Source organism: Protopterus annectens, chromosome 2.part0 (assembly GCF_019279795.1).
Source record: "Protopterus annectens isolate FY-2018-M chromosome 2.part0, PAN1.0, whole genome shotgun sequence".
NCBI classification, from domain to species: Eukaryota; Metazoa; Chordata; order Ceratodontiformes; family Protopteridae; genus Protopterus; species Protopterus annectens.
The window spans coordinates 1,635,219,111-1,635,363,289 of NC_056728.1; positions in this window are offsets into that span (position 1 = coordinate 1,635,219,111).

Sequence of the window (144,179 nt, forward strand, 5' to 3'; positions counted from 1 at the left end):
AGCTGGAGTTTCTTCAGTGGGGCTGCATGGGGCATCTGTTTGAGGCCAGTAATCCTCTTGGTGAGGTACTTCTGTGGTCTTTCCAGCTGTTGCAGGTGTCTTGTAAGGTACATCCCAAATGGGGCATTTTACTCTATGATGGGTCTGATGAGTGATGAGTAGACGGGCACAATAACCTCTTTTGTTCTAGATGCGAACCCTTTTGTGATTAGGTGGGCCACATAGAAGGATTTTCTAACCACCTTGGCAATATGATTATCAAAGGAGAGATTACTATCTACTTGGGTCAACAGATCCCTTATTACATTTTCTGTATTTAGAGGACTACCACATATGTGGTTGTTCACGGGTACTTTGTTTTTTCCAAAGGGGATGACTATGCACTTTTTGGTATTTAGCTTGAGGCCATGATTTTGACACCAGGTATCCATCTCAGTGAGACCCTTCTGGAGGATGTCTGTATCAGCCAGAGAGTCAGTTATGACCCCCAGTTTGCAGTCATCTGCAAACTTGGTCAACCATAGTCCTCCTGTGCTTGCCTGTACCTCTGAGAAGTATATACTGAACAGGAGGGGTCCCAGGACTGAGCCCTGGGGGACGCCATTTGTAACCAGTTTAGAGTCGAACCTAGAGCCTGCAACTCTCACCATGTGGGTTCTATCCATGAGCCAATTGGCAACCCATCTCATGACATAAGGGTTTATATTCAAGCGTGTCTATAATACCAGAATGGTGAATGGTGTCAAAAGCCTTTGCGAGTCTAGGTAGGCTGTGTGGACCACCTTTCCCTCATCTAAAGCCTTGGTAACTGTCTCAAAGAAGACCACCAGGTTTAGGAGGCATGATCTGCCCTTAACAAAGCCAAATTGGGTAGGGTCAAATGTTTGGAGGTTCCCAATGTCTCTGTTAATGGGTTCCATGATGATGCGCTCCATAGCCTTGCAGACCAGGCTAGTCAGGCTTACGGGGCGATAGTTCCAGGGGTACTTTGTGGCTCCACCTTTGTCAAGCGAGATAACTGTTGCTGTGTGCCACTCTATGGGTATGTAGCCTGTAGAGACGCTGAGTTTGAACAGTGTGTTTAGATGAGGGGTTACTTCATTTTGGAGCTCAAGAAAGACACAGCCTGGGACACCGTCCAGTCCCATTGAAGCTGTGTTTTTGGTTTTGGATAGGGCTGTTTTAACCTGTGTGTCAGTTATTGCCGGGGCTCTACATTCTTCTGGTATGGTTATGGGCCCTTTAGGGGGTGAGAGGGGGGTGAGGTTTGCACTAAACCTGCCTGCCAGAATGTTGGTAATATCAGTCACCTCAGTGTATTTTGTGCCATTCTGCACTAACTCAGAGCAGATCTTAGAGTTTCCACTTAGGTTCTTGACATAGCTAAAGAACGGTTCGTGGCTTGGAGTCCTTGGCAATTTTTCTTTCTAAGCTAGCCTTGGATGATTTCATGAGGGATTGTAGTTTCTTGCTGATACTGATCAGGGATGTCTTTCCTTCTTGGGCTTTTACTCTTTTCTGTACTAGTTTCCTCCTTCTATTGTATAGTTTGTTTATGGCAGGGGTCCACCAGACTTGTTTCCTTTTCTTGGAGGAGTGATTCTTGGTTTTGCTTGGGATAGCACGATCCATGCATTCTTGCAGGTGCTCACAGAGTGCCTTTGTAAAGGATTCAGCAGCTTGGACAACATTGTCCTTTAGCATGGGGGCTGTGAACTTTTCCACTTTGGTCTTAAGTAACGTGAAGTTTGCTTTTGAAAAGTTTTTCATGGTGGTTTCCTTGATTGGGGGTGGTGGCGGAATGTGGATATCCAGAGTGATTAGTCTATGGTCTGATCTAACCAGTGAGGGGTTGATCTTTGGTGTGGAACACCGGTCGCCCATGTTGGTGATGACCAGGTCCAATATGTTGTCACCTCTGGTGGGGGTGTTAACCAGTTGATCCAGGGCATTCGAGTTTATAAATTCTAGGAAGCATTGGGCAAGGGAATTAGTACTTGAGTAGTTCTCCCAGTTAATGTTTGGGTGATTTAAATCACCCAGTATAAGAGCATTTGGTAGGACCTTCATCTTTTCCAGTGTCTCCAGAAACACAGAATGGGGGTCCTGGGTCATGGATCGTGATCTGTAGCAAACTACAATTTGAATTGCAGTTTTGCCTGTTGTTAGTTGTACATGGATGATCTCTGAGGCATCGTGCTGCACTACTAACCTGGAGGTGTGGGTATCCTTGATGAATATGGATACACCCCCATCTTTTGTGTTTCAGTCCCGGTTCTGTGGCCAAAAAGTACTTCTGTGGAGGGAGGAACAGAGACAAGGAGATTGCAGTGTTTAATGTGTTGAAACTATAACAAGACAGACACAACTCTTAGTTTCAACCTTTTAACACTTGAAGAGGGTAGCTGCCGATTGTCAAAGGCAGAGGGAGGGTGTGATAAGGGGCTATTATTCAAAGCATGGACTCTTGAATGTGAGCTAGAGGAAAAAGTAATACAGTGGGCCTACAGCCATTTCTGGCCATAGCTTATGATATTTATTTTTCATGCTGTGTGCACAAAGTGTATGAAATGGAGAGTTATGCAAACTTTCTATGGATTGGGCAATACAAAAATGTGAGCAGCAACTGCAAAATGTGCAATCAATGCCAAATGGCTGGCAAGGCAGAAAAGAAATCCAGAGTTGCTTTGATGTCTTTGTCTGTTATTGCAGAAACATTTCAAAAGGCAACTAGCCATGGACGTTGTAGTACCACATGTAAAAGTTATATCTTGTGGTGCTGATTTCTACTGATTAGTATCCTGACATAGTGGTTCTGTCTTCTGTTGTGGCAGAGATGATGGCAAATGCTCAGCAGAGAAAGATTTACTCAGGAAATCGAAAGAGACATAAGAGCTAATTTCATGTCAGGTCTGCTGACCTTTTTATGGATGCAATATGGAGTAAAGCAGTTAAGCACTACCCCATAGAATTCACAATCAAATGGCCTGCTTGAGAGGTTTAACTGATCTTAACAGTGTGCTGTACTAATTTGCAGATCAGTAAAAGTCAGAGTGGAACAAGTATATGCTCATTTCAATTTCAACTTAAAGTTTTCTTATTATCAAAACATTGTTATATTTGTAAGAAATTGAACAATGAATAACAACTTAAGACTAAAATATTTATACTGACACAGTCACTTTATTGTTTGATAACAAGTTCTTCAAAATAATACTCAGAAAGAGTGACTATTAAATCATAAAATCATAAAAACAATGATAAATATATGATGGCAGTATCACAGAAAAATATATACCCACTTAAGATGAAAACAAAACTGGTAAAAATGAGATTCCCAGATGATCTGCTCTTTGCATACAGTGAGCTACCCCAAGAATCCACAGGTTTCTTTAGTAATTTGAGTTATTTTACGGTCACAGGGTAAAAGGATTCATCAATATGATTTAACACTCAAAATACACAATACACATAATGACACAAGCACAGGTGTCTCACCATCGAAGCCCATAAGGCAATGCACATCCACTCCAAATATCTTAGTCATAGGAGACTCTATAGTGAGACACACAGACATCCCCTCACCAGCCTGAACAAGGAGAAGGTTACAATCAGCTGTCTTTCTGGTGCTAAGATTATTCAGATCATGCAGATGCTCAGGTCTGTCAACAACACGTACCATTATGATTCGGTCATAGTACATGCTGGTGTGAATAACTTGAGATGTATTTCCCTGGACTACATGAAGAGAGACCTGATTGAGCTCAATGATTATTTGTCACAGGCAGGTATGTCCCTAGCATTGAGCAGTATATTACCCTCACCTAGGATGATAACACACTATAAACAGAAAATCATTGACTTCAATAATTGGCTTAGTTTCTAGTGGCATTCTAAAGGGATCCAGTTACTGTCAGCCTGGGATGACATGATTGATAGACTTTGGTGCTTTGCCAGAGATGGTCTTCATATGTCATATCTGGGATTTTAGCTATTGGCAAAGGCTCTTGCCACCCCCAAACTGCCTTTTTTAGGCAATGTTATAAGGACAAAATTCCTAACCTAAAAATTTCATCACAAAACAGCCTCAAGGTTATGCTGCTAAATAATAGGAGTCTTAGCATGAAACTGCACTCAGTGGAAGCAGTCCTCACCTTGGAAGATGCTGACATCTGTGCAGTCATGGAGATCTGGTTCAAGGCTGTGGAGAGCACTCCAGTGATACCGGGTTACACCTCCTACCACACTTTCAGACCATGAATGGAAGGTATGAGAACTAAAGGAGGCAGTGTATCAATATTCATTAAAGATAAATACACCTTATTTATTTAACATTTGTGGACCGGGAAAGTCTGACTAAGACAGAGCCTATTTTCTGAGGAGGACCAGGGACATATGTCTTTGGAATGTGGGAGGAAACTGAAACACCCAGAACAAACCCACATAAATGCAGGGAGGACATGCAAACTCCAGACAGAAGAAATTCCAACCAAGAATTGAACTAGCAAACCTCTTGCTGTGAGGCGACAATGTTAACCGCAGCATCACTGTGCCACCCCTCCAGATTGTTTAAACAGTATGATTAACTGGAGACATTTCAGGTGCAATGAACTGTTGGAAAGACACCTATTCAAGTCATTGCCAGCTACAGGACCTCGTCCATGAATCAGGACACCCACTCTGCCTACTTGGATCTACTGGAATCCATCGATACCTCCGAACACGATGGTTCTAGGTGATTTTAATTACCTACCTATTGACTGGGCAAATTACTCATGCTCAAACTCACTTGCCCTAAGATTCCTCAAGTTCTTTAACTTCAACACCCTGGACCAGCTGGTGGACACCCTAAGTGGGGGCACCAACATCCTGGGTCTGGTGCTTACCAATAAAGTGGACCACTATAGCACCCCCACTGAGAGATCTTCCCTTGTCAGATCTGACCACAAATCAATCTCATTCGAATTAACTATTGCACCTGATCCCCCCAGCAGCAACTAAACTTAAAACATCTCCAAAGCAGATTATATCCCTCTAAGGGATGGTATACATAGCTTCACTGCACCTCACCCCTCAGATAGAACTGGCAACTATGCCAAGTTCTACACCAATGTTTTTTTACAAAAAACTGTAGAACTGTATTGAAGCAGTCATACCTGATAAGATCAAAACAAGCTCTTCAAGGATAAACAAACCCGCCTGGTGGACAACTGCCATTAACAGGCTTTACAATAAGAGGAAGAAATTGTTGTCCAAAAGTAAGAGGGATTATGGCCTAAATTGGGAACACTCCCTCCTCAGCTTAAACAAGCAAATAAGACTTCTTGTGAAGTCCTCCAAAGCACACTAAGAATCCAAATTAGCATCCTCAAATATGGACAACTGTAAGGCGTTCTTTAGTTACATCTGTAGCCTAAAAGGTAAGACCCATATTTGCACTGAACTGGTAGTTAATGATACCACATACACTGAGCCTGGGACATAGCAAACCTATTAGCTGACAAGTTCTGTAAAAACTTTACTTCCCTGTCCCCACCACACATACCCCATGACATTCCTTCCACTTGTCCCCCACCTTGTATGTCTAGAGAGCAGGTCATATACTCCCTCTCTAAGGCCAAACACACAGGATGCATGGGACTTGATAACATCCCAGGCTGTGTCCTACATGGGTTACAACAAGAACTAGCAACATCCACAGGAATTCACACAAGGTGAAATAGTATCCAAACTAAAAAATAAAAAGAGTTACCACCACGTCAAATTCTAAGCAAAATGAATGTTTATTAAAATACAATTCCCAGCAAGACTTAGCACTTTCACCTTTTTCATACAAGCATCATCAGAGTCATTGTTCTTGGCATTAAGTCTAGTTAATATAGTAACAAGACACAAATCAGAATTAAGCAATTAAAAACAGTCATTTTAAAGAAACATAACACAGTTTTCCCCTGATGAGGGAAAAACTGTGCAAACAGCCTACCTGGACTTTGCTATATTGACAAACTCACCCAGCTAGGTGTCAACCCTTACATCATTAGATGGGTCTCTAGCTGGCTTACCGATAGAACCCATACAGTCAAAATAGGGGAATCCACCTCCAACAGCAGACCTATAACCAGTGGTGTTCCACAGGGTTCAGTCCTGGGACTTCTACTGTTTGGAATCTGTTTCTCTGAAGTACAAGCAAAAACTAACGGTCTGTGGCTGACAAATTTTGCAACTATCTTGTGATCTCGATAGGATGTGATAAATGAGAGAAGCTATAAAATATCTGTTGTTTTTTTTTCAGTAAATATGTTTTAAGAACATATCTGTTATCTTTCCCTGTTTTGGAAGAACATTCCTATTTTCAGGCCTGATTTACTCCTGCACAGGATGTCCCTATATGTAGAGATTATGTCCCTATTTTTAGGCTTGGTTTACATCTTCACACACTTTTCTTAATCTCCTCATCACATATGATTTTTGAAGCTGACTAGTACACACAGAAAAAAAAACACACTAAACAAACAAAATATAGTGAAAATAATAATTAAAAAAGAGGAGACAGATCTTACATTTCCCTTTTTCTGAATCAAAATCAGATGACTTTATATGGTATAATTTTGCAGTACATTTCATTAAAGTCTACAGATTTTGCACTGTCTTTTTGATAATGTGCTTATATTTTTCCAACCTGCTTGCTTTTTATTTACTTATATTTATTTATGTATTGCTTTTGGTTACTGGGATTGTCCGAATGGGCAAGAAACCCCTTTTCAGCAGAGGCACATGGAGAAAAGCTCATTTTCAGTACAAAGTTACAGTTAAAAGATGATAGTTTAACACTTTCAGTGTACATGCAAAGACAGCTTACATATTACAGTGGGCAAATAATGTGCAGACATTTTTAGAGAGTAATGTACACAAATGTTTACTTTAAGACAGCTTACACATTTTTTATTTAAGATATATAGAGGTAAGTGAGAGAAATAGAGTGTAGAACATAGAGTGTAGAGATTTTTAAACAAGTCTTTCTGAGTAGTATCCCAAATTCCTACTGAAAGTGGGAAGAGTTGTGTGTTATTTAATATTCAAATTTTATGCTAATTACATGTCCATATTTTAGCTGGATGTGCCTATTTTTCAAGGGCTTTTGTTCCTAATTTCAGTGTCTGAATGTTGAGAGGTATGAGCAAAGATAAGACATATGAAAAAGCTGTATTCTGTATAGAGGCATCAAAATATAAACAGACATGGGTTCCTTGAAAGGAGGGATTTGTCCGAAAGGACTGTGCTGACTAAATACTATATATTTTGTAGTCAATATATCACAGTCCAAGAGACTGAATATGCAGCTGCATGATATAAAATAAGATCACAAGACATGAGAACAGGGCTCTCCCTGCTTGAAATACTATCATGACATATTTTTGTTTGATTCTGTATTCTTTTTGAAAAAAGTTGTTCTCTTGCTGAAGGGTAGTAGAACATTTCAAAATACCATATAAAATAATTACATGACTGCATATAATAGTATGGTGATGCTACATGCATTGTGTCTAGATAATTCAATATTTATTCAGTAAAGCATTACAGAAGTCTACAGCTTATAACCATGTTGTAATTGCAGGACTCTTAAAACACATTCCACATTACTATGTGCAGTACATTTATATCCATGAATCTTGGAAGTGTGTCTTGACAAATATTTCAGCATTTGTAGGTTTTCTCCACAGGTTGTTTGTGGCCAGATAATTGGGTCCTAACTGCTGAAAAATACACCTAGTTTGAATTTATATTTGTTCACATGTCATATCTTTGAGAAGTAGGTATTGCAGGATTACTATATGCATGCCACTGCTGTGCACTGTATTGCGGAGTCTTTCCTGTCCCCACCATTGTGAAATTGGGAACTTAGCATATATCAGAAAGCTGGCTGTAGGGAACGTTTTCCTACATAAGTTGTCTGATGATTTTCTACTATTGATTGATAATCGCAAACATTCCGAGAGGTAGATGTCTCTAAATGTCCTATGTACCAAAGTAAGGTCTCCACTTATATATCTGTAAGAGGCACTGTAAAAGTTCTGATATTTTAACCTTTCATAATAACTTAAATTTTTCCTGTGGATGGCCTTGATATATCTTTGCTATACTCTATACATTTTATTCATGCTAGTTTTCTTACAAGATTTTCATATCATTACCCATACTGTAGTTTTGGGTCTTAGGTAACTTCATAAAGAATCAATTCATAATTTCTAATTCCCTACACTTTATAAATATTTTATACAGCTAATATCTTTATAAGTCTCATTAACCAATTGGTTATTATGATTAGAAGAGGTCAATACTGGATCCACCCATATGTCCAAATCTTTAAAAGAATCCACAGTTTCAATCATTGTATGCTCTATTCAGTCTTCACCCTTCAGTCTATGTCTTCTAAATTTCATATAGTTTGTTTTTGATGTATTTATTTGCATACTATTCTCATGTGCCCAAATGGTCAATTTAGTCAAGTTCTTTTGCAAACATTCAATATCTGTAACAGATATAATCAGTTTAACAATTTTCAAGTCATCTTTATACAGACTATAGAATGCTTCAGATGAAAAAGATAGATATGAAAGATAACCTAAACAACTATTTATTTATTTATTTATTTATTTTTATTTACTGACATTTATTAACCGGGTTAGTCCAACTGAGCCAGGGACACATTTTCAGTGGAGACGCAAGGAGAAAAGCTCCAGAAGTATTTTTACAATAAAAATCGAATCAAAAATAAAAATAAGTAAAAAATTAAAACCACCATGAAACATAATAAGAAAATCAACAGTTAGAGAATATCTGTACATACAGTAGATTCAATAACAATTGACATATTTAGAGAATATCACACATGAAGTACATACAAACAGATAAACCATTCAATCAATTTTTTTTTTTTTTAAATAAAGATATAAAGATATATATGAATATATATATGCCAGAGGGAAGAGGGAGGTATAAAGGTATATGAGGCAAGTACAAGGAAATAAAGAGTACAGCAAGGAAAAGGAGTTAAAGCTGAGAAGAGACTAAAACAGATCCAGGTGAGACATCCTGATTGTAACCTAGAAAATTACCTATCCAATCGCTGTATACTTGTTTGTTTTTTTATGAGCCATGCAGCTGTTCATCTCATCAAGATTACATTATTATCTAGTTGTTTTAATTTATTAAGTATTTTGTGTTTGAACCTATCGCAGGCTGAAGTTAAGTGCATATAAATTACATCACAGCAGATTTTTCTTTCATTTTCAGCTGTTATTGTAATATTATTATAGAACAGTATGTTACAGGTAGCTGTAGAACTATTTTCAACATATGCATGCCGACACATGGTTTCAAGTCAAAAACATTTTGGTTCTGACAATGATTTAAACTAAAATAACCTTTTTCATTGTTTTTCCACAACAAAAAATAAACACATGGCCTATGTGACTCTGCAGTTGTCCTATTCCCCTTTCCCCTTAAAGATGGGCTTAATAAATGCATGTCTGCAATCTTGAGGAATCATTCCATACTTAAATTACCTAGAGTATAATATATATAATGGTTCTGTAAGTTCATACTGAAGCATTTTTCATGTCATTATTACAAATTCTGTCTCATTGTTGAGATTTGTTTGGGTCCAATTTGCATAATAATTCTTTTTAAATATAATCTCATTTAATTTCAATATCTGACATTACCTGGATGCTACTAGTACAATTTATCAACCCCCTTTGTGGAGCCAAACTGTTTTGCATAATATTTTTTAAACATATCTTTAATCTGTTCCATTTGAGAATACAATTTTTGAATCTACACAGTTTATAAATTTATATGTCTTCACTCTTGCCACATCTTACATATCTATGGAATGGTTTTCTGTTATGTTCAGTATCATTTATATATATTTTCTTCAGTTTTCCTTAGGATTGCCACCTTTTGTTGTGGCTAAAACCAGACCAAATCCGCACCCCTCACACCTCCAATATCCCAACCCATCTCCTCTCCTCTCCTCTTCCCACCCACACTCCGCCCATTTAATGACATCATCATCACATCAGATGAGGGGAATGCCCTCTTTTTCCATTTGTTATGGCTTCTTTCTGCTGATTTACTATGCTTTTATGTAAAAAAAGCATAGTGAATCTACTGATTTATCAAACTCTGATAGTCTGTTTCCTTTTTTGAAACAGAATACCAGAGTTTACACAGTGTTTTCTGTACTACCTGACAATCAGTTTGATTTCTGGATAGTCCAGAAAAAAAATGGATAGGTGTCAATGCTAGTTTTCCTTATCTTGATTTACACTATGTTTAATCTGTTTGTCCACTTTGTATATTTCAATTTTCAAAATTTTAGTTTGCCTTCCTTTCCATGTCTTATATATTTTTACCTCTTAGTTTAATTAGGTAGCTTGTCCTTGTTGAAATATATCCTCACGACCTTGTTTGCCTGGATACTGATGATAAACACAATTTTGATATTTTGTTTTCAAACAACTCAAAACATGCTTCATTCTTTCTGCAGTCTTTCCACTGAATGCATCACTCCAATTAGTTTCATAAAGTGGTTGTTTTACTTCCATATAGTATGTCATTAATTTTTTGCACATTGGTTTATTTTACAGTTTGACAGAATTAGATAACAGTGGTTTAACCTTTGTAACCACCATGATCACTCCACATCAAAGGTGGTAAAACTTGACATGAAGTAACAGTCATCTCCTTAGAAACACAAACAATGCTCAGTATGTTCCTTTCCCTGGTAGGTTTGTTTACAATATGAAACAATAGCTGTTACTGAACATATGGGGTAAAACATTTCCTTGCTTAATGTTGTAGAATCAATATTATTCCAACCTGTTTCTGGTACATTTAATTTCCCAGCTACAATTATTTTTCCCTTCTGAGTTTCATACAAGAAATTTATTTATTCTTCTAGGTCATTCACACTTGACTTTGGTGGTCTGTAGACTCCAATAAATGCAGTCTTTTCCAGGGTTGTCTTTATTGTCACAATTGCACAATCTTCAATACTAGGGTTATCATCAAACATGTAATAATCACAGATCTCATGATCTTTAATCTCTTATCGTAACACCTCTACTTGTTTTTGTTAGAATGTCTGTTACAGTAAAAACATTTATACCCTGACAGAACTGATATTCAGTCATTGTTCTTAACCACATTTCATAAAAAAATAGCAACTCCAATCTTATCTGATAATAGCAAATGTTCAGATTAAAAAATATTACTAATGCTCCAAACATTAACAACTAAGACAAATAAATCAAATGTTGCTACTTGTGGACTGTTAAATTTCTGACCTGGCAAAAATCATGTCTTATGTTAGATAAATAGTGCAATATATGTACTGCAAAAATTCTCTTCTCTTGTCTTGAAACGTGGACAATGTCCGTTCTAATATGTGTGCCCAAAATTAAGCTTGGATGTTCTACACATTCCACATTTCAAAATGGGACATTTTTTAAGTATTTATCCCCCAAAATGTTTTTATTCACACTGACGACTCCTTTCAATAAAGATATATATATATATATATATATATATATATATATATATATATATATATATATATCACTTAAACCAGCACGAATAAGAACCACTCCATGGTTCCTTACTTCAAGGTATTTATTCTAAGACCCTACTCAACATCCTGTATTTTTGCTCCTGACAAGCACTGCACTAATCAATGTTCATTATCCTCTCATCAAATTTAAGTACAGGTTCCTACAGTAATTGAGTCTCCATTTAATAGTATATCATTTTTCACCAGATCTGAAGAAATTTCTCCCTTCTAATTTAGTAATGGCTGCTCTTTCAAGTGTTACAGAAGAATGGTTTTCATTACCTTTAGTCTTATTAACCTTACTGTTTTATCACTTATTTCACTTACAAGCATACAGTTCTCATCTAGCTATCTTTGTACTTCCACAGCCTTAGCCATGCTGCCAACTTCAGACATTGTCCTCTTTTTTTTTTCCTTGCAGTAATATTCTTTAATTCTTCCAAGTTCAGTGTAGATTTCTTCCTTATGCCTCTCCCTTTCCACCTTCTCTGTTGAAATAAATTATATATTCTTTTGTAAGCTGCATGCGTTGCAATTAAACAAATTTATCAGTCTGTAATACGTGAGTTACATAAAAAGCACTGTTTTTTTAGTATGCTTTTTGCATTATAAACCTTAATCAGTTTCTTTTTCTTCTTAGTTATTTGTTGTGCACTGCTTCCTTTCTTTCCTTTTGTTAATTTTCTTCTACAAGTTCTGAATCCTCAGACTGCTGAATACTTAATTCTGAATTCTAAAGTTGTCATTTATAGCATCACATTTAATAGGGGGTTGAGTGATCTTTACTAGCAGAGGACACTTTCTTTTAAATGTGTTCTATTTACTCTTTGCCTAATATTATTCTTTGCATTAGCCCAGGCCATGCTCTCAGAGGGCCTGCTTCAAGGTTTCATTCTCTGCTTGGGAAAATTTGTCCTTCTGGTTACGAATCTGATGATCACCTTCACTCACGATAACATGTAATATCAAAGACATATATGTTTAAGTTGGTGAAAGGTCATACATGTATACCACTACTCAGAAAGCACATAACTATCAAGTGTTGACAAGACCGGCAAAAGTCATGTAGAACTGCCTGTGACTACAGGTGCCATCCATGTGACAACAGTAGTTATATTGTGTTTCTGGATATTGCAGAGACACAAGGCAGGGGGTCATATTACGCCAAGCAGGAAGCCTGGAAGAATAATGACTGTATCAAGAACAGCTCATATCCTCTGTATGTTTATAGGGTACAATGGCAAACATACTGTCTCTATATAAACTGTGAAGGATTACAAGTGTCATGGAATCTATTTTGTTACTCCCCCAGCTATGGAAGTGCAAGAAGCCCAACAGTAAATTTGACAGGCAGAGTTCTATAGTCTTCTTCATGATAACATACACCATGTTTGTCAAGTACAGAACATCTACACAGTGCACACAGCTGGTATATGACCCCTGAGAGAAGTGTGCGTGTGTGTGTGTGTGTGTGTGTGTGTGTGTGTGTGTGTGTGTGTGTGTGTGTGTGTGTGTGTGTGTGTGCAGCCCAAAGGTAGACTTGGGCTTATGCCAAGAAATTCCTCAGGTAGAGAATGCAATTCTCTACTGTTATTCACATAAGTTCCCCTACATGTGAATGTCAGGAGGTGTTTCTCTCTTTTCCTTCTAAAAGAGCAATCATAATCCAAACATGCAACCTCCTATTAGACTTGTAGGAAGATGATTGCCAGATGTGTTACACCACAGAATACATGTCCCCAGAAGTGATCCCTGAAGCAAGAAAGACATGTTTTTTGCTGAAAACCAAGGGAAGCTTTAGTGGCCCAGAACACTTTCTCAGTGTTCTTGTAGGCCCCCACCTGTTAACTACTACTACTACTACTACTACTGCTACTATTACAACACACACACACATGCACACACACACACACACACACACACACACACACACACACACACACACACACACACACACACACACACACACACTTCCCCACATTTGCAGTCCATAAGAGAAGGTGATTCTAAAATGTACATGGACACATCAGTCACACCATCACTCCATGGAGGAATGTCGAATACATGGTACACTCCATGCACACCTATGGAGTGTGTAGTTGGCCCTCTTACCACAGTATCAAATCTACAGCTAATATATCAGTACCCCCAACAGACAATCATGGACTACTTATAGGACTTAAAGCACTCAGATAATACTCTACCTAATTGGCAGATGGAGCCCAGTCATACAGGACCACTTTATATAGCTCAGCATATGGAAGTTAGGTAGTGTAAATCAGAACACCTCTCAAGAGCTGCATATCAACAGTGAGTAGAGCACACGCAAATCCTAGCCAACACCTGAACCTTAGTCTCTCAGATACTGCAAAATAAAACAAGCCTTATAGTTTTGTAGGGAAATTGCTACATTACATCACCTTTGATATTCCTGGCATGGCATTAACCCCTACTCCTTTTCCTGCATGAGACATGTTTTCAATTCTCCCATTACATTAACTTCTTATGCCAACATGGTGTTAAGTAGTTCCTTAAACAACACACAAATAAAGCATTTGTACTACATAAAGTAACAATAAGGCCAGTCCTCAATCAATTACCTCTGTTGCTGTCTATACAGCTTATAGACTTTCACCTTTTTATTTGCGGTATGAGCTCTACTGGTTGCTCTAAGGCAAATTTCCACAAGCTACATGGTCATGGTTTCTGAAGACATTGAGGGTAACAGATATCCCAGATGGTTTTCAAAAGAAGGAAAGATATTTCTGTACTCTATGTACAAACAACACCAGGAGTGCCTACCTGGGGACTCTTACGAAGGTCCCCAGTATAAAGTGGATACCAAACAAAGCCTTAACAGGACTGCAACAACTAGCATCAGTCACTCTGTTGAGAGGTGTTAGCACCACTATAGTGACCTACAGAGGTGCAGTTCTGATTGATGGAAAATGTGGACAGAGAGAGAGATGTAAACTTCAGAGATGTACAGTAAGCATGTGGGGCAGGTCAATTCCCTGTTATTTCTCATATAGTTAAATGGGCCGCCGCAGGGCATTCACAAAGTCTGTTTGGTATTTATAATTCTTGTTTTTGAGCTCAGGAGCATCTATTCAGATGCAAGGTGAGCATGATTCCTGTCAGTTTCTAGATTAGCTAGGTATGTCACAGCAACACTGAATTCTCCACTGCAATAATATGTAGAGTTACCCATGACAAACCTATGTAACTATCCTATGTACTGACTGACACAACGTGTGTGTGTGTGTGTGTGTGTGTGTGTGTGTGTGTGTGTGTGTGTGTGTGTGTGTGTGTGTGTGTGTGTGTGTGATACCCACTACCACATGGTGCCTGACAAGCAGGGCTGTAGGCAAAGTCACCTGCTTTGAGCTCTGGCACAGACCAGGAGGACATAAGATAGAGAGTTATGAATCTCATGCTTTAGACTGTATGTTACCTAATTATATATCCATGCAGGTGTCACCTTCACGTGGTATACCACTGGCATTCATGCATTAACACTATTGTGTCTCCTGGTATGTAACAACCTACATAATGGTGGTTGTTAAGCACATATTGATAGCTGCTTATGTTGACAACAATTGCTTGTCTGCCTTTGATAAACCTCAGTGGCATCTTATGTATGCTGGGTTACAAACATGCTAACACTGTCCAAGCCTACATGGCAGATCTTTCTCCTTTCACTATACAACACAAGAGAATAGTCACTCCCCCATAAACACACACACACACACACACACACACACACACACACACACACACACACACACACACACACACACACACACACACACACACACACACACACCATGGGCTAGAATGCCCAACATCTCCATTCTGCAGGTTTAAACCCCCCAAACTTGTCTAAAGGCTCATTGAAACTGTTCTCTGAAAACGCACATCATACAACAGGGATATTTGAGTTTCTATACCTATTCAGCAGTATTAACCTTGTCATAGTAGCATATGGCCTATAAAATCCTCTATAATCCGGACAATATTCCTGCACTTAAAAATATTATCACCCCCTATAACAATCCTAGACTGCTTCAATCCTCTAACAAACTACTAATTCAGACTAGCAAAATTAATAACACAGCCGGTGACTCTCTCTTTGCAAACTCTGTAAGTAGACCCTAGAACTCTCTTCCAGCTGATATTACCTTACTTTCTACCTTAGGTCAATTTAAAACTAGACTCAAACAACATTTGGCACTTAACTGGCTATGTCAATGTATCAAGCCTGGCTAATTCTCTCTAGAATGTGTAAAAATCTGTTAACCAGTTTACTGTGTAATTTAATTTAATCCTGATTTACGCTCAGGATTAGCTCTAACCTGTGGAACTTGTTTAACTTGCTTACTTATGTAATCTCTGTAAATAGTCTGTTTGTAATATGTAATGCTGGTATTTTGTAATGCTGTATCTGCTTACCCTTGGAGCTTTTCTCCCTGGGCCTCCGCTGAAAATGGACATGCATCCAGTTGGACTGTCCCAGTCAACAAATGTAAAATAAAAATAAAAATAAAAATAAATAAATACTTAGCAGCTGTTTAGTTGACCTGTAGGTACCTGTAAGTGATAGTCGGATTTTCTTTTACCCTTATTGTCTGTTAATATCCTTTTCTTTATTTTTGTGCTATTTTTCATTTCCATCCATTTATGCAACTGTTGTTGTTACTGTTTGCTACAGTTGTGCCTGTGGAGCAGCAGCTAGTCTTATTCCACCAACGGACTTGTTTGTCTCCCACTATCTCTACATCTGGCTACTTATCCATCTGGTTATCATGAGACAGAGGTCATAGAGTGGAGGGTGACTTCAGACTCTCCACAGTCACGTCTGGCAGTCAGTAACTGAAGAGGACTGCTATAGTTCTCTCTGTTGATGTAGACCGCAGGGACACAATTCATCGACCTGCAAAAGTTGGCAAAGCTGATGAGGAGATTATGGACCCAATGTTTCAAGCCTGCACTTGTCATCCTGAAAGGTTGCTTGTGCAGCTTAAAGATCACACTGCTGACTGACATTTCCTTCTCCATCATCTGTGTCAAGGCCCAATGGAAAGGGGAGTCATGGTGTGGAAGTAGAATCCACAGCCTTCTTTACTAAAGGCAAGTATGTTATCTGTTGTTCTACTAACACTGCATCTAAATTTTCTAGCACAAACAGTGATGATGGCCATTTGCTAAACAAAACAGTTACACATTGGAAACAGACTTAGCATGAGCAATGGTAAACTTCTTTTCCTTGAAAGTCAGCATTCATTGAAAATGCACAGAAGCTCAACAGTCCTTGAAAATGCGTAAAAGCTCAACATTGTTTGTAAATTTACAGATGCCAACATTGATAGTAAATTCACAGGAAAATCAACATCCTTTGAAAATGCAGTGAAACTCAACAGTTCTTGTTGATGACAGCTTAGCATTCGGTGTAGAGGATTTATGCTTTAGGGTCCTGTATTAAAGGTACAGAGTTTGAACATGAATGAGTTAACCAACCTGCCATTCCTAGGTAGGACATTTTACACACGTTCTCTACTAATCTATATTTCAGGAATGATGGCGATAGCATCCGTGCTCTTAAAAAATTGCGTGCTGTGTTTCAGTTTAAGTGTGCACGAGTCATATTAAAGATGGACATACAGACACTACTAATGATGCACTCTGCATGTGTCTTTAAGGAAAGAAATGTAATGGAGGCAGAGTGGATTCTTAAAGAGGAAACTTAAGTTTCTGTGGCAGCCCTCTTGGCCAGTATGCCCCCCCAAGCCAGTGGGTCCTAGGTGGCTGCCTATGTTGCCCTCTGCTGGATCCTGTTCTGGTTGCATATATACAACATACAGAACACACAGGTAACATTTAGCAGCACTGCATACAAAGCTCCATGAAAACTATTTACAGTTGCATTATACAACATTCAGAATGCTCAGGTAACATTAGCAACATTGCATACAAAGTGAGGACGAATAAAGCAGATACTTTTGAAATAAACCAGTATAGTCTACTGCAACATAATCATCATTGTGTGCAGTTAAATAGTAGCATATTATATCAGACATAATTATATGCATTTTTTCATAAGAAGAGTAGAAGATAGACAAATAAGAGAGAAATAGTCACTGATATGCATGTGTACATAGGAGAGGTAGGTTTGGAATAGTTTAGCATAGGGACTGGCAGGGCATAGCCAGAATTCATCAGGAGCAGTTTCTTATCTTGGAAGATATTTGCGTTGTTGAGGTATCTAAGTGGAGGTGAAGTGAGTTCTAGGATTTTGAGTTACAGTTGGAGAAAACTGCATTTCCTGCTTTGCTGTGAGCTTTGCAAATTGAGGGGAGATATTTGTTGGTAGAGCAGAGAGCTTATATCTAAGGTAGCAGTGCCCATATGGCTGCAGCTACTCTGGCTCCCGATGTCCATTTTTGTGTTTTGTGTGTGATTGTTGTTAGTTGTCTGTTTAGAAATCCAGTTTTGAATGGGTAGGGTGTGCGATCATTTGGCAACCATGGTGCTTTTTGTTTTTTTTTTGGATTGGTGTGGGAGTTTGCCTTGGATGACTGTTGGACTGATTTTCAGGATCGTGGGATGACTGCAGATGTTCATGCCTTCAAGGACTGGCAGTTGGACCATATGCAGATGGAGAAAACCCAACTGTAGATTTTCAAGTTGTGGGTGTCAGAAAGGACTGGTCTGGAAATTAGGATGTTGCCGGTGCTGGAGAATGAAAGCCTATGGTGGTGAGGATGGTGTGGATGGAAGGTTTTTGATGCAAGTATGGAGGTGGTTCTATTGGGTTGGAGTGAACAGCCTAGTACTTGGGGCATTGCTGGAGTTGTGGAAAGCTAGCGATAGTGTGGATGGTATGGACTACTGCAGTCACTGCGGTTCGCTACTGTGATGGGTTATGAACATGGTTATTGCATCTTGGTGCATTCAAATGGCTTGGACTCAGTTGTTGATGATGTTGTTCCTGTGTTTATGTTATTTTGCACTTGAGCTAAGAGAAACGTAATTTCGTTCAGCTGTGCAGTGTTGCTCACTTGACTTTAATGATAAGAGTGGAGTGGAGTGGAGTAGAGTTGTCATATACAGCTTAGAGCAGGGCATTGTTTTCAGGTTAAAGACTAATCTCTGTGCAAACTGAAGTTTAGTATAATTGAGGAGGTGAAGTAGCTCAAGCCAGTTCAGGTACAGTAGACAATAAGGTGATGTATGGCTTGCTGGCTATTTTAACCAAACAACGGACTTGTAAAAGGAACTCCGACCAGCCATAACTGTAAAAACAGTCTAATCTTTAATAAATATATTCTTTAGTGAATTCATTAAGTAATGTTGGATGGGATTCCTAAACTTTTGTTTCTAGACTGGAGAAGCTGTTTCTGAGCAATGCAGCTTTAATTCAAGTTTCTGGATGGAGATTATGTTGGGGACAAGGGATCTAAGGTTGTTGTCTGAGACATGTGAAAATAAATTGTTGGCAATGAAAGGAAAGGATTGGAGGTTCATACATTTGAAGAGTAAGGAGACAAACAAATGTTTTACCCTGTGTGAATTGGGTAGCCAGTGTGCTTTGGCTAGAACATGGCACTGATGTTGTATATTGGAACCGAGTACAATAAATCTGCATTGTTGTTAGCAATACTTTGTAAGGGGATGAGGATTTTCTTGGTGGTAGATGCCACCAGGAGTAGCCCATATTCAAGTTCAGAAAGAAGCACCCTTTTGCCAATGGCTGTCTGTCTTTCAGGGGACAGAAAGTAGGGAAATTTTATTAGCCCAGAATAGTTGTTAGTTGACTTTTATTTTGGTTACTTGTACATGGTGCTGGAAGTTAAGACACTGATCTGATGTAATTCCTAGGAAGTGGTAGGTTTGTGCTGAGTTCGATGTTTCTCATGCCACTGATCGATGTTTAAAGACAATGTTAAGATGGAATGTGCAGATTGGTTAGCAAAGACTTCAGTGAGTGGCTGTCTTTACCTATTATTCCTTTTTTCTGCCTCAGCATCCAGTTGTCTGGATACAACCACATATTACTCTTTCTCACCACTGACTTGTCACAGTAATACCCTTTTGGATAACTAGTTAGTGAGAGATGCAGACTTTGGGAGCTTGCACCTAGACTGCTGCCAGACCCAAAAAATGGTGAAAAAGTTGAAAAGTAAAGCAGTTTTGGAAGACATAACTCTGGGGATTCACACACAGTAGATGCACAGCATGTAAAGCAGTGGTAATAAGTAGTGACATCGCTTGTTTCTGAAGTTAGAGGTTAAGAGAGCTGGCAAAGATTTTGAAAGATCTATTTTTATTGTTGAAGTATCCCCCCATTAACTACAACAGGTAACAGCAGCAGGAAATTAAATGTTTGATACACAAAGTAGATACAGTATGCCAAGTACTTAATTTTACTTGATAGGGCGGCATAGGTTATGAGGAAGAGTATGGGTGGTAATGTCCAATAGCAGTAAGATACTGGCTCATTATTTGATAAGAAAGTCTATGGATAGCATAGTGCTGTCAATTACTAGATAAGAAAGTACAACTGAGAACTCGATGGCCATCTTAGAAAACCACCAGGAATTCTACAGGGAGGATCTGTAGAGGCCGTCATGTGTCAAGACAACTGTTAAAACTGTTCCCATGGTAGTATAAAGCACTGAACACTCTCATAACCATAGCAAAGATTCAGAAACTAGTGAATAGTTTGAGATAAGGTAAGGAAGCACCAGACTTGATGGACTATTCCTGGAGTTTTACAAGACAATGCCAGATAATATAACTGACTGCCTGTTTGATATGTTTACAGAGGCACGAGAGTCCTGAAGCTTCAGTGAGGGCCTCATGAAAAAAATACTGTGGTTCTCTTCAGGCTTTGAAAAGATCCTATATATTTTCAGAGCTATTTTCTGTTTTCAGTGGCAAGTTATAATGTTAAGATACTGACACAAATTCTTGCATCCAAACTGCAACTCCTTTTTGTTTGGCTAAGTCAGAGATTGATAGGATTAACGGAAGGATGAGACAGCCCACACACTAAAGTTTCTTTTGAGTGTTAATGCCAGATATAATGAGCTGTCATCTGGAGTATATGCTCTCTTTTTAAAAATTTTCTAGGGAACTTGAAAGCCTGAGCTGGGAATATCTTCTTCTTATTGATAATGTAGGAGGCTTGGAACAATTTGGGGAAATATATTGTCAGTGGGTAAACACATTAGGAAAGAATTTGTCAGCTAGACTACATCCACCAGGCTGTCTTCCAACTCTTCTTCCAACATCATGAAGCAGAGGTGCTCTTGTATTCTTGCTGGCTCATCTTGTTCTTGTTACCATTCAACTGCCTTAACAAGTTCTTGAATTCTTTGACCATGTCATCATTAGGTATTAGAGGACCAGAGACAGAAGTGGCTAAGCCATGATCTTCAAAAATAACTGTCTGTGTTTGAATCCTGAAGTTAATGATAGTGGCATGTGAATAGTTTACATAGACTTCTGAGCTGAACATTAATTCAGGGTGAATCTGCATTCATATTACAAATTTGTACCTTATTTTAATTATACTGCTTTATCTTCATGTTACTACTATTAATATCTGTTGACAGTAGTTCACTGAACTTAAATCATACAAGATATTTATGCTCATTGTTTAGATTTTTTCCACGCATAGTTGCATTATCTGTACCTTGTTACAGTTCTGGCTATAGAAACTGTAACATGCCCTCAGAGTTCTGAACTCTGCGGCTTACTTACACTAACATAATACAACTATTCAAATGTGAATGAACCATGATTTCAGTTGTTATAAATAGAAACTATGCAAGAGTTTCAACTTGCACATTATGGGGTGTTATCTTAGGTCATGACATGGAAACTATGAGGGTAGAGATTGTCACCATGTAGTCAAGTCTTTGATGAGCTGCAAACTTTATATGAACTCCATTGTGAAACAATAATTAAATTCAGCTGGTTAACGTATGCTGCATAACAGACTCATTGACAGCAGAACTACACCACTCCTCTAGAGCATTTGTTTCTGAAAATCTTTGCAAAACAGTTCATGCACTATACATTCTTACACATTTTCACATGTTTATTGAGATGTAAATGCACACTTGTCTGTATAAAATCAGCATGGATTTGACATGCTGCTTACAGTTACTCTAAGATTATAAGTATTACATGATTGAACAGAAGATAAATATAAAGTTTTTGCAAAGTAATTTTGTTAGACACTTTACATTTTTTTTATTTTGTTGTTCATAATCATATTTTATTGTCTATTTTCAACAAATTAATAATAAAGATGCTATCTGGGGTACACAACATAAAGCTGCAGGCTTTCTCCACCTGAAGGATCTTTGCATGTTAGGCAGCATATTGAATGGTGATGTTGTATATTCTCACAACTGTAACTTCAACTGCAGGATCTTCTTCCTCTTTGTCATCATCATTATCATCATCAGCCTGAGCAAAATAACTTTAATTTTTTGTTCAGTGTCTTGTAAAATGATTCTAAGACACACAGTCAGAGGAACTGAGAGCCTTTGTTTGGATTTACTGGCTGACTCTGAGATGGAAGTTTGCTTCCTGGAAAGAATCAGACAGAGATATTTAGTTCATGTGTGCACTGCATGTTCAGGAAACAGTTGGTTCCACCTGCAACTATTCTGGTATTATGAACAGAAATTGCACAAAGATCTGTATTCCAATCAGTTCAGCATGTAATCCTATTTCAAAATCTTGAAAATTTCAACTTTGATCTGCCGGTACTCCCATGTAAGAACATTTTTGACACTATGCACACAAAATGAACAGATAGGGAAATGCATTTGTTTCATGTCATTCTTCAGTGGAGCATTGCTGACTGCACTGTTGTATTTATCCTTTCTTTGTACAAATGTATGAGTTTTTGCAAGACCGCTAATCGAACCATGGATAAGATAAGATCAGGTTATTTCTGCACTGTTGAAGTCTCTTTTTTTGGGGGGGTGGATGGTGTATTTTGGTTCCATTGCAACTTGACCATCAGCTACTCCCAGCACCTCTTTTAATTTTTCATGTCTACCAAACCTTCCTTCCTCCAGATTAATTCAGGGTCAGCAAAAAGACTGAGACATCCTGGCACAGTATCCTACTGCCGCTGATGGTGTGATTTCTCTTTAGGGCCCAACCCTACCCTCTGCACACAAAGGGATTGCTGTGCATTGGGCGCTTGACATATTGCCTATGCCTCAGTGTAAGACTCAGTCAAAGACTTGTACCCTTTCTGTAGACAGCACATCCATCCGTCTCTATCAAAGATCAGCACTGGAGGTGAGATTGAGCATATGTTACTCCCTTATCACTCCCCCTGGAATGGGTGGGCTGACATAGGTTAGTACTAGGGTATCTGGCCCTGTGGGCCACTTTAAGCCTAGTGAAATTTTCCAAATCAAAGGGAACCATCAAAAACCTATACCTTGTGTCTGTGAGGTAAAAACCTTAACCCCTTATATGAACTCCAACCACTAATTCAAGGTTTTAACAAGGACCAGGGGTATATCTGAACTGCACTCAAGTTCCTTACTTCTTAGTCATTATTGCTTTTAATTTACCAGAAGTGAGGTTTGAATCATGGGGATATATATCCATTGGGTGACACAGACACAGACCTCTCAAACCCACCCACTCCTAGTCCATTAATTGAACTTAGGTCACTGTCACAGCTCTAGTCTTCTACACCACAGACCCATATTATACTATTCAAGTCTCATGTAGCAGAGCTACTCTTTCCAATAATAATTCCCATAAAATGAATTAATTAATTTCATAAAGAAAGATTCACTCCCTGTTTGACATCAGATGCATTTGAAGGATATAGTACAACTTTCTGAACATGGGTTTTCTCAGAAGACTGTGCTGAATCTGATAATTCTGACTGTGGAACAGTCCAACACATCTTCACAAACTATACAACCCATTGCAAATGTGTAGTCATGAGTTGGATACTCTCACCCAGCAAATCATTCACAATCATATAAACTATTTCTTGTGGGGAGGCAAACTGAAAAAGTGTTTTTTATCTAACTAAGAAGGATAGCGTTAGAAAAAATACAGGGAGACAACCTGGAAAACTTGGGGAATATGATGGACTGGAAAGAAAAGACAGAAAGTAAAGACTGGGAAGTAGATTACATTAAATTATACTACAAGGACATTTCCACTTGGGAAGGGAATGATATTTGATTCCTTCTTTTGGAATTAAACTTTTGTTTGTATAGTTCTCAGGCAAATTGGAAGTGTAATTCAAGCTTTGCCAATGGAGACAGTGAATATGGCCTAACATATTTACTTCTAATCACAAGACTCTTGATTAGTCTGCAAGTGGCTAGTTGTACAGATACAAGAAATTGTATAGATGCAAGTTGCAGGTTAAATTTCAGAGATTACATAGGATCATAGGACTATAGGAGGTTATAAAGCTAACACAGCCATAGAGCTTTTTTAAGCCTAGCCATTCCTGCCCCAGTTTTTCCAGTTGTCAATGTCCATGAACTAGAATAGCTTTGGTATATGGCTTAAGGCATCTACAAACTGCCCTGTCCATAAGATTCCTCATCTCTGGTCCAAACTGTGTTTCAAAAGGCATAAAGAATGACAATGATTAATTCTAAAATGGTGGTCAGATGGAAAATGTGAGATTTGGTTATAAGAGTATTCTGATTTGTGAAGTTGTGATAGAGATAAACCAGTAAGTAAATATGCTGAGTACAGAAGTAACAGAGGGAGGAAAGCAAAGATAGATACAAATGTGATGGTACTGTAAAAGCATGTGATATGTGCTTAGTTAAGGTGACAATGATGGCTCTGTATGAGTCAAACATGGCTACTGATATCCTGATCCCACTGCATGGACAGATGAAGCGCTGACTACTCCTCAGATATTAAATTTTATACTAGTGGCATGGGCATTGGAGGAAATGTGTGGGGGTCAATAGGAATAAAAGATCATTAATGGCTCATCCTTCCGGGGGGGGCTGCCTTAGGCTCAGTGTAGTAGCAGCATTAATAGCCTGATGATGTCCACACAGCAAACTGTATACTTGGAAAGGAGATTGTGCATGCCTGAAAGCATGCATGTACCTCCTAAGGCAGCTATTCTACAGCATGCAAAGCTACCATGGGGTGGTGGGGGGTCAGGGTACATTATCCAGCAGCAGTATAACATTGCATCAGTGTCCTTAATCCCTTCACTGACCCCAGACATGGGCTGAAATGAGCCTGAATAAGACTAATGCAGGTCCAGTTAACCCAGTGAATGAAGAGAGGAGCTGGTGGCAGCTGATAGTCAGCTGTGTGGAAATAAGGGGGAGAAAAAAAAGTGGCTGGCAGAACCATGTATCTTGGTAAATGCAGTTTCTTCAATTGGGACATTTTAAAGATAATGAATGTGACACTGCCAACACGTTTGATAAAAATCCTGAAGAAGACACACTAGAATTATACTGGAGACATTTGAATAAAGTTGCACTGATTTTATCTTATTACAATTTAGAAGCAGTTTTTGACTGTTAAATCCATTTTTGCAGAACGTGGAAACAGGTATAGTTTTTAACTTTAACAGCTGCAAAGGAGCTATCTGACTGAGTGATGACTAAATCACCCACATATTAAACATGTTTGGAATTACCTGAGAAGGTCTCCATTTCATGCTGTAATAAATACTAATGTACCTAAAGCAAAACCATACAGAAGACTTCTTTATCATGCATGAAGGAAGAGATTAAATTGTTTCATCTGATGACTTATATTTTGTCCGCAATATAGCTGACAAATTATCTTGATGTGCTAGTGGGTAGAGTTAAACTTTCCAGAATCTACAGAAATTTTGCATGAGTGCCAGTGTCAAATGCTGTGAGCAACTCCAGATAAACATATCTATGAATATACCAATGGTTGTTTGCAAATATTATGGTGGCATAGTATAAAACATATAAGGAGGTTGTCGCTAAGACAGGTATCTGTAACTCCACATAAAGTTATTTTATGATATATGGAGCTGATAGTAGAGTCCAATCTAGCGGACTTTTGAGCTTGATGCTTTTGCCCATTTGAGTATTGTATAAAGGAAAACGAGCTGAGTAAGGCCAACAAACTATAGATTTGGGTGTGACAAAGTTCACCTGAACAAAGTTTTCAGGCCACAATAATTTCACCTGCAATTACAAGTTTGGAGTTCATATTTGTGTTGGCCCAGTCAAGGATTCATCGAGAACTAAGAGTTTTACAAGGGTGTATGCATACGTATAGTATTAAAAGCAATATTAAAATAATGAGATTAATGAAACTATGGAAGATTCTGTGTGAGATGATGATGAAATCTGAGCATTAAATGAGAAGCAGGTCAACTAATTATTGTACAAAACGGCAACTCCATTAGCTGTCTTGTGCTACCCTTCAACTTGTAGAATATTCCAAGCTGGGAATGGTAAATGCCTTATCTTTGTCAGTGCATTTAAGTCATGTCTGTTAACTAGTCTGTTTGATAGATGCAACTTTGTAGGATAACAGGTTTGTTATACATACTTCATGTATTTATGTGTACTATTGTGATACCAGAGATTTATCCAAATATTCATTATAGTTAGTGATTATGAATTTAGTCTGAAGTCCTGAATTTGGAAATGACTGTTACCATATGGTAGAATAAAAAGGGTAGAGCAATACAGTAATCTCAATGAATTGTTAGTGTCATTGTCAACTCTTGAGTTTTACTAGCTTGATATTGAAAAAATGTTTGGGGTAATGTTGTTGCTGTTGTTGTGTCTTTCGGCTTTTTCCCGGTTAGGAGTCACCACAGTGGAACTCTGGTCCACTAATGATTGGCAGTAGATTTTTATGTGCCGAGTTGCCAGCTCTGATGCACAATCTTCAATGAAGGTACGCCCATTCACACGTCTCCACACAGAAGACGGTCTAGCTGAGAATCGAACAGGACAACGGGCCGGATTCACGAAACCTCCGGGGAAGACTTAATATGTCTTACTCGGAGGCTGCAGTTGAACGGTATGACATCAGCATGCCATGCTGAATCATGCCCTAGGCTAACACGGTCCATGTAGGTAAGTAGGGGGTGTGTCCGAATGCTGAGTACTGCAAAGGGCCACGCCCCCAGAAGAGTCAGAGGCCTGAAAGTAAACACCCATGAGCGAGTCGTTAGAAATGTCAAGGAACACAACAGCACACATCCCCAGAGACAAAACCCTACTGAAAAATGTGTAAAACGTAAAAAAATAGCAGTTTCATTTTTTTTTTATAATTTCAAAAATGTTTGCCCGCAATTGTGCTCATTTGCGCGGGTATGCCCTTCGCTCAGCCACAGTTGGCAGATATGACATTGAAAAGCATATAAGATCTACATATGCAAATTAAGCCAAGTAGCAATAGCGTAGCGGTAGAGACGCTGGCCAAAGAAGAGGTAGTCACGGTTCAAGCCCCCACAACATCAGTCACCATTTTTATTTAAATAAGTATGAAACAATCCCCTGACATATATATATATATATATATATATATATATATATATATATATATATATAAATATATAACTATAATTTAAGTAAAATGTAATGAAATGGGTCATGTATTTGTGAAGAAATCCGACAGAATAATTTATAAAAAAGGATTATAATTGCCCATAGCTGAGCAGCACTTTAACAAGCTACATTTGAGTGCCCGTAGGTGAGCAGCGCTTTAACAAGCTGCATTTGAGTGCCCATAGCTGAGCAATGCTTTAACAAACTGCATTTGAGTGCCAGTAGGTGAGCAGTGCTTTAACAAGCTTAATATGAGTGCCCATAGCTCAGCAGCGCTTCACCCAGCGTAATATGAGTGCTCATAGCTAAATAATGCGTTACCCAGCGTAAGCCATTTGCGCGGAGCTGCGCAGCGCGCCAACCAGCTTACCGGTGGGCAACATTGGGCAAGCTGTATCAAAGCTGCCTTTACACAGACACACCTCCTAGCCTGTCTAGACAGTAGTAAAAAAAAAAAAAAAAAAAATGCCAAGGGTCGAACCCGGGATACTGTACACCATAGTCAATGTACTGAACCACTAAGCCATGACAGTTGTATTGAGAAATACAGTATTAGCATATATATAGGAATGAATGAAAATAGAACCATGACAAAGCAGGTTTGCTTTAAGCTGAAAATATCCAAAATGGCCAATCAGAGATAAGTGCGGGAAAACCGGCATATATAAGCCCCATAGGTGGGAATACACACCATAACTGATTGCGGTACCCATTTGCAGTCAGGATGGCAGGTGCAGGAGAGGGAAATTACTTTAGAGCACAAAGGTGGGGTGTTGAGGAGTCAAAATATATGGTTTGGCTCCTAGTCCATGATCATGAAGCACAACTCATGCAGAGCCAGGTTCAATGGGGTGCATACAAGGCAGAGGCATGGAACCAGTTGGCACATGATCTCACCAGTGCCACAGGCATTCCAAGGACTGGTGAACAGGTCCGTCACCACCATGCAGACCTGAAGCAACGTAAGGATGACCAACTGAACCGTTGGATCCAGGAGGCCCACCAAATGCCCAATGCCCCACTACTAAGTATCCATGTAATTATGTATGTAAGAAATGCTATCCTAGCCTATAGTATGGAGAGGTATGTTCCAATATTCCTTCATTTATATTACAGCTGCAGGTGTCCGTTCCACAACAGTGAGTCTATGCTGATAGGCTGCTGAAGTTGTGCCACCAGGCAGGTTAGTAATTATTTAGATGGTATTGTTATAGAATATAAGTGAGACAAATTGTAAAAGAGTTCATTGTTGTAATCTAGTAATAAAGGTGAAATAAGCCTGGAATAAAGATTCTGCTAGTATTGTAAGATTAGATACATGATGCAGCCTGGAAAAGAGTGTATTGCAATCCAGTAATAAAGATTAAACAAGTCTCAAATAGAGTTTCCACCTGTATTGTAATATCAGATAACTGCTTCAGCCTGAAAATGAGTGGTAATCAATCAACAAAGGGTAGACAAGTGTCGAATGCATCCTTGTAAATTCTGCCATATGAAATAAGTGAGTCAGATGGAAAGGATTGTTGTAACCCAGTAATAAATGTTAATAAAGCCTAGAATTAAGTACCATTCTGAAATGTAAATATAAAATAAGTGAGAGAGTGTGAGAAAGACAGTTTGAAGCTACGAAGAAAGCTGTAATAAGTCTGGAATAAAGGTATACTGCAGTCACTACATAATATTATGTTGCTGTGCCCTTGCATTATGGAGATAGTATGGTTGTACGAAATGCTGAACATCCACAGTTGTCTAGACCCTATAAATCAAATGTAGCAGGATGCTGTACCTGAACACAGCCAGATATGAACATATATGAATAAAAATGAAATGTATATTAATTTAGCAGTAACATCCCCATCACCAACATTCCTAAGGTTACATACAGGAAACTGTACTAATACATGTAGGGGATGTATATCTGCATCTACTAGAAATGTACAGTATATGTATAGGTAGTGTAAGTTGTTAATGTAATATTTCTCCACCCTACCCTATTTTCACAAATTATGCCATTCCACACCAAACTGGGTATGTGTACTCACAATTAATTACCATGGACATTTGTCCTGTTGGTTCATACGTATCTGCATGTACGTTGACGCATGTGCCCTGTTCACATATCCAAACCTGATGGCCTGTTGCCACCAATCAACCCTGCATGCTGTTGGAATTTCCACTGTTGTTCTAAATATGCATGTGTTATGCTTGCTGCTCAATGTTCGGAATTCATGGGTGTTAGGTTAATGGGACTACTGATGCATGCTGTTACAACTAATTTTGAATGGTGTTGTTTGTTACTAACCCAAAATGTCATAAAATACTGCTAAACATAGGACAACAGGGAAGGCGGGTTCCAGCGGACCCACCTCTCCCCTCAGCTGCCGAGTGCACCTGGCACCAGTGCCCAGGCCAGGACCTCCTCCTCCGGTGGCCCTGTGCCACATTTGGGTGGAAGCGCTGCAGGGGATGGGGATCATCCCCCCTCTGCAGGCATGGCCGGAGGAGAGCCCCCACTCACCCTCCATAGGGTCTGATCTGTGGTGCGTAGTGAGATCAGGCGTTCAGTGACTGATCCCCTACGCCAGCTCGAGGCGAGAGTGGCGCAACTCATGGGTGTGCCTGCCCATCCTATCCAGCCCCTAGCACAGCCCCGGCCTGGGCTGTGAAGGCGCAGTGGTAACTGCCCATGTGTGGGGATCTCAGTTCCACTGTTGCCATCTGTGGGTTCATGGGCTCGCGATATCCAAACATCCATCCCCGTCAATTGTGTTTACCCCCCACATGTGTCATACTCCACCCCTGTATGCATCTTGTTTGTCTTGTCTGTTAACCTCCCCAACCTGCCTCCCCAAATATACCTACTTCCTGTACCTCACATTCCACTCTCACCTGAAAAAAAAAAAAAAGGGCACTCTGTTCCCACAAAAATATTACGCCCCATACATAGCTGCCCAATTCGCACACATGTCCACCGGACATGTAAACTGATAATTCTAATTGGCAGTACAACATATTTTGTTGTCCTCACCCCTCTTTGAGGGGTGGAAGGTTTCAAATTTCACACCAAATTTCAGACATATGCACAGCTGTTGCTGATAAAGAAATGGGCAGCTATGGGCCTTCCCTACATCCTTCCTGCACATCCCGGGCTTGTTTTCTTACTGTCCTACCCACTTTGTGCCCCCTTTTTCACCACTTTCCTATTTCCCCATTTTCTTTTCTTTAAAAGAAAATAGCGCGGGTGTTAGCGGGAGTAAGCACTTTTAAGTAGTAATCAACAGGTCTCACAACTGTTTCAGAAGTGATATTCCCACCATGAAAGGTGGGCAGTCTATGTGCTCACATGTGCATGTATATGTACAGCAATGGATGTTTAGACGTGTGTGTATATATATCTATATCTATACATATATCTATATATATACATATATATATATATATATATATATATATAGATAGAGAGGTATGTACAGATAGATATATATAGATAGAATATGTATATACATAATATAATAGATACATACATATATACAGATAGATATGAATGTCTATAGATATGTATGTATATATATATGTAGATATATATATATATATATATATATATATATATATATATATATATATGTATGTATGTATATATATATATATTATGTATATATATATATATATATATATATATATACTGCAACAGGTACCTGGTGACCAAGGCATGAACTGGACACCAGTGTTGATACTGCAGTACCATAGCCCATTCCAAAACATGTTACCCACTAACTACCACATAGGTGGTTGGCCGCCTACCACTGGAGGTGTCAGAAGGGAACATGGGACACAGGTGTACAATAGCCTCCCCTTTGATATCTACAGTGGCACCCTAGTCTTGTAATCCCTGTACATGGTATGTGTCATCACAAAAGGTGAGTCAGCTAGGGAAATGTAAGTCAGTGTACCCCTCTACACCTCACAATGTCCTATGCAGTATGTACCTCCCATGAGAACTACAGCAAGTGGAAAGGCCACAGACATACCTAAGAAAGACTGATAATGTCCTCAAACACATTCCCTATGCAGACTGACTGTCAAATCCACAGATAGAGTGCCTTTCATACTTCCTACACAGAGGTTACCACTGCTGGACATACACAGTTATGTCACACCCATACCAGTTGGCCAACCACCATGGCAACACCTCACAATCCGTCTAGCCTACATGACCTAGGGCCCTAATCCTTGTCACCGCACTAAACAGCACATGCTGGAGGTACAGGTTTCTATACACAAATATGCCATACCCTGGACTAAACCACCCAGCATTAACAAACAAGGCTCCTTATTAGTAGATGTCATACATACCCCTGATGAATGTTATGGAGATAGGTAATATGCCCTGTGAGTCACCTCTGTGTAACCGTTTCACAGGAGCAAGTAAAATCACATTACATGTGTCCCAAAGGGCAGGGTAGCATATGGCTAGGCTGCCCTAGGCCCAGGGCCAATAGCATAGTACCTACCTATGACACAATACACACACACATGTACTCAGTGCAATACCAGCTATGTGACGTTGAATGAGTGTGACACTGATTGTGTGCAAGGTCTGTAAAGGTGTGATAGCTTAGTGTGAGTTTGTGTCTGTCATGGTAGTGTCAGTTATCGGGATGCAAACATAGTAGATTGGCATATGTTGTGTCGTACTTCCCTGTGTATGACTGTGGTGTCCCATCGTAGGCAGAAGCAATACATGTATGCTCAGTAAGTGGTACTGCTGTTGAATCTAGCTCACATATAAACTGTTGTACTACCTGATGTTGTAGGCCTAAACACTACAGTATGGTGTATGTTCACATTCCCTGGTAACACTGTCTGGTGTGTTTCCTGTAGTCTGCACAGATTACATACCCCATGCATAGGTATCTGTAAGTAGGGGCACACAGTACTATAAGGTGTACAGTTAATGCTCATCTGTGTTGTCATACATTTGTGTGTTGTATGTATGTGTAATGTGTGTGTAATGATGCCTGTACCATGGCCGCAATCACATGTGTGTTACAGGGTATGTGTGTGTACCTGACAGCATGTATACTCTGTGACAGCAGTATGCTGGCTATAGTAACAACTGTGCACATATGTCAGGTAGGGGTATGGCATCAAAGACTAGGGTGGATTACCATTGAAACTGTAAATGTGCATTGCATTCATTTCACGGGATGATAATATTCTTCATCCATTAGCTTGATACATATCCCCAGTGTGAGGTTGTGCATTGTATCCCACACAATGTGCCAAGTGCTTGTGTATACTAGTTTGTTGTATGGAGTGTGGCAGGCACTGTCAGACAGTTGTGGGCTGAGCACTGATATGTGGTATCGAACATGTGTATCCCTTGATAGACGGATGCTATATATGGCAGTTAAGTGATATCAGTACATTAGAATATTAAGTGTGCCACATGACTTGCTTACATATTTTACTTTTCCTTCCAGGGTGATGGTGCATCAGTGAAACTCACCATATACAGCAACAGAGGATCAGGAGATCCACTAGAGCCTGGTGCAGAATTACTGTGTGTTGTTTTCCAGGACCAGCCAGAACCAGCATGAGAGGGCTGCACTGTGGCAAGATCTTGTCTGTCAGGTAAATGACATAGGCATGCATAACCAGACATATGAGCAGGTACGCCATCACTGCAGTGATTTAATTAGACATGTCCGGCAGCGTGCATCTGATATCCACAGACAACAGCTTGCCACAGGCGGTGGGGTACCTATCCACCCCCCCTCACCAGTGTGGAGGAGCACCTCCTAAGTGTTGTGGCTCCAGGCCAACAACAGCGACATCCACAAACATGTGTCATCATGGAGGGCGGAGCCACGCAGCATGTTGAAATGGAGCATGCAGGTAACATGCCATATCTGTAGTTGACTGATCTCTGTACTGGTAGTTTATGCGTATGTGAGATGTGTACTGTTTGTGTAGCTGTTAACCTGCCTATTCTTCTGCAAGATTGATATTCTGAGCATAATCTGTACAACTGTGAAAGCCACCTGTTGTACTACTGTACTTTATCATACTCACAGTATCAATGGCACAGTTGTGGACACTGGCAATCACTGTCATATTTTTGCAGGTCCCTCTGGAGTGACAGCAAGGCAGCCAATCCATGCTGGTGAGTGTGTAATAACAATACTATTGCTAATGACATGTGCATGTCATATGGAGGTGTAGTCTGTGCACATGTAACACACCTACGCATAATGCATGCTGTGCATGTTTGCTGTGAGACTATGCATATCCCATTATTCTCAATAGCTGTCCCACTCACATGCAATACACAGAGCATGACACACATGTGTGGCAACACAGTACTGGACATTGTATAGGCATACCTGATACACATGCACACAACACACACATGTTTGGCATACACACTACACCTTAGCCTGCTACACATGTCCAATTATGACACCTGCTGTATGGCCACCCTTCAGTATCCCACTTCTCATCTATGCAGCACACATAATATACCTGAGGGGTAGAGGCCTATCATGTCTTTGTGAAACAGTCTTGAACAAATAATGCATTCATATTAGGCAATGCTCACTATTGGCCACCTTACAATGCCATGTAACAAGTGGCTGTGTAATTGTGGATGCAGTCATGTTACTGCACATCAGGTACAGCATGCTAGCTGCCTGTCTGGCACATATTATTATTGTTGACTGACCACAAGAAGCACGTTGATCATGGCTCACATTACTACACCACTTCCAGTTCCGCCGACCACAAAAGTACACATAGCAGTCATTGCGTAGCACCGTCATGTGTTTTGTGTGTGTGTGTGTGTGTGTGTGTGTGTGTGTGTGTGTGTGTGTGTGTGTGCAAATATATGCACCCACAGCTTGTAACACTTGCACAACATTGTTATGTCCTTGTACACATTGTGTCCCAGGGTGGAGACAATCACTGAACAACTACACACAAGCATCAAGTACACGTATACTGTTATTAACAAGGGCTGTCCACACTTGCATTGCATGGTCCTGTGCAACACATAATCTGCATGCTGACACGTGTGCAGTGATGTTTTTCCTTATGATACTGTCACCCACCCTAAAACAGTATTGTGTATGTGTTGGATTGCAGGTGTGTCTGTGTTTGTATCTGCTGTGCTGAGGAGTATGCTGTGCATGTGTGCATGTGTGCCTGTGCGCATGTGTGCATGTGTGCATGTGTGCCTGTGTGCATGTGTGCCTGTGTGCATGTGTGCATGTCTGCCTGTGCGCATGTGTGCCTGTGTGCATGTGTGCCTGTGCGCATGTGTGCATGTGTGTCTGTGCGCATTTGTGCATGTGTGCCTGTGTGCATGTGTGCCTGTGTGCATGTGTGCATGTGTGCATGTGTGCATGTGTGCCTGTGCGCCTATGTGGTAATATCGTGTGCACATTTGTAAACTGTGTTTCCTATCTTCCTCTCACAGGTTCTGATGTTGCTGTAGTGGAGTGCAGCAGGGAACCTGAAGCCACTGCTGGGGATAGTGATTATGATGATACATGTGTAATGGCACAGGGAGGTGTGACAGGGTCTGTCGTTGGTCAGCCAATTGACACTACACAGCAGTCAACCCCATAAATGCGCACAGTTATCCTGTCTATACATCCATTGTCACCAATGTCTTTAGCTGAGGGACAGCATACAGTGGGCATTGACCAGGGTAGTGTGGTATCATTGGTACATGCATCCCCTCACAGCAGCCATGGCCAGATTCCTGACATGGTACCACACAGGCAGATGTCCAGGGGTTCTTGTGGGAGCATCCATGGTCGTACTGCCCCTGTCAGACAAGCCCACAGAGGTCTTTCAACCTCAGCTATGTTCCGGGCTGTAATGCAGGCACAGGCACGTATGGAACGGTATACCAGACAGGGTCTGAGGGAGCTTAGAGCACATTGCACCGCTATGAATGACACTATGCGTGACGTTGCATCTGCCATCCATAACATTAGCGAGGTCATTGATAGACGTTGGGGGGACACATTAGATCTCTTCCACAACTACATGTCCAGGAGCCAGGACAGTGCAGCATGGTTGAGGCATCGACGTGGACGTATGCCAGCAACATTATCAGCTGGCAGTCGTCACGGACGACAACAAACCTGCAGCCACTCCCATAGTGCCAGTACCAGCCCCAGCAATGCTGGGTCTGTGCTGTCATTAAAACGTCCGAGAAGACCATGTGCACGTGGCTCTGGACAGTCCCAGCAGGGACATGTGTCCAGTCAACAACCCACTGCTTCTGATGACAGTACCTAGTCTGGCTTAGTACCTGATACTGTCCGTAGCATCCCTGCCAGGCACAGGTACTGTGTCCGTGGCCAGAGACAGTGATCTGTATGACCTGGCAGGTACAGTCTGTGGCTGTCCACAAACACCCGTATATGGCAGCCATGTGGTGGAACTGTGTGCATGCGTACACACACATAATGCTAACACCTAGGGCTAACACATACACACACACACATTGCAGCAACATTGCCCCATGTTGTACTATTGTCCCTCACTAACACACACACACACACACACACACATACATGTCAATTGGATGTGTCAGTGGCAGACTCTGGCAAACTAAGTACACACCCTGTGCATATGATGAAACTGTGCCACCTCCTGCCATCTGTAACATTGATGCAGGAACAGGGTAGCAAGGTGCTGATGCACAGGGTGACAACATAGCACTGTAGTAATATTATCATGTTGTTAACAGTACAGTGTAATGATATTGTTGTGGGTATATTCGAGCATGCATGATGCATTACCTATGTTTGTCATTGCAGTTTTGTATACACCAGTGTTAATTCCCAAAGTGTACTGTCTGCACATGTGCCACATGGCTGTTGTGTGTATCTGTGCCTGCATGTGTTGGGGTGTGGACAGTACATGTGTGATGTTTGCAGCACTGAGTTGCAGGTGTACATTTGTGAACATGATTAGCATGGAACATGACATGGTTTGACAGTATGCTGTGGGTGATACGGTTTCCAAATGTCAATGGTCTGCATTCTGGTAGTATGCACAGCTTGCATAGCCTGACATTCAGTGGTCATGACATGGTGTCTCCTCAGCTGATACACAGATGTAGGAACCTGGTGTCAGTGATATCCCTGCAGTACTACACTATATTCTTACTGAGCCACACAAATCCCTGGGAACAATACTCTTTGGCATATAGCAGTCTCACGTATACACCAACACACTACGGATATGTCCATCCATGACTGCAAATACATACAGTGGCCTACAATGCATTCTACACATGACACACCTAACCACCACAAGGGTATCATATGGACAGATACCTGCTTTCCAAGCCATGCTGTATTGCTGTAACACAACTGTGGCATTGGCATCGGCATGTAGTTAACATAGTATTCCAACAGTACCATGTAGGTGGTAGCACCCATCATGTAGAACGGGTAATGGTGTGTACATGTGGACAAGTGTTATCTTGTCTTTCCTGTGATATTCACATTTCCAAAGGTATTCTGCTGTCCCTCTGTGTATCACCTAAGCAAGAAGGTGTCTGTATGCATATCGGCAACAGTTGCCATACACCTACACTGGGTGCCCATCACTCACAGACTTTGCTGTGTTTTAACATGTCTGACATATACTCCAGACATGAACCCTCACCCACATTAATCTATCAAAGCTTTCATGGGTGTGTGTCACATAGTTGGCCTAGGACACAGATCACTGCAGTAGCCTGCATTGTCACCAACATACATGTATGGCCTAAGGTCTGGTAAGCTGCGGCACATGCTGGCAACGGTAACAACTGTATTCATATGGGGCAGCCTTCACACATAGGAACTATTAAAGGTGACAGGTACATATCTGTATGTGGCACACACATACCTGATGTGTGCATTGAAATTACTGTTATAATAATATGTCATACAATAATAAAAGCAAAACACACAACACATTGACAAACTGTGTGACAAACGCACACATGGCATTTGTAGGATTCAAACCCCTACCTAACTATGTTATGATACTTGAGAGAGACGCATTAGCACAGCAAGCTATTCACATTACTGGATGATTTTCCTTCTCCTGGTGTATTTATAGGGTGCTGACATCATCAGTGACATCAGTCTTTCAAAGGAATATATATCTAGTGTGTTGTTATCCCAGTTCAAAAGGCCACCTTTCTTTAGATGATTGCATACATACCCCCCTACCCCCCCCCACATTACTGGATGATATTTCTTCTCCTGGTGTATTTATAGGGTGCTGACATCATCAGTCTTTCCAAAGAAGAATGTACATCTTTAACTATCCCTCAGTATGGGGGTTAACAATATCTGTACATTAACAGACGCCTAGTTCAGGGTCACATATGCACACTGGCACTGCCAGGTTATGTTCTATAGCATGCTTTGTGACCACAGGACTTGTAACACACAACACAAGTAGGGGGTGTATCCATATACATCACAGATACACACACCTCTGGGTTGGTACCACTGCACTAAGCATGACAGGCCATAAATATACAACTACCATTGTGCAAAACTGACTTTTGGTTTGGTGTGTAGTTCAGACCACCCCCCATACTCAGTAACCACACTTGGCTTTCCTGGGAACAGTGTAGGATATGCAGGTCTTCACACACACCATTATAGTGGTTGATTTCAGGTACACAAATATTGACTGGGGATACTACTCAGGCCCTCAACAACATCACCCTACAGCCACTACAATTTGTGGATCCATGTGCTATGGCACAACCAGTCACCACACCCACAAGGGGGAATACATCTTGGACCTGATCATCACCAACATGGGGCCTCTATGTTCCACACCAGAGGTAGAACCATCATTGTTAAGATCAGACCATAAACGACTTTCCCTGGACATCCATATTCCGTCCCCACCCCCAGCCAAGGAAATCACTGTAAAGAATTTCTCAAAAGCAGACTTTGCACTTGTGAAGACTGGGTTGGAATACTTCAAAGGCCCCGTGCTGGAGGATAATACAGCCCAATCTGCAGAATCCTTTGCAAACGCATTGTATGAGCACCTGCAGGTATGCATTGATCATGCTATCCCAAATAAAACCATGACTCCTCCAAAACAGGAGACCTGTTTGGTTGACCACAGCCATATATAAGCTGTACAACAGAAGGAGGAAGCTACTAAATAACAGAGCAATATCCCACAGACCCACATAGATCATAACCTCTCCTTTGCTAATCACACTGACAGAGTCATTGCAAAGACCTATATATAGCCCTCCTTATCACATGGGTGTTTGCATGTAGATCATGGGAGGTCATTGTTGCCCTCTACTAGTCACTTATCAGGCTCATGTTTGACTACAATGCCCCTTTTGGGGTGTACCTTACCCAACACCTGCAGCAACTACAGTGAACACAACAGTACCTCCCCAAGATGATCATGGGCTACACACAGATGTCCTATGCAGCTCAACTAAAGGATCTCCAGTTCTACTTGGTTGCTTAATGCCTACTCAGAGGTGATCTATGCCTGACGTACACAGCCATTTCAAACCCACAAGTAATGGACATGCTCCACCTCATAACATCCAAGACCCTTAGAGCTACACACTCCAGGGACTTAAACCTCAGCACAAAAATAAATAGGACATGCTGCAGGGAAAGATTTATTACCCAGAGGCTCCCCTCACTCTGGAATTGAATCCCAATTAAAGTTAGACATAGCCCATCGCCAACCCTCTTCCAGCAAAATACAGCCGCATGAATGGGAAATTGCAATTTCACCCCTGGGATCTCCACTGTGTCCCTGCTTGACAGAGGCACAGCAAACTAGCCTTAAAGGGTGCATTCTGTGACCTACTTTACAGAGGCACAGTAGGCTACTCTACTGGGGAGGTGGACGCCAAATACACTCTGCCTAGGCTTATGATTTCCCTAGGGCTGACAGCATAGTATCGACCTTTGCACCTATGTTTATGTTCGGGATGCACAATATTTGTTGCTGCTACTGTTTGCAGTTCTTTATTGCCATAGCTTTCCCAGTTTCTATGATCAACCTGTGTATCTGCGTAACATGTTTGATCATGACAGGGTTCCAGTATATTAATATATGTGTCTGTTGTCATTTAACTGTGTGCACAGGGCAGATTGCTGGATCGTGGGAGGTTCCTGGCTTAACACATACAACTGCCAGATATGTGTGACTGACTGCTATACTCAGACATGGCCTAAGTGTGTAAGCATGCCCAGTTCAGCCTTTCCATGGTTTGTTGCCTGACATATGTCTCATTTATCCAAGTGTGTGAGCATGCCCAGTGTGACCTTTCCATATGTTGTGATCGGAGTCCACTACATTTCTGGTTGTGTGTGAACATGACCAATATTGACATTTATACTGTGTGTGTTGGAAGTATTGTTGTGTTCTTACTGCCAGACTCCTTTGTGTCATAACTCAACAGGGATTATGCTGTGCCTGCAGGGTTTCCATGTGATAGTTTGCAAAGACTTGGCAACATTCTCTCTTACTGGCTGAATACTGTAATACTGTCATTGTGTAGTGGTTCAGTACTTTCACTATGGTGCACAGTATCATGAGTTTGAGTCCCATCACTGCTTTAAATGTTCATACTGAGTGCACCAGACTGGTTAAAGGCAAGTTGGGCAACTATGAGCATGTTGCATTTTGTTCAGCTATGGCCTACTTAAACCAGGCTTGTCCGACATTGCTGTGTATTCACCAACTTGGGTGGACATTGCCAAACATTACTCCACATTGACCACAGTTGTACTAGTTGGTGTGTGTGATTCTGTTCATAGGTTCATACTAGGCTATCTGCCCTAGGGCATTTATAATCCTAGCCAGAGTGTGTTTGGCTTTCAACACACATTTTAAGTGGAGTTTGCCATGACATTTTTCAAGGTTGGTATACAGTGCCTCTGTCTAACAATGACATAGAAATGATACCCAGGGTAAACCTACAATCTCCCATCCACTCATCAAAATTCCTCTTGAAGAGAGTTAATGAGGGATTCTGGCTAACCTGGAGTGGGGGTTTACTCAAGAGTGGGGGGAGCCTCTGGGTTATGAATCTGTCACTCCAGCATGTCATATTTATTTCAGTCCTGAGGTTCAGGTCTCTTGAGCATGTAGCTTGATGGGATTCTGACTTTCCGAGGTGCAGCATGTCCATTGATTCCAGGTTGGACATGGCTTTGTACATCAGACACAGATTGCCTCTGGGCAGGTGGTATGCCACTGAGTGGAGCTGCAGTTTCTTTAACTGGGCAGCGAAGAACATGTGTTTGAGCCCATTGATCCTCCTGGTGAAGTACTTTTGTGGTCTTTCCAGCTGCTGCAGGTGCCTGATAAGGTACATCCCACAAGGAGCATTGTACTCAATTATGGGCCTGATGAGGGATGAATTAAGAGGCACGATGACCTCCCCTGATGTAGATGTGAATACCTTCATGATTAGGTGGGCTATATGAAATGTTTTTCTAAACACTTTGGCCACGTGGTTATCGAATGTGAGATTGCTATCAGCTTGGGTCCCCAGGTCCCTTATCACTTCTTCCATACTTAATGGATTACCACCTATGTGGTAATTTGTGGGCACTTAGTTTTTGACAAAGGGGAGGACTATACACTGTCTTGCATTTAGCTCGAGGACATGGCTCTGGCACCAGTTGTCTGTTTCTATGAGGCCCTTTTGTAGGATGCTTGTGTCAGCTGGAGGGTCGATTATGGTGCCCAGTTTGCAGTCATCTGCAAACTTGTTCACCAACAGTCCTTCTGTGCTGGGCTGTACCTCTGAGAAAGATATACCAAACAAGGGAGGTCCCAGGACTGAGCCTTGTGGGATGCCACTTGCAGCTGGTTTGGGGTCTGACATGGCTCCAGCATTTCTGACCATGTGGGTTCTGTCCTTGAGCCAGTTTGCAACCCATCTAGTGACATAGGGGTTTATATTGAAGCTGGTGATCTTATCTATGATGACCAAATGGGGTACTGTATGGAAGGCTTTTGCAAGGTCCAGGTAGGCTATGTGGACCACCTTCCCTTCATCAATGGCCTTGGTGACTGTTTCTAATGACTCAACCAGGTTTAAGAGGCAGGATCTGCCCTCGACAAAGCCAAACTGGGTAGGATACAGTGTCTGTAGGTCCCCAATATGTTTATTTCTGAGGTCCATGATGATCTTTCCATAGCTTTGCAGACCAAGGTAGTCAGGTTTCTGGGGCGATAGTTTGCCGTATCCATTGAGGCACCACCTTTGTGGAGAGAGACCACTGTTGCTGTACACTGCTCTTTGGGTACATATCCTGTGGTAAGGCTGAGATTGAACAGTGGTTTTATGTTTGTGTTCAGTTCTTCTTGGGGTTCATGTTGGACACAGCCCAGGACACCGTCTGGTCCCATTGATGCTGTGTGCTTTGCTTCGGAGAGGCTGGCTGTTACCTGAGCATCTGTGATGTCAGGGGGCCAGCACTCTGCTGGGATAGATATTTGCCCTTTTGGTGGGGAGGGGGGGGGGTTGCACTGAACTTGTCAGCTCAGATGTTGGCAATGTCTGTGGGTTGGTGTATTGTTTGTCATTTTGGACAACTTCTGAGCATATCTGGGGACTCCCACACAGGTTCCTACCATAAGTAAATAATGCCTTGTGATTATCCTTGGTGTCCTGTACAATTTTTATCTCAAAGATGGTCTTAGACGATCTTATGTGTGGCCATAGTTTTTCAATAATACTGATCAGAGATGCCTTCCCTTTTTGGGATTTTGATCTATGATATAGTAGATTCCTCCTTGTATTGTATGGTTTGTTTATGGCTGGGGTCCACCAGACAGGATGCCTGGCTTTGGAGGATTGGGTCTTGGTTTTATTTGGGATTGCATGATCCATGCATTCCTGATGGTGTTCATAGAATGCGTTTATAAAGGGTTATGAGGTCTGGGCCATATTTTCCACAGGCACAAGGGCTGTGAAGGATTCAACCTCAGTTTTGAGGAGTGTGACATTTGCTTTAGTGAATAATTTTCACTGTGTTTTTCTGGCCATGGGCTGGGATCGGGATGTGAATATCCAGTGAGATTACTCTCTGGTCTGATCTTACCAGTGAGGGATACACTTCTGGTCTTGGGCATAGAGTCCCCATGTTGGTGATGATCAGGACCAGTATTTTTCCCCTATTGTGGGAGTGGTAGCAAGTTGTTCCATAGCATTTTGGTTTATAAATTCTGGGAACCTTTGGGTTAGGCTGTTGGGGCTAGGGTAATGCTCCCAGTCTATGTTTGGGTAGTTGAAGTCACCCAATATAATGGTGTTTGGGGAGACCTTCATATTTTCATGTGTTCTCCAGTCAGCCAAGTGTGGTTCCTGGGTTTAGGAGGGTGGTCTGTAGCGGGCTGTGAACTGGAAGGCGGTTTTAGCCACTGTTAGTTGCACATGGATAGTCTCCGATGCTTCATGCTGTGCCACCAACCTGGGGGTGTGGGTATCTTTGACAAATATTGATACTCACCCTCCTTTTGTAGTTTGTTCCATGTTTTGCAGAGGTGTAACCTGTTAATGCTAGGTTACTCTTGGAAGCCTTGAACCAGGTTTCTGTTACTGCACAGATATCAAAATTCTCCATGCTGAGGAGAGTTTGGAATGCATGCATCTTGCAGTTTAGACTTCTGGCATTGAGTAGCATTACTTATAGTTTCTTATCCCTTGTGATACCTATGGAGATGGGTTTGTGTTTTGAGCCTTCCCTAAAAAGGCACTATGGGGGTGACAAGAGCCTTTGGCAATATCCAAAAGGCCACAGGTGATAAGTAAAATCCATCCCTAGTGAAGCATCATGTCTTGTCGAGCATATCATCCCAGGCTGACAGGCATTGTATCCCCTTTCACTGACACCAATACCTAAGCCAATTGTTGTAATTGATCATCTTGTCTTCATATTGTGGCCTCATGTTTGGTGAGGGTAGGATGATACTCAAGGTCATCAAGTTTGCATATACTACATGGTGGTAAATGCTGTTTAGCACTACCTTACATTGCTTAACACATGGCAATCATGCCTCAGGTGGTGCTGTAGGGCTGCCTATGTCAGATGCACATACTGCACTCCCTATACATGTTTGGAAACAGGTAGTGTCAAGTTAGGCATCCCTTTTACTATATGTGTGAGTCAGAGAGAGGTATCATTTCCAGGGTTCCTATTGAGCCAGTGTATGTGCTATGCGTTGCCTCTTTGCCAAGGCCAAGGCATACTGGGCATGCCTTCTTCTGCCTACTGGGGTAGGCTCAGGTTGTTCCTCTTCTGAGTCACGCTCTGCCTGTGATGGCCTTGACACTGGTGGGGGGCTGTTTGTCCCAGGCCTATACTGGTCCTGCTGCAGCTGTTTTCACAGAATCATATTATGTAGCATAGCACATACCATGACAATTTGGGTACATGTAGCTGGTGAGTATTGCAAGGCTCCACCAGATGTGTCCAGGCACCGGAACTGTGACTTGAGCAACCCAAACACACGCTCAATTACATTTCGTGTTTGTGCGTGTGCCTCATTATGACGTTCCTGTTCAGGTGTGTGTGCATTTCTGATGGGTGTCATCAGCCACGGCTCCAGTGCATAGCCAGCATCCCCCACTAAGTGACCATGTGGGATGTCCCCATTGGCAAATGTCTGGTACAGCTGCATCAGATGCCAGATATGGGAATCATGGTAGCTTCCAGGGCAGCCAGCACAAACATTCATTATTATGCCCTGGGCATCGCACATGACCTGGCAGTTGATGGAGGGGAAGCCCTTGCGGTTAATGTAGGTCCTACCCCGCTCACCGACTGGTGCTTTGATGTGTATATGCATGCAGTCCATTGCACCCACTACCTCAGGGTATTCTGCTATTGGCTGGAAGAGACGCATATTGCTGGCCAATACCTCACGGGAATTGGGGAAATATACATAATCACCGACATGTGCTGACATGGCATCCAGGAACTGGTGCAGTACCCTGGATGCTGATGCCTGTGATATCCCCATCATATCACCAGTTGATCTCTGAAAGGTACCTGTTGCTAGCATTCTTAGGCCAACACATACTTTGGTTTCCACTGGGATGGGTTCCCCTCTGTTGGTTCTGTGTGTGAGGTGTGGCCTGTACAGCACAACTATTTGCTGCAGGAGGTCTCTGTCCACTCTATAGTGCTCTACTATCTCCAGCTCATGTAGCCCCTGGTAGGTGACCCTGGGCCTGTACACTCTTCTCCGTCTCCTCACTGTGGGTTGTCCGGGAGCATTTGCATTGTCACCACCCTCAGCATGTTGCATATGTCACCTTATAACAGCAATGGCAGCCCCTGGCATTTTTTGTCTGAGTGTAGCTTTTTCAGTTTTCACTTCTAGTAGCTTACTCCAGTGTTGCAGTGTCTCTTGAGAGAAACAAACTGCACTGTTGTTTGCAGAGTTTTAAGTGCTGGGCTGGGCTAGTGTTCTGCCTGTGTAATTGCCTGATTCTGATTGTTTGCACCTGCTAGCTCTACTAGTATTCCCTGGTAGCTTCCTACTATTTGTTGTGCTTCCTTTTTCCTTTCTGTTTCTTCAGGGGGAGCGACGCACACACAAGCGCAAACACGCACACAGCAGCTAACACACGTGCACACATGCTTACACGGACTAAAACTTGCTTATTTGGGTTAAACCGCACGCACACCAGTGCAAACATGCTTACAAGTCTTCCAACAGCCTGATACATGCTTACTCCAGCTTAAACACATGCACTCATGCTTCCACGCGTGCACTCTGTCTTACTCGAGTTTACAGGCGCGCACACACGCGCATACCTGCTCAGCAAGAAGCTTTGGTGTTATCCACAGTATACACCTTCCATTTCTTGGCTTTACCTGGCCTACCTGTTGACACACCTCTTTCCATGATGTCTAACTGACAGTTAACACATGCCACTGTGCTCCAATGAGCTTCACTACTTTCATACATACCCCCCTTGTGATGTCACCAATCTCCTACTCTGTTCATCCCCATATCCTACTCCTACACTCCACTGACTGTGCTCATTTGCTATGTAAAAGTGTGATTCACTATCCTAACACTCATTTACATAGGATTGCCTACTAATGCTTGGTTACATGTCTTAGACTGGGCTTCTCCCCTTAGCAACCCCTACTCGGTGGCCATGTTGTCTTCAGCCTGCTATTCCCTTACATTGTCATTTAACAATTTTCATAAATTCCATGGTTGTGAATTTTATTGTCTAATTTTATGATTTTTATAGCGCACCCCATTTGTGCAGCACTGCGCTACGCTTAAACATCGGAAATCGCCGAAAAAAAAATCTTTTTATTTTAATTTTGCATCTGAGAAACTTTCCAATGGCCGTATATTTGGCCATTGGCATGCTTCCTCAACCATATGCAACCTTTATTTAGAGCTGACAAGGCTCCATTGTGCTATTTGTAGAATGGTACTCAGTTGTCAACTGAGTACATTTCTGCAGCTAACACGTCTCCTACTCGGACAGGTTTGTGCTTCCTGGATCGCAAATTTACCTAATTTGCATGCCTTTTGGCTGCAAGTGAGGTAATTTGCATATCCCAGCCCTGTCCATGTAGGAGACATTTTAGGAGCTCTCTTACATGCCCCTACAGGCTGTTCCTGGATCGCTCGTCAGACATGATGGCTGCATGGAGTCTTACTCTGCTCGTAGACTCCGTGCAAGCCATCGTGAATACGGCCCAACGTCTTACTGTGAGATGACAACGAGATGTTTTAAATGCTGAACAAAGAGCACCATTGGTGTGTATAAAGGAGGAGTAAGGATTCTGGTTAAACAAAGTAACACTAACTGATACTGAAAACTTTACATTTGGAACAAATGTAATTATGCATGTAAAACTAGCTGAAGCCCAACAGTTAAAATCAAATGGTGCAACCTAGTGTGACATATCAATTTCTAAGTGGATATTTCATACTTGATCTGACTGGTTTACCTTGCAGGAAAATGGCTCATCATGGATATACAAGTCCACGAATATATATATATATATATATATATATATATATATATATATATATATATATATATATATATATATATATATATATATATATATATATATATATATATATATATATATATATATATATATATATATATATATATATATATATATATATATATATATATATAAGCCCACATAGTAAGTTGCCCTTTGATTAACATATTCATGAATCAGTACCTTGGTGCAGATATCCTAACATTATTTTCTAATTCTCAACAAGGGACCATAAAATTTGTGCAGTGTCTGAGAGAGCTGTATAGTGGTATCCAACATTGTTTGCTGCTTGATACAGACAAAGTAGTAGGATTTATAGCATGTTCTGTGACCCAGAGGGGTACATTGCTTTTAATGCATCAAAGTGTCTTACAACTACTGTAATGATGGTGACAAAATGAGAGAAAGAGGCAAGATTTCTTGCAAAATTTGCTTTGTAGAGTTTCCCTTTTGTGAACATTTGGTGGGTTTCCTACAGGCCAGGGAGGAAATTGCAAAGCACGTTAAGTGTACTTTATCAGTTGGCCCTAAATGTCACATAGCCAACATTTTGCATAACTTCTGATTCATAACTACACATATGCTGTATTGCTGTGACACAAATGTGCATGGCAAACAAAATCAGTGCAGGTACTAAGCAGGGATACAGCAGCTTCTTAACTTAACATCGTGCTAATATAGTAAACAGTATTGGACATCACTAGTATGTGTGGTAAAGCACATGTGTGTATCACCAGAGGTCATTTGCAGCACAGTACTATTGTGACTGCATGAGATTAAAAGATAAAACAAAACCTAGCACTGTGGCACAGAGGGATAGGACACTTACTGTAACCCAGGCATTCAGGGTTTGATTAGCAGCCTCTTCACTTCCCCTCATTGGGTTGGATGAGGTCTGTGTGCACTCAGGGGCACAGTGAATAGTTCAATTTCTCTGGGGGGGAATGGGGAAACCACTTCTTATGTCACATGGTCAGAGGCAAGGTTGGGGAATGCCCCTTGAAGATGTGAGGGGATAGCCTTCATGGACAGCCCACTGCCTGCAACTACCCATCATGTTGTCTGTTGTGGGATGTTAATGTAGGGGATTTTAAAGTAGACGAACCTTAAACCACCCATGATAACTATCTGAATGATGGTCCCTGACCCTGTTGACATGGAATGAATGAGCCAATTAACTGAGGAGATGCTTGGAAATCAACAGACAGCAGTACTAAAGAGTGGCCAAAAAAGCATAAATAAAACTCATAAAGATAATCTACTGCAAGGGATATATTTCCCTCTTCAGTCAATATAGTAATGCTATTTTACCAAGTGTTTCTCCTGACCGAATGGAAAGGTGAATAAATAAGGATGTGTACGTGCTACCTTTCATCACTATTTTTTGTAACACTTTTCTTGACACATGGTGAACAGCAGTCAGACAATTAATGATTTGATTATCCTGTCCAACTAAAGCTGAAAAAAAAATGTGGGTGATTGAACCACCCCCTGCTTAGTCACTCATGCTACATAGTTGAGTATAACTATAGTAGACTGGGAACCATAACGACCCTTGGTGTAAAATGCTGTGACTGGTGGTCTACCCTCATGGATTTTACTAAGACTATTGCATATTACTTTACTGTTTTATGACGGTCAAGCAAGCGGTCTAAATAGCATAAGATAGCCAGTATTGTAATTGCACTTCCATCTTTAATATACAAAAATATAATTATGTTACAAATGATGTAAATATGCAAAAATATATTTTTGTTGCAATGATATAAGCAATTATTTCTTGTTATTTTATTTATATGTTGCTTTATTTTTGCAGTTTTTAAAATGTAAATTCATCCTCTGTTTTAGTTAAACTTTCTTTATGCTACTCCTTGCTTTAGAGGGAGTCAGTTACTGTCATATGTTTAGGACACTAGTTGATCAACATACATTCGGACCTTAACTGTGATACTACAATGATACTTGTGTGTGTGGGGCGGGGACGGTGGTAACATTATCTTGTTTGTGGCAGACGACCTTAGGTTAAGTCTTAATATTTCATTTTATTAGCTGTATGTATTACATTATCTATCTGCGATTACTAATCTTGACGGGACAGATGCGCAGCTCTGGTTGCACTGCTGAGCCTTATTGTAGATGAACACATTAACAGAAAATGCTTTAGGCACCTTCATAATGTGCTAGATTGTGATGAGGAACAAAATGGAAATTTCATAAAAATGCATGCTGCATTGGTTGCATGGGAGGACAAGAATAGATAGGTACGGAAAGTGCCATATAGTGTGCATATCATTTGTAAGCTAAGATTGTGGATCATGCCTGCCGCTGGAGAACAGGATATCACGTTTCAAGAACTTAACTCCTCCAGAAAGGATAGGCTAAAACAAAAGAGGTGATACAACCTTACTTTTTTAGTGAACTATCCTGGTATTACATGAGACATACTCCTCAAGTATGAGACCTCAAATGTTTGATTTGTTTGCGTTTAATATTTGTTTCACTCTTAGACCTTTATCTCGGTTAAAAAATGACTCACATACAGTATCTAACATGTAGTTTAATGCCTTCGCAACCATCTTTCATCTAATACAGTTTTTTCTTACCATTTTTTCCTCAGATAAATTATTATTTTAACCTGGACTTTAGCATGCAGTGTCTAATAAAAGCAATACTCCCTCCGTAGACTTAAATATTGGTTAAAACATTTCTGAGACATCTAGTGCAGATATTAATTAAAAAGGAGTTGTGGATGGATAGAGCAGACATTAAAACAAATAGTAATGATCTCCTTAAATAAAAGGTAAAACATAGATACCTTATTTCACAAAATGGTGACTTCTTCCAGTACAGCATGCCATTTTGTCAGCCACAAAATTATTAAAAATTCTGAGACAAATGCAGTATAATTCTAGTGTTGCCTAGTTACAATTTTTCTTTCTACTAACCTGACAAAAACTGTTCTCTGTGGTACATTAAATCAGCCTAGGAAGAAGTATGTACTCAACCACTCATTGTAGGAAATTCATCAAAAGTGAGGACAAACAAGTTATTTACATGATTAAATGTGGTTGTAAAAAATTCTATATAGGACAAACGAAAAGAATGTTTAAAGTGAGAATAATGGAACACCTTAGGGATATAAAAAATAACAAATTAGAGAGCCCTTTGGCTCAACATTTTGTTAAATTCCATAATTCTGATATAACTAACTTTAAGGCATCTGTATTAGAAAAGGTTGATAGTAAGGGAGCTAGTGAAGAAAGAATGAAGAATTTACTTTTAAGAAAAGAATTAATTTTTATTTTAAAATATCAGACACTTACACCAAAGGGACTGAATGTGGATTGCTGCTGGAAAAGTGTAATATAAATCTGTCTTTTTAAAAGGTAATGGATTTTTTAATTGTTTAATGATTGTTTAATTATGTAATTAGTTAATAGGTGTGTGTATAAATAGGTAATAGTGATGTATTGTAATTTACTCCTTGAAGGCTTTGTTAAGCCGAGGCGCTAGAGACTGTACAGCAAATAAATCGAGTTTGGTGAACTGGCTGTTGTCGTATTCTACATTTGGATTCTTTTTTCCTTTTCGAGCTGAAGAGCTGCTGTTGTGATTCTTGTTTTCTCGCCACGTTTCTCCATGGCCAGTGATCCAGGGGTGAATATACCTAGAATATTTAGGGAGGAAAATGCAAATACCTCCCAGCGGTCTATAGAAGGCTTTCTTAATCGAAATATGGATTCTAGCATGAACAGAACGGAAGGAAATGTAGAGGTTAATTCAGGTATCCCGATTTGGGAACGCTTTTTTGCCGAAACTAGAAGCAAGAGAGACACTAACCCTTTTGCCCATGTTGGTAAAAGATCTACAGAATATTCAGGTGAAATTAAGGTACTGTTATCCAAGCTTAAAAATTTAATGGATAAAGAGATGCTGACACATTACAACTATACCAGTTTACAACGGTATGTTGATTTGAATATTGTGCCCAGAGGCTTACGAGCCATAAAATTTCCATCAGAACCTTTTGTTTCCTCATGCGCAACTGATAAAGTGTTTATGAACAGATGGGAAAAAGCAGCGCATCAATGTTCCATAGAATGGTTGAAAATTTTGATAGAGCGGGACATTGTGAAACTAGCTAATATTAAAAAAGACATCAATCTGTTATGCATGAATTTATCGGCTACACTAGACAGAACTAAATTTGAATCTTGCTTGATAGATATTCAAGAAAAGGTTCACATTCTTGAAAACAAATGTATAGAACAGAAGATTCATAAAATTTCAAGAGACCTGAGAGACTTTGAAAATGGTACTGCCTTTTTCGGCGGAGCCAATCAGAGACCACGTTACAACCGTAACTTTTCGAATGTGAAGGATAATCAGCAAGCGAGAACTGAAAGTTTTTCCAGGTACACTGACAAACAACCAAATAGAGCACCGAGTTACAATGAAAAAGAACATGATTTTCCCCCTTTATCACCGCCGGCTGATGATTGCTTCCTACCTGAACATTTCGGCGGTTATAGACCAGCAGGGAGGCAACAACAATACAAAAGAACGTATGCAGAACAAGAGAATTATAGGGGAGGACCATATCGCCTGTGATAATAAAAGGACAAAATGGTATTAATTTTAATGCTTGTAACAAAGTAGTGAATTTATCCGGCTGCTTTATTAATGAAAATGTATATACAGTACTAAATCATGGCTTGAAATTTGTTCCGACAGTTTTTCCGAAAATGTACCAGTGTAAAATTGATGTCTTTAAGTTTATACGAAAATTACATTTATGGTACTATTTCAATTGTATTGCAAATGAGAATGTGGAACAGAAAGAGTCTGAAATAAGTAGTTTAGATAGTGGTGATTTTGAAGATGACCGAGAATCTATAAATGAATCATTTGTATCATGCTTTAGTGAACTAAACGCTTATTGTACTATAGATACTTCGAAAATAAGAAGGGACAAGAAGTTTGTACCACCTTTTATACATGAGGGTATCAAGAATTTCTCCACTATGATAAATTTTGAGATTGATGAAATTGTAAAAAATGTAAATACTTCTACTGTGAATTTTAATCTAACCAAAAATGAATGGTCTGAGTTAATTAAATTTTCTAGACAAAAGAGTTGATAGTAAAGCCTTCTGACAAAGGTAATAAAATAGTTATCATGCATCATACGCAATATGTTAAGATGTGTATGAATTTGTTAACCAATACATCAGTATATAGGGAAAGTTCTTTAGCGGAATTGACAATGGCTCAAAATAATTATATGGAACTAATTCAAAAAGGTCTTAGATTAGGTTATTGGAATGAAAGTGATGTAGAATATAAGTTAAATATAAGTGATTGTAGTTTTGCACAGTTCTATTGCTTACCAAAGCTGCACAAAAATATAAATGACCCTCCAGGTAGACCGATAGTTTCGGCTAGTAACTACTTTTTGCATAATCTAGGACTTATTTTACATGAAGTGCTGCTAAAAGAAGCTATAAAATTGCCATCATATATTAAAGATTCATTTGATTTTTTAAATAAAATTAAGAATGTTGTGTGGTGTGAGGATATGTATTGGTTAACATTAGATGTTAGTAGTTTATACACTAATATTAAAAATATACATGGTTTAGAGGCAGTGTTCAAATCAATGGGAGATTATCCACTAACTCATTATATAATGGAACTGGTAACATTTTGCTTGGAGAATAATTATTTTTATTTTTATAATATAATTTATCATCAGATACAGGGCACTGCAATGGGTGCAGCTTTTGCACCCATGTATGCCAATATTTTTATGGGTTTAATGGAATCTGAATGTATTTATATACACTATTTTGTTAATACACATGTTATGCATTATTTTAGGTTCATAGATGATTTGTTTTTTTTGTGTAAAGGAGGCAAATCTGAAATTGACAATTTTATAAAAGATATTCAGAATAATAGATTTGATATCAAATTTGATGGATTACAATGTGGAGATAATGTCTCTTTTTTAGATATTAATTTAAAAGGAACTGTAGGAAAACATATTTCCACTAGTATACATAGGAAATTTGACTCAGTTAATCAATTCCTGATGGGCACTAGCTGCCATCCTACTTATACTATGGAATCAATACCATACGGTGAATTCTTAAGAATCTCCAGAATATGTAATAATGAAGATGAATTTTTAAAAGAAATTAATAATACGATGGAAATGTTTAAAAATAGGAAATATGATATGCAAGTATTAAAAAGAAGTAGAGATGAAATACTTAGAAAGAGGTATAATGGGAAGTCTCAAAATAAAAAGTATAGAGAAAAAAAGTATAATGAAGAAGGTGGAGACATGGATAGTATTTTTATGGCATCCACATATAATATTTGTAGTAATGACATAAAGAATTGTATATCATATTTTTGGCGATTTTTACAGAATTATGAAGAATTAAAGGGGATGATGAAGAAAAAATTAATATTTAGTTATCGTAGAGGGAGAAATATCAAAGATATGATAGTACACACTAAATTTGAACCACCTATTTCTCATATAGATAGAATAATAGGTAGTTTAGGTACAATGCCCTGTGGAAATTGTAAAATTTGCTCTCATGTGGAGAATATTTTTCATTATATTAATGGAAAAAGTTATAAATCAACAGGTTCCTTTAGTTGTTATACCAAACAAGTTATTTACACGATTAAATGTGGTTGTAAAAAATTCTATATAGGACAAACGAAAAGAATGTTTAAAGTGAGAATAATGGAACACCTTAGGGATATAAAAAATAACAAATTAGAGAGCCCTTTGGCTCAACATTTTGTTAAATTCCATAATTCTGATATAACTAACTTTAAGGCATCTGTATTAGAAAAGGTTGATAGTAAGGGAGCTAGTGAAGAAAGAATGAAGAATTTACTTTTAAGAAAAGAATTAATTTTTATTTTAAAATATCAGACACTTACACCAAAGGGACTGAATGTGGATTGCTGCTGGAAAAGTGTAATATAAATCTGTCTTTTTAAAAGGTAATGGATTTTTTAATTGTTTAATGATTGTTTAATTATGTAATTAGTTAATAGGTGTGTGTATAAATAGGTAATAGTGATGTATTGTAATTTACTCCTTGAAGGCTTTGTTAAGCCGAGGCGCTAGAGACTGTACAGCAAATAAATCGAGTTTGGTGAACTGGCTGTTGTCGTATTCTAAATTATTATTTTAACCTGGACTTTAGCATGCAGTGTCTAATAAAAGCAATACTCCCTCCGTAGACTTAAATATTGGTTAAAACATTTCTGAGACATCTAGTGCAGATATTAATTAAAAAGGAGTTGTGGATGGATAGAGCAGACATTAAAACAAATAGTAATGATCTCCTTAAATAAAAGGTAAAACATAGATACCTTATTTCACAAAATGGTGACTTCTTCCAGTACAGCATGCCATTTTGTCAGCCACAAAATTATTAAAAATTCTGAGACAAATGCAGTATAATTCTAGTGTTGCCTAGTTACAATTTTTCTTTCTACTAACCTGACAAAAACTGTTCTCTGTGGTACATTAAATCAGCCTAGGAAGAAGTATGTACTCAACCACTCATTGTAGGAAATTCATCAAAAGTGAGGACAACAAAAGAGAAACATCTTCTTATTCCCATAATGCAATGAGGCTAGGGCAATGGAGCAGAGCTCATATCTCAGAAGGTGTGTGAGGGAGCAGCTTTCTCTTATGAGCACATTTTTAGTTATGTTTTCTAAAGTCTGCAGTATATAACAACTTAAACATAGTGAAGCTATGACAGCTTACTCAAACAGACAAAAGGAAACATTTCTTTAAAAGATTATCAGTAATGTGTCAACACTAAATGTTCATGGAGAAGCTTCAGTACGTGAATTGCCTTTCAGACAACACTATTTTACTTTTATGGTTGAACGTCGAGCTGGCACCTCGGCGTTCGTGAAAATCTACTGCCAATCATTAGCGGACCGGAGTTCCGCAGTGGTGACCCCTAACCGGAAAAAGCCAAAAGACAACAACAACAACTCATTTGTTCCTTACATTGTAAAGTGTCTTTCTAGGATAAAAATGGAAAAAACAAACTGTATCAGGACAGTCTATTGAAGGCATAATACAACATTTTCACTTCCACTTTACCTGAAACCCTTCTCAAAGGAAATTAGTTTTTGGCTGTACAACTAATCTAGCATTCCTATACAAATGAAGTTTGCAAATATTAGAGTACTATGAACTAAGCTTTGAATGCTGTAGAAGGTTTAGACACCTTTGATTGTGCATAATCTTTCCTATACGAGTCACGTAATTTGTGAGATCTATTCCCATTAAAACCCTCAGTCTTATTTCACCCACTCCTCAGCAAGTCACGCCTGTGCTACTTAATTCAATGGATATTTCAGTGACTTTCAGAGTACAACTTCCTGTTCTTATCCTGCATTCAGATCAAATTGTTTTAACATTTTTGGATGACTGCTGTGAGAAAAGGTCCTCTAGAGTCAATGTAACATCAGCTACTCTTCATAATAATAATAATAATAATAATAATAATAATAATAATAATAATGATAATATAATGATAGCAACAGTGTAAGTAAATATGCAGGAGTGAAATAAGCAGAGGGCCAGCATAAGTCTTTATTTTCCACTGGGCTAGGGTTTCTACAGGTATACCTATGGGCATACAATGGTGCTGTGGTAGTATTTATCACTGGGCTAGGGTTTCTACAGGTATACCTATGGGCATACAATGGTGCTGTGGTAGTATTTATCACTGGGCTAGGGTTTCTACAGGTATACCTATGGGCATACAATGGTGCTGTGGTAGTATTTATCACTGGGTTAGGGTTTGTACAGGTACAGCTATGGGATTGCATCAGTGCTGCAGAAGTATTTTGCACTGGGTTAGGGTTTCTAACAGGTATAACTATGGGACTACATTGGTGCCGTGGTAGTGTTTTTCACACTGGCACAGATCTGGTGTAATGACATATCTTTAGTCAGCTACACTTAATTCAGTCCCTATTTCAAGCCAGATCAGGCTTGGAGACCTAATTTTCAAAATATTCTGGTAGCCTCAAAGTTGCTCTTCTCCCACTTATACAGACAGACAGACAGACGTGCAAAAATGCGTGTGCATGCACCCACCCACACACACACACACACACACACACACACACACACACACACACACACACACACACCTGCATGTGCACAACACACACACTCACACACACACACACACACACACACAAACACACACAGACACACACACACACACACACTCACACACACACACACACACACACACACACACACACACACACACACACACACACACACACACACACACACACACACACATACACCTGCATGTGCACAACACACACACACATGCACACACACGCACACACACACACACACACACACACACACACACACACACACACACACACACACACACACACATATGCATGCACACACGCACACACACACACACACACACACACACACACACCTGCATGACCATTGCAAACATGGCATACTGATAGCAAACCAAATTATACAAGTCTTACTAGTTAAACCAGAGACTATCTCTGCTCCTTTACTGCTATTTACTTTTCTAAACATTGTTCTGCAAGTATTTTTTTTTTCAGATTAGCTAGCCAGCATTTTAAAATGAAGCAAGTCAAATCACATTAAAGGACAGCCAAAGATGATATCCAGTGCATCAGTCTCCCAAGTGTCTGTCTAATTTCAGTTTGAAAATGTCATGATGAACAAGGTATCTGATTCTCGAATTATGAAGTGCTATATCGCAATTTTCTGCTCAGAAAATTGTGTTGCAGAAAATTGCTTAGAGTCCTTATCAGCTTTAAATCCTCAGAGTTTTGGTTCTTAGAAAGCTCAAAACATTCAATTATGAAACAGCATCCACAGAAAATTTGAAGGGTATTGTGGCACTGGCACATTTCCCTATCATTTTGTGACTGTTTCTCAAATGTTTCAATTTCTGATTTGTTTTTTTTTTTGGGGGGGGGGAATTCTGCTATATGCACATTTCCCTATCATTTTGTGACTGTTTCTCAAATGTTTCAATTTCTGATTTGTTTTTTTTTTTGGGGGGAAATTCTGCTATATTCTTTCTTAGTTTAACATAAAATCCCTAATATGATCATTAGACTTTTCGGATATCTGTACATGCAACCAGTTACTTTGTACCTTTCCTTGCAGAATTCATGTGCTGATGAAAAAAGTACATTCTATCCATAATTGTTTCTTAAAACTTTATGAAAAATACTATTTCTTTCTCTTTACAGCCAACGATGTAAGTAAAAGTTACTCTTCCTTGACAAAGGTGATAGATTTACTTTTGCTAATATTCTGGAGCATACAATTTTTTTTTTAGTGCTGAACCACAAACTGATTTTATTTAGGTCATCTTGAAGGTGTTGCTATCCTTTGGACTAGAAATAATTTTTTTGATACCATTAGTGTAAACAACAAAAACAACTGAATACCCTCTACATCTTCAGATAAATAAATGTTTAACAAATTCCAACAGTTGATATACCATTCTGTATTAGTTATTCTGTTTTGCTACCCTACCCACTAAGCTATTTCGGAGACCAAATTTATACAATTTATTAATGACCACCATGGAATTAGCTATCAAATACATTTGGGAAGATGATATAAATAGTTAACTATTGTATTACATTGGAATTTGTTTGTAGTTGATGTGGACCTGTCCAAGCTTTGCATATGTTGTTCTATGATGAACATGCCTAATGCCCACTATTCATCCAGCAAGGACATTACTACTAATTTTCTATAAGTTTACTGAAGTTTTAAGGGAGGCTTTTATGTTTGATTTTTTTTTTCTGCTTAAATTTATCTGCTTTGTTTCTAACAATAAGTCTGTCAGTTAGTTCAGAGGATTAAGGCTATGACCTGCAATTGAGTTCCTTTGTGTAATCCAGAGTTTGATTCCCTCAACTCCTATTTGCCTACTGTGTAACTAAACTAGCCATTGAACCAGACAGTGCTCTGAGGAAATTGGCCAAGACTCCTCTGTCGCCTTTCTGACCCCATATCTAGGCAGTACTTAAGTTCCTCTGGGAGTGCTGTCTCCTATTCTTGTGCTACATCACCTGCTTCAAAACATTTTGAATAATGTACCCAAAGGTATAACAAATATGTTTTAAGTACATTAATGTCCTGATTTGATGCACCAATTATCCCTAAATCCTTCTTAATGTTCACTCTGTCAGTGTAAGCCAAGATGGTACCATGGACAGCGGCACCAGATTTCTCAAAATGGTTGATGGTACTTATGTGTGTTACAAAACCATATATTTTAAACTTTGTCTTATTTTTTAAAACAGTTCTTTGTTCCCAGAAACCAATTTTGCCTTCAAAACAACTTTTGTCTCTTTCTGTAATTTAGTTACTATGCTTCTTTCATTTTTATTATCATGGTTGCAAATGATCTTTTTTGCAAGTCATTGACATCAAATTCTAGTTTCTTTTAGGTTCATAGGTTCATAGGTAGGCACTAGGCTATCGGCCCTGAGGACTATACAAACCCAGCCAAAAAGGTACCCTGGCTTTTGCCACCCAAGAAAATTATTTTCCTGTGCCACTGTCGAGCAAAGCCACAGAAGTGATCCCCGGGGTGGATTTCCTATTTCCCATCCAATCATCAATATTTTTCTTGAAGAGTGCTAATGAGGAGCTTTGCTTGATATAGATAGGTAGTTTATTCCAGAGTATGGGAAGTCTCTGGGACAGGAATCTATCCCTCCAGCATGTTCTCTTTATTGTGGTGACAAGGTTTAGGTCCCTAGAATGTGTAGCTCGGAGGGAATGGGATTTCTTTAAGTGGAGCATGTCCAACAACTCTGGGTTTGACATAGTTTTGTATGTTAGGCAGAGATCACCTCTGAGTAGGCGATATGCGACATAGTAAAGCTGGAGTTTTCTGAGACGGTCTGCATAGGGCATCTGTTTGAGGCTGGTAATCCACTTTGTGAGGTATTTCTGTGGCCTTTCCAGTTGTTGTAGATGTCTTGTGAGGTACATACCTTTTGTGATGAGGTGTGCCACGTAGATGGATTTCCTGACTACTGTGGTGATGTGATTATCAAAGGAGAGACTACTTTCCACCTGTATCCCAAGGTCTCTTATCACACTTTTGGTGTTAAGTATATTACCACCTATGTTGTTGTTCATGGGTACAGAGTTTTTACCAGAGGGAATGACAATGCACTTTTTGGCACTGAGCTTGAGGCCATGGCTTTGACACCAGGCATCTGTCTCAGTGAGGCCCTTTTGTGGGTTGTCCACATTGTTAGGAGTTTCAATTATGGCTCCTAGTTTGCAGTCATCTGCAAACTTTGTTAGCCAAAGACCTTCTGTGTTAGCCTGTGCTTCAGAGAAGTAAATACCAAACAGGAGAGGACCCAGGACTGAACCCTGTGGTACTCCACTTGTCACTGGTCTGAAGTTGAATTTGGAGTCTGCTACTTTCACAGTGTGGGTTTCGTCAGTGAGCCAGTTGGCAACCCATCTTGTGACTTATCTGACTTAGCAATGCCAGTGGCTACCTACTTATAAAATCTCCTTCTTCAAAGCAATATATTGTCTTTTAATCTTGGGTTGTTTTGTTGACTTGTAGACCCTGTTAATCTAATCTTTCTGTTAATTACTATTTCTGTTGTGTAAGGTTTTCCTGCCATTAGATATGACACTTCCTCATCTTGTTTTAAGATTACTTCTTCTTTTATATAAAGGCCAACACATTCATTTTTCTGTTCCTTGCATTTCAACCTTCCATTCACAGTTTTGTAACTGTTCTAGCACTCTTGGATAACCAGTACATAGTACAGCACTATTACATTTGTATTTAAGAGGAGTTATAATGGGCTGAATGTTACACAAACACAGACAAAGTGCTGATATCAGCTCAGACTTGGTGCCCATACTCATTTTACCGACATGTTTAATATTTAATCTTTTACTGCCTCTTGCTGGCAGATTAATAGTTTGAATACATTTGGACATGAGTATCACATTGATGCAATCATTAGAATCACTACCTGTCAGTTTTATGTTTCTCTGGTTTGAGTTCTAACTCAGATGATTTCTAAATGTAGTCTGCATATCCTCACTCTTTCCATGTGGTATCTTCTGTGTGCTACATGTTCTTACCATAACTTTCAGACTTGCCATATGTGTGCTAGTGTGTCTGCATTCTGTGATGTACTGGTGACATGCTCAGCATTGTTCATTTTACTATATACCCGCTGATTGTCAGAATAGGATCCGTCTCCCCTGTGACCCTGACTAGGATAAGGTGGGTATTAGAAAATGAATAAAGGAATGAATTAATGGAAGAATCAGCTTGGACTCCATCCGGAATGGTGGTGAATTATTCCTTATGCAAGAAAGATGTGACAGTTTGACTTCCTTTAAATAACAAGCTGTCCATTGTGATTTTACAGTGTTATGACAGTATGACTTATGGAATTATGGAATTCAGCTACATATGTAGAGTCTAAACCTTTGAATCTCTGAAGAATATCACATTGTTAGCAGGCAAAAAATGATGACAGAAACATTTATAATAGGTGCTGAAGGCTGAATTACTTTAAATTCTATACATCTTCAATGAGTCACCTTCCTTTCCATTAGATTATAGAATGTAATTGATCAACTATCTATCTTTTGACAGACTATAGTGATAGAGGAACAGTGGCCTTAAGTAATCTCATAATGGATTTCTTGGTAACTGAAACAAATTGAAGAACAGCAAAGAGAAACAGAGCAATTGTCTTGTGCTTGAGGTTTTAGAAATAGTTACAAAATAATGACATTCAAGTCAAAAAGAATGTTTTCACCTAACATTTGACTACAATCTTTATGTTCCTGATCCAAAAAACTGATAAGCTTTGGCCAGTACTAGAATATATGAAAGCAAGAACCTATAGATACTTCATGGCATCTCCAGCAGCACTGACTGACGTAGAGGGAAAAACTAAGGTCAGAAACTTTAGAATAAGAAAGAGCCTATAAAGGCATTTCCATGCGAAATGCAGCCTGTTTGCTGCTTGACATATGTTACGAATACCTGTGAAATGGGCATTTCCATGCGAAATGCAGCCTGTTTGGTGCTTGACATATGTTATGAATACCTGTGAAATAGGCATTTCCATGCGAAATGCAGCCTGTTTGGTGCTTGACATATGTTACGAATACCTGTGAAATGGGCATTTCCATGCGAAATGCAGCCTGTTTGGTGCTTGACATATGTTACAAATACCTGTGAAATGGGCATTTCCATGCGAAATGCAGCCTGTTTGGTGCTTGACATATGTTACAAATACCTGTAAAATGGGCATTTCCATGGAAATGCAGCCTGTTTGGTGCTTGATATATGTTACAAATACATGTGAAATGGGCTCAGATGCCTTAGAATATGGTTAAATGAAGAGGCTGGGACACAAGGTCCATTTTTATCAGAAGCTTTGTCCAGTGTCAACCAGAAGACTGGTGATTACATGACTGATATCCCTATTATTGCTAACGTACTCAAAGTTTCTTTCTCTTTGTCTCTGCACACGCACACACACACACACACACACACACACACACACACACACACACACACACACACACACACACACACACACACACACACACACACACACACACACACACACACACACACATGGAGACACATATGCATATATATGTCTACATATTATATGTATATATACATATATATGAATGCTATATGAGTTATCATTGCAAGGATTTTATTGTGTGTAGAAATGCTGTTTTTTTCATTGGTGGTACAACTGGATGCATTATGTAATGGTTGAAGGTCAGTATATTAACTGTTACACAAGATGGCCAGATAAAAGGGCTACGATTTTTTATATTTATTCATTATTTTTTACTTATTTATTTATTTTTATTTATTTATTTATTTATTTTTCTTCATACTTATTTAGTATTCATTAGCATTTATTATCTTGATCGTAATATGATTCATTTAATGTTTTATTGTTGTTGAACAATGTTTAGCAAGAAGTTTATGTTTCGAGCCTTTATGTATATGAGAAATATTATGACAAGGCTATTTAACTGGTTTTACACGTAGCCCTTTTAATACCAAGTACTTGCAGGTGATATTTTATCAATTAGTTTTTTAACTTCATTGATCACATGATTTTTTTAGTATTTAAATAGGAGCAGTTGTTACATGGTGTTCATCTTGATAAAGCTCAGTATTGCACTGAGCGAAAGCGCTTGAGGGATTTGTTACTGTGTGGTTTTTATCCAATAAATTTGTTCGTTGAATTTCACCTACTGGATTTTCATTTACCTTCTTTCTGCTGTGGACTACATTTTTTGGTTTCTTGGCTTCAGTTGGTCGTTTGTGTTCACTTTCTTCATTTTTGTGTTGTTCCATAGCTTAGTATGTTAGGCAGAGGTTGCCTCTGAGTAGGCGATATGCAATAGAGTAGAGCTGGAGTTTTTTGCGATGGCCTGTGTATGGCATCTGTTTGAGGCTGGTAATCCTCTTATTGAGGTATTTCTGTGGCCTTTTCAATTGTTGTAGGTGTCTTGTGAGATACATGCCAAATGGGGCATCGTACTCTATAATGGGTCTGATGAGGGAGAGTAGAGAGGAACAATGACCTCCTTTTTTCTAGAGGAGAACCCTTTTTTTTTTGATGAGGTGTGTCACGTAGAAGGATTTCCTGACTACTGTGGTGATGTGGTTATCAAAGGAGAAACTACTGTCCACCTGTGTCCTGAGGTCTCTTATTACACGTTCAGTGTTTAGTGATCTGCCGCCTATGTGCTAGTTCATGGGTACTGAGTTTTTCCCAAAGAGGATGAGAATGCACTTCTTGTCATTGAGCTTGAGGCCATGACTTTGACATCAAGCATCTGTCTCTATGAGGCCCTTTTGGGACATGTCTACATCATTAGGTGATTCTATTATGGCTCCCAGTTTGCAGTCATCTGTGAACTTTGTTAGCCAAAGACCTTCTGTGTTGGCCTACACTTCAGAGAAGTAGATGCCGAACAGAAGAGGTTCCAGGACCGAACCCTGTGGTAGTCCACTCATCACTGGTCTGAAGTCGGACTTGGAGTCAGCTACTTTTACTGTGTGGGTTCTGTCAGTGAACCAGTTGGCCACCCATCTTGTGACATAGGGATTTATGCCCAGTTTAGTGAGTTTATCTATAATTCCAGAGTGGAGGATAGTATTGAAAGCCTTGGCGAGTCAAAATAGGCTGGTTGCACTACCTTGCCCTTGTCTATGGCTCTAGTGACTGCTTCAAAAAAGTCAGTCAGGTTTAGTAGACATGATCTCCCTTTTACAAAGCCAGACTGAGTGGAGTACAGGATTTGGAGGTTACCTATGTCTTTGTTTATAAGCTCCAAGATGATACGTTCCATGGCCTTGCAGCAGATCAGGCTCATCAGGCTAATGGAGTTGTAGCTTCCAGGGTCCATGGTGGAACTCCCTTTGTGGAGTGGAATAACCATCACTGTGCGCCATTCAGTAGGCACATAGCCTGAGGTGAGGCTATGATTGAACATGCTACTTAGGTGGGGTGCCAGTTCATTCTGTAGTTCATGCAGTACGCAGCCTGGGATATTGTCTTGTCCCATGGATGCTGTGTTCTTGGCTTTGGAATGTGCAGTCTTTACTTATTCATCCATGATTACAGGGGCTTTGCATTCTTCCGGTATTAAGAAGGGCCCTTTGGAGGGTGAAAGGGGGGTAAAGTTAGCACTGAATCTATCTGCCAGGATGTTGGCAATATCGGTTGGATCTGTGTATTTAGTGCCATTGTGCTGTAGCTCAGAGCAGATTATTCATTGCAAACATATATATACGCTTACATATGCAATGTACATACCTACATACATATAGTAAATATTAATATATGCTATCTGAGAAAGGCTTCCATGCTGATTCAGAATCCAGACAGGTCTCTGGCAACCTAATGTGGTCATCACCGTGTTCAACCATGACACCCCATAGGATGTTGAATATCTTGGATGTGGAGGCATGAAATGTCCCAACAGCACCATCAGTTTGTTTTTGAAAGGTGTATTTGGCCAATTTTACCAACCCTGTGGATGATTTGTTTGCTGATGGGAAGATTCATCCATGATTCCATATTATTTTTGATGCCACATCAGGTCTACATGTGTTACAGACCTCTATTGATGTCTTCCTGACTTACCTGTGCTTGGTCTACAGGTTTTTCCCTGTTCATAAGGTATTCCTGAAAACTTCCTAGCAAGGATGTGTCTCCATGTCCCTTTCCCATGTTGAGTGTCCCGGGTCTTCCTTCGGTAGTAAAGATACGTAGCTTTGCCATTCTCATTGCCAGGCATGCTATTTGGCTTAAACATTTGAAGCCTTGTCTTGAGTTTACACATGTTCTAATATTTCATGATAAATATAGACTTTCAGTGAATATCACATTAATTACTAATGTACGCAATACACTATTTTAGAGTTTATTGTTTGACAAACAGTGTTCGGTACATTTAAACTATTGCTCTGAATGGCTATACAGAGAAATAACTTTTGGTTCAGCAAACCATTTTAAGAGTGGAATGCACAACTGTAAGCTATCGTATAATTTATTGTTTGACAGAGTCAAGACAACAGAAAATATATACAAAGGGGTATCAAACGTTTATGGAGCAGTGAGCCATAGGTCAGATTCTGAGAAGTGTTAAGCAAATATAAATACACACGTGATTTACAAACCACAGAAATGCACTTTTCTTGCCATCATGCTTTAAAATACATATTTCTATAGCAGCTGTGGAACAATGTACTCTTATACATTTATTATAATGACATAATGAATACTCGTACATGTAAGCTGCTGGACATAGGTTTTGCAAGTTTAAATACTATAAAAATGTTGTCAAATTAATGTGCTTTACTAAATATATTCATCAGAAATGAAGTCAAGGGAAACATTTACAAACAGATTCACACTCAGAGACACGCAGACATGCACACACACGCGCGCACACACACACACACACACACACACACACACACACACACACACACACACACACACACACACACACACACACAAGTATGACAGCTCCCGTAAGCAGATATTATGACATATGGTCATTTGGCTGGAGTGATATTGCATACATTCCCAGGAAGGCAGAGACTATGGAATGGGCACTCTAGATAAAGCAGATGGGGAACCCCAGCACATTGTGGTGAAATGCCACTTTTGTCATATGACATAATGGGTGATAGGCAGGGCAGTGATGCTTCTGGGTCTCAACCTGCAAGAAGTTTGACTGGTGGAAGACCTAGTGCTAGAGACTCATAGGAAAGGAGTTCAACTGTACATAGTCATCATCATCATCACCCCCCCTTTTCCCATTTTCTACAGGGGATATTGGTGAACCATACCTTCAACTATACCTACTGATCAGCAATATGAGGAGAGAAGGGCCACAATTGAATGTTTTTCCCCTTTTCACTTCTGGTGGCATGGAGGTGGAGAAAGGGAAAAAGACAATGCAAAGAAAAATCTAGATAGTCACCATGGAAGAAATGGGAGGCCATGAAAAAGCAAAAATGTGAAATGATATATGGGGACCCAAGTGAAAGAAAAGAAGAAGCAACTTTCAGGAACTTACAAAGATAGTTAGATTGACAGAGAGAGAAAGATAGCGAGAGCTGTGGTAGGGAAAACCAACAAGGAGAAATGGAGCTGTAAAGATGACATGAAACTGCAAGAAATATTTGGAATGAGGTCAAGCCCCTGTGAGTAGTTCACAGGTGATGGCTTACCTCAAACAGGCTAGAAAGTGAGGGAAAAAAAGGAAAACAGTACATCCTGGATATATGGAAAGGAGGAAGCAGGAATGATTCACAGGTTCTGGGAATGCAAGTGGCCTTAGGAAGCATGGAAAAGGGCACTTGAGATTTGAAAGACATTTTCCAAATAGAAGGGGAACAAGAATGGATATTGTGTATATGGGACATAGATGGAAGATTATGGGGGGAGAGTGAGTTAACAGTGCAAAGAATGCTGACAACAGAGGTTAAGAGGGTAATATCCAGAAGTTGGAAATGGAGACAGTGTGACCAGAAATAATTAAAGTGAAAATTCATCACCATCAAAAGAAGAAATTAAAAGCAATCAAAATAAAGGGAGAAGTGAGAAAAAATGGAGACTGAAATGAGTAATATTCTACTAAGGAAGCAATGCAGGAATGGAGGAATTAAGATAACCAAAAGGATGGTGGAGCTGGCAAGTAAGAGTAAAGAAGGAAAACTGCAGGGATCAGAGCAGTGCACATTCAACAGCTAACTGGTGATGGCAGGCAGGGCATGCATGAGGACTGCTTGCATATGCAATATGTTCTGTACACCTAATGCATTTAAAAAAACTTAGACAAAACTGCTTTATCTGTATTATAACTTACAGTTAGAAACATGTCTGATAGGCTTATTAAAATTGTTAGTAATGTGTGAAATGTTTGCACTGTAATTTTTGCAAATGGTCGTCAGTGATATTGCATTTAACACCTGTCATGATACGGATAAGAGAACAGCACAACACCTGAGTGTAAAAAAAGCCATACAAGTGAAAAGAATCTCCTCTAGCATGTTAACAGACATGGTACAGAGCCAAAGACTGGGACAACTTAACCATTGTTGTTTACTATTGCAATAGATTTGTTGTCATGGCAAAAGATGATGTGTCACTAGTCATATAAAAATTCAATACAGGTTAACAACGTGTTATCTTCAGAAAATCTGCATGCAAAAATTGAGAGTTTAAAAGTGACTGTCAGTATACTAGAAGTGGGAGGGACATCTGTTGCATCTTTATTTCTCTTGACAGCTCCCACAGAGACCTGTGTTGTATTAAAGAATCTTTGCAAGTGCTGCATAAGTTAAACATGGGAGTATTAGGTGAACTATACTTGTTCTGTAGAAGACTGAATAATCCAGATCTCCAGATCTTTACAACAGAAAAATGCATTAATTATTTATTTGAGGTGAGTCTTAAGCAAATAGTGCATTGCTGCACTTAAGACACTGGTATATTGATAATTATTATATAAAACAGTAGACCAGTTCAGTCTACATCAGAGTCTTATCATCTCTGATGTTTACTGATCAGATTGTGGTCTATTCCAAAACTGTTTGGAAGCGACCAGTTTCTATGTTTAACCAAAATGCAAAATATAAGCAAAATGTGTTCAAAGTTAGAACCGATTGTTTTTCAAGTCAAGACATCAACTGGTTGTGTGGGACTGCAGGTAGATCTACTGCTATTTCTTGGTGTAGGATATTTGTAGTTAGATTAGGGTGATTTGAAAGAAATTTTGAAGCACTGATATATAGCAGCAGTAAGCATTCCCCTTAAAATTAAAGTAGATATTAACAAAATGAACATGCAATATGAGCTATGAACTTGCACTCATTTGAATAAAGTCAAAGAAGCCTACAGTTCTTTATAAAATAATTATACATGCTAGATGACATACTTGTTCAGAATTATAAATTTAGTCCTGCATGTAAAAACAAGAGATAACAAGAGAACTTAACTATGTCACATCTGTGCACCTATGATTTTAAATAACAAAGTTAAGGTTATGGATGATAAAGACATTCTTACTGTCTTTATCAACTAGTATAAAGGTTTCTTTCATAATGCTATAAACCTTTGGCTGAGGGTATAGATAAATGCAGCCCTAAGAAGTACTGACTTTCTTCAGCCAGTGCAAATAACACTCTGGGATCTGATAACCATCACAGATTAAAAGAATTAAGTGCTGAGTTGGCAAATTCATCCACACTTCAACATTTCTTTTGAAAGAGTGGGATGCATTCTTTAACAGGAAAAATGTTTATCTGTTTTTTTTTTATTTTCTTAGCATACATGCTCTGATACACAAAGTATTTTTATGTTGGATTATGTTATTATACCTCAAGTGCTGTTTATAGTACAAAATAATTCTATTTGTGTGATTCAGGCATTTAAATCTCTCTCGCTCTCTAAATGCTACTATATTATGTATTTTCACTCTGGTCATGACTGAAAAAGGGTATTTGGACCAGCTCACTTCCTGTGTTAACAAATGGTTGGTAAATAAATAAATAAATAAAATGTCACTATTTTACTGGTATATAAGGACAAAGGGAACAAATGGTAGTTAACAAACTAAAGTTATTATTAAGTTAGTCTATAAGGACAAAGGAAATGCAGGTTTCATTAAAAAGTACAGGCCCAACAGTCTGCTCTCTCATATTGTTAAAGGTGGGGAAGAATGATGTTTATTGCTCTGCAAAAAGAAACCTGTGGGCTCTCTTCTGCTAACTTTTGCAATATTATCTGGCACTTGCAATATGTTTCTTGTGCCTTGGATTTAAAAAAAAATGCAGATATATGTTGCATAAGTAGATTTCTCCAAAGCTTTTGATTCTGTTAATCATAAACTTAGAAATGTATCAGACTGGGGTTACTCAGTGATTAACCAGTAGCAAAAGCAGGTGTGAAATGAATGTGGGTTATCAATCTGATTGGTCAACCCTTTGTCAAAGTACTCCATACAATTAGGATTTGGTCCAAATTTGTTCTATATGTAAGACTGCATAAATGACAAATCTAATTTTATTCCACTATGTTGACCTTAACCTGGGTCAGGTTATCAACAATCAAAGTGACACAAAACATATTCAGCCAGCTATTGATAATGCTACATTCTGGGGGATGTTCCAAAAACCTGTTTGAAAAGTAATAAATGTAAGCACACATCAAGGTCTTGAAAAACATACAGAATTCAAAGATTTCAGAGTCACTCTAGTACAAAGGTTGCCATTTGCAGCACATATAAATAGCATCTGTAATTTATTTTACAAAATAAAATAACCAGATAGATAGATAGATAGATAGATAGATAGATAGATAGATAGATGATGGATAGTTAGTTAGATAGATAGGTAGATGGACAGACAGACTGATAAAGTAATGGGCTGTATGCATTCTTTTAAGTCTGAGAAATTGGAAGTCCTTCTGAAATTATTTATTATTTTTGTCTGGTCCAAACTAGAATGGTGTTCTGTTTTATGGTCTCCACATATTTGAAGGGTAAGAAATGAAAGAGGCAAATGACCCAATAAAAACAGTTACAGTCACAAGTGATAATCACAGAGACATGTCTTATGTTTGATCTCATTCCATGTGCTCTATGAAACATTTTGGGAAAATACATTAACGTCTTATTTTTCATAAAATTGCATTGAAAGAATTAAATATGAATGTTTTGAGTTTGTCAACAGGTTCATCTAAGGCACTGCTTAAAATTAGGGTATTGACTTTACTGAAACAAAAGAATAACTGTATGGTTTGCTGAGCATGCTGATAAAAAGTAATCTCTTTTACTAATGATATAAGGAACAAGACAGACACTGAATCTTGAAAAAGTAGATTTAGTTTTGGTCCTAATTGTTTTTTTTAGCCTGGTTCTCTGGCATAGATAGATGAATCACTAACTCATAATAACTCATATAACTCAGATGCCTCCATTTCCCCAGTCTAATTACTGGCTTGAGTACCAGAAGAACCAGGTGGAGGAGAGAATGAGTATGTGGCAAATGCTCTCACCTACCATGGGGGTTAGAATGGTGATCCTATGGCTGTTTTGCACAGTACAAGCAGAGGCTTACAGGTAATAGAGCAATAACTAGAGATGTAGGCTCAACTTACCAAGTTGGTGATTGTAGCCCTCATTGTCCTGGTCCCCTTCAATAAACACATCACACCGAATGACATTTGACAACCTTTATTAAAACTTCCATAACATAGCTTTGATCACCAAAATTATTAATTAGAACTAGACACAATATAGTTGGTTCTAAACACAGCATAAACATCCTTGTAATGTTAATCAGGGCAGCGTACCTACTCACCCTGTCCCAGTAAGCAGCGTCCATACCTTTACTCGCTTACTTTACTTATGAAGCAGAGTCCATCTCACTTCATACACCATTCATTGAATTACCTTCCACCAAATAAGCAGCATCCTTACCTCCGCTTGCTTATCTATTCAGCAAACTTACTCCAGCTGCTCATTTTCCTTTTCCCAAATCCTTGAAATGAAACCAGACACAAGAGGGGTAACAGAAGAGGGCAAGCCTGTCCCTCTTCTCTGCCAGAAGAGGGCAAGCCTGTCCCTCTTCTCTGCCAACCAACCTGAACAGGTTGTTCCCCCTCCTTTCTACCCCAAATTGTAAACCCAACTACCTCCCAAATTTTAAACCAACTACCACCCATAAAGGGAAGGGTTAAGCCAAACATCATTTGGTGTACCCATCCTCAGTAAAGTACATTAGAACCCCAAGTAATCACCAAACTGATTTTCCTTTCTTAGTGAATCATCTGCCTAGTAATCCCCCTGTCATACCCACTATTCCAAAAGGAAAATTCATAATCCCAAAACCACCCAAATACTAACTTCAAACTTTAATGACCTAACACTAAGAGCCAGGAAAACCAGAACCCCTTAACCTAATTTCTGAACTCCCTATCCCAGCCATGAATTACTCTACATGCCCAACCTTAAACCCCCCCAATTCACTCAGTACCAAATGGCAATCAGGCCACTGTCCAAAATTTGTAAATTAATATAACCTTGTCCCCTGTAACATATAAAATTCACCGCTAAATCCCCCTGACCAACTCTGATGTCCTGCACTATATACAAGCCTGAACTAAATAATGCAACCACCTGTCCACCAGTCTCCTACCCACGGTGACTACAACACAATTTGACCAAGCTAACACGCCTACCATCTACTTGAATTATAAAGCTATCCCCAAATTCCTGCAGCAAGCATCTGGTCCTGCTAACCCAGCCTGACAACCAGCAAACCATACCACAGTCATATCAACCCCGAGAATAGGCCCTACTCCTTCAGACTTCCCCAACTAAAAGTATGATGCCTGCTAAATTGAAAACACACACCAAAATCCCATATTCCCTGGATTTCCCCTTTAAAGCTTTCCTCTCAATATGCCCTCTGTCCTTCCACAATGAATTCAACCCTAAACATCCACTAGGAGACCTTAAACCACACCTTGCTTACTTGACAGTAATCCATCTGTGCAGTCTTTGCTTGCTACTCCAGCCAAACAGCATGCATCACCTTCAGGTCACCGACTGATGTGACTCTCTGTACCTTTATGGGAACAATGGTCAATATATGCTGATCCCTCATTGATCTGTAAAAGAAAAGAAACTGTTAATACACTGCCATAAACCAAAGTATCTTTAGTCTTAAATGCTAGCAAGGGGACCACACCACTATCTTCCGTCAACCCTGTCTCAAGTATGAGTAAGTCTAACTCCTCTAATACCCAAAGGCTTAAATGTCATATATGACATTAATACCAATTGCTAAGGAGACAAGTTACCTCCTAGAGAATGCCCCATCTCTGAAACATAGTATGTTGCTGTCCACTCCAAACGCAACCTTGATGAGTGGGTGGGCAACCACAAATTCATCTCAGGAATCTTACTGTGACAAATCCCAGGAGGGGGATAGCTAATTCTGACTAACCACACACCTTCCCAAACCCTATGGGTGACATCCCCTTCCCAGAATAACCCTGCCATAGAAGATAAAAACAAAGATACCATCTAAATTAAGGGCCTAGGACAGAGCCCTGTGGAACCTTGACTATAACCAAGGATCTCGTCTGTCGAGTTGCTGCATGATACTTGCCATGTCCCATTTGTCAGCCATGCAGGTACCCATCTTATCAAGAGTACCTCAACCTAGGTGTGCTAATTTTACTGAACAGTATGTGTATGACCCTGGCAAATACTGAAGTGAAATCCATATAAATTACCCCACAGCACAATCTTCCAGTCATAGCTAGTATATTGCCATATAACTTCATGTTACATGTGGTAATAGATCCATTTTCAACATATGCCTGCTGATATATGGTTTCAAGTCTGGACATTCTGCAAAATCTGTATAGATAGGAGGTATATTCAGAAGCCCCCTTGCAACAAGACCAACAGCCAACAGTCAGCAGAAGCCATAGCAATAAAATTGCTACAAGACACAACAAAGAGCAATACCATCAAAGGGGTGCATATTACACCACTCATGTGCATGACCATATTAAGCCTAAACCATTCCATGCTGTGATCGAAACACTGCACGTTATGTTTGTTAAGGAATATTATGGCCTTTTCATGCCGCCCCAGTTAAAATCTGTCCCACTCAGGTACAGATGTCCTTGTTTTCTATTCAGACTCTTACTTGCTTACCTACAATTTTCTCTCTTCACTCCTAAAGATTAAATAGATAATAGCGGGTCACAATTCAAACTCTTCATGAAATGCCCCTTCAAACGTGCACCTTAATATAACAGCATGTGAGGTAATGTTATCCCCACCTCCAACTCTAGCCACCCTTGAAGCGCCTGCTCTGAAATGCAACAACTAACCACCTCTCACCTAAAGCATCACCCTCATACAATTGCGGACCCCACCATTTGAATAACAGGTTGTAAGCCTTCTGGCCCCACTCTCCGCCGCCATGTCCCCAAAAGCAGGGAGAATCTCAAAATGATACCACCACAGCTAAATTCCCCTTGCTGAAGGAATCCTGGGTGGAAAATGGATAAATGCTTACCATCCAGTACTTTTAATACATATTTATTGACTTCTGTCACAGCAGTCTAACTAAACCATTTAGTATGAACCAGAATTAAGTTATATGAAATGTAACAGAGTCCCCAACATCTTGAGTCTATGTGACAAACACCTTATCAGTATGACACTCCTTTTAACTTTTGCACTAAGTTATAATGTGGTTTACTGTAAGTTTTCATCTTCTCTCGGGAACAACAATCCCAGGGATAAAACAGACGACAAAACGCTACAGTACAAATCCATCACACAACAGATATGTTACCTATCACATTGGCTGGATCAAATCAATGTTTATCTAATCCACCACAGAACATCATGCAAGACAAGTTCACAACTCACAAAAGATATTCAACAGCAATTAGCCTCAAAATCTACCTGCACAGCAGCAACAAATTAATCACAGCATATTTCCCCACCCACAAACTGCCCAGAACATCCAGCTGCCAAACACCTGCCACCAGTGATAAGTTTGAGAGCTACACGGCATAGCGGTGCCCCAGTGCACAGCCCCATAACTAACCCTGGCCCCCACAAAGTCAAATGCTTGCCATTATTTATTACTTAAATCCTCATAACTCAACAGCAAAGCACAAATTCTATGACAAGTGGGCTAAAACAAAACTGGACAGAGGAGAAATACTGCTCCTGAACCCCTGGGCCTTACTTCCATGTGGATAGGCCCAGAGGTGCATGTGCCACCCTAACAGGGTTTTCTTTGTGAATTATGGCACTGCTAATGATCCTGACTGTACTTTACTCCCAAGGGGACTGCAATAGTATTAGGGCTAACATTATTAGGGCTAACATTTCAAGGGAAAGATGAAAACCTCTCCTAACCAAAGCAATAAATCTGGCTGAAGCCCACGGTAATGAATTGCCAGAAACAGACATTTGACCGTAATTCCCCCCACCCAAAAACAAAATTCCAATCATATAACCTAATAAAGTTAGAAGGCCTGTTCACAAAACCCCACAAAGACCAGTTATGAATAAGCTTAGTCACCAATATTTAAGCAAATAAACTAGTGTGTCTGTAACGTTCATCCTTTCCCCGTGTAGCTAATTTCTGGAAGCCCAGGCAGAATGTCCACACAGCATGATATACACATTTTTTTTTTGAGGAATGCTTTAGCTGCGTGCAAACTGAGCATGAGCGGTATTTTACTATCAGTAAAGCTTGCAGCCCATGAAAAAGTACTCCCCCTCATCTAGGACCACAAACCATCAACCAAGGCTGTTTCCCAACCAAGATACTCCTCACCCCCCATCCCGACAGCACCAGAAACAACATGCCATCGCAGCACCCTCTAAACACAGAACAAACACCAGGGACACAATTCCCCATATCAACCAACACAGCCCTGCAACCACTTGAGCTTTCGAGTGGGGCAAGCAAGCACTTACTTTGCAACCTCTTAAAACCGTCACTCAGCTTCATAGAAACTGCTGATACCCGAAAAGACAAATCCTGTCAGCTCACCACCATTCCCCCAAAATCACTCACTGTAGCAAAACATAGCGACGATAACAACACAATAATGCCCGTGCATTACTTGCTCCTCCCCTCTCAACTACAAATACGGGGACATGCTCTGTAAATGCTGCCTAACTTGTAAAAAAAAAAAAAAACACTTCATATTCTAATCACCATGCCACAATCCGCAAACCATGAAGGCGCTATAACTGGTTTTACCACCAAACTGTTCACATAATGCCAACAACTGCTAATATTGCACATACTTGGCAAATGAAATGGCCATAACTCCATGAGCCCCCTAAACCATGAAAAACCACGAAAAGCACTCCATCTCATTAAACAGCCCATGTGACCAGTCCTTAATAATGAGTGCCTCCACTTCCCCTCCACCAAATAACTGTGGCACTGTTTCTGAAACTTCATTGTAATCCAGTACGATTTTGACAGAAGGATGTTTTTTACTTCTTTCCTGGCACAATAATAGGCTTTGAAAAGAACATGGAAGAAATATACTCTGAAAATTGCTGGCCAGTGTGAATAGATGCCATAGATTTTGCAATTGTGCCCATTTCTGAAAACTTTCCCAAAGTAGCATGTAGAGTAAAGGTGCTGAAGGTCAAACATCAACATAAAACAAAATGAACAGCAGTAAGCATGTCAGTTTTTTTTTTCATATGCAGCAAATTGATGATTAATTCACCCAACTGAATGGCAAAGCCAGACTGTTTCCCTTAATGGGAAAGCAAGCTTCTACAATCCGAATGAGCTGGAAAGCCACCCCATCAGCGAAATTACCACAACTCCACCAACAAATTGCTACTGCCTTTGTATCCACAACCACATTCCGACATCATGTTACCATGTGCATTTGCTTACGAGCCCCACTAAGTGGCAGCCATAACCCTAAGATAGCACTTCAATCCCAGCCCCAGACCACAATTCAATAATTCTATAAGTAAGAAAAGGAAAACACTGCCTTACTCCCCTTTAAAGAATTAACAGGGGAATAAAGCATAAACAATCTGGCAAATAATAGATATCCCTAAGCTTGGAAGTGGACCCCACTACCCCCCCCCAAAAAAAAAAAAACAAACAAAAAAAAAACTGTAACGTACCTTACTACTATTAACCCAGGGCCTACCTGAACCCTTATGCACCTACAGGTCATCAAGGACGTAGTACTTGCTGTAGCAAGTTCACACCAAAATGTGATTGCTTACCCAGCTACACTTGTCTAAGCCCCTTAAGCCCCTCCCCACCATTATCTCATTTCCTCCCCATCATCCATCCCTCCATTTAACCCTTTCACCTCCCCACCCCAACTAATTTTCACTAATATATCACCCTAACCCTTCTTGAAGATGTCTCGGGACAACCTGGTTTGTTACCAAACCTCATTTATCATTTTTGTGGGAGCACTTCCATGTGGAAGAGGGCATAGTGGGACCTTGTGGTGATGTGGGTGCTAATGTCAGTCAACAAGGGGTGGGGGCTGTAGTTTAAATTTAAAAAGCCTCTTATGTTTGCTGGAAGGGCAGCCACTACAATTTGCTTTCACTCTATGAGAAACAAATGGACCAGATGTTCAAAGAGGTTTGGCCATTTGCAGGTGGGTGGATAAAATGCTTCAAAAAAGTTGTTTTGTGTTTTTAGTAACCTTGAATCTTGAATATCAAATGGTGCTGCAACACAAGTAATAGCAGCCAATAGAGGCATCTTCTGCATGCAACCAAATTGACTTGAAGTTATTATCAAATGAATCTCTGCAAAACTGAATTCAAATTAGCTGTGAAAAGCATTTCTTTTGCAATTATGGGACTGAAGTAAAAAGACCCTAAACATAATTCCTTGCTATCATTATAATTAAACCATTGTTCCTTTTACTCCTCTTCCCTCCTTCCACCCCCTTATTAGAATTAAACCACAATCTTCTTTACCACTCCTCCCTCTTTCCACCTCCCTTATTACTGTTTTCTTTTCTTTCCCCTAACCTTCTACTATTTCCATCCAAGCATGCAGATATGTCTCATATAATGGCTGAGTAAATAATATTACAGGTACCTGCTTTCATTTATTCCATCAACATTAAATTGCTACACCGTGACCAATAAGCCTCACATGCATCGTATTATCTTACCAGTTTATTGTAGTTAATCATCCACCTCTATAAATCTCAAAGGCTCTGGGTTTAGTATCTTACTCTTCTTATTTTAGATAATTCCTGCATTTTACTCATCACTAATGTATGGTGATGTCATGCAGTTTTGTGCTGATATTTTCTTTGTTGTATTCCCATTTAAACTTTGCAAGTCATATCAGTTTTTTTTTTTTTTGTTTGTTTAAGATATTCTAACGTTGACTTAGTTCTGCTTAATACCTTGATATTCTTGGGAACAGGGGTCATTCTTGGCTAGGCTTGTAAGGGGTCTAGGGCCATTAGCCTAGTAACCTCCTATGATTCTGTGATCCTATAGATGTATTAAAATATTAAAGTTTATATTCATGTAATGTAAATTAAACTTTTTTGCCTAGGCCTCAATTTAGAATCGGGTCCTCATAGCTGCAAACAAACATAGGTTCAAAGGTAGTATACTAGGCTAATGACCACCGAGGCCTTTTTAAGCCCAGCCAAGCATCCCAAATGTATTTCATAAGTTTATGGGCCTTAGAGGTTATTTTAAGGGACCAGTCCTTAATAATGAGACAGATTTACAGGCTGCTGCTGTTCATTGGAGATGGGTTCACTACTAAATATCGAAATTCCACAATCCCGAGATTCTGAATACAGACACCCAGAATCTCAAGATTCTGGAATCTCAAAAAAAAAAAACAACAACACAAAACCAACATTGATAACATTTATGCAGGGGGTCAAGCTGCGCCCCCCACACCCTCTGCAACTTAAATATACCAACTCCAAGATCGTACATTGGAGAGAACAACAAAATTTCCATTCTGCACTGTACGGCAATCTCCATTCGCTGTTTTCAAGATTCCACAATCTCGAGATTCTGGGTGTCAGTATTCAGCATCTCGGGATTGTGGAATTTCAATATTTAGTAGTGAACCCTTGGAGATACAGGTGATAGGCCTAGGATGTATTTCTGAGTTCTCATTCACTGGTCCTGGTTTCTCTTGAATTGGGTTAGGAAACAGCTCTGTTTCACATGAATGGGAAGCCTTTTCCAGAGAAGGGGAATTCTCGGCTAAATGTACCTCTCCCTCCAACATGTCCAATTTATGTTACAAGTAAAGTTTAAATCCTGAGCTATAGTAATTCTACTGCAATTCATTTTGCACATATGCAAATGTCTGTCAGAGTGGGATCCAAGGATGCCTTGTATGCCAGGCATAGATCATCTCTTAACAGTCTTTAAGAAACAGAGTACAGAGGTATGGCTTTGAGGTGATCTGCATAGGACATGCTGTTTACATCCTGTATTCTTTTTGTAAGAGACCTCTCTGGATATTTTTCCATGACTGAGCTATGTTATATCAGAATAAGTGTGTGAAAGAAGGGGTGTTGTACTCAATGATGGGCCATGCTGAGATTTGAACAGAGTATAACACTGACTTCCTTGGAAATCTATGCCATGCCCTTGCTTATAAGTTGAGCAATATAGAATGCTTTCCTTGCTATGTTAGATAAATGTTGGTTGAATGTCACATTATCTACATACATACCCAAAGTCCTGGCCACTGGATCTACTCTTAGAAGTGTGTTACCGATGAGGTAATTTCCTAGGGTGGCTACTTTCCAAAAGGATACTACAATACTAACAAACATCAAGTGATTTGCTGAAGCACATGTAATTAAGAATAAAATTCCATAATGGAACTCTGCTCTCCATCTCCTCAGAGACTTTTACTCTCATATCCAGGGATTTGACTTCCTGTTGTGAATACAGACCAGAAATGCAAGCCTACTTATCACAGAGCCTCTTATTAGTCATGCAGAACCAAGAAGTGTGATCACCCATAGCCATCTGGCAGTTCTTGTAGTTATTTATCTAAGTAAGTGGGCCAATACATGAAACTGAGCACAGTCAAAATATATTCATATGCTTTGTGGGAACCAGATGCTTACAAATCATTCATGTAGACCCCATCCAAGTAGCACATGAAGTTTTGCAACACCTTTGCTCTATAAACAAACATGCACCAGTGAATTATGTAGTTGTTCATATTTCACTTTTAGGTCTCTGAACTAAGACCAAGAACTGCCTTCAGACAGTATCTAATCATGATGGAGACTTGACTTACATCGTGGTTCTTGCTATGTGCCAAGCCAGCATGTGCCTCTTCCAGATGTTGGCTATATGGAAGTACATTTGGAACTGAGAAGCTGCTGAAAAAATCTGCCATTGTATCAAAACTCACCATAATTTCACAAATCTAAAAAAGTATGAAGAACCTTATGACATCTTCTTACAGATTCAAAAGTCAGGGAAATGTTGTGATAGTTACCTTGAAGCATCACGTGAGCAAAGAGTAGGTATGTACAATATGCAGAGTTGAAGGATACTTTACTCTAAATTTAACAGAAGCTGAAACAGTCCCATATGCAACACATCACTTATGGATATTAATAGGGACGTCCGCTAACGATTCCTTAATTAGAGTTTTTTTCAACATAGTTAAGAAACCTGATAATGAACAGTCATGGTGATTCACATTTCTGTAGATGGACACATTCAATAATGAACTCTGTGCTATCACTGCAAACTTCTACTTAAATTAAAATGCTGAAGGAACTGTAGCATACTGGGCACTTCTTCTTCATCAAGAAGACCAAATAACACTAGATTATGTTTCCTGAATCTCTCTTTCACCTTCAGCTTTACTTGAAAGTCTTTTGACTTCCTGCATCAGGCTATCCACCTCAGTTAAAATTAGTTAAACTGTTTTTGTCTGAAGACGTCATGGATGCTTTCACATTCACAACTTTAGATTTGATGATGGTAACCAATTGTCTCAAACTGTTTACCTCTTCCATAGACCTTTTCTTCAGTTAGAGGAACCAAAAGCGTTCCTTTGTTTTTTTTTTCACTTTTGATGTCTCTTCTCTCTTTGCAGTCAGGCATCTTTACCCTTTCTTCAACGATGTATTGCATTTTACCCTAAGTGTTTCAGGATTAAGGGAAAGATATATTGAGGTGGAGGGGGCCCACATCTTGGTGAAGTCTTTTGACACCTCTTGATATGAAAAACAGTAGCAGGCAATGCTGCCTTATAACTTAATTTGAATTTTGAAGATAATGGCAAATGGATGTGGGAGAACATTACCACTAGTCACAAGGATGCTGACATGTATAAAGATGCAACTATGCTGAGCTCACCATTACTAGATGTTGCAAAAGCCACTGACATTTTGCATATTAATTAGCAGGTGCCTTCAGAACAAAATAAAGGCACTTTAAACAAAATGCAGTTTCTGTGACTCACTCACTAGATGCCCTGTCCTAACTGAACAGATTTAGGCAGATAACTCTTTCTTGGGAAAAAGACAGTATGAATGCGGGAATGAAATCATGTCAGTCCTTTCTCTCAAGACTACATTCCATTCCTGAATACTTTAGAATCCTTTTGGAATCAGTGGGTAAAAGCAAATAATTTGATATTCCGGAGAGTAATTTTCATTGTCTCAAAAGTAACTAGTTCTGAAAAAAGACTTGATATTGTTTTTAATGATGTTATTTCAAATGATAAACCATTATTCTATCACATAACAACTGGAAAAATGAGACTTTAATTGTGGTAACAAAAATAAAGGTCATCTTTTTATGTATGCTTCGGAACATTGCGACATCTTAAACTAGATATACAGCTATTTATTTTTATCCTGGCAAAGAAGTTCCACTCGGATTATCAGAGGAACTGGCTACACCCTGCTTTAGTATTTTTTACTGCAATATACTGGAAAGATCCAGTCAGCTTTTGGGTAACGTTTCTGGATCCTGTCTTGTTTTTCTTCAAGAATGAACTATGTTATATTATCAGAACAAATACCAATCTAAAATTGTTCAAAAAGTGTGTGAAATCAGAACAAAGTGAAGTCTGAAGTCGATGTTTCCGTTTTGCTTCCTGTTCATTAGCGAGCATACTCCTCGTTTTATCTTCATTTAAAATGAACATGTTTATGTGGAATAGGTCTATAGCCTTAATCTTCACTTGTGTATTCCAAGTTTATTCACTGAACTCACTGCAGTTAAGGTCAATCACAGTTCTCCCATAACCAAAGAAAAAAGATATTTTCTATGAAAACAAAATATATTTATATGTAGAAATGACATAGCTGATCATATTATTAGTGAAAAATGGAAAAGAATAAGGGTTTTATTTATTTGATAGGCAAGTTGATTATGTGATGCAAAATGAACTATTTTCAGCCATAATCTAAAACAAATAAAAAATTAAAACATTGAAGACATGCACAATAATAAACAGACAGCTGGGCAGCATACATGATGTAGCTGGTTCTAGCAAAGTACTGCAGGTAGTGGTGTTAGCAGTAAAATTAGAAGAACTGTCAAACATGGGTGGAAAAAGGAATCAAAAGTTCAAAATATGCCACTTTTTTGCAAGGATCAGCAGGATGTAACAGTATAATTGTACGCTGAGTATTTGGGATGACAGTTCCACAATAAGTCCTGAAGCATAGGGGAAAATATAACTAATTCCCATCTAATTCTTCCACTTAGACACCACAAAGCTACGACATTCTAAATAAAGAACAAAGGCAAAATAAGAAGGGTCTGAGTGGCTAACATGAGGAACTTTGGTCCAGAGCTTATCTCTTTTGATAGAAAAGTTTCCGTCCTCTGGCCAAGTGGTATGAGGGGGGTATTAAGAAATGGTGGAAGTAGAAGGGTGAGATTCCAAGATTTCCCAGTAGGGGTAAGGTAACAATCCAGATACAATCATTTTCAAACTAAAGCCCCTGTACAGAGATGTGATCAGACACAAACAAGATGCTCATTCCTTCTGGACAAGGGAGTGCAGTGATACTCATTTTGCAAGGAAATTAGGAGAAAGCAAAGCGTCCCATTGTACAAAGTACTGAGTATGAGGGATCTAACATAAACACCTTAGTGAGAATGAGCAGGATACTTTCAGTAGCCAGAACATGCACTCCCTTTCCCAAATAGAAGCTAGCCACAGGAGTGAGAAGATGGGTTAGAAGTTTACATGGGCTTGATCTATGTAAAAGAAGGATAAATGATCTGTATGGAAAAATGATAAATGAAGGCTTAATCCTAGGGGCCTAGATATTTTAACCTAACTCTGTTCTTTGGCCACTGTTGAACAAAAATTGGTTCTGCCCACTGAAGGCACTGCCCTAAACTTGCTATGATTGCCAGTCAGCATTACCATTACCTTATTTTATTTCAATCCATGGAGAACAATTGGTATGTTATTGGAAGTCTGAGACTTAATACTGTCTGAACTCAGCACTACAAAAAATGAAATGCAACCAGTATGAAATACCAGGGAAGCTGGAAACTTGCTGTCACACGTTAAAATATTTTTTTAAAGGTGGCAAGCCCCCTGCACCCTTTGCTTATGCATGTTAACTCTGAAATGGTTGCACTTCGTACAAAAGGAAATTGTTCCATTTGCAACAATTTTGCAGTTAAATATTTTTCTCCAAATCATATGCAGATATTTGCAATTTTGAGGACTGCATTTAACATTCTTGAACATGAAAAAATAAACCTAATAAATTTTAACTGTAATTAGGAAGAAGTGAAAGCTAACCGACAAAGGCAAAAGAGGAAACTAATTTAATTTCTTTTATGCTGAAGTACCATTCATTGTTCACGTTTATGATGGGTCGTTTTTGACTGTAACCATTTTAAGTGTTAGTGTATTCAGAGCAGCCATTGTGCTAGTCAGTTCCTTTATTGAATCCTTTGATCACCTAACAACCATTGCATTAAATGTAACCATTGATAACTGAGTGTTGCTAGCCTATATTCAACAAAACAGAAAAAAAAACAGCTGAATTACAACAGGTCTTCAGCTGGTCAAACAAAAAGTTAAATAAAGTACAAAGAAATGTGTGGTCATAGTCAAAGCACTAAATCCATCCCAGCTGAATGGAAAATGGCCACCGTTATTGCTTTGCATAAAGGTGGTGCTTCCCCTGACCCCTGGAACTATAGACCTATTAGCCTGACTAGCTTTAACTGCAAGGCAATGGAGTGAATCATCATGGACATTATCAACAAAGATATAGGTAATCTCCAAACACTTGACCCTACTCAGTTGGGATTTGTCTGCCTGTTAAACCTAGTGGACATCTTTGAGACAGTCACCAAGGCCTTGGATGAGGGGAAATCTTTCCATACAGTCCACCTAGACTTAGCCAAGGCTTTTGACATTATCCCCCTTCAGGCATCATTGACAAACTCACCCGGCTAGGTATCAACCTGTATATCATTAGATGGGTTACTAATTGGCTCACTGATACAACACATATAGTCAAAATAGGGGAATCCACCTCCAACAGCAGACCTGTAACCAGTGGTGTTCCACAGGAATCAGTCTGGGACCTTTACCATTTGGAATTTATTTCTCTGAAGTACAAGCAAAATATAAAGGTCTGTGTCTAACAAAGTTTGCTGATGACTGCAAACTGGGAGTGATCATAGAATCTCCAAATGATGTCAACATCCTACAAGAGAGTCTTACACAAACAAATGATTGGTGCCAAAGTCATGGACTTAAACTCAATGCAAAAAATGTATTATCATTCCTTTTGGTAAGAGCGATGTTCATGTTAACTATCACATCAACAGCAACACCCTAAGTATGCACTCAGTGGTGAGAGACCTGGGAACACAGGTTGACAGCATGCTTAACTTTGAACACCATGTCTCCACACTGGTAAGAAGGGCATTCTATATTACTCATCTCATAAGTAAGAGCAGGCCAATAATTGAGTGCAACACCCCTTTTGGTATGTACCTTTCCAAGTACCTGCAGCAATTGGAGAGACCACAAAGGTTCCTCACAAGGAAAATTCAAGGTCTTCAGCATCTGTACTATGTGGATCATCTGAAATCACTCTCACTTTATTCTGTTTCATACAGACTTCTCAGAGGCGATCTCTGCCTTGCATATAAGTCAATCTCTGACCCTGTTTTATTGGAAATGCTGCATATCCACAAGTCAAATGGTGCACAAGTTACTCACTCTAAAGACCTTAACTTGGTATGTGATATTAATAGAACCTGCTGGAGGGACAGATTTGTCTCCCAGAGGTTACCATACCTTTGGAACAGACTCTCACTTCATGTCAAACAGAGCACCTCATTGGCCCTCTTCAAGTCCACTCTGGATGATTGGATGGGTAATCATAAATTCACCTCTGGGGTTCCATCTGGGTCTCCCTTGGACAGGGACAATAGGTGCTGATCGTGGAAATAAGAGTAGAACTTGACTACTCTTGTAAGGGCCCTAGGGCCTTTACCCCGGGGATCACATCAGTCACCCTGCTAGACAGGGGACCAGGGAAGTAAATATTTTGTGAAGAAATAGCCAGGAAATTGTTATGGCTAGGCTTGTATAGGCCCTAGGGCTGATAGCCTAGTACCAGCCTATGAACCTATGAACCTAGTAACTTTCTACGATCCTATGATCCTATGAAAACAGACTTGAAAACTAGTCAATGAAATAGAAAGTTGACTAATATATGTTTTCACTATTTTAATTTTAAAAAATGGCATTTGATCATCTAGAGAGGAATCCCTTACAAGGCAATTAGCAAAACAAAGAGATTCCCAAGATTGCGTAGGTGGAAGAACTACTTTTACAGTGAGTTTATTAGTGTATTTTTGTCAGAAAGAATAGAAGAAAGGAATTTCAAGATGTACAAATGGATATGCAGAAAAAAGACAAAGAAAAAAGATATGTGTCCCTCTGCCTGTTATGACCTGATATGTGTTCATATCAAAAGGTCCTGCTTGTACATGGTATGACATAATCACTCCAACAATCACAGCATTTACTTTTTTATTTATTTATTTATTTGCTTGTTGGCTATCATTTATGCTATGTTTTTTGTAGATCCATATATCCCTCACAGCATACCTTTCAACACTGCTGATTTTTGCAGAATGTCCAGATTTATGCTTAATATTTTTTTCAGTGGGTTCCTCATAAAACATGGGCAGGGGGATTCAATAAACTCTACATGGTCATTTTTCATGATGCACAGTGAAGATGAAAATGAGGTGTGAACTCATTGGAATTGCTGAATCTCAACTAGATCCATGCAGGGATGTTAACGTAGTGTAGTCACTCCCTTGGTGTTTGGTTTTAATGGATTGCAACTGTGATTGATTTGTGGTTGGGAGAGGGAAAACAGAACAGCACTGCAGGCTGCCTTATTTCCACTGGGTGTGTCAGATGAGATCTACGAAGTGTTAGATTTAAGGCTGGAAATGTAAGTAAGCAGCACACAAGCCCCATTTGTGTTCCTTCACATCCAACCTGCCATTCATTTTTTGCCAACTGCATATGTTATTTTTTCCACTTAATATCCTTACACATTTTAAGGCCAATGGTATACAGTAGCTTGCACACTGGATGTCTCAGTTTACAGATTACTGCTCAGATAAATGAAGAATGGCCAACAAACACAGAAATGTAAGACAGAGATGTATATTGCAAGCAATAATCATGACTGGTTGTGTGATCACTAGGTGCTCTATATCCAAAACTACTAAATGTACAAATAATACTTGTATGGTTTGATATCACTGTAGATGCTGTTGCAGTTGGTTGTGTGCATATTGAGTTAAGTTCCTTGCTGCAAAGCTATTTGTGTGGCAAAGAGGGATACGACACCTATCCTGTGTTCTGAAGACACACTGGAGTGAGAGTTCAAATCCATACCAATGTAGTAATATCTCATGTGTGCTAATATTTTCTAGTGCGTATGTCATAGATTGCCTTTTCTCATTTCAACTACCTTTCCCTTTTCTTTCTTTTTTATTTGTGCAATGCACTGCTTATTGTAAGGATGGGCGACGGAGACAAATGAACATCAAGTTTGGCTGTGCTTATCTCATTTGCATGAAGCAAGGCAGTGAGTAAACTGGAAACCGGATATATTCAATTAATACATTTGGGTGTCATTCAAACGAGGTAAGCAATATTGCACTACAGTTAACAGCAGTACCTTAAGAATGATTAGTAAAATAGGAAATGTTATGTAACTAGTACTGTGGCAGCATGTGTTAAGTGTAGTGTTGGATTACAGATGGTTCTGGGTTCTAGTACAGGGTGTACAACCTTTATTTTACTGTTGTGACATTGCAGTTTATAGGAATGAACTGCAACACAGACAAGTGTTTTCTCAACCTTCTTGTGGCAACAGGTTTTAAGTGTAGGACTGCCATACACATGGTCCTGGGTTCAAATACTGAATATACCATGCACTTTTACTGTTGTTCCACTTCCCATTATAGCCACTCTTACTTATAACACTTAATATGGTGTAGCTGATATTAATTATATGTATGAGGGCTGAGGCACTAGTATTATGTTAGTTATATATTCATTTATCTATGTATTATCACATTTATTCTCAGCATGCATGACTGTGGGTATATTGTGTACTCCTGTAAGTATATTTCTGCTATCTGGAACGCCATGGCCTTCGCATTTATCTGACATGCATACACAACTGACTGTACATCCAATAACTTTGAATTTGCTTTGCTTGCTACCATTGCACTCCACTTACCAGTGCACAAATATGGTGCACGGAGGTATATATTGCCAAGTGCCTTGTTTGTGTGATGGTAAGCAGAGAGTGTGCACTCCCAGTAAACACAATGTCTGGAATTAGGGGGAAAACATTATTCTCTGTTGCTGAAGCTCAATGGTAGACATGGCAGGTGTTTGTTGGGAAGGTGTTAGGTTTAGGGCACAGAGATGGGGTGTCCAAGAACCCAATATTTTTATTGGACTCTTAGTTAACAACCACAGTGCCAGGCTTCTGCAGAAGGGCTATTCTGGCTCCCAGTGTAAATCAAAAGGTTGGGATAGTTTAGCCAGGGCTGTAGCCAGTGGGACTGGCATCACCCACACTGGTGAACAATGTAGGCATCACTACAATGACCTCCAGAGGAGGAAGTGGGATACCTACAACCACTGGATCAGGGAATGTAGGGCTGCAAACATCCCAAACCCATGTAAGTATCAACTACAGAGAATGCTTGTAAGACTTAAAAGCTGAATATGGGCAAGACTGTATTCATAATGATATTTTGTTCTGTTTTTCCACAGCTGCATGTGATTGTGAGGCAAATGTCTGAACCCATGCGGCTAGATTAGCAAGGATGAGGGAAGCATGTGGTACGTATGCAGCAGAAAAGTAATGTTATTCTAGCATTAAAAGTTAAAGATAGCTTTTTTGGTATTTTATAGAGTTGTATTAAACTGAGCATGCATATCTCAACTGTAAAAGCAAGTATGCATGCTTTAGTCTGTAGCACAAACCAAGAGTCCAATATTACACTTCAGTCAGAGGTTGTGGGTTCAAATACCACACTTTCCGACTAAACAATACTGTTACTTCTGCATTTTATATTTAAATTAAAACCTCTATACCAGTAGCACAAATGCCCTTCTGAAAAGTGTAATCTCTATAACTGGAACACACATATGTGCAATATATGCACATGTCAAGGAGTACTTTCTGCAGTCTGTAGTATAGTGTGCATTTTTTAGGAGCTGGTAGTCTTAAAAGTAAAAGTTATCTGTTAGGGTTTGTTAGTATTAAAAGTACAGAGTCAATTAATTGTATCAATGAATTGTATATCACATATGAAGGTACTAATCTTATCTCTTTTTTACTCCTAGCCCAACCCTTATCTTCTCTTTTTTTATTTTATTTTTCTTTTTTATTATATGTTGTAAAAATGTGTCCATGTAATCCATGTGTATCACATCACTAAATTCTCCACAGGACAGCTGTGCAGGCTTCCCATAGGCTCTACCTGCCCCCCCCCCAATGGCTCCAGTACCATTATCCAGCACATCTAGGAGCCAACATGGCAGCACCATATTTGCTGCCCCTGCACTACCTGCCCCCTCCAGAAGCCCTGTCCCAGAAGCAGGTACAGTGGTAACTTCTAGAAGCAGTGGCAGAGGTGGTGATTTTATCACCTGCACTGAATTGCCAGGGATGGTGCATAGGTTTGTGCGCCACACTGTTGGTGCATGCCTAATCCAGCTGGAGAGGCTGCTATCCCTTATTTGACATAATACCAGGAGGAGGAGACACAGATGTCAGGCACTTCAGCCAGCTGCAGAGTGAAGTGACAGTGATAACAGTCCAGTGGGTGAGAACAAGATTCTCACTGTCACCCAGCTTGATGACTATGGGTTCACGATGGCCCCACCCTCACCCCAATCATGGTGTCCCCCAACCATTTGTATCCATCACTGTCAATGTCTCATGTCTTGTTTGTCTTGTCTGAGTGCAATTGTTTCCTCACCTACCCAACTTACCTCACCCAGACATTTCTACGCCCCTTCCCAGCATTCCTCTCTTTCTGATTAAAAAAAAAATGGGCTCCTAAAAAAAGTCCCATGCATAGCTCTCCATTTTGCACATGTCTCATTAACACACTTGATTCACTCCATTTGGTTATACAACATGATTGTGTTGTGGTCACCCTTCTCTCTGGAGATGACAGTCCAAATTCAGTTAATATTTTGCAGATATATTTCCTTTACACTATTAAAGAAATGGATGGCTATGGTTCTTTCCTACCTCCCTCCTACCCATTCCCTCCATGTATTCCCTTTGTTCTTCTCCTTGTTGCTCCCCAGTTCACCACTGTCCTAGCTTCTGCATTTCTTTTCTTTAATGCGCAATAGCAACAGTAACACAAAAGTAGTTAGAAGTATTACATACAGCTGTAGTTAAACCCAGTACCATTTTCCCCAAAATCGATTGAATCACTGCATTAACTGTATTAACATGTGCTGCCCCACAGTCAGCTAAGTGGCAGGTGAATTCCAGAGACTCGGTACTAACTGTCAGACTTTGTTCTTCCCCCTACTTGCTCACCATTTCACCACTTTCCCATCTACTACATTTTCACACCTTTAATCTGGACAAAAAAATAGAATAACACACAAAACATATAAGTAGCAGAAAAAGCAACAGAGCACTTCACTTTTTGGACCAATGCACAGTGAGGGTGAGCAGTGGCAAAATGCTGTGGTTACCTCCACACAATGCCACTTAACCCTACTGCGCTATGCCAACACACAGCAACACATCTCTCATAAACAATTCATGTCATTGCATTATCAGTCTGTAATGAAAAGTATTATAAAGTATTAGATGCACTTGTATTCAAACCCAGTACCATCTGGGGTAAAAAGGAATGTATCAATGCATTAATATGTGCTGCCACAGAGTGAGTTAAGTAGCAGGTGTACTTCATAGACTCAGTACTAACTGTCAGGCTTTAGCAATGTGACTTGGGTTTGCGCACTGCTTACCTATGTGCAAACATGTGTAGTTTGCATGAATATGTACTTTGCTAACTATTGCGCAAACACGATTGCTCACCACACTATGGAAATATTTACATTATGCTGTATTACTGCTGTTTACTGTCCATTTCATATGTATGACATGAAATTACATGTGTACACATTATAAGCTGAGGGCCCTATCTAACAATAAGTCACATATTTACAATACATCCATTCATTGTCAACCCCCCCCCACCCCCCAAGCAGCACAACCCTAGTGTCTTGGTACTTTTTCCACACATATATCAACCACAGTACAAAGTGTAATATCAAATGTTGTGTGGTATGCAATACCTATCAGTCTGTCAACATTCAGAACTACAACTATTGACCAATATGCTTAAAACACTTATCTGCAAGGGCTAGGAAAGGAATCAGCATGGACCAAATCCACAGGAACATAGGTGACCTTCAACACACTTGACCCTACCTATTTTGTTTTTGTCAAGGGTAGATCTTGCTTACTGAACCTTGTGGACTTCTGGGATATTGACCTCAAAGACCTGGATGGGGAATAACAGGATATACTACCTATGTTGAGCTGTCCAAGGCTTTTGACACTGTCCTCCGTTCATGTGTCACAGTGAAGATCTCCCATGTGATAATTAAGCCATATAGTAGTACAAGCATAGGCCACTGTCTCACTGACATAACATACCCTCTCAAAGTTGGGGGCTGCAACTCCACCAGTAGCCAATTACATTTGTAATACAACAATGATCTGTGCTAGACCCTTAACTGTTTACAAACTACTTCCTGAAGTGCAGGCAATGGTAGATGGACTGTGGTTTACCATGTTTGCAGATGACTGGTAACTGGACATACTAATATAGAGTCCCCTCTGAAGAAAGGTGAAGGCTGTCAGCCTAGCTAGATAGAATTTTGTAGATAATTATGTCATTTGTAAATATTAAATGTAAGCCACAGGCTGGTTCTCTTAAATGTGAAAAGACTGTATTGGATGTTGAACTGGAAAAAAATGTAACAGCAGTGCACTCTGCTGTAAGAAATCTGATAAGTCAAGCATTGTGAAATTATTTGATCTAAAACTCGGAGCTGAAATGTCTAGAGGGAGGCATTCTGGCTATTGTTTTGAGGCCAGAGTTAATGGCTAGAATGTTTATGTATAATTTTTTTTATTGCTCTGGCTTCCTGATCAGCTGCAAGATCAAAAGGGCTATTAACCTCTGAGTTTCTGTTAGCCTGGGAAAACCAGAAAATTGTTAAGAGTGATGTAATGTGAAGTAGCATTATGTTATCAATTTAAAGACAGAGAATCAGAGGGCACTGAGTATTTGTCTTGAGAACATCCAACTCACCAGCACTGTATTGCTCTATATGTAAGTTTATTTTTGAAATGTGTTTTCTCTTAGCTATAGCTAGGAACTAGGAAATTAAATTAGTCTTTTTCTGTATTGATGTCAAAACTTTTCTACTGTATTATTTTAAGTATTTCTCTGTGATCTCTGAACTCTTGACTAGCACTGTGTAGTGAGAAGTATTGTCTTGTGTTTTTATTATTTATTATTAAATATTTTTAAACCTCTCAACTGTGGCTGTTTTGTGTAGAAATAATTTAAGCTGTAAAGCAGTGGGGCCATGTGGCATACAAATGTCCGTAGAGTCAAGGTGGGGAACAAAAGGTGAGGGAGCCAGTAAGTGGGGAAGACAAAATGCCAATAGTAGGTTGTCTTGAGATAACAGGGGTACTGAACTACCATCCCGCAGATGTCCTGATAGGAAAATATTTGAATGAGGCAGTACCATAGGCTAATGCAGTTAAACACAGTCAGGCTAGGAAACAAGCATGTGGGTCTGGTAACCTGGGGGAGACCCAGACAGACTGCATACCTGTAGCCAGGACTGGTAAGATGGTTACTTCAGAGAGAGAGCTACTCTGTAGCAGTGAGACTGAATGTGAGCCACATCTGCTTGTGGGTACTGATGTTCCCTTGGACAGAGTGACTGTAAAGGAAGAGGTGAGTAGAAGTACCCAGATTGACAGTGAGTCACCACTGTCAGAGGATGCCAGACTTCATATGGAAGGGGAGCTGGGAAGGGTTACAAAGAGAGAGTTGAGACAGGCTCAACTCTCAGACCTTACATTGCAAGGCCTGAGGCAGGTAGGATTTATATTATATCCTCGAATGCTTAAAAAAGCGAACGCTGATTGATCGAATTTATTTTCGCGAAACTGCAAAATATCAAAGCAGCAGAAACTCAAATTTTTTCCTAGGGAAAGAATTTGGTTGTCCGTTTCTGTTGCTTCAGTATTTTCAGTGTTATGGTGGAAAGTTACCGGTCAGATTCAGGTAAGTGTGCGATTGTGTGGATGTGAGTGTTAGGGTGATTTAGGTGAGTTAGGGTTAGGGCTCGGGTTAGGTGTGTGTACGATTGAGTGGTCATGAGGGTTAGGGCCGATTTAAGTGAGTTAGGGTTAGGAAGTGGGTGAGGTGAGTGTGCGATAGTGATAGACCTTAGGGTTAGGGTTTGGGTTAAGGTAAGTGGGTAGTTAGTGGTGTGTGTATAGTTTAGTGTAGGGTTAGGTATCAGATTTTAGGTGTATGTGTTTGGATTTCTGTTTGTTTGGTGTGCTTATGTTGTGTGTATGTGTTATGAATCCATAACACATACACACAATCTCTGATCTGACAGTTCGAGATTGTAAGCTTTCACTTAAATTAGGTCGATCAATCAGCGTTCACTTTTTTAAGCATTCGATGATATAATATAGACCCGGGAGGTAGCTAGTGAGGCACCTGATTCTCAAGGGAAGGGGGATTCTTTATTCTGGGACAAAGGGTTACTGTATAGAGAGTGGACCCCTGAGGGATGGCTAGAAGGTGAGAGAGTACAGCAGTTGATAGTGCCTAGCGCCTACCATCTGTTGCTTCTAGTCATAGCCCATGATATTCCCTTTGCAGGTCATATGGACATAACACATACAAAGAGACATTATGCAGAACTTCTATTGGCCTGGAATTTCCAGAGATGTAACAGGGTACTGTAGGACCTGTGAGCCGTGCCAAAAATTAGGCAAGGCAGGAGACAAGGTGAATGCTCCTTTGATGCCTTTGCCTGTGATTGAGGAGCCATTTCAGAGGGTAGCTATGGATATTGTAGACCTTTGAGTACCCCAAGATCTACAGGGAAAAAAGTATACCCTAGTGGTAGTGGATTATGCTATATGATACCCTGAGACACTGGCTTTGTCCTCCATTGAGGCAGAAAAGGTGGCAAATGCTTTGTTAGAGATTTTCAGCAGGGTAGGTTTCCCAAAATAAATATTGACTGACAGAGGTGCCAATTTCATGGCAGACCTGCTGGCTTGTCTGTGGAAGTACTGTAGGGTGAAGCACCTGAAGACTACCTCCTACCTTGACGATTGGATGGGAGATAGGAAATTCACCCTGGAGATCAAGTCAGTCACCCTGCTGGACAGGGATCCAGGGAAGTAAATATTGTGAGAAGAAATAGCCAGGGAATTGTTATGGCTAGGCTTGTATAGGTCGTAGGGCCGATAGCCTAGTACTAATCTATGAACATATGAACCATCCACAGACTAATGGTCTTGTTGAGAGGTTAATCTCTACACTCAGTTTCATGCTATGGGGATTTGCAGACCAGTTTAAGAGGGAGTGGGACAAATATTTTCCCCCTGTGTTGTTTGCTTACAGAGAGGTTCCCCAGGAATCCACAGGTTTTTCTCCCTTTGAGTTGCTGTATGAGCATAGGGTGAGGGGGCCTCTAGATTTAATTTGAGATGAGTGGGAAGGCAAGTGTGAACCTCACAAGGAGTCTGTTGTGGCATATGTTCTAAACCTCGGGACAAGTCTCAGGGAACTCATGGGCTTGGCCCAGGAAAAACCTGGCAGAATCCCAACAACAGAGAAAGGTGTGATATGACAGGAATGCTCAAGCTAGAGGGTATGCTGTGGGGCAGCAGGTAATGGTTCTCATTCCTGTCAGACACAACAAGCTGCAAGCAGCTTGGGAGGGACCCTACAAGGTGGTAAGAAAGGTAAGTGATTTTAACTACATGGTAGAACTGCTAGGCAGGAGACAGGAGCACAAATTGTACCATGTTAACATGATGAAACCTTACCATGATAGGGAGGCCCTTGTGCTGAGCATTTGCAGTGGATTGCGGGAGGAGTCTGAGGGAGATCTGGTGATTTATCTCCTCAGTGAGGCTCGGACTGACACCTCAGTGGAAGAGGTAGCAATGTCCCAGCAGCTACCTATTACCCAGGTTCAAGAAATCCAAGCAGTGTTACAGGAGTTTGGAGACATGTGCACTGGGAAAACAGGGTGCAACCAACTGGTGCAGCACTAGGTGGCTACAGGACCCCAAAGGCCTATTAGGCAAGCCCCTTATAGGATGCATGAGAGAGTCAAGCAGACCCTGAGAGAGGAGATACAGGAAATGTTGGAACTAGTGTAATTCAAGAGTTCAACAGTCCCTGGGCCTCCCCAGTGGTGCTGGTGCTAAAGAAGGATGGCAACACCAGGTTATGTATGGACTACAGGAAATTAAATAGTCATACAGAGTCAGATGCTTACCCTATGCCTAGGACAGATGAGGCCCTAAAGCAGCTGGGTGAGGCTAAGTATCTAACAATTATTGATCTTACCAAGGGTTACTGGCAGGTGCCATTGACTCGCAGTGCTAGACAGAAGTCAGCCTTTGTGACTACTTTTGGCTTATATGAGTTCACAAAGATGCCATTTTGGATGTAAAATGCCCCAACAACTTTCCAGAGGGTGGTAGATCATATCCTAGCAGGAACAGGAAGGTTTGCTTTTGCTTACCTAAATGATATTGTTATCTACAGCCATTCATGGAAAGAGCACCTTCAACATGTCATGGAGGTGCTGGGCATACTACAGAGGGCAGGGTTGACCATTAAGCCCAGCAAATGTCAGGTGGGTATGGCAGAGGTCTCCTACCTGGGACACAGAGTGGGAGTGGTAAGATCATTCCAGAACCTACCAAAGTAGAAGCCATTCAGGTATGGTCTGCACCTGTTTACCAACAAGCAGGTGAGGGCATTCTTAGGGACAGCAGGTTACTACAGAAAGTTCATCCCCGGTTATAGTACCATAGCTGCTCTCCTCACAGATCTGACAAGGAAGGACGAACAGACCAGATAAGGTAGTGTGGACCACAGCATGAGAGCAGGCATTCCCAAAGCTTAAAGAAACTTTGGGAGGACTCCCTCTGTTAGCCAGTCCAGATTACAGAAAATAATTTGTTGTGCAGGTGGATGCTTCGAACCATGAGACGGGTGCTGTACTTAGCCAGATTTCTCCAGAGGGAGAAGAGCACCCAGTGGTTTAGCTCAGTCATAGGCTCCAACCCAGGGAGGAATGCTATGTAACTGTAAAAAAGGAATGTCTAGCCATAGTGTAGGCACTACAAAAACTTCAGCCTTATCTGTATGGAAGAAAATTCACTGCAGTTACATATCACAATCCCCTAACATGGTTAAACAGAGCCAGCCTGCAAAATGCCAAGTTGCTAAGATGGAGCCTAGGGTTGCAAGCATATGATATGTCAGTGCAGCACCACAGTGGGATTAGCAATGCCAATGCAGATGGGCTTTCAAGACAGGGAATGGGGTAAGGTATACTCATATAGACCTAACCCTCTCAAGCAATGTTTCTCAAGCGTCACTTGAAAAACTAGCTTTAGTTCTCTGGGGGGGGGGGGTGAAGATAGATGAAGGCTGCCAGCCTAGCTAGATAGAATTTTGTAGATAATTCTGACATTTGTAAAGATTAATGCAAGCCACAGGCTGGTTCTCTTAAATGTGAAAATACTGTATTGGATGTTGAACTGGGAAAAAATGCAACAACAGTACACTCTGCTGTAAGAAAGCTGATAAGTCAAGCATTGTAAAATTCTTTGATCTAAAACTGGGAACCAAAATGTCTGGAGGGAGGCATTCTGCCTATTGTTTTGAGGCCAGAGGTAATGGCTAGAATGTACATGTATAATTTCTTCTATTTCTCTGGCTTCCTGACCAGCTGCAAGATCAAAAGGGCTATTAACTTCTGAGTTTCTGTTAGCCTGGGAAAACCAGAAAATTGTTAAGAATGATGTAATGTGAAGTAGCACTATGTTATCAATTTAAAGAGAGAGAATCAGAGGGCATGGAGCATTTGTCTTGAGACCATCCAACTCACCAGCACTGTCTTGCCCTATATGTAAGTTTATTTTAGAACTGTGTTTTCTCTTAGATATAGCTAAGAACTAGGAAGATTAGATTTGTTTTTTTCTGTATTGATATCAGAACTTTTCTACTGTATTATTTTAAGTATTTCTCTGTGATCTGTGAACTCTTGACTAGCACTGTGTAGCAAGAAGTATTGTCGTATGTTTTTATTATACTTACTTTATATGACTACCAATCTGCTTAAGCAGGTTCCAATGTCTCTACTTACACCATAGCCCTTCCCACCCCCCCACACTGTGTCAACCCCCCCCCCCCTCACTGGGCCAACAGCCTAGCCTCTCCGCACACTCCGCCCTCCTATCCCACCACCCCCACCGCTTTCACACCACAACCACCAGGCCTCCTTCCTCCATTCCCTCCTGCTGTTGACACACTATCTCCCCTCCACTTTACATACCCACCACTGACACCCTCTGAAGCACATTATACCCACCCATTGATGACATATAACTATAGCCATACTATATTTCTAACTCTTCTTCTCTTATGCCAATCTCACATAAAATACTTTTCTCTGCCACTAACTGCTCAAAATGCCCCTACTACATCCACCAAATGCCAAACCCATGCCCACTACTCCACCCTGACCACTCCAAAATCCCTCACTTACACTACCAAAACTAAAAAACCCAAAAAAAAACACCAAATATGAACATCACCCAAAAACAAAACCAAAAAAATATAAACCTATTATACTACTAGCAAAACCCAGATCAAAAGCGTATCTAAGAAAAACATCTCTCAACAAAACCACTCAAAACCAAAAAATCAACCACTACTCCATTAAAAACCCTCAAAATAAACTACCAAGCTTAGACTTACCTCAACTGAATGCTAATAAACCATTACATACACACTACCCCAAAAATATAAAGCCCAACATACGCCAACAAAAAAAAATACTCTGCCAATTACAGATCCAAATGACAAACTGCTGTAAAAGATAGAGAAAAGTTAAGAGATCTAAGAAATCTGGTTACAATATACTTAGACAAGATAGAGATAACTTAACCCAGACCAGAACATATTCATATATAACCACATACACATCCACACTTAATCTATAAACTAACCCTTATATACTAATAATAAATAATAATATAAAAAAATTCTCACAAATACTCCCCTATATTCCTGTAACATTAACAAACATATAACTAAATTCTATGAAACAGAAATCTAGAAATAACCAAGGTCAAGACCAATGCAGCTTGGTCCCACCCCCTCCCCTAAAAGAGGTCTACATTCTATAGATTAACCCAAATACCCCGTCAAGTATAATCCGTAATATCATTATAATTACTGGTGGATATACTCACCAACAGTCAATACAGATACTATACTACATCACAGTAACAAATAAGAGAATAAGTCTAACTACATACTCCTATGCAAACATATATAGAAAGTAAAAGCTACATGATACAAGAAGACTTAATTATCATAACTCACACACCCATCAATTTTTACATTCCAGATCCAAGAATCTACCTTCTCAAAACTATCAAATTGACAAAATTAATTAACTGGACAAAACTCACCTTCTTCAACTTCTCAAGATAAAATCAACTACTTTTTTCCTTCTAGTGACATCATAACTCAAAACCTCAACTACTCATTAAGCAGAAGACCCTCAACTAAACCAACTCTGGACCTACAACAAGAGAAATAGCAACTAAAAGAAAGACAAACAAAATATCAAATCACCAAACTAAAGAACCACCAAAACCCATAATCAGCAAAGCACACAAAAGAAATATCAAAAAAAAACTACATAAAACCGCATACTAAAAGCCAAACTACAAGCAGGCAAATCTACAGAAACAATAAATAAATGAGACATCACATACATAAACATCAGAATGACCCCAAAAGTACACCCGACCCCAGGAACATAAATCAACTACACCAAAGAAGATAACCCCACAGACCCCACACTATCTAAGCAACTACTTTCTCTCACCTTCTTTTCATTTCTTTCTCCCAACCACACCTAAACACTATACCTCTTCACCCTCACCATCCTCTACACCCAGCCATCCTCACTCACCACTTTAAGTACCCTTCCATGAACCAAGATCCCTTTCTCCCTTAATCGATCACTCTGACTACCCCCTTTCATCTTCTCTGTGCTATCTAATTGCCAATCTAAACTATATCCAGACTAATTCCCCTCAAACTCAATCCTATCTAATAAATTAAAATTCTACAAAGTCCCTCAATTCACAAAATATCTCATATTTTCACTCCACAAAGGAGGTTCATCCACAGAACTATCCATTATGGAACAAATTATGGAACTATGCATGCACAACCAACTAATGCTAAAATCTACTTAAAAATAAAATACTCACTCACAGACAACATCTAATTACCACCAACTTCTCAAGTACAACCACTGCCCCTCTCTTTTTACTGAAAATAATAATCTCCTCCAGAATAATAAAAAAATATCCTCCGCTCCTTATGGACCTATCGGAAGCCTCCACTTGGATAACCCAAAGTTAACTCATATATCTTAAAAACCTTGTATCTAGATATATACAGCCCTTGACTGGTCTAGATACACAGCTCTAAGACCATAAACAAGCTTGTGGCAAATGAGGATACAACAAGTCTTGTGGCAAAACAAGCTTAAGGTTCCCTCCTAATACATTCCATAACCTCTCCTCATTCTCCATATTTCCTCCGACATCCTTTTATCAATTCCAATGCGCCTCCATTCAATATGCAGATGACTCAACTATGCTATGTTGCACCCATACTAACTAAAATCCACTAACTTCAAACCAGTCTAAATCTCCACACCAAATCAACTGATCTACTCATCCAAACAAACAATCTCCTTCAACCTCTTCCACCCAACAAATTCATCCAAACCCAACACCCAGATCTCCCACTGAAAACTCCACTATAAAATCCAATAATGAGACCATCATCTCCATCACCTGGATACAAAGCTATTAATAGTAAGCATAATATCAACTCATCAATAAGATAAGTCAGTCAGAAATACAAACAGTCAAAGAAACTTGGGGAAAATATAAACTTATCAAACCATACTTACCAGCCACAGGGCAGCCACAGCCAACAGAAACTTCACCTTCTCACCCTACTGCCCCTCTCCCTTCCTCACTCACCTTAACTCTCAGCCAAAGTCTGGCCTCTCTCTCATCCTGCTATAATCACAATAACAGGTACAGTACACACACTACCCTACTAGAGCCACCACACCAATGTATAGAAAATGGATGGGAGCTTCCACACCTTCTTCACCAGTCTTCACTCATAGAGGCAATAGAGGCCTTTACAAAATCCTAAAAAACAACCTGAGAAAAAAACTAAAAAACTCCCTACTCCAATCTGCTGCCTTGGCCTTCCCTTCGCTCTCTTGTCCAAACTCAAACCAACAATCTCAACCTAGGTGGTGGCCGCTATTTGGTAACACCACATGCTCTGGTCAAATAACTCTCTCCCAAATAACATCTTTTCTACAATCTCTAAGTCAATCAAAAATAGTCTAAAACTCTTCAAGCCACACACCACTGGTCATGTCCAAACCTGCCCAGACTGGCTCTGTGCAAAAAAATAAATAAACACAAACAACTAGCTAAGATGATGCTATATACTGTGGTAAATAAATGATAATATGTTATCTCTAACTCTATTGTCTATACCTGCCTACCCTCTAATGTTTATGTTAATGTTACATTTGTAGTAATCTAAGTAAAATAGAAAGTATAATCTGTAATGTGTAAATAGCCTATGTTTTTGTTAAGTTCTTTCAGCTCATTTACTGTACCTAACTATCAATGTAACTCTGTTGGAGCTTTCTCCCTTCTCAGGCGGCTGCTGAAAAAGGATATTTATCCAGTCGGACCATCCCGGTTAACAAATGTAAAATAAAAATATAAATAAATAAATAAATATTTTAAACCTTTCAACTGTTGCTGTTTTGTGTAGAGATAATTTAAGCTGTAGGCACATTCCATGTATATAGTGATACTGACAAAGCCACTCCAAATAAACCTTGACTGTTCAGTTGCATTTACCATTTGGATAATAATATTGCACAGTATAATTGTATACCCTTTCATAAGAGCCTTTTTAGTAGCTGATAAATATTAGTGGATGGTGGCAAGTGGTAAAATGGAAACAGCTGGAGAACATGTGCCAGCCTTCCCCAGGGGTTGTATATAACTCATCTCAAAGTGTGTGTATGTGTGTGTGTGTGTGTGTGTGTGTGTGTGTGTGTGTGTGTGTGTGTGTGTGTGTGTGTGTGTGTGTGTGTGTGTGTGTGTGTGTTGGCTACTTGGGCAGGGGCACAAAGCACTGTTTGGACAGAGAGGGTACTGGAGATTTTAGCTTGCCCACTAGGCTGAGATCTGGACCCTATAGCTGTGCCAGTGAGGAGTCTTATTGGGGATGTGTAGAGAAAGGGAGAAACTAGCCCCAGACTGACTGTGATCTCTGTGTGCTCATAAGGTAAATTGTGCTTTATTGTGTGCATTTATTATCCTTTCCCTATATGGTTGCCCCCCCCCCCATTGGTGTTAGTGGTGAAGACGAGACTCCTTGATTGCTGGGTCAGTACACAGGTGTCACATCCCCCAATGATGGTAGCATATTACAGAAGGAACTGCCACACACACACATGATTGGTGTCAAACTCATGGACTGAACCTTAAAGCATACAATGGCTCATTTTCTCTTTTGACAATGCAGTATCCCTGCTAATTAGAATATACATAGCACCCCATAACACCACAGTGTTGTGAGACTTGGCAACACATTTTAATAGCAATATACACTTTCATCACTATGTGTCCATAGAGGTGAAACACACATTCTGCATTGTGCACATCATACATATTGACATTACATACAAAACCATGGTGGCCATACCTCTGCTGTACTCTACCTTTCTCAGACCACTAACTGAGTACAATGCTCCTTTCTGTCTGTACCTCACCAGACACCTGCAACAACTGGAGAAAATACAGGCTTGTGTCTGGGAGACTCTAAGGCCTCCAAACATGACATACTTGGAAAGACAGAAAGAATTGTCAGTGTCCTCAGTATCATGCAGGCTGATGAAAGGCGACCTATGCCTGTCCTACAGAGCAGTCTCAGACCCTGCCCTACTGGAAATACTACACATCCTCAAATCAAATGTGACAAGAATAACTTGGCCCAGGGTTTTCAGCTTAGCCTATGACCTAAACAGAACATGCTGTGGAAACAGATATATCCCTCAATGACTCACATTCCTCTAAAATAGACTCTCACTGCATGTGAATCAGTCCTTCTCAAAGACCCTGTTCAAGCACAACCTTGACTACTGGTTGGGTGATTTTAAAGTCACCTCTGTTGCCAATTATGTCCTTCATGGACAGGGCTATTTTACATTGCTCACAAAATTGCTCTGCTAATAATGACCATCCAAATATGCTCAATAAGGGTACTTGTGTTTTTACACAGCTAGGCTTCTAAACACTGTATGGCCATTAGGCTAGTAACCCCCTATCTACATATGAAGTTATGAGCCTACACAGGTCTCCAAAATGGCCTGCTGATGTCATTTACTATATGTTCACCTGTAGTCATATAGAAGTTAGGCTTATGACATGGTGTTTGCGTAATATACTGTGTTCTGTAGTCTGAGTACTTAGGTACAGGTTCTGTTCTCACTGCAGTCAACTGGGTGTGTGTTTGTACGTCTGTGTCTAGCCAGAAGAACAGATGTGTGCATCCTACAGTTACAGCTCCAATCCAATGGACTGACAATATTTTGATACTTGTACATGCCTGCAGATCCATTTCATGCAGGCCTCCAAACTTCTTCTCTCCAACATTCACTGCTGATGTCATCTACTATAAGTTGACCTACAGCCATGTAAAAATCAGACTTGTGCTGTGGTGCTGGCATAAAGTACTGTATTCTGTAATCTGTGTACTTAAATAGGTAGGGGTTATATTGTCACTCCAATCAACTGTGTGAGTATTTGCTTGTGAACTGTTGCTTGACATTACAGAGATCATTTTACATATTCTCCTCAACAGACACTGCTGATGTCATTAGCTAGAAAAAGTGTTGTCTGAGACACTCCATGTCGGACTTCAGCTGTGCTGCTTGCATAAAGTACTTTATTCTGTAGGCTGTATACTTAGATAGGTAGGGGTTCTATTCTCACTGCACTTAACTGGGTGTATGTGTCTGCACTTGCTTGACATCACAGAGAGCATTTTACAACAGCATGTGGGACACTGTTATAGTCTCCTCAAAAGACAATGCTGATGTCATCAGCTTTAAAGTGTCACATGAGACACTCCAAGTCAGACATGTGACATTGTGCTTGTGTAAAGTACTGTATTCCGTAGTCTATGTAATTAAATAGGTAGTGGTTCTATTATTACTGCAGTCAATAGTGTGTTTGTGCACTTGCTTGATAGTAGAGAGCATTTTAAACAGCATGCGGAACATTGTTTTTATCATCTTCCTCTCAACAGACAATGATCATTAGCAGATGTGCACTAAACATGTCAGGGCAGGGTCAGATATGTCCTGTAGTTCAGGCACAAGTCACCTCATCCTTTACAATGCATATTTCAGAAACAGGGCTTTCAGCATATCCACTTATATCATGGCATGGCTTGTATGACCTGTATTTTCTTGATATGAAACCCCTGTGGTCTGTCCAGCTGCTACAGATGTCTGGTGAGGTACACTCTGTGGTGCATGGACACTTGGTCAAAGTTGCTATCTAGGTGCATTCCCAAATCTTGAAGCACTTGTTTTAGCATAGAGGGAGTGTTGTTAATGTTGTATTTACCAGGAAATTCCACTTTGCATAAGGCACAAATCCTGACACATTCTGAATTTATTAGTTGACCATGTGGCTTTGGCACCAATCATTTGTGTGTGTTAGCCCCTCTTGTACTATAGTCACGTCATTGGTGGACTCAATGATTACAATCAATATGCATGAATCAGCAAACTTGGTAAACTACAGGTCATATTTTGTAGCCTGGACTGTTGAGAAATAGATTCTAAACAGTATAAGGCCCAGCACAGATCCTTGGGGTACACCGGCCTGTCAGTAAATCATTAGTTAACCATCTAGTGATATAAGATTTAATCCCCAGCTGGTAGAGTTTGCCAGTGATACCTGAGTAGTGGGATTGTGTCAGAACCCTAGGACAGATCAAGATAGGCAGCATGCACTGTGTTACCTTCATGCAGGCCTATCACACAGAAACAATGGGCTGTGACAACAACACAGATCACCTATAGCATGATTGAGAACATACACCTACCTAACATGGTGTGATACACACTTCACCACACCCTGCAGATGGACTATGTTCCCTTAGAAGGGTGTACAGCAACATGTATCCATCAGAGTGGGCTGGGGACAACACCTGATGCATGCATGCATAAACACACCCCGACAATCCTGATCTGTGAGCTAGGTCAACATGTCATCATAGACCTTCTCTAAATGGACATTAGTGATCTCCTGGCTATTTGCAGCAGACATGTGAGAGTTATTTTTTTGCTGCATCTATGTCTTTTACAGCTGTCAGATGTCCTCAAAGAGCATCATCCTGTGGAACTTGAAAAGGCCAAAGCAGTCGACAGGAGTCCACATTGAGGTATTCACTCCACAATGACAGATGTGGCCATCAACACCTAGTGGGTAGAACAGTGGATCACATACGTGCCATCTAAATATATAGAAATGTTCAAAGTGACCTATATCTCATGTCCAGTGATAAAGTGTGTACATCAGGGCTGTTTGCTAGGCCCTTTCCTGTCCATGATTGAAATCAAAGACATCAAGAATAACATATTCTCCCAGCAGCTGTCTGGAGGACTACAGATTGTGGGCAATCATTGACTCCAACTGTGATGTTAGTATAATACAGACAGTATCAACACACACCAAAGATTGCCACCACAGCCTTGACAACACAAGAGATGAAAAAAAAGTGGGGATTTATTTCATTATGCAAAGAAATGCACAAACCAAGGACCATGTAGATGTCACACCCTATCAACAGCCCAGTTATATTGTAGGTGGAATGTCCAGCAGCATTTTTTCATGGTCATGAGTAACACAACTACTGAGTATGTGCTTGACATCCACATGTCAGGCCATAATACCTTTATAGTTCAAAGCCTTCACCACACCAGTACCTGAATACAATGCATCCTTCCTTAAGTCCCACCATACACATCTTCCAATGATGTGTAACTGAAGTGCACCACATTTGTCACTATGTGCTGTCATACATCTATTTGTGCATACCTAGGTATTACCTTTTTGTTGCATAAATATTACTGTCTGATGGCACGGAACTCACATCAAGGTGTAATACCACATGGGTGCGTGATATCTGTTTTGGTGATGCACTCATGACATACATAGCTGTTTAACGACATTGATGCATGGTTTACATTCATGACAGTGCTGATTGTGCCATATATATTTCTGCCATGCGCACCAATTAACTAGCTTGTAGTGATCCTAATGTCGTGTGTCTCCTCACACCTTCTGCATATGTTAGTGTCAGGAGAGTGTGCTTGATTACACTCATAGAGTGCTGTCATGACCTAATAGCTATATAAATCTGTTGGTGCAGAACCATCTATGCACACTCAGAAATACATATTGTGTCAGAGACATGGGTATTAATGGTGGTATTATTCTGATATTGTCCATGATTGTGCGTGATGGTTTTACTGTTGGCCATGAGCCTGTATCTGTGTCCTACTTGTTGGAAGCCTCTGCTGACAATACAGGTATATTCAAGCAAATCAGTTTGCACACATTCATAATGTGCACCCAACCCCAGTTGTATTTAATATCCATGATGCATGTCCTTGTCCATTGTTCATGTCTGTATACTTATATCACACAGACATCCTTCACTGTTACACCACCTTGTGTGACAGTCACATCATATACATGTATCACTTTGTAGTCCATACTGTGTCATGTAGAGAAGTGATTAGCATACCTACTGCAACCGTCTCCTTTTACATTTCCTCATGTGCAGCACATTACAATGTTTCACCTGTCCTCCTTTCTGGTCTTCATCCATAAATTTCATGTGTGTCCCTATTCAATAAACACACTTCCAATGACTGTTTTTTTATCAATGACAGTCCATGTACCCTTATAGATCATTGACACAACTTGTACAGACTTCCTGTAATGGGATTCTACATACTCAGCACAGTATACACTGTCGTGTCCTGTGCCTGTAAAATGTACATTGATATATGAAAAATGCTGATGGTTTGTGTGGCATTCCATGCAAACCTGCTTACCCAGTATGCTGGAGTGTATACATCCACTGTCCTGTCCTGACCTTGCAAAATAATACATTGATATATGAAAAACGCTGGTGGTCCATGTGGTATTTCATGCAATCCTGCTAGCCCAGTATGTTGGAGAGTACACATATACTGTCCTGTCCCTGCAACATAGTGCATTTATATATGAAAATTCCTGGTAGTCTGTATGGCATTCTAAGCAATCCCACTAACCCAGTTTGCTATGCTGTAAGTCATTTTGCTATGCATGTTGCTTTGCATGGTTTCCTAGCTACCATGAAACCCTGTTTATTTACATTTGAAGGCTAGCCATGGCATGATTATTCATTAAACACTGCTGCTCACCGAGCAAACACATAAACTCCATGTAGGCTTTGCATGAAGCCTACATGGAGTTTATTGAATCCCAGGGGATGGTTTTATAGCAAATCATTGGGGATTGATGTCACTAAATAATGACAAAACTTGAATTTCAGACTTCATATCCTTCAGAAAATTATTTTAATACATTATTTTATTCTTTGAATGCAGCTATTAGTTCTGCAGGACTGTTTTGTGTCTGATTTCATCACTGACTTGTTACAGGTCTGTTGGGTTTCTATAAGTGCATTATTTTGTTTTTGGCTAAAACAGATTGTCACGCTGCTTAGTAGGCCTCATCAGTGGTACACAGCCTAAGTGAGAGTGCAGTTGTGGTCTGTTGGCATGTGGTTCCATCTGTCTTGTTACAGATCTGTTTTCCTGAATGAATTTCTCGTAGCCTTTTTTCTTAAATTCTATATATAAATAATCCTTGGGTTTGCTGTTGACAATTTTGGCTTGCCTGGATTAAGGTCACATCTGTGGATAAATATTTAAATGAAAATAAGTCAATCTGAGCATCTTTGCACCAGGACTGTAAACAGCTATATGGCATGTGTTTTATTCTAAACAGTCTGCCGGAATAATTTATAAAGCATTTTTGTTGTAAGTGCATAATGTCGTTCGTTAACTGCATCTAGTAGGCCTGTGGGGCTTGTTACAGGTCTGTTGGACTTTTCTCTTTCTGTAAATCCATTGTCTGGCAGTTGGTGCAACAAACTAAGATTGTGAGTTGTAGTTCTTGTGGCACAGAGTTTGATTCCCTCATCCTTTATTTGCCTATTATGTGACCTTGAGTATGTCCCTTAACCAGACAGTGCTTTGGGACAACTAAAAATTTGGAAATCCTGGAGTTGGTCCTTACCAATATGAAAGAGCTCTACTATTGTAGACTCCTCACTGGTCAAATAGGATCACAAGTCAGTCACATCCATCTTTAGACTAAAACCAGAAGTATCTTCCAATACTTCAATTTTCAGAGATTATGCAAAGGAAGCTTCACTAAAACTGAGTGATGACCCCTATAAATTTATAAGCCCGTTCAACCCTGTCACTTCCATAGCTTATGGAGAATCCTTTAACGCCAAGTTCTGTGCATGTGTAAATAGTTGCATATATGCATCTGTCTACCTCAGAAGTAAATACATGAAAATTAAAAATAAACCCCTCTGCTGGCTCCATAATATAAAGAGGGTCTATAATTAAACAGAAAAACTCAATACATGCAAAATAATCTAACATTCAAGAAGCCAAAAACATTCTTGCATAACTAAATAAGGAACTCTGAATCCTGTTCAAATCAAACAAAGACAGCTATGTGGTAAAAATAGTCACCCGGGCAAAAAGATAACTACACTGCCTTTTTAACTATGTTAGAAATCCCGCAAATAATGCCATCACCGCAAAGAACTAACACTGAATGATACTCAGGCCAGTCTTGCAGCAGACAGATTCAGCTCCAGCTCCAGCTTCATCTCCTTCTCCTCTCCAATATTTTCAGTCCAAATACTCGCATCTGCCCTCCTTCTCAAATCTTCTAAGAACATGTCCTCAAGGCACTATCTAAGACCAAGAACACTATGTTGTTGTGGCCAGATAATATACCAGGCTGTCTACTGACTGGAGTAAAACATGATTTCTCAGACCCCCTACAGAGGCTATTCAACTGCAAATTCTCATATACTTTCATCTACAACCACTGGACGGCTACAAAACACACCTGAAAGGTAATTATTTTACTCTATAGGCCAGGTTCCAAAAACTGGAGCATTACTGCATACACTAACTACTGGAAAGGAGCAGCTGCTACTGGTCTCAGACAGTATCACATACGTAAATGGAAATGAGACTATTATGAAGCAAACAGGACAAATAAAATGGATGAAGCTGCATACGTATTTGAACAATGTAACCTTCCTCTCCCTTCTGCATGCCTCTTTTAAAATTTCCCTGTCTTCTCCCCTTTGCTTTCCTGCAACTACTCACATTCACCTCTGTCTTTATACCTGTCTATATAATGACATGCTGATATCCCTGTAGTATAATCCATCTGATTTATTATGACTACATCTTGTCTGAAAAGCTCTGCTAAGCCTGATTCTATTTTCCACCCATGTTTTCACATTATAAACCGCTTCTTGAGCTAAATGCTGTAGCACATTATTTTATCTGTAAATATGCATATTTTAGCATATTCTTGTATATGTAACTATGTTTTGTTCATTACTTATGTGATTCTATTTACATGGGCTGTACCTGCAATATCGTCCATTGAGATCAGTGCACTACTCCACTAAACAAATATAAGTAAATAAATAAATGCCACAATATCCTAATGCACACTTCTTTGCATGCTGCCTGAAACCTGTGTACTATGTTATTGGTTCATAATGAGGTTCCAGGCTTTTAGGTTCTGTTCCTATGGTCATCCGTCAAATAAGAGAAAAATCATCAAGCCTTCCTTAAATATCATTAGAAAAACATATAGGCTAAAAGATGATCATCCAGACACAAATTTACAGTTTATGTGCAAGCTTAAAATAACTAACATTTTATTATATTATTATTTTACTATTAATCTGCAGCCATATACACAGATTTATTGATTCTTACCCTTCTGTATTTAATCAGATCCTGAATAAAAGCCATACCAAATACTTAACATTTTAAGTGTGTACTATGTTCAGGATTGGGCCTCTTCTGAAATTTCCCCAGGCCTCTTCAGGTACCCTGGCAGCAGAATGTGAGAAATACTTTCAAATTACAAGTAAAACTTAATTGGTTTTGTCATATTAAACACATGCTTTTCAAGCACACAGTAAACAGCATTTGAGATTTTTAACAAAAAAGAATCACACTGTATCTTATTTAAGGAGTGATTGGATTGCCAACATGCAGCTGTGACTCATGAATTTTCTGTGAAAATATAGTGCATCTTCTAGACCTGAGAGTGTTGCACAGTAAGCTTTCACACGTTCCATGATTCTCTGGTCACCATAAAGTTCTGCCTTAAAGTCTAGAATGGATTTAGTAGAAAATATATTTGCCCAGTCTGTCACATCTCATTCAACAGTCTCTTGTTTTCCCAGTCTGACATTCAGAACATTGATATTTTCAAAGGGGAAGCAAGCACAGCAATATTCTTACAGCAGTTTGTTAAAGAATGAGATCTTAATTGTCTGTAAAGCGATTAAAAAGGCAAGTAGTAAAAGTCCAAAAATAAACACCACCTTCTTACTACAAACTCTAAAATTTATTGTGAGTGCTTTCGTCCACTTACAATGAAGGAACATCTTCAGACATCAAACAAAAATGCTTAGCAGTTTAAATAGCACAAGAATTAATGACATCATGAACCCCTCCCAAGTCACTTAATTAAACAACCTATCTGAAATACTGTCATTAACAAGTTAAAGCATGCAAATATATTACATAAAAATACATTTTTAAAACCTTTTGTTTATACAACAGTTCATAAACTAAAAAGTCCATATTATCCAAATATTTACCTAAATAAAGCTTTTAATTTTAAAATACATTTTAGAGAGCAAGAATCATTTAAACCAGGATAAGCGAAGGCATTAGTTCTCAGTTGCCAAAGCAGCTCTCTCTCTTCAAGTTTTAATGACCTCTAGGACTAATTTCTACCTTTTCTATAATAATGTAGTGAAAATAATGGTCATTCTGTTCCAAAATATGCTTCACTAAGGCATTAGTTTTTTCCTGCCTATTTATACTATGCTGGTGCTTGTATATCTGCTGTTTAAAATTATTTTTTTTTTTTTGAATTGTTCCTTTTCAAAGAAACAGGAGTGGCAATGGGGTCACCCTGTGGTGGTGCTTTTGCAAATTGTGTCATGGCCCACTGGGAAAAAAAAAATATTTTTTTTTTCCATGAGATATAGGATAGTAGGAGAGTCCGATGGTACACTATGTACCTAGACAACATGTTCCTATTATTCAAGGGGAACACTGGGGATGTTGACAACTTCATGGGCATTTTAACCAATATGATATAGGACATTTTAAATAAATTTTAAATTCAGGGTGAACAACAACAAAGCATAACAAATAATCTCAATCTAAAAAAAAGTGGAAAAGTGTCAGATTATAACAGATTATTTCAATTTTTTTTTTTTTTTTTGATGCTATAGAGATTTCAGAGACATATTGAATAAAAACTGGGCATAGATAGGAATGGTATTTTATTTTGAGTTAGAAAGAGTTAGAACCTAGAATTATTAATTATTTTAGGCCTTGATTTTAGGCACTTTTAAATAGAAGAGGCCCTTATGTTTCCCATCCCAACAGAAAAAAAAAAATTGAAGGTGCTCTTCTCATATAAATAGGTTGAGGTTAGCCCCAGGTTACTATAGTTAACATAAAACACTTTGGCAGGAAGTTTGACTGTAATACTAAGGGGGGTAATATTTACCTAGGGTGCCCACATGCATCTGGTGTTTATATTGGAAAGACGGAGAGGCATTTTAAACAGAGGATATACAAGCACCAGCATAGTATAAATAGGCAGGAAAAAACTAATGCCTTAGTGAAGCATATTTTAGAACAGAATGACCATTATTTTTTTCACCATATTTTATTAAAGAAAAGAAATTAGTCCTAGAGGTCATTAAAACTTGAAGAGAGAGAGCTGCTTTGGCAACTGAGAACTAATGCCTTTACTTATCCTGGTTTAAATGATGGTTTGCCTATTTATAAAGCAGTTACTTGTCACAGATAGTAATATCTCAGAGAGACAGTGTTGACTGTTAATCTTGGATAGAAAAGTGAGCACATGATTTCCTCACAGTACTCTTGCTGCTAAATACAAACCATATTGGGCTGATATTTCCCAGTAAAAATAAACCAGTAAGTGTACAGCTGCATAACTTAAAGCATATCTAAAGCTTTGGCTTAACCCTGATAGCATTAGCAATTGAAAATGATAGACATCTTCCATGCCAAAGATTTTTTAAAGAGCTTTGTGTAGTAAATTTAGACAATGGGGGTTGCAAAGTAAGCACAATAACTCTGATAATTCTAGAATATTTAACAGTAAATGCCAAAATATATAAAACCAAATTTTTCTGATTTTAAGACTACATTTGCAATAAGAAATTTACCACCTTCTACAAAACAAAAGGGAGAAAATAATATGATAAATGGTTACATATAGAGGGAAGGGGTATATTGCTATGTTCTGTGCTGCTAACAGTAAAAAAAATGATACTATTGTAAATGCAAATACTGAAATGTATGCTTTAAATGAAGTTGTCCTTGTGGAATGTGACAGATCTCAGAAAAGGGGAAGCTGTTTTCAACGAGCAGCTGTCACTTGAAGCAGATGGAGCAGTTAATGAATTATAAAGAACCCTACATTTTGTTAATGAATTATAACGGACCTTATCTTTTGATTATGTGAGATGGAACAGTTTATGAATTATAAAGGAGCCTATATTTTGTTAATGAATTATAAAGGATCCTATGTTTTGAATATGTGAGAGTGGCTCTTTATTTTACTAAAGTATTTTCCTTATATGCAGATGCCTGAAATATATGGGCAGTGATTTCCCAAGACATTCAAAGTGAGGAGCACCCTCTGTGCAGTACAGTAGAAAGCTGAGCAATGTGGAAAGGAGATATTCAACCACAGAAAGAGAGTGTCTGGTTATAAGTGGACTTTCTATGCCTGAGAGTACTGTTTATAAAGATCTATGTAAAAGGTAAGTACTTTAGTTTGATAAAAGATCTTATATCTTTCCAATTAACAAATCAAACTGATGGTAATACAATGTTGTGGCAGTGGGTACAGTCCCTCCAACCCCAGTCGGTATACAGTGACTCAGAGGCCCAGCTTAGCTAATGAAAATACTGATATGTTGTTCATTGTCTACAACCCATTGACATGAGGCAAAACCCCTGATGTTGTGCTAGGAAGAGGATGTTTTAACATGTTGCCTGGTAAATTTGTAGTATGATTTTAAACGGACATGTTGTTGTTGTGTCTTTCGGCTTTTCCTGGTTAGGGGTCGCCACAGCGGAACTCCAGTCCGCTGATGATTGGCAGTAGATTTTTACATGCTGGCTTGCTGAGCCTAACGCACAACCTTCAACGAAGGAACACCCATTCACGCATGTCGCCACACAGAAGACGCTCTAACTGAGAAGAATTTGAATTATATGCTTTGACGTGTACTGCAGCATAGCAAATGGCAATATTCTGTATGCAGTTGGCTAGATACTCAGTTCTTGATTGCCAGCTAATGTTGTGTATGAAGACTTTGATTGAAATCAGCAAAGCAGAAAATTAGTTCCTCATCTGAAGGATCATTTGAAGGAAGAACCTGGATGGATGGAGACTTGGACTTTTGTTTTAAAGACAACGTGTAAAGTGGAGTGGCTGTATACTAGACTGTGAATCTGGGATGAAGACAACCTAAAGTACATTGTATTTGGTTTGTCTATGAAAAGCCAAGGTGGGCTATGATTTTCATTTTCTTTTGATTTGTAAAACTGGACTTGTATTTTTATTTAAGTCCTGCCTCATTGTCTCCTTAACTTACTGTTTTATGTGTGTGTGTCTGTGTGTATGTATGTGTCTTCGCGTGTGTGTGTGTGTGTGTGTGTGTGTGTGTGTGTGTGTGTGTGTGTGTGTGTGTAATTAATAATATTTAGGATTGGTTTAATCATGGCATATCGATGATACATGATTGCCATTTAGTAGCATCCTATTCACTTGTGCTGTGTTGGCATATATGACTTCTCGCCTTTGTGCATTCTGTTCCTGAGTTATCTTGCAAGCACCACCATTTTTTTTCTTTGTCAATTCAATTGACCATTTTCTTGGAGCTGTCATTTAGAATGGTGTACTGGGTCAAAATAATGCATTTATTTACTTCATAAGAAAGCCATCATTTGCAATTGCTGCTCCTCAGCTACAGCCTTCCAATTTGATGAAATTCCTTGGCCTAAGCATAAGTTGCTTTGGGATATGCTCCTACCGTTAACATGAGTTCTTCATTTATTTGTACCAGCACAGCAGCAATGAAAGGATCAGTGCAAATACTATTTTCTCTTTCAGCTTTCCTCACACATTTTTTAGCATTATTACATCTATGTTTTACAGCCAACTGAAATACTATGAGTGTATCAAGAACAACAACTTTAAAATGTTTAGTTTTACTTTGCAACATGACAATGAAGAATGGATATAAAGAGTTCATGAGATCATTAATTAATTATTGTGTAAATTATTATTTTGTTTTAAAATAAAATAAAATGTTTTTTTTTTTTAAAGAATGGTTATATAGACTTAAATGCGGCTTAATTTACTCCTAAAACATGTACAGCCACACTTCCATTTGGGGATGCTGTTTTTTTAAATAACAAACACTGAAACCTAAGAATGACATTCTTATGGCTTTTCTGTGTGCTCAATCATTATGGTATGAGTTTGTTGAGAACACAGTCAGCAAAACAGAGAATCCCTAAAACATCATCAAAATAAAACGGGCACTGAAGATTTTATTACCTATGGCTAGAAGACATTTGGATACAGTCCAGAATAAATAAGTTATAATAACAAAAACAGACATAACTCAATTACACATATATGATAAACCCAGCATATATTAGCTGCAACAGCAGATACTGACATAACATAAATACTTGAATCCAAAATAATTCATTTTGACAGTGAAAGCACAATTCTAGGTACCATTAACATTAAGCCATCAGCTGTTCAGCTACATGTGGAATTTCTTTATCAGACAGTCCCTTCACAACCGCTTTAAAGAAATTTTTTTCCCAGACACCATTTATAAACCTGCCATTTTGTATCATTTAGTGAGATTAATTATAGGAGAATAAATGACAAATCATGGGATTTTCCTTCCAGCAGCTTGTTTACTTGAACAGGGCTTCAACTTCCACCCATTTCCACTCTGCTCCTTAGCTGTAGGAGTTCATACAGCTGTCTCGCTTATGAGGCACTGACAAAACTGATAAACCAAAGTCTCACTACCTTCCAAGCATAACCAATGTGATAAGGCTTTGAATTTATGTTATCTGTTACTTGCTTTTCATTGCTGAATTCCTAGCTCTGACAAAGCTTTCTCTGTAATCAACCATCAACATCTGAGGGGACTAAAGAACAAGATTCCTTGGCCTTTGCAAAAGCTTTCTGAGCGTTTTCTCTCTCTCTCTCTCTTTTTGCTTTGGTCTGACGTATGAAAAACTGCTAAATCTAATGAGATGGCATGAAAATGTAACTTTCATTCTTCAGAAGAATAAAATTTTCACTGAGATGGATGTTGCTGGTTTTAATTTTTAAAACAAAATAACGGTGACTCTGGCCTGGGAACTATTATTCCCATGCATATCTACCAGAAAATGAAAAGGTAGGCAGTGTATGCGGGCTACATAAATAGAAAAGCAGGAATATGAATGAATACTATTGACTGTTGATTGGAAAACAAATTATTTTTGCAACTTTGAAAATTATAATGTACTTACTGCTGTTACATAGCGTGTTGCCACCAAAGAAGAGCTGCAGGAAATTATAAGGCTAACTCCTTGTTCAGAATTTTTCTGTTTTACAAAGAAAAGAAAAAAAAGTCTATAAAAAGAGTTTGATAGCTGAACTTTCTGCCACTCATCTGTGATGTCTGCTGACTGCTATTTATGCCCTAATGTGAGACTAGCTTTTAACAGTATTGAAAAGTGTTTAACAAAAGCGTGTTATGGACCTTTCTGTGGTGCTTAATAAAAAAGTACAAAAAAAGAAAAACAGGTGCATTAAGCAAAACGGTTTGTATTCCTATAATGATGATGCAGAAATGTGAAAGGGTTGCTAAATTCCTGAGATGCCATCTTGTAGATGAGATATTAAACTGAGGTTAGAGATGCTTATTCTGTTGGTAGTCATCTGGATGTTAAAGGTCTTACAGCAATGCTATTTCTTCAGTCAGGTAGAAGAGGCAGCATTATGCAGTTTTGTCTGTAATATATGTATATAGTATAGATAAGATCTCTTTAAATACTTAGGTACCTATAAAGCTAAGTGCACATAGTATGTCACATGGTCTATCATCTTCATATAGTTCTCTGTCTTGTAATTAGATGGAAAAATGCATTCATATGATTTTCCTGAGGGACATTGTTTAGTACCAGTCAGTGGATGGTAATAGTACAGAAAAGAACCAGAGGTTATTACACTGTATTCAGAAGTTGTTGGAGAAAGACTGGAACCACTCCTTGTGTTCTGCTTGGACCCAAATAACTTAGAGTATGCAGAAATGAAAAGATAACAGGACTGGCACTACCAGCCTTGCTACACACACACACACACACACACACACACACACACACACACACACACACACACACACACACACACACACACACACACACACACGCACAATGAAAAAAATGGAAAAACAATTGAGAAATTGACTCCACATGAAACCAACAGGTGAAATTATGATACACAGATAACAGTGATTTCTTTCAGAATTCAACAAATTATGTCAAAATGATAGAAAAATGCACAAAAACTGAAATGAATAAAATAAAAATCCCAAAACAGATTCAGAATTCTTGGATGACAACATGTTTAATGACTTCATTTACAGTGAGAAATACTAGATTTTAGTGTAAAACAATTCTATGTCCTCTCCATTATATTTCATAGTCAGTATAATGTGTCACCATGGCAGTGATTTTACTTTTTTTGTTGTGTCTTTCAGCTTTTCCCAGTTAGGGGTCGCTACAGCGGAACTCCGGTCCGCTAATGACTGGCAGTATATTTTTACATGCCGAGTTGCCGGCCCTGACGCACAACCTTTAACAAAGGTATGCTCATTCACGCATGTCTCCACACAGAAGACGCTCTAGCTGACAATCAAACAGGACAACGTCTTACTGTGAGGCGACAATGCTACCGCAGCACCACCACCACAGTACTGGTGATTTTACCACATAATCAACTAATATCCTTGATTCTTCAAGGAAACCTGACAGAACACTGGAAATGATCGCTGCAATGGTTTAATTTTTTGCAGTGCATCTGGCATATCTGAAAATATAAACTACATTAGTTATATTTCTTCATTTTTTGTCAGAGATAATGCTCCAAAGGAACTTGACATTAAGGCAATGTATTTATAATCATTGTCTCTGGATGCATTACTACTATCCATTCTGTCTGCAAATGAGAGTAGCAAAGCCACAAAACACAGAGGCCACTCAAAGTAATGTGTGATGACCATGAAATAAGCATAAGCAAATTAATTCATAATGAGATGTAAATGAGAAATGATGGAAAGTGGTGCATGTTAATGAAGGGTTCTTTTGCCCATTTGCTATTCATAGTCAGATTGTCTTGCATTTCCATGCTACCCGCAGAATGGATGTAAAAAGCAAAACTGCACCTATTCCATTTTCTTTGCAATCCATGTAGATGCTGTCACATAATGTTTGCCTAATGTTAGCTTAGTGTTTTCATTTACTCACACTGTAAAAATGATTTGAGTTGCCCTTTCACTGTTTTGATCCTGTCTTGTTTTGTATCATTACTACACATAAAATGCCACAGTCACACACACACGGACACACACACACACACACACACACACACACACACACACACACACACACACACACACACACACACACACACACACACACACACACACACACACACACACACAAAAATTAAATCAAACAACAAAACAATTTAAAGCATGCCTGCATCTTCAGGGGAAAAAAGTTATGTAACACAATCTCCATAATTATATACAGCGGTAGAGTTCAGCCAAATAAAGTTATGCTGAAGTAATGCTTGCACTATCATAAATACATTCACAATAGTTAAAGAAAGCACTGTGTTACCAGATCCGTTCTTTCCTTAGCCCCTAACACTTTTCTTTTAATCATAATACTGTCAATTCTCACTCAGTTTTTATTTGTTTATGTATTCATATCTGCTTTCTGGGGCAGAGCACTGATCTCCATGGATCATTTTCAAACTCCACATTGGAGCAGCGGCTGGTTAAATAACTTGCTCAAAGTCACACAGTTAGGCAATGAAGGCTGAGGGAATTAAAGTAAAGACACATATTGAGCCAATAAAGCAACATTGTCACTTCAGTACTTCTGAATGAAATCACTGCCCTTCGACCTTGTATACACAGTCACTATAAGACACCAAAGTAAATGATTTCCTCACTGGTCACTAATCATTTCCACTGCTGCTATAATGATTTTCCATTTACAAATGACAGCTTATAGCATTCACTAAAGCCAATGAAATATGTCAGTCATAGGAATAAAACAAACATTTCTTAAAGTGTACTTATAACGTTACCTCATTATGAATCGTTTCATATTAATTTCTAATATTTCTATTATTTTTTCTTACTTTAAAAAGTTTGTGGCTTCCTAAGTAATTTGCAGTATAGGTCCTATAATCTCAAGGTATAATGGCACTGTTAAACCTGCTCGTGAAAATTCAGGGTCCTTTACATGTTTTATAGGCAGTTGAGGCCACTTTATGTTTATCTCTATGAAGTACAGTAATACGTGAATATGTACGCACCTTATGCACATAACTGGTCTCTGTGCAGGTACTTTATGCTTTATCTGTGAATAGGTATGTTTATTAAAATGTCTCTGTATTTCCAAATCAGAGTGAATAACCTCAGTTGACTGTATTTATATACAGATGTAGTGCAGCTCTTTGGGGATTACTTTTAGGAAATTCCAAAACCCAGGACTGTGTATAGCATTTTCAATCTTAATAATGTGATGCAAAGTGACTTGATAGTGAGAAAAGACAGATTAAAACAATGCTGTACCCCTAAGAAAAAGCTATCACATATTTCATAGGTTCATAGGTTCATAGGGTCATAGGTAGGTACTAGGCTATTGGCCCTAGGGCCTATATAAGCCTAGCCAAAAAAGTACCCTGGCTTTCGCCTCCCAAGAAAATTATTTTCCTGTGCCCCTGTCAAGCAGAGCCACATAGGTGATCCCTGGGGGGGAATTTCCTATTTCCCATCCAATCATCAAGATTTTTCTTGAAGAGTGCTAATGAGGAGCTTTGTTTGATATAGATAGGTAGTTTGTTCCAGAGTATGGGAAGTCTCTGGGACAGGAATCTATCCCTCCGGCATGTTCTGTTTATTGTGCTGACAAGGTTTAGGTCCCTAGAGTATGTAGCTTGGAGGGATTGGGATTTCTTTAAGTGGAGCATGCCCAGCAGCTCTGGGTTTGACATAGCTTTGTATGTTAGCCAGAGATCGCCTCTTGAGTAGGTGATTTGCCACAGAGTAAAGCTGGAGTTTTTTGAGATGGCCTGTGTAGGGCATCTGTTTGAGGCCAGTAATCCTCTTTGTAAGGTATTTCTGCAGCGTTTCCAGCTGTTGTGCATGTCTTGTGAGGTACATACCAAAAGGGGCATTGTACTCTATAATGGGTCTAATGAGTGATGAGTAGAGGGGAACAATGACCTCTTTTTTCCTGGATGAGAAACCATTTGTGATGAGATGTGTCACATAAAAGGATTTCCTGACTACTGTGGCAATGTGATTATCAAAGAGAGACTACTGTCCACCTGTGTCCCAAGGTCTTTTATCACACTTTTGCTGTTAAGTAGACTACCACCTATGTGGTAGCTCATGGGTACAGAGCTTTTACCAAAGGGGGATGACAATGCACTTTTTGGCATTGAGCTTGAGGCCATAGCTTTGACACCAGGCACCTGTCTCAGTGAGGCCCTTTTGTAGGATATCCACATCGTTAGGAATTTTGATTATGGCTCCTAGTTTGCAGTCATCTGCAAACTTCATTAGCCAAAGATCTTCTGTGTTAGCCTGTACATCAGAAAAGTAGATACCAAACAGGAGAGGACTCAGGATGGAACCCTGTGGTACTCCACTTGTCACTGGTCTGAAGTTGGATTTGGAGTCTGCTACTTTCACAGTGTGGGATCTGTCAGTAAGCCATTTGGCAACTCATCTTGTGACATATGGTTTGATACCTAGTTTAGTGATTTTATCTATAATTCCAGAGTGGGTGATGGTGTCAAAAGCCTTGATGAGATCTAAATAGGCTGTGAGAACCACCTTACCCTCGTCTACAGCTTTGGTGACTGCTTCAAAGAAGTCTATCAGGTTTAGGAGACATGATCTGCCTTCTAGAAAACCGAACTGGGTGGGATCCAGAGTTTGGAGATTACCAATGTCTTTGTGTATAAGATCCATGATGATACGTTCCATGGCCTTGCAGACCAAGCTCATTAAGCTAATGGGTGGTAATTCCTGGGGTACATGGTGGCTCCCCCTTTGTGGAGTGAGATAACTGTTGCTGTTTGCCATTCAGGTGGCACAAAGCCTGAGGTGAGGCTATGATTGAATATGGTGCTTAGGTGGGGGGTGCCAGTTCATTCTGCAGTTCATGTAGAATGCAGTTTGGGATGTTGACAAGTCCCATGGATGCTGTGTTCTTAGCTTTGGAGAGTGTGGTTTATACCTGTGCAGAAGTGATTACAGGAACTTTGCATTCTACTGGTATAGAGATGGGCCCTTTATGGGGTGAGAGGGGGTTAAAGTTAGCACTGAACCTATCTGCCAGGATGTTGGCAATATCAGTTGGTTCTATATATTTAGTGCCATTGTGCTGTAACTCAGAGCAGATCTGAGTGTTGCCATTGAGATTCTTGACATAGCTATAGAATGCTTTGTGGTTGTCTTTAGAATCAGTGGTCATAGAGTCATAGAGTCATAGATTAATACTAGGCTAACTGCCCTCATGGACCATTTTGAGTCAAATGCCCCCCCCTATGAGAATCAAACCCTGCACCTTGTGCTGCTAAGGTAAACACCTTAACCATTACACCACCCTCCCACCCTAATGATGGTGATTTTGTTTTCATAACTAGCTTTGGAGGATTTTATGAGGGATCTCAGCTCCTTACTGAGGCTGACCAGGGAGTTCCTCCAATCATGGGATTTGACTCTTTTTTTGCAAAAGTTTTTTCTTCTGTTGCAGAGTTTGTTTATGGCAGGGAACCACCAGATTGGCTTCCTTTTTTTGGAGGCTAGCATCTTGGTCCTGTTAGGGATAGCACGATCCATTTACTCATGTAAGTGCTTATAAAGTGCATTTGTGTAGGATTCAGCAGTCGTACCTCTATTGTCCATCTGCATGAGTGTCGTGAAGTTTGACACTTCTGACTTAAGGAGCGTGAAGTTGGCTTTGGAGAAATTTTTTACGGTGGTTTCCCTAATGGGGGGTGGGGGCTGGATATGGATTTCTAGGGTTATTAGCTTGTGGTCGGATCTGACCAACAAGGAATTGACCTCTGGTGTGGAACACCGGTCGCCCATGTTGTTAATGACCAGGTCTAGGATATGGCTGCCCATTGTGGGGGTGTGGATAAGCTGATCCAAGGCATTGAAATTTATGAATTCCAGAAAACATTGAGCAAAAGAGTTGGTACATGAGTAGTTTTCCCAGTTAATGGTGGGGTAGTTGAAATCACCCATTATTAGGGTGTTGGGTTGTACCCTAATATTTTTCAGTGTATCAAGAAATGAGGAGTGGGAATCCTGGGGCATGGTGGGGGATCTGTAGCAAGTTACAATTTGGATTGCGGTCTTACCCAGAGTTAGTTGCACTTGGATAATCTTGGATGCATTATGCTGAGCAACTAGCCTGGAGGTGTGGATATCCTTAATGAATATGGACACGCCTCTGCCTTTAGTGTTTCAGTCCAGGTTAGGTGGCCGAAAGGTGTGGTATGAATTATAGCTTGGTAATGCAGGAGTGCTGTCCGGAGCCTTGAACCAGGTCTCTGTTACTGCACAGATGTCGATGTTCTCCATTTTAAGGAGTGCCTCGAGTGAATGCATTTTGAGGTTTAGACTTCTACCACTGAGTAGCATTACCCTCAGATTTTGCTTGCTTGTACCTGATAAGGTGGTGAATTTGTCATTTGAACCTTGCCTAAAAAAGGCACTATAGAGGGGGAAAGATCCTTAGCCAGTATCCAGAATCCCAAGGGCAACAGGTGCAAGGCCATCTCTGGCAAAGCATCATGGTCTGTCGATCATGTCATCTCAGGTAGACAAATACTGTATCCTCTTAGAATGACACCAGAAGATTAGCCAATTGTTGAAGTCAATCATTTTGTACTTGTACTGTGGTAGCATTCTGGGTGATGACAGGATACTACTGAGGGCTAGGGTCATACCTGCCAGGGGTACAAGATTGGAAAGTTCCTCAATGTCTCTTTTCATGTAGTCCAGGGAGATACATCTCAGGTCATTCACACCAACATGAACAATGACAGAGTAATCTTTGTACTTGTTGCGGAGTGACCTGAGTGTGTGCGTTATGTGGCAGATCCTGGCACCCGAGAGGCAGCTGACAGTAACTTTCTCCTTGTTTCACCTAGTAAGTGGAACATCCATGTACCTGAATATAGAGTCACCTATGACTATATTGTTGGGTACGTTGTTATGCCTTATGGGCTGTGGTTGAGTGGCACACTGAGTTTGTGGGCTAGTCTCATTTGGGTTGTGCTGGGGGATGGTGGTTGCTTGAGTTTCTGCTTTGGAGTTCTCTGTTGCTTGAGCAGATTTTTATTGAGAGCCTCCACAAATGTAGGTGTGTGTTTCGTGTTTCTATGTGTGTGTTTTGGTGCTGTAGGTTTTGAGGGACTATGAGTGTGGTGTGGTGCAAGTGTTTACCTTTTCCTCTTGCTTGTCTAGTCCAGTCTTTGGCTATAAAAGTGCATCTCTCACAGGTTGTAGTGCTGGGTGGTAGGAGGAGAGGGTTCTCTTTGTACATGAGGCAATTGCTGCATTGCCCCAAGATGCCCAGATTCATCAGGTATACAGAAGAAAACACCTGTCAAACATTTTTGCCACAAGTCAAGACCATAATCATCTATTGATTGGGATGCAACTGAAATTAGCTAATCTATTGATTAGTATGTAACTGAAATTAGACAGACAGCTAATCCAAATTAATTTGGTGATTTGTTACTCAGAGAAAGAGTTGTCTGTTGCATTACAAAATGGTAAAGTGAGAACCACACATAGAGCTGGACAAGCCTTTGAATGTGTGAAGAACAAGGAATTAACAAGTATTCAAATGAAAAAACTTTCAGAGGACATAGGTGCATGTATGAAACTGAAGCAAAAATTATTTGTCAGTTCTTATAATAATGGAAAGCAGTGTAGATACCACATAATAGTAAAGAATACATAACACAAAGCCAGATCATGACTATATGGTTGAAAATAAGAGCTAGAAAGAGAGAGAGAAAGAGAGTTGAAAAGATTAAATTTTGCACAAAGTGTAGTAAAAAGAATGAAAGCAAAAGATGTTCTGCTTTAAGTAAGGAATGCAGAAAATGTAGTCTATGGAACAATTTCTCCAAAATTTATAAATCAAAGAAAAGGGAAGATAATGGATAGAAAATTGTTTTTCACTATCTTGGATCACCATTATTAACCTTTCATCTCTTGGTTTGAATTTGCCTCTCCTTAACTATTCCTGCATTCAGTCCTGATCAACACAAGATTCTTCCAGAAGTTTTCTGTACTTGCAACTATATTTATGCATTTTCCAAATTTCTTGCCTTCTCTTCTGGTCCTTCACCTTATATTTTTCTTTTGTTTTTGGCATATTCAGGTGCTGCATGATTTTTATCTACTTGTGGTTTGATTTCCATTCCTGTCTGATGCTGATATGCTTCTGCTAGACTAAGCAGGGAAGTCATCTTATATTTATTCTCCTCATGTTTCAAAAGTTTCATTACATTTGGTCTTGTGAGGTCAACAGATATGTGTGCAGTCCCACAGTTGCAGATCTATATATGTAATCAGTTTCAAGGAAGCCTATCCCTCCTTCGGAATGGGAATATATAAGCTTGATATGCACTGATTTTTATAAATCATTTGGTGAGCATGTATCATCCTTCTTGTCTTCCTGTCTAATCTTTCCAACACATTTTGAGGCCAGTCAATCACTCCCAAAACTGTAAGGACAGGAACAGCAAATTAATTTATAGTTTGGATTTTGTTCCTAGATGTCAATGCTGTTTTCAGGCTTAATTTAAGTCTTCTAAAGTATTCCTTACTAAGTTTTATTCACATTTGTTCATGTTTTATTGTTGATCCTTCATCAATTCCCAACTATTTAGGCATTCCCTCTTGCTCAAGTTCTTTTATATAACATTCTTGTCCCAAACTGAAGTTTTCTTGGTGCTTCAGTTTCCCTGCTTTAAAGGTTGATTTTGCACACTTATCAAAACCAAATGACATTCTTATATCATCTGAAAAAGATTTGACAACTTGCAGTTGTGCTTTCAGTTCCTCATCTGATGAGCTATACAGTTTTAAATCATTGTCACAGAGAAGATGAGAAGTCTTTACACTTTTGTTGTTTTCTAGGAGCCAAATTATAGTCATGGCCTAAGCTGTTAAGTAGATGGTTTAATGGGTTAATGTAAGACAACATAGTAGTGGTGACAGTCACCCTGGAATATCGTCCATTAAATTTTAACCTGGAATAATAATTCGTCCTTTGTCATGGCTTAATTGCAAAGTGGTTTGCCACTGTTTCATGGTCACTGTAATAACGCTTATCAGTTTAGAGTCTATCTTATACATTTTTAAGCACTCTTTTATGCATGAATGTGGGATACTATCAAATGCTTTTTGTAGTCAATCCATGCCATACTTAGATTCTTCCCCTTTTTACAGTTCCCCACTATGACTTTAAAAAACAAACGATCCTTTATTCCATATGACTTTCTTTTATTATCTTTTTGTTCTATTGCCATAATTGAGTTTTCTTCTAAATGACTATAAACTCTGTCGGCATCAGTTCCAGTGTATAGTTTATACGTCGTCGGAAGGCAAGTTGTTGGTCTATAATTTTTAGGATAGCTTGCAGGTTCACTCTTAAGTAGGAGCATTGTTTTTCCTGTTGTTATCCAGGTTGGTGTCTGTTTGGGGTGTGCATACAAATAGCTCTTACTCATGGCTAAATCTTCATGCAAAGATGTTAATACTTTTAACCAGAAGTTAGGTACTGAATCTAGGCCTGGGGTTTTCCAATTAGAGGCTTCACTTAACTTTGTTTCAATCTGTCTGGCTGTTACTTCTTCCCATTTCATATCCTGAACCTTTGTTGATCTGTTCTCTTCTGTATACTCTTCTAACAATGACACTTCTTGTATTAATTGCTTTATAGTTTTCTCTATTTGAAACTTCCATGATGATATTCGATTTCTCCACGTCTTTTCCCTCACTACCATGTGTTCTTGCGGTAGAACTTTGTCAAGCATTAATTTAGCTGCACAATGATGTATCCTGTTTACTTCTGTTATATTGCATGGATCTCTGTGAACAGTCCTAATTACTGTATTCATTTGTTTTATCAGACTTCTGACATTTTGGGTTTTATTGACCTTCTGCATCCTATTTCTTTCATTGATCTTAATATGTCTATCTATCTCTATTAAATCAAGCAACTCTTCTCTTAGCTCATTTTCTTCTAAACTAAGAGCACATTTTTTGTTTTTCTTTTCCTGTGGACATTCTACAGAAAGTTCTATAGCATCCTCCTGTGGCACATTCTCTTCAATTTCATCCTATGCCATCTGTTGCTCTGTCATATGGTAACTCACTGGCTTATCACTCCTCAACATTGACTGTGTCAGAGTTTCCACGGTTTCCTGTTTCTTCCCTTGCTGTCCAACTTCAAGTAAACATTTATAGTGGTTTACTGTGGAAGGCTCCAAAACATCTACATATGGCACCTGACCAATTGCTTCCTGTTCCACTAGTGTCCCTTAAATTTGGAGGCCCATTGCTTTATCCTGTTGTGGTGCTTTCTGAATTGGATTTTATATACCAAATCCTTTACTTTGCAGGTACTCCATAACATCAGTTTCTGTTTCTTTAACTTCGCCTTTACTAATCTCCTTTTCTACTTTTCCTCTTTATCTTCTTATTTTTTTATTGCAAAGTATTCCATGTCCAGATCCCTTTGCCTATATTTCTCTTCAAATATCTTTGGTTCTGCTCTTTTTGTATTGATAAGTTTTGCTTTCTCCTTTGCACAGATATTACACCATATTAAATCTCTTTTTATTCCCCATGCCCATATTTCTTCTCCAGATGTCTCCTGATCTTCCTGTTTTTCCTTACTGTGGGGATGCTTTCCATCATCCTGTGATGTAATCTGTGTTAGACCTTCTACAGCAAATCCTTCACTTCGCAGGCACACCATAACTTCAACTTCTATTTTTTAACTTATATTTTACTAATATTCTTTTCTACATACCCTCTTTGTGATATTATTTTTATTGTGAAATTTTCCATATCTGGATGCCTTTGCCTATATTTATCTTCGATATATTTGGGGCTGCCTTTTTTTATATTGATTAATTTGTCTTTCACTTTTGCATAACTATGGCACCATATCAAATCTCTGTTTCTTTCTCATGTCCATATTTCCTTTTTATACTTTTCAAAAATCTATAGATTTTGTCTACATTTTCAAACTTCCTCAGATATTTTTTTTTCCAAACACATCAAAGTTTTTTTAGTCTATAAACTGCTTTTCACAAATCTGTTGTATTAATGAACATACATTTTTATTTGATGCTTCTGACAGTTTTTCTTGTGGAAGCATTTTTCTTTCCTCTAATTTCTCTCTTAATCATTTTGTATATCTTATGTCTGGAAATTCTGGGCTTTTTGCATAATAGCAACAATACTTAATTTCTGTCTTATCCTCAATAATCCACTGTATCGTCTTTATGGCTGTTCTTTGGCCTATCAGTTTTTGTGATTTTTTTTTACTATTTTCTTCTACAATGGGGGGGGGGCATCCTCCCCTGGGCCTGGCCTGGCCCCATTGTAGGAATTTTTCCATATTTTGATGATTCTACACTGTCATTTTTTCCAGTCATGGCACTAGTGTGTCTACAAGGATTGGGCACTTTTTATTCTGGGTCTTGTGCACCCAGCTATCTCTTTTAGTTTTTAACCTACTTCTGTCTATGATATATGCTATATAAATACAGTCTATATATCAGTGTCATCTTGGTGAGCTTTTGTGAAAAAACAGGGTCCACCTTGTGAAGGTTGTAAAGCCTGCCAGCCTAGCTAGACAGAATTTTGTAGATAATTCTGCCATTTGTAAATATTAATATAAGCCACAGGCTTGTTCTCTTAAATAGAAGAAAATGGTGTTAAATGTTGAACATCAAAAATGTAACAGCAGTGTACTCTGCTGGAAGAAAGCTGATAACTCAAGCCTTGTATGACTGTTTGGTTTCAGGGCTTGGAGCCATGGTGTCTGAACCAGCAGATTCTTTCTATTGTTTTGAGACCAGAGTTAATTGCTAGATTTTGCATATATAATATCTTTAATTGCTGTGGTTTCCTGACCAGGTGCAAGATCAAAGCTATGCTAAACTCTGAGTTTCTGTTAGCCTGAGAAACCATAGAAGAATGATGTACTCTAAAGTGAGTCAGCAGTGATGCATTATTAGTTTAAATGACTGTCTCAGAGAGAGAGAGAGAGAGAGAGCATTTTGGATTTTGTCTAAAGCTGACAACAGCTCACCAGTACTCTGCTTTGCTCTATATGTAAGTTTATTTAGAAATGTGATTGCTCTTAGATATAAGTAGAACATAGCAAGTTTAGTCTAGCTGTTTTATGTATTGATGTCAGAACTATTCTACTGTATTATTGTAAGCATTTTCCTGTGATCTCTGAACTCTTGACCAGCACTGTGTCGTAAAAAGTATTGTCTTGTGCTTTTATTATTTACTAGCTGTACCCGGCCACGCGTTGCTGTGGCTCAGTCTGGTTAAATGGAAAAGAAAGAAAAGAGAAAGCGCACATTTCTAATATGTTTAATTTCACAATGCTTTTGGGTATACAATATTTTTTGTTGTTCCATTGTCTGTGCAGATATAGAGATTGTCTGGTTTGCCGACTCTAGAACACGCAACATATAATTGTCCATGTGAGTAGCAATCCGTGTGTAGATCTAAACCACACAATTCTAAAGATTGGCCCTGAGCTTTGTTGATGGTGATTGCAAACGCCAATCGAATTGGGAATTGCAATCTCTTAAATTGAAATGGCATATCCGTTGGAATCATAGGAATGCGAGGAATGAGGACATCTTCACCTTTGAAAGGTCCTGTCAAGATTGTTGTTTCTATGATGTTGCTCATTAATTTTTTTACTGCAAGCCACGTGCTGTTGCAAAGCTTTGGCTGGTTGATATTTTGTAACATGATAATTGGCTCACTGATTTTCAATTGCAGTACGTGCGGTGGCATCCCTGGCAGATCGAGTGAATTCAAAAATTCTGTTGGATAATTAACCGCTTCATCTGCTTCCACAACAGTGTCGACGGACTTGTATGTGACTGCCTTGCTTTGAATGTTAGACTGAATAATATTGTTAAGTTCGTAGACGTCTTTGTTCTTGGCCGCAAGAATAGCTCATTCAGTCAGCCAATCGTGATTCTTATAATTGGTTTGAATATTGGGAAATACTTTTTCAACCAATACTTCTTTTGACGTCACTAAATTGCAGAAGTTATGAGGCAATGAAATTTGTCCTGAGGTCAGATCAATCGGCACCTTTCCGTTCCCAATTTCCAGCAATTGATGTGAGAATATCTCAGCTGATCGATCGTTTTGCAGCTGGGCACACATATTTGTAGTTAATTGTAATGTCTTTACGTGTCGCCACAAAGTAGAGTATTTCAGGCAAGCATTTATTTCGTCCGCTGGTGTCGATCGAGGAGAACAAAGCAGATCTAAAGCTGCAGAACGCGATTGCCGTGCTCACAGCCGTGCATCCTCAAGTCTGGCTGCACATCGCTCTGCTGCTTCCTCAGCATGTATTTGAGCCATTCTTTGTCTGTTTCACTCGTTCACTGATGCCCGTTCTTCCTCAGTTTGATTTGCAATTACTCATCAAACTGCTTCCGCTCCGCTAGTACAATGACCTAAGTTTGATCTTCTTTGAGGCATTATTTGGATGAACTAAAGCAGATCAATTGCACTGAAAAAGAAGTAAGAAAGTTATAACAAAAACATATAAAATTGCATATTTGTATACAAATATATAGAATCCATAGTAGGTATATAAAAACACGTGCGTATTCGAATGCAATGTGTGACATCTATGTAATATCTATGTAATAGTAGATATATAAAAACACACACATATTCGAATGCAACATTGTGTGAAAATGTCAAAGCAATCAGTGAAGAAATTTCGGAGATTTAAAATTTTGAACAAATGAACATTTACATTTTTATTTATATAGATTATTAAATATTTTTAAACCTTTCAACTGTGGCTGTTTTGTGTAGAGATAATTTAAGCTCTAGAGTACATTGCATGCATATAGTGATACTGTCCAAGCCACTCCAATAGCTTTAGCCCTGGATCACACTTACTGTTTGAATAATAAAGATGCACAGTAATAATTGGACACCCTTTGGTAAGGGTCTTTTTAGTAATTGATATTAGTGTTTGGTGGCAGCTGGTACTACCTTATAGACTGGCAGGAAGGGGCATAGCTGGAGAACCTGTGCCAGCCTTCCCCAGGAGTGTTTGGGTGGTTGTATATAACTCTTATCTCAAAGTGTTTGTGTGTGTGTGTGTGTGTGTGTGTGTGTGTGTGTGTGTGTGTGTGTGTGTGTGTGTGTGTGTGTGTGTGTGTGTCAGCTACTTGGGCAGGGACACAAAGCACTGGTTGGACAGAGAGGGTGCTAGAGGTTTTACCTTGACCACTAGACTGAGATCTGGACCCTTATAGCTATGCCAGTGGGGAGTCTTATTTGTGCTCTGAAGAGAAAGGAAGAAACCAGCCCCTGAATTACTGTGATCTCTGTGTGCTCTTAAGGGAAATTGTACTTTACTGTGCGTGTATTTGTTATCCTTTCCAATGTGGATGCCCCTCACTGGTGTTAGTGGTGAGGATTGAGGCTCCTTGATTACTGGCCCAGTGCATGGGTGTCACAAAGTTAATCACCAAGACCTGAGGATGAATTCAACTTCAGCAATACTACACTCCTTTGCTTGCTGACTTATCATCTCTCCATTCAGACCCTAGTGTCAGACTAGAGAAAGCTCAAAAGAGTCTTCTTTCCCTGCTTATTCTGCCAAGCCCATTCCCTTGGCTGTGGTTTTACTAGATAGTTCATGCAAGTCACTAATTAGATGACAAAGCAATTGGCTACCTTAAGAGAGTCACAGTTACTCCTGTCATTTACCCATTACATTGAATTTCTTCACTTTGACATTCAGAGCTTTGGGCAGGAATTATATTGTGTCAACACCCATCTTGGGCCTTTATGATGCTTTGTTTTAATTAAACAGTCAGATACCCCCAGTCTGCACAAGTTCTAAGTCAGCTCCTAGCCACTGGATGATGTAGGATACCGGTCGGGACTAACACCTGCCACAGCAGGGGCAATCTACAGGAAGGACCCAGCATGCATCCAGAGTCACCGCTGTCATCCCCCTGGCCTCCCAGGGGTGTGTGTGGCAAGAGGGTGACACCTCATCCAGCTGCGGCACACACCCAACACTGCTTAATTCCCAAGCCCAACCAACCCAGCCCTTAGAGTCAATCCATATCCCAAAATTATGGATCTGGCTTGCCAACTTCCCTTACCTACATTGCTCTAACATGCCAGAGGCTGTCCAGCTTGGAGACCTTTTCCAGTTGTACATGAACCAATGAGAGTTCAGGCTGTATTAAAGCAAGGTAAAGAAAAGGAAATGAAATAAACTTAACACTTGTGTGTGAATGTAAAGTAAACTGAGCTGACTGCATGGATCAGGACTATGGTATCTGTAGTTAAACCAGGCAATATCAGAAGCTTCATAGTTCTGTAAGATCTGACTGGAATAATTCTAATTGACTGTTATCCACTTAATGTTGGCAGGTATCTTCAAAGCCAGCAAGTTTAAATGAAGTAACTGAGTGAGCTGAGGATATATTACAGCAAGTCAATAACTTTTTTCCGGTGAACAAATGACAGCTGGAGTCAGTCACTTTTATCCACAGACTGCCTCAGTAGCCACTACTTTAGCCACTTTACTGATTGTATATGCCTATGATGTCTAACTGTGATCAGATAAAATATTGTCAATCAAGGCAGCCTGGAACAATATGAAATGGCTTCTCATGGTTTCATACAACAATAAAGGTAGCCTCACCTGAATCAGCTTTTCCACCAATCACAGAAAATGGAGGAAGACCTGTAATAAGGTGTAATCATTGTACTCTCCATTTGGCATAGGCCAAACACTAGACTGTTTTAGAAAACAGCCTAGTAAGTTGATTTTTTTAACCTAAATTAGAATGCTGAACATGTGCAGTAGCATGTATGTATGTATGTATGAAGTTCTGATTCTCCAAAATGAGAAAGTCAACTAACTTAAAAAAAAGTGATTTTGTGTGTGTGTGTGTGTGTGTGTGTGTGTGTGTGTGTGTGTGTGTGTGTGTGTGTGTGTGTGTGTGTATATATATATATATATATATATATATATATATATATATATATATATATTAGTGGGCTGCAGCCTAACAGACTATCCCACCCATGAATAAAAGGGAGTATCTGTGTTAAATGAACACATTTTAAGGATCCAACTTCTAGCACTGTCTTACAATGTTGCAACAATTTCCTGATCTATTGACTTATGACCTTTTGATGGCAAAGGAATTACAGAAATTAACTAGTGCCAGTGGCATAGAAAGTGAAATATGTTTACCACAGACCAAGCAACCCCTTTTCAAACAGTGGCTCAGGAGCTTTGTGGTTTAGGCAGGGAAGCTAAACATGACTCTTATGGGGAATGAACAGTGGCTTTTGCCCAGCTCATGCTACTGTCCAAATGACAGATTTGGCTAGAGAGTGGCAGGAAGTTAAAGCAAGAAATATGTGGCTGCGGCCATCCATGTCAGTGACAGATGCCATTATCAACATGTGGAGGAACTTGTGTGTACCCTTAAAGTCTGGTCCTTGTGAAAATGCAAGTGCTCCTTTCACCTGCAGGGTAGGAGTAAAGCCATAAGGACATAAATAAAAATTCTGTCAATCCCAAGATGTCAGCAAAAGCATAAAACACCTTCGTGGCTGCCTGAATGATGCTCCCTCTAAGAGCAAACTGTCTGATTAAAGATTCTTGATAGTCCAAAGACACTGGATAAAAAACATACAAAAAAGAATCACAGAAGTTTCATAGTGGTAGTGTCCTGACTGATGGCATTAGGAATTAACTGACTAGGAAGAGCTTTGTATAAGAATTGTTTCAATGTTTCACATGCCTCATTGTTGATACAATGTTGGTACAAAGAATGTCTAGTCTTTTAACTTATGTTATATAGTATTGTGATTCTATTTCAGAAGTTATGTGGATATTTAAGACAATTTTCCTGGTCACAAACAGTGACAAATAAGGGTTCTGTCACTATTCAATTCTTTGTTAAATGCTATTAGCATTATTATTATGATTACACTTCTCAAACCGCCATAATCTTAAAAAAAAAAGTACTTAAACTTTCTTTGCAAAGCATGGCAACTTCTTAAATCTGTAGAATTCATTGAGACACATGCATTATTATTATTATTATTACCTGAAATCATTCCTTATAATGGACTTAACCATTCACTAAGCTCTCATACATATGAATCTAATAGTGACTCAGCCAAAACAAAGTCCATCTGTATGTACATTGCTGTTCCTTATAACCATTTTCTAAGTCCAACTATTTATTTCTAGAAGAGCCCTCAAGAAACCTAATTCATTCGGCATGATTGTTCAAGAAATCATTTTATAAACTCCTGCCTTAATTCATTGCAAAACTGTATCTAATAAAATATATTAATTTGTTCATGAAAATAACCTCACAACTCAAATTATTTTACATATTTTATTTTCTTAGGTTTGTACTAGGGAGACAGCTTGAACAACAATATATAGCCAAGCTCTGCACCCTAGGAAGTTTGACAGGTACATATACAACCCTTCCACATAAGGGCCATACTGCTATTCACCAGGATACAGTTGTGTAGACCCTTCGAGTTATCAAGACTTAATCTGAAGGCAGCTAAGATGTTACACTATTTGACCTGCTAAAGAAGCTTGTAACATAAGTAGAACATCTTTTTGGTAATGGACCTATCTCTCCAGGAAGACCTAATGATGTTAAAATGTAAACTGTGTTTTGGAGTGAGTGTTCCTAACATTACTAACGTTTTGGATGTGGAGAAAATGTAGTAAAAGAGAATCTTTTTACAGAACAAAAGGCAAGATAGAGATATCCGCATAATGCTATAAAATGACAGTTACAATCTATTTAATCTATCTAGACAGGTAGGAGCCTAGGCCTAGGCATGTGATCTTCAAGCTGGGATACTTAGTTGGTAAGATACTTTTCAATTGGAGCATTATATTTAATAGTTGGGCTAATAATGGAAAGCTATGAGGAGGACATCCATCTGACGAATAAAATAGACTTCATTACTGTAATTGATATTTAATGATCAAAGGACAGTTCATTGCTGATAAAAATGCCGTGATCTCTAATGATAAATCACCTTTAAATGTGGTTTCAGTTATGTGACAGTCAGTGGGGAAGATTTGCTTCCCAAATACAACTGCACTTCATTTTTGCATTATGTCTAAGGCCATGATTAAAACACAGTGTGCTATAAGAACAAGTGGGTGAATCAATACCCAATTTATATTCATCTGCAAACTTGGTCAAGCATAAACCTTGGACATATACGTCCATCTTAACATAAGAGAACTAAATGCCAGTGAGAAGGGGCCCCAGCATACAGCATTGAAGGGGTCCACTAGTAACTAATTTACTAGATGAAAAGGTACGGTCAACTCTCTCCCTGTATATATATATATATATATATATATATATATATATATATATATATATATATATATATATATATATATATACATATATATAAAAATCAGATAAAAAACAGCAAACCATTGATTTGGGATAATATTTAAGCGAGTAAGTTTATCGACAGTGTCTACGTGGAAAATCATATTGAATGCCCTACCAAGGCTGAAATAAGTGAAATGAATATAATTACTCCATTAGTGGCATACTTGCTTAAAACATCACACAAATTAAACAAGCTAGACACACCCTTCAATAACCATACATATATAAGTTAGCAATGTTGTTGCTAAGGAAATTGACTCAGATCCTCTGCATTTTTCAGGTAAAGCTACAGAGTGTAATGGGTTGATAGCTTTGATGGTCAATTGCAAAGCTGTCATTAGGTGGAGGTGCCACAGCCAGTATTCTTCACAGTGTAGGCATATATCCTGTGATGAGGCCAATATTAAAAGGCTTAATGAGGGGTTTAGCAATTATGTACTCTGTACTAAAAACTAGGCAGCCTTGTATATTGCCTAGGCCCATGGAACCATTATTTTCTGTTTTGATAATAGCTTCCAAAATATGGTTCTAAATGATAGTGGGACAAGCAATGTCAACAAATTCAAGGGAGAGGGCATGGCAGCATACTAAGGGGGAAATGTGAGCTAAATTTGTCTGCTTGGATATTTGCTATGGTTTTGGTATTTGAACAAACAGTTATGTTCACTTCCATTGTGGCACGGTGTTTGTCATTCTATCTAATGCTCTCAGTATAGATAAGAAGACATTTGAGATAATCCTTCATAAATTTAGTTATTTTCAATTTTCAGTTCAGCCTTACTCTTCTTAATAATATATTTAAAATCCATGTGGAGTTGAAGATGTTCCTCCTTTTGATTGGTGAAAGAAGTAATTTACACCAACCATAAAATGTCATCATCCTATTATAAAGTTTTGTTATCTGACTGTTTCTTGGCACAGCTTGTGAAGGCTGCCAGCCTAGCTAGATATAATTTTATAGATAATTCTGTCATTTGTAAATATTAATGTAAACCGCAGGCTTGTTGTCTTAAATGGTAAAAATGTGTTACCTGTGGAACTGGAAAATAATGTAATAGTGCACTCTACTGACCAAGTGAAGCATGTTGCGACCCTTTGATGTAAAGAAAGCTCTGGCCAGTCCAGATGAAGGAATTCTTGCTATTGTTTTAAGGCCAGAGTAATGGCCAGAATTTGCATGCATAAATGTCCTTAATGGCATTGCTTCCTGACTTGGTGTGAGCTTACTAAAGAATGTAGCCTGTTAGCCCGGGAACCCCAGGAAAGTGTGAAGAATGATGTAATGTGAACAGAGAGAATCAGAGAGCATAAAGCATTTTGGCTTGACCATCCAACTCATCAGCACTGTCTTGCTCTATATGTAAGTTTATTTTAGACTTGTGTTTTCTCTTAGAAATAGCTAGAAACTAGAAAGATTAGACCAAGTGTTTTTCTGTGATGTCAGAACTGTACTACTGAATTATTTTTTCTCTGTGATCTCTGAACTCTTGACTAGCACTATGTAGTAAAAAGTATTGTTTTTTGTTTTGACTATTTGTTATTAAATTTTTTTAAAATCCTTTCAGCTGTGGCTGTTTTTGTAGAGATAATGTAAGCTCTTTAGAGTACTTGCATGCCTTTGGTAAAATTGTAAATAGCCACTCTAATAGCTTTAGCCCTGGGCTATACTACCAATTGGATAATAATATTACACAGTAATAATTGGACACCCTTTTAAGGGCCTTTGAGTAGCTGATAAATATTAGTGGGTGGTGGCAGCTGGTACTAACATATAGTCTGGGAAAAAGGGGCACAGCTGGAGAACATGTGCCAGATTTCCCCAGGAGTGTCTATGTGGTTGTATAAACTCTTCTCAAAGTGTGTGAGTGTGTGTGTGTGTGTGTGTGTGTGTGTGTATGTGTGTCTGTGTGTGTGTGCGTGTGTGAGTGCGCGCTTTTGTGTGTGTGTGTGTGTGTGTGTGTGTGTGTGTGTGTGTGTGTGTGTGTGTGTGTGTGTGTGTGTGTGTGTTAGCTACTTGGGCAGAGACATGAAGCACTGGTTGGACTGAGGTGGTGCTGGAGGTTTTAGCTTGCCTACTAGGCTGAGATCTGGACCCTATAGCTGTGCCAGTGGGGAGTTTATTGGGGACCTGGAGAGCAAGGGAGTGACCAACCCTTGACTGACTGTGATCTCTGTGTGCTGTTAAGGGAAATTGCACTTTACTGTGTGTATTTGTTATCCTTTCCTCCTCTATGAGACACCCCTCACTGGTGTTAGTGGTGAGGATTTAGACTCCTTGATTGCTGGGCCAGGGCACGGGCGTCACAGAGCTGTCAACCACCCATCTCTTATAATGAGGAAAAAAATGGCAAAATAGGGAAAACACATTTACCTTACTAACAGCTTCAGCTAAGAAGCGTGCAGGATGGTTAATTGTGTTACTTTATAGATGTAAAAAGATATTTTTATGAATTAATATGATTCAGTGCTATTTAACATGGATATTGGTTTAAAAAATCATAGCGATGAATGTGAAAGTGACCTTTTCAATGCAGAACTATGAGGAACATAGTGGACTTTTTTATGACTCAGAATGAGGGATGTTTCATCTATCTTTTGCTTCTCTCTGTCAAGATGAAACTGTTAACTAATTTAACCAATTGTTCCTTAGTATTTTGAACATCATGGTTGCAACACAGTACAAAAAAAGAAATATAAATAAAATATAAAATAAAATAATAACAATAATAATAATAATGCAGCTCCTTAGCTTAGCCTTGGAAGAAGGATTTCCATGTCACAACACAATACAGCCTTGTAACAATACTGCCTTAACAAAACAACATCCCTGTTTCAGGAAAATAACTTGTAAAACCTACTACAGAGCAACCTAAGAACATTGTGGAAAAAATCTAATGCATGTACCTCACCACATGAATGAAAGCCAAGCCTTCTTATTGCAAGACTTAATACCTTGTACAAGTTTTAACAATAAATGACTGTGTACAGTCATGATTATTATTTTTATTTTATTACAACATGATATCAAAAATGTACAAAGCCAATAAAGTTGCTCTAATTGCGGGGTATTAGGGTTGTTTTTGGATTAAAATGAACCTGACTGACTGTGATATCTATTTGCTGAAGTTAAGCATTCATTATGCTTGATATGCAGGCCTAAATTGTACTTATTTGAAGCAAGTTGGACTTCTTTACTCAGGCTATTTTTTCATGTGAATCATGACTGAAATACATTACTCTGGCACAATCACACATGTGAGGTTTGCAAGCAATTATAATTGATGATCTAGAGTTACTAGTGGATAAAAGACACTGTTGTCATTTGCTGAGCTTAAACAGACATTTTTCTAGCATTGCAAGACTAGTTTGCATTTGACTTAGTCTAGTTGATCACTTTACTGTGTCTACCGGCAGCCTTGTATATTGCCTGGGCCCATGATACCATTATTTTCTGTTTTGATAATAACTTCCAAAATATGGTTCTTAATGATAATGGGACGAGCAGTGTCAAAAAATTCAAGGGAGAGGGCATGGCAGCATACTGAGGGGGAAATGTGAGCTAAATTTGTCTGCTTGGATATTTGCTATGGTTTTGGTATTTGAATAAACAGTTCTGTTCACTTCCATTGTGGCTCGGTGTTTGTCATTCTATCTAATGCTCTAAGTATAGATAAGACGATGTTTGAGATAATCCTTCATAAATTTAGTTATTTTCAATTTTCAGTTCAGCCTTACTCTTCTTAATAATATATTTAAAATCCCTGTGGAGCTGAAGATGTTCCTCCTTTTGATTGGTGAAAGAAGTAATTTACACCAACCATAAAATTTCATCATCCTATGATAAAGTTTCATTATCTGACTGTTTCATGGCACAGCTTGTGAAGGCTAACAGCCTAGCTAGATAGAATTTTATAGATAATTCTGTCATTTGTAAATATTAATGTAAACCACAGGCTTGTTGTCTTAAATGGTAAAAATAGTGTTACCTGTGGAACTGGAAAATAATGTAATAGTGCACTCTACTGACCAAGTGAAGCATGTTGCGACCCTTTGATGTAAAGACAGTTCCGGCCAGTCTAGATGAAGGAATTCTTGCTATTGTTTTAAGGCCAGAGTAATGGCCAGAATTTGCATGCCTAAATGTCTTTAATCGCATTGCTTCCTGACCTGGTGTGAGATTACTAAAGAATGTAGCCTGTTAGCCCGGGAACCCCAGGAAAGTGTGAAGAATGATGTAATGTGAACCAGGAATGTCATTTTAAAAACAGAGAGAATCAGAGAGCATAAAGCATTTTTGTCTTGACCATCCAACTCATCAGCACTGTCTTGCTCTATATGTAAGTTTATTTTAGACTTGTGTTTTCTCTTAGAAATAGCTAGAAACTAGAAAGATTAGACTGTGTTTTTCTGTGATGTCAGAACTGTACTACTGAATTATTTTAAGTATTTCTCTGTGATCTCTGAACTCTTGACTAGCACTGTGTAATAAAAAGTATTGTCTTTTGTTTGACTATTTGTTATTAAATATTTTTTAAATTCTTTCAGCTGTGGGATTTTTTGTAGAGATAATTTAAGCTCTTTAGAGTACTTGCATGCCTTTGGTAAAATTGTACAAAGCCACTCTAATAGCTTTAGCCCTGGGCTATACTACCAATTGGATAATAATATTACACAGTAATAATTGGACACCCTTTTAAGGGCCTTTGAGTAGCTGATAAATATTAGTGGGTGGTGGCAGCTGGTACTAACATATAGTCTGGGAAAAAGGGGTACAGCTGGAGAACCTGTGCCAGCCTTCCCCAGGAGTGTCTGTGTGGTTGTATAAACTCTTCTCACAGTGTGTGAGTGTATGTGTGTGTGTGTGTGTGTGTGTGTGTGTGTGTGTGTGTGTGTGTGTGTGTGTGTGTGTGTGTGTGTGTGTGTGTGTGTGTGTGTGTGTGTGTGCTAGCTACTTGGGCTGGGACATGAAGCACTGGTTGGACTGAGGTGGTGCTGGAGGTTTTAGCTTGCCCACTAGGCTGAGATCTGGACCCTATAGCTGTGCCAGTGGGGAGTTTATTGGGGACCTGGAGAGCAATGGAGTGACCAACCCTTGACTGACTGTGTTCTCTGTGTGCTCTTAAGGGAAATTGCACTTTACTGTGTGTATTTGTTATCCTTTCCTCCTCTATGAGACACCCCTCACTGGTGTTAGTGGTGAGGATTGAGACTCCTTGATTGCTGGGTCAGGGCACGGGCGTCACAGAGCTGTCAACCACCCATCTCTCATAATAAGGAAAAAAAATGGCAAAATAGGGAAAACATATTTACCTTACTAAAAGCTTCAGCTAAGAAGCTTGCAGGATGGTTAAATTGTGTTACTTTATAGATGTAAAAATATATTTTTATGAATTAATATGATTCAGTGCTATTTAACATGGATATTGGTTTAAAAAAGCATAGTGATGAATGTGAAAGTGACCTTTTCAATGCAGAACTATGAGGAACATGGTGGACTTTTTATGACTCAGAATGAGGGATGTTTCATCTATCTTTTGCTTCTCTCTGTCAAGATGAAACTGTTAACTAATATAACCAATTGTTCCTTAGTATTTTGAACAACATGGTTACAACACAGTACAAAAAAGAAATATAAATAAAATATAAAATAAAAAAAAAATAATAATAATGCAACTCCTTAGCTTAGCCTTGGAAGAAGGATTTCCATGTCACAACACAATACAGCCTTCTAACAATACTGCCTTAACAAAACAACATCCCTGTTTCAGGAAAATAACTTGTAAAACCCACTACAGAGCAACCTAAGAACATTGTGGAAGAAATCTAATGCATGTACGTCACCACATGAATGAAACCCAAGCCTTCTTATTGCAAGACTTAATACCTTGTACAAGTTTTAAAATAAATGACTGTGTACAGTCATGATTATTATTTTTATTTTATTACAACCTGATATCAAAAATGTGCAAAGCCAATAAAGTTGTTCTAATTGCGGGGTATTAGGGTTGTTTTTGGATTAAAATGAACCTGACTGACTGTGATCCCCGGGATTCATGAAGCTCAGCGCAAGGCCGGCGTTAGGCTTGCGCCAACTATGCGGCGTGAAGATGGCGCAGTAATGCCAAATGCATATTAATGAAGGCGTGCTGCTGCCACAGCCACGTGCATAGGAAAGGAGCACGAGTGCATAGGGTGTGTCGAAGTGCCGCACGGAGGCGTGGAAATGTCAGCTGTCAACGTGCAACTTAAAATGTTTGCATATAACATTTTGCAAGCAATAGTAATCACATCTGTCAGTGTCTGTGGATACTGAAATGTATGCAAAGCATGCAAGACAGTTCCTGCAAACAGAAAATGAAGAAGCAAACACAAATGCATGGTAGGGAATAATGGGTCCCTATCCCGTGAACAAATGACATTGAAAACTGTGTGCCCGTAGTCCAACGCAGTGTAGATAGTTATACCAAGTGGAAGTGAAACGCATATGTTAGCGTGCCGCCAATAGGTACGTCCAGCCCAATGGTCCGGGTCACCAGCTGACCCATATTGTAAGGGAGGGTGCACAGCTGGGCAGAAGTCTCCATAACAAAAAACACGATAAATGTAAATATCTAGCGACCGTATGACCGAATCATATCCCACAATGCATGTAATAGTCACATTCAATAGGTTTGTCTGTATTTCACATACCAAATGTGACAGGAAAATAAATAAGCATGTAAACGAAACAGAAGGAGCATATAAACTGCTACAACAATAAGGCAACATGTAGGCTGAAAGGAACAGTATTATCCGTAGTGTTGACTGTGGGTACGTGTTGTCCAGTAAATACAGATATGTGTCCGGAATACATCCCATCCTGGACATAGGAAAAAGTGGCATCCTACCAATGATTAGAACAGTCGGCCAAAATCCGCACATCAGCGGTCCAAGCCGAACTTGTCAGGATGTGTCACAGTTGAACGGGTATTACCCGGGTATACCAAGCATGTCATGAAAGTTAAGTATGGGCATGTACCTATGTGCGTGAGGTATAGCATGTGGAAAGTCAAACATGGCAGGGTAGTCCACACAACCATACAGGTACCTGACATATGTAGGGTATGCAATGTGTTACCTTGACCGTGTCATGGGCCATCAACCAAAGCAGTGATGGATGGAGTGTCAGGAATATGTGTGTGGGGAGGGATGGGTAATGGTATAATCCTCCAAGGCGACACTGTGTCATATGCAGAATAGGTGAACCGGAGGTGTATGAGGGAGCAGCGGGTGAAGCAGAAAGAAACACAAAAACATGTATACACATCTGCAATACAACCAGACAGGCCATACTGTAGAACACAATCTCACAAACATATGAATATTAAAATGTGCGATACAAATGTACAGACATGTCACCGGCACATACCCACAGATTGGTCCTGACGGAACTGGCCATATCAAATGCAACACACCTAGATGCATAATGGACTACCCAGCATCCCCTCCACAGCACACAACCCGCCCCCATACCTGAACGTCCACCAAATCCAGCCATACTTGGCCTACTAGTTTGGTGCAGCCACATCTACACATAGTGACCACTACACATATGTAGTAGGTAGTGTCACCCTAGGCAGTTTCAGGATTGCAAACTATGTATCCCTTGCATGTAAAACCCCCAGCACATTTTCATAACGCCAGAAGAATGTTCGTTATTGGTCTTGTTTTGGTCTTGTTAAATTTTTGGGATATCCCTCATGGGATAAGTAACCTGTGTAAACATTAGAATGGGTATGAAGACACGATGTCCAGTCCTGTAGATATCTGGATACAAGTTGGAATGTGCAGTAGTGGTGCACGAGACTGTCCAGCCCTAGATGGTCATGCAGAACCTACTACCCAGGATCAAACACCTGCCCGTGACACACGTGTCCCGACACGAATAAGCGAGAGAATATATTGCACACATTCGCATAGTGGCACATGGTATATGGGTGATGAAGGCACTGATGTAAACAGGATACCCCCTGATCCACTGTGTGAGGGACAAGTAATGTGTGTGTAGGTGTGACCTGACCAACAATGATAGAATGCCAAATGTCCTGTGATTGTAGGAAATAACTATGTACCATACTGCATGTAACAGTTGCCTAAAGCGGTCACGTCAGGATAGAATAAACGTAATTTGTACAAGAAACAGGCAAACAACAAAAGTGCCAAAGGTATAGGCTCACAGCTAGGAAACAAATAAATGTTCTAAACCTGCACTGACCATGGCTATGTGTTGGCCCAAACAGTCAGGTGTCTCCAGTAGGGTTACCATCTGTCCCACTTTGCGAGGGACAGTCCCTCTTTGGACAGTTGTGCACTGACAAAATATATTAAAAATGGCAAATGTCCTGAGATTGTAGGACATAATTATGTCCCATATGTTATGTAATAGTTGCATACAATAATTATTTCTGTATCTAAAATACCTAAATGTTACAAGAAACAGAATAAGCAACTAAACCGCTACAACAATACGCTTTTATGTAGGCAAATAAGTAAAGTTCTATCCTTTGTACTGACCGTGGGTATGTGTTGGCCTGTAAAATCTGATGTGTGTTCCGAAAATGTCCCATCTTGGCCATTTTAAAAGGTGGCAACCCTAGTCCCCAGAATACATCCCAACCTGTACATATGACAATGTCAATGCTACCAATGGTCAGAGCATTCACACAATAACTGGCCAGCCTCTAAACTACTCACAAAGCCAGTGACCTTTGGAGGAAAGGTGTTGAATGAGAATGACTACTTACAACAATGAAGAGTAATAGACGCATTTAACTGCAGAATATTAGTAGTATTACGAAATTGTCAACACGTTCCAAGTTAATAGTACTAATATGGTAGAAGTGTCCATGATTGTCCCTGAGTTGTCATAGCCTTGTCCCTGTCATTGTAGAAATGAGTCCCCGAGTATCACAGAGGTCTGTACACATAAGCACACCAACCGTCACATCTGTTGACAGGACTATTGCATACCTGTAGTGAATTTATAACTGATGTCCAGAATAATATTCACTGTATCTATAAATGAATGAAATAGTCAAATGGGAAGGGAAACATGTGGAAACTCCCACCAACCTGCATTATGTAGTGGAACCACTCCCCGCTCTAAATTATGTAGTGCCGACCTAATAATGTTGTCAGAGGTGCCCAAATATCTGCATCTGTAAACACAGGTAGAATGTTAAAATCTGGACTAACTCTGTCCATGTGCTATGTCTGACCTTTGAACAGCGCCAGGGCAATTCTAGTCACCAATCGACAGAGCCTAAACCCAGACGAGCACATGAACACCCTGACAATCAAAACACGCGTATGTGCGAGGACAATAAGCATAGGAGTTCTGAATATCCTTGGAGTGAGTAGACATGCAGCACGGGTCCAGAGCAGTAGGAAACAGGGAATGTCCTAAGTGTAGTACTGCAGTTTTCCCAGCAGGAAAATGGATGCCTGCTGTGTAAGGGAAGTGGTGAGGCGTATGTCAGAGTAGCTATGAACCATGGGTATACATATAAATGAGCCAGAACAACAATAGTGTAGTGGTTACACCATCCGCCCAACGTAAAGGCATTCCCGGTCCAAGTACGACTATAGCACATATTAATTGTGTAATGAATGCCTCTGTGCTGTACAGCCAACATTTATGCATGTAATGGTGACCGCGTTCGCATGGGTCCGTCAACCGGATTCCATCAAAGTGGTACTTTCATGAGGAATAAGGCACATGTAATCCCAAAGAAGTGCCTGTAAACATATGTAACTCAGAATAAGGAGATGCAACTGCGCCTGTGCGGGTGTACACAGCTATTAGCATAGCAAATGTATGTTGTCTTGTACAGCTGTAACTTTTATATATATAGATAGATAGATGTGTGTATAGATAAATATCCACAGACATAACAGAAATATGCAATTATATATCTACATATATATATATATATATATCTATATATACACATATATACATATATATATATATATATATATATATATATATATATATATATATACATATATCTATGTATATCTATATATCTATATATATATATATATATATATATATATATATATATATATATATATATATATATATATATATATATATATATATATATATATATATATAGATATATATATATATATATATATATATATATATATATATATATATATATATATATATATATATATATATATATATATAGATATGTAAGGAACGCCGAAAGATGAAAGCAAACATAAGGGTTGTGAAGGGAATCCAGCGCAAGTAAGGAATTATAAAGTGCTCGCAGCGTATGTCACATAAAGCTGCACAAGTGTGAGTAGAGCACCGCTCTTCACACCAGAGGCAGGGTTATACCAGTGGCCATAACATCGTTGAAGTGCTACGTCAACATTGTAAACAGACAGAATGTAGTACATGTTGCGACCGCCTACACTTGTAACCCGCAAATCGTTTGTAATCCATAACACTAGGAAAGGCACGTATCTGCAAATATGAATGGATGGTGAGCCTGTGAATACACGAGGCAGTACAAAATGTGTGCAGGGCCCCAAAGCTCATGAGAGGGCAATGTGTAAAGGTGTGTCATGGCTGTGATATCAGGTGTATAATGGCTGTTATGCGTGGAAACTCAACACGGGTGTGCAGGAGAAACTATGGATATGCGATTATGGACACAGGAGTGCTAGGGTATGTTGCGCCAGTTGCAATTGAGCAGCCCGTGGAGGTCAGCTAGTACGTAGGTGCGATTCCCAGATAGAGCATCATTTGGGTGGAGACATGCGTGAATGGGCATATCGTTGTCGGACGTTGTGCATCAGGGCTGGCAGCCCGGCATGTAAAACCTATATGCCACCCATGAGCAGAACGGAGTTCTGCTGTGACAACCCCAAACCGGGAAAAGCAGAAAGACACAACTACACGAAAACAACACTATGTTGACGTACAGCCACAGTAACACAAGCAGTCATCCTATCAACAGTAATAATATGAATGTGCACAAAAACAAACACAGTAGCAGGAATAATAGGCTGTGCATACGAGTAATAGGTAGAATGACACTGTATCACATCCCAGTTAGCAGCAGCACCCCAGACATGAAAAACATGCGACATCTGTCCGCTGTATAATGTGCAATATACTGATCACAAGTTCACCGGAGTGAAGTGTCGGTGTCATAATGACTCAGGCAATAGTATGCTGTTGAAGCAGAGATAAAACCCAATACGCATGTGTAAGTGTCCATGTCCGGGAAATGTATAAGTTAATGGACACACAGGTGTCTATATAGATAAAAATGTATATATACATATATCTATATTAATTTACATACACATATATATTCATACAGATATATATATATATATATATATATATATATATATATATATATATATATATATATATATATATATATCTACACACACACACAAGGATATACTACGGATATATATAGATAGATATATATACACAAACAACAGGTATTGATATGTACACATACACACAAAACAAAATATATGTCAGTGTAGATATACACATGTACATAAATAGGTTACTTCACAGCAATTAGGGGTAACATATTTACAGCCCGGGCATATGTGACTGGGAAGTCCAATAAATAAACATTGTACACCCCACATCACCCAGCTATGCCAGACAGACATACAGACAGGCAATATAGATCAATACACTGCTGCTGTCCAAAACACCGGTAGGAAAGTACCAGTGGGAGAGCTCTTCAAGGTCTACACTTTAAACATGGATAACGGTGTCCCTTGCGGGACCCCAAAAATTCAGGGTATGTGTGAATCTGCTGACATTGATACGAGCAGGATGTAGGTGTACATGGAACAGTAGGTTGTGCAAGTGTGATAATACATGGGTTGACAAAATGTACGACATGTGTCCCGAGACAGGGAGAGTGGTCAATGTGAAGGGGTGTGCTCATACCCCAGCTGCGCTCGCAGTAAGTATTTGTCACAACTGCTGTAGAGGGGTGCCAGGTAGGTGGACCATGGGTATGCAATAATGGGCTTAAGTGTGCAGGTGCTGGTTGGCAGAGATGTAGTAGGCCTGCCCAGTGGAAGTCATTAATATTCCTATGTGGGCATAGCATACTCCTACACCTCCCAAACCTGAAGAGCACATCTACCGGATAGTCTGTAAACCATCGGGGGAATACATAGAGACCAAATCAGTGCTGTGTACCCGATTAGCATGGACGTCCATAGTTATGTATCAGAATGTAACAAAGTCCAACTAAACACTTTCAGAACTAGTGATATTAGGTGAACAGGTGGCAGAATACAGGTAATGACAGATGACAACATGTATGAGTCAGAAACAGCATGCACCTCGACAAACGTGAATGAATAGATATGCTCTGTAGCTGTAAATGTGTCTGGTTAATAGAACCAATCATCTAAGTGTGTCCCACAGGGTGTTATGCATTGTTCCTGATACAGTGTTCATTCACACCCATTGGTATGTGAGTTCTGCTACTGACGGAAATTGCATAATTTGCTGACCACCTTAGGTAGATGATAGCATAATAGAAGTGGTTCAACACCCGTACACCTGCGAGGGACACACCCGTCTGGGCAGTTGTGTCCTGCAAAATGACAGTTATGGCACATGGCCTGTGAGTTCTGGAATGGAGGCTATATAGTGTGTGTAGTGATGTCAGACATTAATTTGTTGTATCAGAAACAGCTACATGTAATAGGAAACAGTATTATCAATTATAATGCTACATGAATAACCTTAACGTATGCAAACCATGGAAGTCGTCTGTTTACTACTGGCTGTGGGTATGTGTTGCCTTGACACATGTGATAGCTCTACATATAGGGTCTATAGGGCTGCCACCATTTAGAATGGCCAAAGTGGAACCTGCTCTGTAGAAATGTCAGACGTACCAGGGCAGAGCATACCTACAGCCATGCATAATACAGAAATATACATATCGGCACAAATCAAAGCGTAGTCTAGCAGCAGTAAAGTTGCTTATGCTACTACATATGACATATCGACGTGTC